Source organism: Hemiscyllium ocellatum, chromosome 45 (assembly GCF_020745735.1).
Source record: "Hemiscyllium ocellatum isolate sHemOce1 chromosome 45, sHemOce1.pat.X.cur, whole genome shotgun sequence".
Classification (NCBI taxonomy): domain Eukaryota; kingdom Metazoa; phylum Chordata; class Chondrichthyes; order Orectolobiformes; family Hemiscylliidae; genus Hemiscyllium; species Hemiscyllium ocellatum.
The window spans coordinates 11,927,812-12,071,990 of record NC_083445.1 but is presented as its reverse complement, the minus strand read 5'-3'; positions in this window follow the sequence as shown (position 1 = coordinate 12,071,990).

Here is a 144,179-nt window from a genome sequence, read left to right as displayed (position 1 = left end):
GGAAAGACTTAAAAGGGGCCTAAGGGGTAACTTTTTCACGCAGAGGGTGGTGTGTGCATGGAATGAGCTGCCACAGGAAGTGATGGAGGCTGGTACAAATGCAACATTCAAAAGGCACCTGGATGGGTATATGAATAGGAAGGGCTTGATCGATTCCCTACAGTGTGGAAACAAGCCCTTCGGCCCAACCAGTCCACACCGACCCTCCGAAGAGCAACCCACCCAGACCCATTTCCCCTCTGACTAATGCACCTAACACTGTGGGTAATTTAGCATGGCCAATTCACCCTGACCTGCACATCTTTGGGCAATGGGAGGAAACCGGAGCACTCAGAGGGAACCCACGCAGACACAGGGAGAATGTGTAAACTCCACACAGACAGTCACCCAAGGCTGGAACCGAACCTAGGATCCTGGTGCTGTGAGGCAGCAGTGCTAACCACTGAGCCACCATGCCACCCATGTGGAGGGATATGGGCCAAGTGCTGGCTAATGGGAATAGCTTAAGTTCGGATATCTGGTCGGCATGGACGAGTTGGACCGAAGGGTCTGTTTCCGTGCTGTATAACCCTATGCTAGGATGGTTTCTCTGCTCCAGGCCAATCCTGTTGGGGGTGGGGGAGAGGATTGGCAGCCATGTTTTTTTTGGCAGAGTGGGCTGGGACCTAGCAACAGCGCGGTGTGATGAAAAGCCAGCCTAAGCATCCCATAATAATCACAACAACACCAGCAAAAGAGGCCCTGTGGAAGTCCTGGGATCCATCTGATTGCCTCAATCCAGGTCTTACTCGCTGGGTGAAATATTAGACCCTGTCTCACACACACACACACACACACGCCTTGGCCTGTTTCTCAGTCTCACTCGGTTGTTTTCCGACCCATTAACTTTAAAGGCGAGCCTGCCTTTGATATTTCCCTCTCTGCATAATCGGGCACAATGCCAAGCAGCTCTGGGGGCCCCGGTTTGTCTAATTATGCTTGTGAAAGCTGTCTGACGGAAACAAGAGCATAGAGCAGGCCTAGCTGACAGACTCCACCGCTATCGCTGTTTGTAACCAGCTGCAAGCAGCTGTATTCCACAAGAGCAGCTAGCCTTTGTTGTAACACTCACTAATCGCTCTCTAATGGAATTAATGCATTTAAATTGCTGGCGACGTCGAGGGCTGGCCCTGCAAGCTGGATTGTTTACAGTATGAGGCCTGCCCTGTTCAATCCTTTCCATTTAAAAAAAACATCTTGGAATGTGGGCATTCAACGCCTGAGGCTCGTCAAGCATTTGGCGAGAATTTCTCCTCAAAACCCGCAGTATGGGTTAGGGATTCTAAAACGTTGACGGTGAGGCAATCATCCGTGTGTTTCCAAGTTACGGATGGGGTGTGTCCTGGAGGGAAACTTGCAGGTGATGGGTTCCCTTGCGTTTGTTAGGCAGAAGTGAGGACTGCAGATGCTGGAAACCAGAGTCTAGATTAGAAGTGGTGCTGGAAAAGCACAGCGGGTCAGGCAGCATCCGAGGAGCAGGAAAATTGACGTTTCAGGCAAAAGCCCTTCAGCAGGGATGGAGGGGCTCCATTCCTGATGAAGAGCTTTTACCCGAAACGTCGATTTTCCTGTCCCTTGCTTTTGTTGTCTTTTGAGAGGGTCTGAGCTACTTTGTGTGAAAATGGGTACGGGACGGGGGGTATTCTTCCTCAGGGAGGGAGGGAGGGGGAAGCCTATGGTCACACAATTGCCCCCACCTGATTGACCTCCTCCATTCCATTCCCGTCCCCTCCAGTTCCAACCTCCCATCCCGGTTGAATCTCCTTTCCCAATCTCGCCAGCCTCCCAATCCTCCCCCACAGCGCTCTCCCAACTTCCCCAGTGCTCCCTGTTGTCATCTCCTGCTGGATGAGCCCTTTCCCTGGTTGGATCCCAATGGTAACATCAAGCCTTCAGCTACGCTGCAACCTAAGTCCAGGACCAAACCTTCAAGCCTTTCCCGTGCCGGTGAGATCAATCCCTGCACTAGGGTTCGCAAAACTGCTAGGCCTTAAAATCCGATGGTGAAAACTTGGGAATGCTTCCTATTAAATTTTAAATGCTGCAATTTGAAGGCAATTCACTTCAATGAACCAGGGTAGGGGAGTACAAAACCGGAGGGCATAGGTTTAACGTGAGAGGGGAAAGATTTAAAAGAGACCTGAGGGGCAACTTATTTGCTGCCAGAGGAGGCTGGTACAATTGCAACATTTAAAAGGCATCTGGATGGGTACATGAGTTGGAAGGGTTTAGGGGGAAAATGGGCCAAGTGCTGGCAAAATGGGACTAGATTGGGTTGGGATATCTGGTCGGCATGGACAAGTTGGACTGAAAGGTCTGTTTCTGTGCTGTACGTCACTATGACTCTATATGTGGATTGAAGGGCGATTAGATTCCCTACAGTATGGAAACAGGCTCTTCGGCCTAACAAGTCCACACCGACCCTCTCAAGAGTAACCCAGCCAGATTCCTATATTTGCCCCTGACTAATGCACCTAAACACTACAGGCAATTTAGCATGGCCAATCCACCTGACCTGCACATCTTTGGATTGTGGGAAGAAACCAGAGCACCCAGAGGAAACCCACGTAGACACGGGGAGAACGTGCAAACTCCGCACAGATAGTTGCCCGAGGCTGGAATCAAATCCAGGTCCATGGTGCTGTGAGGCAGCAGTGCTAACCACTGAGCCACCATGACACCCCAGATCCATTGCCATGCTGTACATCCCTACTTCTACATCAGGCAAACAGGCAGACAACTAGCAATCCGCATCCATGAACACCATGAATACAAACAGATGACAAGCACCACAAATTTGACTGGGACAACACAACGATCATAGGACAAGCTCAATGTTGGAACAGCCAGAGAATTTCTAGAGGCGTGACACTCATCCATGGACTCCATCAACAAACACATTGACCTGGACCCAATAAACCGGCCATGGCAACGGACTACTGGAACCGGCAACCGGAAGCAGCAGGAAGGGAACCAAATACACTCCAGAAGACACAGTCCAGCAGCATTTAACAGGAAGCTCCAAAACACTGAAGGTGTCACCTAGACAGGGGACGCAACGTCTGCAAATCAACTTCCCAGCTCGGCGAACATACCCATAACCATGGCAACCGGCACCCAAGCTACAAACCTTTACACAAACCTTGAATCTATGACTCTAAGTGGATGTGAGTGAGGTCCTGACTCCCAGTTGTCTACCTTACTGGGGCAAAAGGAACTAGGATAACTGAAGTCTCTGGGGTGATCCTGTCGAAACATTCCGAGGGGCATGCAGTGAGGGTGTTTCACCTCATAGGGGGTCCAGAACTAGGGGACAACGTTTGAAAAGTATGGGATCTCCCATTTGAGATGGAGAGAAGGAGGAATTTCTTCCCTCAAAGGGTTGCTAGTCTTTGGTGAGCAGAGGAGGCTGGGACATGAAACATATTGAGGGCTGAGTGAGGAAGATCACCGATCTGTGAGAGAGAGGTGAAGATTGGGTCAGCAGTCAGGAATGTAGACTTGGGAGCACAGCCGTGACTATACTGAATGGATGGAGAGATGGGCTGAATGGCCCCCTCTAACTCCTCTCTTTCTGGTGTTGGCAGTTGGCGCAATTGGCTTTCCTGATGAGGAAAGATTTGAATAACTTGAAAATTGTCAAGGGACAGGATCATCCGCATTGCACATCTAAACCCCTTCCCCCCACCCCTCCCATCAACAGAGACCAGAACCATTGCATCGAGGGAGGGACGTGAGCTTAAATGACAAACATTGTCCAAAGGTACTAAAGGGCCCCTCCTAATTCACATGAGGAACCAACCTTCAATGTAGAATCCCTACAGTATGAAAACAGGCCATTTGGCCCATCATGTCCATACCAATCCTCTGGAGAGCACCCCTCCCAGAACCACCACCTTAGCTCTGTAACCCTGCATTGCCCGTGGCTAATCTATCTAACCAGCACATTGCAGGGCAATTTAGCATGACCAATCCACCCTCACCTGCACATCAGGAGGAAACCCATGCAGACCTGGGGAGAATGTGCAAACTCCACACAGACAGTCACCTAAGGCTGGAATTGAACCGGGGTCCCTGGCACCGTGAGGTAGCAGTGCTAACCACTGAGCTACCATGTTCCCTTTTGCTATTTGCAGTGAAGTGTCAAAGATTGGGTGGAAGACAACATTTGACCTCCATGATACATAAGGGGAGGCAGACATTCGAAATTTAGAAAGGGAAGCAATGGCATAGTAATATTATCATTGGATTATTAATCCAGACAGCGCAGCTAATGTTCTGGGGACCTGAATTTGAAATCCACCTTGGTTGATGGTGGAATCTGAGTTTAATAATAAGGTGCAAGTAACACTTAACAATGACCATGAATCCATTGTTGATTATTGGGAAAAAACCTGTCTGGTTCACTAATATCCTTGAGGGAAGGAAACTGCCATCCCTACACATGACTCCAGACCCACAGCAATATGGTTGACTCCTAACTGTCCTCTGGGCCTTGAGGGGATGGCCAGCAAATGCTGAACCAGCCATCAACGGCAGTATTGATGCCAATAGTTTTGAAAACACATGGTTGTATCAGCGATGAGAGCTGGGCTCCACAATGTTTTTAAAAGCAGTCACGAGCTGTATTGTTTAATAAGCAACGCCACACTGGAAGCGGTTCAAAGTCATGTGATTCTGGTTTTCAAATTTCATTTCCATCTGGATAACTTTGCCACATCTGGGACTGTGTCTGGGGACATCAATGAAACCGCTGTTGTCATGTCTGAGAAGCTGGAGGAACAGAAAGGAAGTCTCCGGTTACTTGGGCACCCACCCAGGGACTGAGTGCAGCGGGGAATCCAGTGGCCATGTCCCCATTGCTACTTAATCTGGTGCGATGGTAGTGCCCCTTCCTCTGAGCCGGGAAGCCCGGGTTCAAATCCCACCTGCCCCGGTGCTGTGTTATAACATACAGTCAAACAGCACAGAAACAGACCCTTTGGTCCATGCCGACCAGATATCCCAACCCAATCTAGTCCCATTTGCCAACCCTTGGCCCATATCCCTTCCTATTCATAAACCCAATCAGACGCCTTTTAAATGTTAAAAATCACACTACACCAGGTTATAGTTCAACAGGTTTATTTAGAAGCACTATCTTTCAGAGCACTGCTCCTTCATCAGGAGTATAAGATTGTAAGACACAGAATTTATAGCAAAAGTTTACAGTGTGATGTAACTGAAATTATATATCAAAAAAGACCTGGAGTGTTTATTAAGTCTCTCATCTTTTAGAATGACCATGTTGGATTCAGTTCTTTCAAATGTAAATCGCAGAACATTTGAAAGTTACATTCTCAAGTGAACTTTAACAATTGGTTTCATGTCAGCCCAGGTAATGCATTCAAGGTGCAAGCTGCCCTGTGTGAGACTGTCTATGCCACAATGGTCAGACTGATTCTAATCTAAAAAAATGGATTTACAGAATCCATTTTTAAATGTTGTAATTATTCCATCCTCCCCCACTTCCTCGGGCAGCTCATTCCATCCACCCTCTGCGTTTTGTCAAGGAAAACCCTTCTGGCTCACTAATGCCCTGTAGGGAAGAAAATCTGCCATCCTTACCTGGTCTGGCCTATGTGTAACTCCAGACCCACAGCAATGTGGTTGACTCTCAACTGCCATCTGGGCAATTAGGGATGGGGCAATAAATCCTGCCTAGCCACTGATGCCCTCATCCTGTGAATAAATAAAGGAAAAAGAACCCTATACCCTCTATTTTTGGGCTCATCTATCTGGGTGAAAAGATATTTATCCTATCCATGCCCCTCATGATTTTATAAATCTCTGTAAGGTCACCCCTCAGTCTCCAATGCTCCAGAGAAAACATCACCAGCCTAGTCAGTCCCTCCCAAAAGCTCAAACCCTACAGTTGCGGCATCATCTTTGTAAATTTCTGAACAGGTTGATTAGGAAAAATATCTAGTTCTTGCCCCTGTAATAACCACAGTTTTCCTTTATTGGTCAGAGCATTGAGTACAGGAGTTGGGAGGTCATGTTGCAGCTGTACAGGACATTGTTTAGGTCATGTTTGGAATACTGCATACAATTCTGGTTGCTGTCCTATAGGAAGGAGGTTGTGAATCTTGAAGGGGTTCAGAAAAGATTTACAAGGATGTTGCCAGGGTTGGAGGGTTTGAGCTATAGGGAGAGGCTGAATCGGCTGAGGCTGTTTTCCCTGGAGTGTTGGAGGCTTGAGAGGTGACCTTATTGAGGTTTATAAAATCATAAGGGGAATGGATATGGTAAATAGATAAGAGATTTTACCTGGAGTGGGAGAGTCCAGAACTGGAGGGCATAGGTTTAGGGTGAGAGGGGAAAGATATAAAAAGGGACTTTTAAAGCAACTTTTTCACACAGAGTGTGGTACAGGTATGGAATGAGCTGCCAGAGGAAGTGGTGGAGGCCGGTACAATTACAGCATTTAAAAGGCATCTGGATGGGTATGTGAATAGGAAGGGTTTAGAGGGATACGGACCAAGTACTGGCAAATGGGACTAGATTAGCTTAGGATAACTGATTGGCACGGATGAGTTGGACTGAAGGGTTTGTTTTCGAGCTGTACAGCTCTCTGACTCAATGACTATAGCCTTGCTCAGAGCTTTCTGCTTCTGCTACTCGCTCTCAGGCAATGAGAGGGAAGACAGCAAGGATGCCTTGCATTTATGTAGCACCCTTCAGAATCTCAGTATATCCCAAGAATAGGAAACATAGCAGCCAGTTATCTCATAGCATGCTTCTCATAGCATTAATGAGTTTTTTTTGGAGGTGCTGGTCAAAGGGTAAATGCCCACTCGATCTTCTTTGGACTGCATCCTTCCGAAATGGTGGTCAGAGCTTTAGCCGATGGGCCAATGTGAAAGAGAGCACCTCTGCCAGTGTAGCACCCTCCTCCCCCCTCACTGGAAGCAGACACCCACATTAGGGGTTGAGGTTTGAATCCTGTCTCCGTCAGAGTGCTGCACAATAGCTACTACTGAGGAAGCAGAGGGGGCAGAATTGGGGATTGGGAATCTCTTCACTTAGAGAACTTTGGGAATTCTGTAATCCAGAAAGGTATGGAAGATTGGCCATGCACAAGACAGAGAGTGATAGGTTTCTGGTTACATTATGAGGCAATGTGGGAAAATGGCATTGAGCTCAATGATCAGCCTTGATCTAGAATAGTAGAGCAGGCTTGAGGGGCTGAATGGCCTACTCTCTCTCCAGTGTTCCCATGAGCCCTCACGTACTGGGTCCAAACCAAAATCCCTTGATTGGTTAGACAGTTAATTGACCAGGTTTCTGTCGTGGTTAAGTTGCTTCTAAAGTAGTCTTCTCCAACTCCAATGCTCAGAAACACAGTCTGGCTGACTGAGACTAAGCTCGTGGGGTTGAATATTTTCGGGAGTCATTCTGATTGTCAGTGAGGCCTCTTCCTGAGGACGACAATGGCGGGGGGTGGGGGGGGGGGTGGGGGAGGGGTGTGGGCGCAAGGAACAATGACGGATCTTGGAGAGTCTGCAACTGAGCAGCTGCAATCACTCAATAAAGTCCCAGTGAAAGGAAGTCATCGGGCTGCTTTCAGCTGGGTCACAGGCTAATTTCTTTGACAAAGAAACAAATTGCGTGAAACGAGCGATTTCGGATGCACAGTCAAGTCTCTATTTTCACACAATGACACATCCTGTCTATTAATCCCTTGTTAAAGGGGTATGGAATTTGAGGCTTAGTCTCAGGTATGTCACTTCTGGTTCGGTTACGAAGACAACTCCAGACACATCGAGTCAAGAAACATATCAGCGTGTCACTCGCACTTGACACCATGTGATAGTAGCCAAGTCTTTTCCGATCCCTTCCCCCACTCGCTGTCCTATCTCACACATTCATGAAAGACTCTGATGTTTCTGACTTAACTTCTTTTAATCCAGGTGTTCAATCCTCTTGTGATGAGAGACTCCACCTTGAAATGTGCATCCGGGCCCGCTTCTCCCTCTCCTTTGTTTCAAAGTTGATTCAAAGATGAGTTGCTCACCACAGGTTGTAGCAAGATCTGGACAATATCCAGGTTTCGGCTGACAAGTGGCAAGTAATATTTGTGCCACACAAATGCCAGGCTGTGACCATCTCAGAAGCAATCTAACCACCACCCCCATGATATTCACTGAAGTTACCATCACTGAATTCCCCCACCATCACCATCCTGGGGGTTACCATTGACCAGAAACTCAACTGGACTCTCATATAAACACAGCGGCTACAAGAGGAGGATAGACATTAGGAATACTGCGGTGAGTAACTCACCTCCTGACTCCCCAAAGCTTGCCCACCATCTACAAGGCACAAATCAGGAGTGAGATGGAATACTCCCCACTTGCCCTGGATAGGGGTAGCTCCAACAACACTCAAGAAGTTCAACACCATCCAGGACAAAGCAACCCATTTGATTGGCACCACATCCACAAACATTCAATCCCCCCACCACCGATGTTCAAAAGCAGCAGTGTGTACTGTCTGCAAGACATACTGCAGAAATTCACCCAAGATTCTTAGACAGCAACCTCCAAACTGACACTACATCCATCTAGTAGGACAAAGGCAGCAGAACACCACCCCCTGCAAGTACTATTCCAAGCCAGTCACCATTCTGACTTGGAAATATATAGCCATTCCTTCATAGTCACAGGATCATGATCCTGGAATTCCCTCCCTAAGGGCATTGTGGGTCAACCCAAAGCAGGTGGACTGCAGCGGTTCAAGAAGGCAGCTTAGCTCCCCACCTTCTCAAGAGGCAACTAGGGATGGGCAATAAATGCTGGGCCCAGCCAATCGCACCCACATCCCATGAGTAAATTAAAAACACTCCTTCAACCAGCCAAGTGAAGTGTTGAACCAGTTCCAATTCGAGTCTACCACCCCCCACAAAGGGAGACCAAAATTGTGCATAGGACTCCACTTGGAGTCTCATCAATGACTGATAGAGTTTGACAAGAGTAACCAGTCAGGAATGTTTTAGACTCATCATCCATGTGATCTGGCATGGTTTCAATTTACTGGGGAGGCGTTATCGCTGGACTGTTAATTCAGAGACCCAGACAATATTCTGGGGACCCGGGTTTGAATCCTGCTGCAGCAGATGGTGGGATTTGAATCCAATAAATATCTTGAATTAAGAGTCTAATGATGACCATGAATGTGTTGCTGATTATTGGAAAAGAGCCCGTCTAGTTCACTGATATCATTTAGGGAAGGAAATTGCCATCCTTACCTGGTCTGGCCTACATGTGACTCCAAACCCACAGCAACGTGAGAGACGCTTAACTGTTAAACGATAAATGATGGTCTCACCAGCTTCACTTTAGCTGTGAGCCAACCAGGGGGACAAACCCAAACCCCCCTACCTCCACCTTGTGAGAGCTCACGGCCATCAAGGCTGGCATCTGTGCACAGCCCGGGCAATGCTCCTAGAGGAGGCACCAAGGGATGAGTTTGAAACCATGGACAAATGGGTAGCTCCATGAGAGCAACCCTCAACTCTCTGCCTCTCAGGTCCCTCAATCAGGGTGATCTGAATGAGCACCTCCAACTGGAGCCTGCAAGCTGCCCACTTGTTGCTGGTTAGCATTGGGGTGAAGTCCTTAAGTTGTCACTCTCACACTCGTTTAAACATCCATCCACGCCTGCAGGAGAGAGCATTAAGTTTTGCCCTTCGCACTTGTCATTTCAAAGATTGCAATCCTAAGTCTTCCAATGTCTCCCCATCACTGAAGGACCAGAAAGGGAAAGGAAATGGGTCCAAGATTTATATTTAAAATAGAATAATACCTGACACTGCCCACTTCAGCTTTTCAAATTCTTTCACATTCATGACAGGGAGAATTTCTACCTTTCTTTCTCCAAATACATCGAGTGGGGGCATTGCTGATAACATCATTAGCTTTCTTTTAGTGCAGAAATGGAAGCAGTTCTCTCCCAGCATTCATAGCGGCAACGAAACCCCTCTATTAAAGCTGTTATCAACATCAAGCTAAATGTCACAGCTGAGCACTGTGAGCCATCACTGTATATTAAATGCCATTATTAAGTTTGCAATGCACAGGGACTGCTGTTTTGATGCAGCGGTAATGTTCCAGTCTCTGAACCAGGAGACGGGTTCAAGTCCATCTCCTCCAGAGGTGTGCCGAAAGCATCATCCCTGGACTGGTTGATGTTTTTTTTAAAAAAAGATTAAGATTAGAAAAAGCCTTTACTTATTGTCCTCATTAAGTTTGCAGTCCATGGGGAGTGGACTGTTGTGGTAGTGTCCCTGTCTCTGGATAAGGAGGCCCAGGCCACAGCTCCACATGCTCCAGCATTACAGCACAAGATGAGGTCATTGGGCCCGGTATGCCATTGCAGACTTTAGCACCTCACCTTGTGGTAGCCCTCCCCTTTTACTGTGGTCCTGCAAACTCTTCAGATAATGACTCAATTAACCTTCGAAAACCATGATTGAATCTGTGTCCATCACATTCTTGGGTGGTGAATTATGAGTCCTTAATACTCATTGTTTAAAGATGCTGCAGAATTGTGGAATAACTCCATCTCTGAACAGATTGGTTAGGGGAAATAGCTAAAACTGAGTGAATAATGGGATGAAGAACACTGTTCACTTTGGTCTGTATTTTTTTGCAAACGTTACAGTCAATGGGGAGGGGTCTGTGTGATGGAGAAGGACAGCCGAGTGAGAGGCGTCCTGGAGAAAATGGGACTTGAATTCAGGCCTTCTGGTCAAGATTCCCTTGGTGAGGAAAGGCTGGACAGTCTCTTGAGGTGTGTCATACAATCCCTGAGCTACTCAGTTAAAAATACATGCCGTCCTTGATGGCTAAGAATCCCCACAATCTCTAAACGTCTTTCAGAATTGAAGACTGTATACCGATTGGAAAGGCTTGACCTAAAGCCTGAGTCTTGATGGGGTGACTTTCCCACTCAGTTGATTTCAATTAGAATCCCTACAGTGTGGAAACAGGCCCTTCAGCCCACGTTGACCATCCCATCCAGACTCATTTCCCAACCCTATTATTCTACATTTACCCCTGACTAATGCACCTAACCTACACATCCCGGGTGCACTGAGGGCAATTTAGCATGGCCAATTCACCTAACCTTCCTGATGAACGGCTTTTGCCTGAAACGTTGGTTTTCCTGCTCCTCGGATGCTGCCTGACCTGTTGTGCTTTTCCAGCACCACTCTCATCTCCAGCATCCACAGTACCCACTTCTGCCCAATTCACCCTAACCTGCGCATCTTTGGGCTGTGGGAGGAAACCTACGCAGACACAGGGGAGAATGTGCAAACTCCACACAGACAGTCGCCTGAGGCTGGAATCAAACCCGGGTCCCTGGCGCCGTGAGGCAGCAGTGCCAACCACTGAGCCACCATGCCACTACTATGAGTGCCCTCTGAAAGACAGCTGCACCAGCAGTGCATCGTCCAGAGGCGGGAATCCGTGATTGCGGTTTTGTACTCAATCCAATAACGTGACCATTTGTCTTCGGATGTCGTTGAGGTGGGATCCGTTGCTAAGCAGAAGTGAAAGAATGATGTGAGATGGCCTGATGACACGTCAAAGAGCTGTGTGGTCAGTGCATTAGGAAGGGGAAGGAACTTCTGGTGGCTCAGTGGTTAGCACTACTGCCTCATAGTGCCAGAGACCTGGGTTCAATTCCCGCCTCATGCGACTGTCTGCACGGAGTTTGCACATTCTTCCCGTGTCTGCGTGGGTTTCATTTGGGTACTCCGGTTTCCTCCCACAATCCAATGATGTGCAGGCCAGGTGAATTGGCCATTGGCATCATTCAGGGTCTGGGTAGGTTACTCTTTGGAGGGTCGGTGTGGACTTGTTGGGCCGAATGGCCTGTTTCCACAATGTGGAGATTCTAATCTAAACTTAGGAGCAGGATTAGGCCAGTTCTACTACTCAATAAGATCATGGCTGATCTGGATGTGGTCTCAACTCTATTTTCCTGTCTGCTCCTGAACCCTTGCGTTGAATCGAATGGAAGGAACTAAAATTAATAGCTCAGAAGCGGATTCAAATCCCTGTTCATGTGCGCCTTCAATTGATTACTCTAAAACTCCCACTTCCTCTCCATCTCTCCTTTTGTCTCTCTCCCCTCATTTCCGACACCATTCAAAAGCAAACAAGCTCTTGGGTCACCTCTCCTAACATCGCCTCACGCGGCTTTGCATTATAATACTCCTTCGAAGTGCCCGGGCATGTTCCGTTACATCAGCGGTGCCATGTCAATCCAGGGTGTTGTAGTAGAAGTCGGGCTTGTCCTCATGCCAGAGGAAGTCTTTTTTCACAAACCCCACCCCCCCTCCCCCTCCCCACAACTATGCTTCATTCCTAAATCTTACACAAACATTTCGGCTTGGTTCTTCCAGAATTTGCAACAGCTTTCAACTTATCATCTGCCGCTCGATTAGGATTCCCTTTGCAATGTTAACTCACCGTTTGTGTAGGTGCTGGAAACAGCTACATGCTGGACATTTTTAAACCAAGTGTGGTCCAGTATCTGCATGCGCCTTACATCATTAAACTGTCTACTTCCTCTCTCTGCTAACACTTTGGCCTATTCCTGTACTTGCACAGTCAGGACTGAAACTTGGCACCCGGTTGCAGTGCATTTTGTGGTGAAACGTATCGCAGTGAAGGCTTCCTGTCATCAAAGTATCAAGTTTTCAATCCTCATCAAGAATTCTCCCTTTGACATATCGCCCCTCCCCGTCTCTACAGTTCTCCAGTCTGCAGTCCTGCGTCCTCTTAATTTAAGTTCCATCCCTCAGCCCTGGTTAACAGGCACTTGAGTCATAGAATTCCCTACACTGTGGAAACAGGCCCTTTGGCCCAACAAGTCCACACTGACCCTCTAAAGGGTGACCCACCCACACCCATTCCCCTACCCAATATTTACCCCTGACTGATGCAATTAGCCTACACATCCCTGAACATTATAGGCAATTCACCTCAACTGCACATCTTTGGACTGTGGGAGGAAACCGGAGCACCCGGAGAAAACCCACACAGTCGCCCAAAGCTGGGACCGAACCAGGGTCCCTAGCACTGTGAGGCAGTGGTGCTAACCACTGAGCCACCATGGCTTGGCCTTCCTGAGGCTAATGAAGTGGGAACAGGACTTGTGAGTAGGGTTGGGAGGCAAATTGTGGGACTAAAGCTGGACGTAGACTAAGGTGCCTTCTGATGCCTGTCTTCCTTTCTCCTGAGAGGTGTGTACCTTTCCCTCAGAAAGTAAGGCCGTGTCACCTGAGGGACTCATCTAACCTGCACATCTTTGGACCGTGGGAGGAAACCAGAGCGAACCCACACAGACACAGGGAGAATGTGCAAACTCCACATGGCGACTCGCTTGAGGTGGGAATTGAACCCAGGTCTCTGGCGCTGTGAGGTAGCAGTGCTAACCACTGTGCCACCGTGCCGCCCATTAAGTCATTTAATTTAATTTCAAAAACCTCTCAGCCAGTTCGTTCACAGTCAGCTCCCACATCCAGCTAGTGGATGAGCAAGTCAACATTCTCGATGAAGGGTTTATGCCCAAAACATCGACTCTCCCGCTCCTCGGATGCTGCCTGACCTGCTGTGCTTTTCCGGCACCACACGTTTTGACTCTGACTCTTCAGCATCTGCAGTCCTCACTTTCTCCAATGTCAGTGATGTTGATTGGAGGATAAATACACTTTACTCAGAATACTTAAGAACAAAAACAACATGTCAATTTGAATATTACAGGACTTGGCAAGAAAATTCAATATGTTATATCTTATCAGTCTCATATTTCACAAATAGATTTCACATCAGGTATACTGCCTGAAGGCAAATATATTACAGACTACAGAAAGTGCAACTGATATAGAGTTCCCTGTACAGCAAGTTTCACTCTGAGGCACCTCAATATATTTCTGATGTTCTTGATTTACAACACGCATTCTTTGCCCAACACAAAGCCTGAGGGGAATTCCTGTTCCCAGACTCCCGGAAAATTACTGCCTTAGACATTGACCTTTCCCCATTGAGCTCCTTTAAAAACTCCTCCAAGCTTTCACTCATCCTCAATATGTAGATCGAGGGTTAAACGTTGACGAGGTTTCCAGCAAGAATCTCCTTTTGTTTCCTTCAAACCATTGTCACCAGGTCTTGAGAGTTAAAATGTTTGAGCAGTGCTCCGAAAGCTAGTGCTTCCAAATAACCCTGTTGGACTATAACCTGGTGATGTGGGATTTTTTAACTTTGTTCATCCCAGTCCAACACCAGCATCTCCAGCTTCTGAGAGTGCAGGCAGGAGGTGTAGTTAGTAAGTTTGCAGATGACACCTAAATTGGAGGTGTCGTGGACAGCAAAGAAGTGTTTGGTCAGATGGGCCAATGGGCTAAGGAGTGGCAGATGGAGTTTAATTTAATTTAGTTTAAACAAATGCAAGGCGCTGCTTTTTGGAAGGTGAGGGGGGAGGGTGCGAAAGATACAAAATGAATCTAAGGAGCAACTTTTTGTCACAGAGGGTGGTGCGTGTATGGAATGAGCTGCCAGAGGAAGTGGTGGAGGCTGGTACAATTACAAAATTTAAAAATAATCTGGATGGTTATATGAACAGGAAGGGTTTAGAGGAATAAGGGCTCAGTCCTGGCAAATGGGACTGGATAAGGTTAGGATATCCGGGGGTTAGGCAAAAGTGGGGACTGCAGATGCTGGAGATTAGAGTCGAGAGTGTGGTGCTGGAAAAGCATAGCAGGTCAGGCAGCATCCGAGGAGCAGGAGAATCGATGTTTCAGGCAAAAGCCCTTCATCAGGATGGAACTCTTCATCTGGTCAGCAAGGACGGGTTGGATTGAAGAGTCTGTTTTCATGCTGTACATCTCTCTATGACTCGATGATTCCAGTTGACAGTTTTATCTGAAGGGTGGTGTCTCTGACTGTGTCTGGCCTATCCCTCAGTGCAGTGGGAACCTTGATCTGGGGGCTTACCTCTCTGGACCGGGTCTTGACACCCTCACCCCACCTAACTGGAGAGCTACCAACAGCTGACACACTGAGGAGAACAGTCAATAGACCAGAGGCCACGAGTTGTGATGCACTGAAAGATTGGAGGGAAAACTTGAGAGTTCAGGACAACACGACATGCTGCAAAAGTTCAAAGTTTGCAAGGAAGAAAGGGACCTGCATTTAAATAGCACCATGAGAAGGAATTCTTCACCCAAAGAGCTGTGAGTCAGTGGAATTCCCTGCCCAGTGAAGCAGTTGAGGCTACCTCATTGAATGTTTTTAAGGCAGAGATAGATTTTGGAACAGTAATGGAATTAAGGGTTATGGTGAGAGGGCAGGTAAGTGGAGCTGAGTCCATGAAAAGACCAGCCATGATCTTATTGAATGGTGGAGCAGGCTGGAGGGGCCAGATGGCCTACTCCTGCTCCTAGTTCTCATATTCTTTCACAATATCTGGGCGTTCCAAAGCACTTTTCGGCACTTTGAGGGTGCTGTTGTTTCCCGCAAGTAAATCACAAATGCCTTGGTCAACCTTTGTAAGCTAGGAAGTTGTGTGGGGGATGGTGGCCGTGCCATCATCATCATAACGACAGAAAAAAGAAGGACAAACAAGCTACAATTGAGGCTGGAACCTTGAGATTTTCCTTTCTGCTTTGCCCAAGAAGAATATAAAATGCCACTTCCAACCATCTGATGTGGGTCTTGATCAACCACACTTGGCTCCAACCAGGAGGACTGCCTGGATAAGGTACAACGCGCAAAATAGTAATTCATTTCTCAGCCCCTGCGCTTTCCCCTGCCAACAATCTGGCCAATGTCAGCTGCAGACAATGCATGTGAATGTGTCTGGAACACACTGCGTGTGTAACCTCTGTGGCAGCTTAAGTATGATCATTGTGCAGTTCCATACGGCTATAATTGGCTTGACTGCATACCAGCCTGAACATCAGAGCTGTGCGTTTCAACAGCAGCAAGATCAGAGTTAGAGACAGAGAGTTTCTGGCAAAGCTTTCGTAACCATCAGAACGTAAGCCTAGCATTGTACAAGACGGATTTGCCCTCACTGTCGCGACAGAAGCAGACATCAAGGGAAGATCCCACACACATAATAAATAATAAATGACAGCACCATAACACACACACACACACACACACACACACACACACACACAAGTTATAATTAAATTGCAATGCTATTCATTGCCTTCGTTGAATACCAGTCCCTCCACTGGTGGCCCCTGATCATGCACAGGATTGGACAGAGCAGTGGCCAGGCTAGCACATTTTCCCTTCCTCGGACTGCCAAAGCTCCATCAGGGCTACAGAAGTGCCATAGTCATAGCGCGACCCCCTCAACTGAGGGGGCCACCAACTGCGACGGCTGCATGCCCACCCACCCCACCACCCTCCACCCCCCACACATAGAATCCATGCCAGTTCTCGAATCTGTAAACAGAGATCTCGATGCAGAAATCTGGGCGACGATGACTGGACTTTCTTGGATGAACCGTTGAAACTGGCCTTAACCCCTCTCAGCTGCAAATGTGTTGCTGGTCAAAGCACAGCAGGTTAGGCAGCATCTCAGGAATAGAGAATTCGACGTTTCGAGCATAAGCCCTTCATCAGGAATAAGAGAGAGAGCCAAGCAGGCTGAGATAAAAGGTAGGGAGGAGGGACTAGGGGGAGGGGCGATGGAGGTGGGATAGGTGGAAGGAGGTCAAGGTGAGGGTGATAGGCCGGAGTGGGGTGGGGGCGGAGAGGTCAGGAAGAGGATTGCAGGTTAGGAGGGCGGTGCTGAGTTGAGGGAACCGACTGAGACAAGGTGGGGGGAGGGGAAATGAGGAAGCTGGAGAAATCTGAATTCATACCTTGTGGTTGGAGGGTTCCCAGGCGGAAGATGAGGCGCTCCTCCTCCAGCCGTCGTGTAGTTGTGTTCTGCCGGTGGAGGAGTCCAAGGACCTGCATGTCCTCGGTGGAGTGGGAGGGGGAGTTAAAGTGTTGAGCCACGGGGTGATTGGGTTGGTTGGTTCGGGCGGCCCAGAGGTGTTCTCTGAAGCGTTCCGCAAGTAAGCGGCCTGTCTCACCAATATAGAGGAGGCCACATCGGGTGCAGCGGATGCAATAGATGATGTGTGTGGAGGTACAGGTGAACTTGTGGCGGATATGGAAGGATCCCTTGGGGCCTTGGAGGGAAGTGAGTGTGGAGGTGTGGGCGCAAGTTTTACATTTCCTGCGGTTGCAGGGGAAGGTGCCGGGGGTGGAGGTTGGGTTGGTGGGGGGTGTGGATCTGACAAGGGAGTCACGAAGGGAGTGGTCCTTGCGGAACGCTGATAGGGGAGGGGAGGGAAATATATCCTTGGTGGTGGGGTCCGTTTGGAGGTGGCGGAAATGGCGGCGGATAATACGTTGTATGCGCAGGTTGGTGGGGTGGTAGGTGAGAACCAGTGGGGTTCTGTCTTGGTGGCGGTTGGAGGAGCGGGGCTCAAGGGCGGAGGAGCGGGAAGTGGAGGAGATGCGGTGGAGGGCATCGTCGATCACGTCTGGGGGGAATCTGCGGTCCTTGAAGAAGGAGGCCATCTGGGCTGTGCGGTGTTGGAATTGGTCCTCCTGGGAGCAGATGCGGCGGAGACGAAGGAATTGGGAATATGGGATGGCGTTTTTACAGGGGGCAGGGTGGGAGGAGGTGTAGTCCAGGTAGCTGTGGGAGTCAGTCGGTTTATAATAGATGTCTGTGTTGAGTCGGTCGCCCGAGATAGAAATGGAAAGGTCTAGGAAGGGGAGGGAGGAGTCTGAGACAGTCCAGGTGAATTTCAGGTCGGGATGGAAGGTGTTAGTAAAGTTGATGAACTGTTCAACCTCCTCGTGGGAGCACGAGGCAGCCGCCCGAGATAGAAATGGAAAGGTCTAGGAAGGGGAGGGAGGAGTCTGAGACAGTCCAGGTGAATTTCAGGTCGGGATGGAAGGTGTTAGTAAAGTTGCCCGATGTGGCCTCCTCTATATTGGTGAGACAGGCCGCTTACTTGCGGAACGCTTCAGAGAACACCTCTGGGCCGCCCGAACCAACCAACCCAATCACCCCGTGGCTCAACACTTTAACTCCCCCTCCCACTCCACCGAGGACATGCAGGTCCTTGGACTCCTCCACCGGCAGAACACAACTACACGACGGCTGGAGGAGGAGCGCCTCATCTTCCGCCTGGGAACCCTCCAACCACAAGGTATGAATTCAGATTTCTCCAGCTTCCTCATTTCCCCTCCCCCCACCTTGTCTCAGTCGGTTCCCTCAACTCAGCACCGCCCTCCTAACCTGCAATCCTCTTCCTGACCTCTCCGCCCCCACCCCACTCCGGCCTATCACCCTCACCTTGACCTCCTTCCACCTATCCCACCTCCATCGCCCCTCCCCCTAGTCCCTCCTCCCTACCTTTAATCTCAGCCTGCTTGGCTCTCTCTCTTATTCCTGATGAAGGGCTTATGCTCGAAACGTCGAATTCTCTATTCCTGAGATGCTGCCTAACCTGCTGTGCTTTGACCAGCAACACATTTGCAGCTGTGATCTCCAGCATCTGCAGACCTCATTTTTTACTCGAAGATCTTAACCCCTCTCAGCCCGGGCTTCAGGCACTACTCCTGGCGGGAAGCTGTGGTGATCTCCTTTAGCTGGGCCGCTATTATCCCACCCACCCGAAACAACGTTTTGTGTTGTCAACATCCTGCTATGCATTTTTGTTGTGGGACCTTGCTCTGTGTTTTGCCTTTCCTCCATCACGATGGTGACTGCATTTCCAAAGCGCTTTATCGAAGGGGCTTTGGGATTACCTGGAGCTGTCTGAGGTGGCACATAAATGCAAGCCCTCCTTTCTAATCTAAAGAGTGGCCTTTCTTCTATCCCCCAGAGGACAGCTCTCAGTCTATCCACTATGACACCAGCAATTGTATGATACTCTCTCATGGAGTGCATCGATAGTGGAAAGCGACAGACTAATAAAAGAAGGAATTATGTGCCAGTGAGACGGTAAGGTATACCCTTCTGGGGAGGGGCACCATGGCTCAGTGGTTAGCACTGCTGCCTCCCAGCGCCAGGGACCCGGGTTCGATTCCAGCCTCAGGCGACTGTCTGTGTGTGGTTTGCAAACTCTCCCCACGCCTGTGTGGGTTTCCTCCCATTGTCCAAAAACATGCAGATTTGGGTGGATTGGTCCATGCTAAGTTGCCCACAGTGTTGGATTGGTGATGAGCAGGTTATGTTGGGAAATGCCGGAGTTACAGGTCTGGGTTGGATGCTTTTTGGAGGGTCAGTGTGCACTCTATGGGCTGAATGGCCTGCTTCCACACTGTAGGGATTCAGTGGTAGCTTGTTAAAATGTTGGAGCATTTCTAAGCCTTGGATTACATGTGATTAACTCTACAAGGCTCAATGGGAAGCACTAATTAACACCTCACCCCACTCCCACCGCCCGCAGTGGAGTTTGCTGAGTATTAGTCCCCTTGGTAATATGCAATGGTCTGCCCATCCAGAACTCATCACCTGAGCCCTTTATAAAGCAGATCCTGGGATAAGATTCTGATTTTCCCAGACTGCTTATTAACTCGCTAGTGTATTTCAATGGTTTTAATGTACTTGACGGTGGAATTAAATTAATATTTTACTAAAAAATATATACACTTGGAATGAATCAATTGCTTTCTCCTCCAATGTCCCTTTATCCTAATCCTGTCATGGAAAGCACGGTGGCTCTGTGGTTAGCACCAGGGATCCAGGTTTGATTCCAGTCTTGAGCGACTGTCTGTGTGGAGTTTGCACGTTCTCCCCGTGTCCGTGTAGGTTTGCTCCAGTTGCCTCCCGCAATCCAAAGAGGTTAAGGTGGATTGGTCCATGCTAAATTGCCCATAGTGTTCAGGGATGTGTAGGTTAACGTGGATTTGCCATGCTAAACTGCCCGTAGTGTTCAGGGATGTGTAGGTTAGGGTGGATTGGCCACGCTAAATTGCCCATAGTATTCAGGGATGTGCAGGTTAGGATGGATTGGTCCATGCTAAAGTGACTATAGTGTTCAGGGATATGTAGCTTAGGGTGGATTGGCCATGCTAAATTGCCCATAGTGTTCAGGGATGTGTTGGTTAGAGTGGATTGGCCATGCTAAATTGCCCATCGTGTTCAGGGATGTGCAGGTTAGGATGGATTGGTCCATCCTAAATTGCCCCATAGTGTTCAGGGATGTGTAGGTTAGGGTGGATTGGCCATGCTAAATTACCCATAGTGTTCAGGGATGTGCAGGTTAGGATGGATTGGTCCATGCTAAAGTGACTATAGTGTTCAGGGATGTGTAGGTTAGGGTGGATTGGCCATGCTAAATTACCCATAGTGTTCAGGGATGTGTAGGTTAGGGTGGATTGGCCATGCTAAATTGCCCCATAGTGTTCAGGGATGTGTAGGTTAGGGTGGATTGGCCATGCTAAATTGCCCCATAGTGTTCAGGGATGAGTAGGTTAGGGTGGATTGGCCATGCTAAATTACCCATAGTGTTCAGGGATGTGTAGGTTAGGGTGGGTTGGTCCATGCTAAATTACCCATAGTGTTCAGGGATGTGTAGGTTAGGGTGGGTTGGTCCATGCTAAATTGCCCATAGTGTTCAGGGATGTGTAGGTTAGGGTGGATTGGCCATGCTAAATTGCCCCATAGTGTTCAGGGATGTGTAGGTTAGGGTGGATTGTCCATGCTAAATTACCCATAGTGTTCAGGGATGTGTAGGTTAGGGTGGATTGGCCATTCTAAATTACCCATAGTGTTCAGGGATGTGTAGGTTAGGGTGGATTGGCCATGCTAAATTATCCCATAGTGTTCAGGGATGTGTAGGTTAGGGTGGGTTGGTCCATGCTAAATTGCCCATAGTGTTCAGGGATGTGTAGGTTAGGGTGGGTGGTTCATGCTAAATTGCCCATAGTGTTCAGGGATGTGTAGGTTAGGGTGGATTGGCCATGCTAAATTGCCCCATGGTGTTCACTGATGTGCAGGTTAGGGGCATTAGTCAGGTGTAAAATGTAGAGTAATAGGGTAGGGGAATGGATCTGTGTGTGATCCTCTTTGGAGGGTTGGTGTGGACCTGTTGGGCCAAATGGCCTGTTTCCACACTGTAAGTATTCCAACATGTGTGTGCTGATGTCTGCTCCCAACCGTAGTGGTGATAGACACTCAGAGCCAAGTGTCAATGCTATGGCATCTCCTTGCTCTATGCGGAGACTCAGCCCAGAATCTACCACGCAATTGGTGCCACGTTCCAGGGCATCAGTCGCCAACTAGTGCAGAGCAAGAGGCATCTTGTGCATTGCAAATCATCACAAATGGCTTTCAGATGTCCAACATCCTCCGCTCACGAAAACAATTCAGCCTCTGTGTGCAACATGATGTTGTAGCATTTTTCAGCTGAATCGCCCATTGAACTCACTGCAGACAGCTAGAATTGGCACCTGCCCACCTACAGATTCTTCTTGTGATATGATTCATGTTTCAGCAACCCCATCTCCCACCCAAAACATTTATCACTTCTCATGGAAGTGATTTGACCCCTGCACAGAAACTGTATGGGATAATGAGAACATTTTATGCCACTTACATTAAGCTTACCAAGTCCTGGACACCACTGTTCCATAAAAGGAGAAAGTGAATCCAGTGTTCACAATGTGAAATGCGCAGTACACTCACTGGCATGGCCTCTTGGCTCCAATCATATTGGAAACACATGGATCTGTTTTGACTGCAGGAAGAATGCTGTTGGAAATTCTGGCTCGCAAGCTGTGCCCTTGCTTTTTAACCGTGCCCCTTAACTGTATCCCCATCTGTTAACTGTACCTCGGCCTGATAACTGCGCCCCTTATAACTGTTCCCCTGTCCATTGACTGTACCCCTTAACTGTATTCCAGTCTGTTATCTGTACCGCTGTCTGTTAACTGTACCCCTTAACTGTATCCCTAACTATTAGCTGTACCCCTTAATTATACCCCTGTCAGTTAACTGTACCCTTTCACTGCATCCCTGTTTGTTAACTGTACCCCTTAACTGTATCTCTGACTGTGAAATGTGCTCCTTAACTGTATCCCTGTCTGTTAAATGTACCCCTTAACTGTATCCCTGTTTGTTAACTGTACGCCTTAACTATATCTCTGACTGTGAAATGTGCTCCTTAACTGTATCCCTGTCTGTTAACTGTACCCATTAAATGTACACCTGTCAGTTAACTGTGCCCCTTAACTGTACCCCTGTCAGTTAACTGTACCCCTTAACTGTATCCCTGTCTGTTAAATGTGCCCCTTAACTGTACCCCTGTCAGTTAACTGTACCCCTTAACTGTATCCCTGTCTGTTAAATGTACCCCTTAACTGTACCCCTGTCAGTTAACTGTACCCCTTAACTGTATCCCTGTCTATTAAATGTACCCCTTAACTGTACCCCTGTCTGTTAACTGTGCATGTCCTTGGTGGAGTGGGAGGGGGAGTTGAAGTGTTGAGCCACGGGGTGGTTGGGTTGGTTGGTGCGGGTATCCCAGAGGTGTTCTCTGAAACATTCCGCAATAGGTGGCCTGTCTCCCCAATATAGAGGAGGCCACATCAGATGTAGCAGATGCAGTAAATGATACATGTGGAGGTGCAGGTGAATTTGTGGCGGATATGGAAGGATCCCTTGGGGCCTTGGAGGGAAGTGAGGGGGGAGGTGTGGGCGCAAGTTTTGCATTTCTTGCGGTTGCAGGGGAAGGTGCCGGGAGTGGAGGTTGGGTTGGTGGGGGGTGTGGACCTGACAAAGGAGTCGCAGAGGGAGTGGTCTTTTCGGAACGCTTATAGGGGAGGGGAGGGAAATAGATCCCTGATGATGGGGTCCGTTTGGAGGTGGCGGAAATGACGACGGATGATATGGTGTATATGGAGGTTGGTGGGGTGGTAGGTGAGGACCAGTGGGGTTCTGTCCTGGTGGTGATTGGAGGGGTGGGGCTCAAGGGCAGAGGAGCAGGAAGTGGAGGAGATGCGGTGGAGAGCATCGTCGATCACGTCTGGGGGAAATTGCAGTCTTTGAAGAAGGAAGCCATCTGGGTTGTTCGGTATTGGAACTGGTCCTCTTGGGAGCAGATCCGGCAGAGACGAAGGAATTGGGATATGGGATGGCGTTTTTACAGGGGGCAGGGTGGGAGGAGGTGTAGTCTAGGTAGCTGTAGGAGTCGGTCGGTTTATAGTAAATGTCCGTGTTGATTCGGTCGCCCGAGATGAAAATGGAGAGGTCTAGGAAGGGGAAGGAGGAGTCTGAGACAGTCCAGGTAAATTTGAGGTCGGGGTTGAAGGTGTTGGTAAAGTGGATGAACTGTTCAACCTCCTCTTGGGAGCACGAAGCAGCGACGATACAGTCATCGATGTAGCAGAGGAAAAGGTGGGGGTGGGTGCCAGTGTAGCTGCGGAAGATGGACTGTTTCACACCCAACCACTCCGTGGCTCAACTCCCACTCCACCACGGACATGCAGATCTTTGGATTCCTCCATTGCCAGACCATACCAACATGACGGCTGGAGGAAGAGCGCCTCACCTTCCGCCTAGGAACCATTCAGCCACAAGGGATGAACTCAGATTTCTCCAGTTTCCTCATTTCCCCTCCCCACACATTGTCTTTAACACCCAGTGCAACCACCTCCAAACGGACCCCACCACCAGGGATAGATTTCCCTCCCCTCCCCTATCAGCGTTCCGAAAAGACCACTCCCTCCGTGACTCCCTCGTCAGGTCCACACCCCCCACCAACCCAACCTCCACTCCCGGCACCTTCCCCTGCAACCGCAAGAAATGCAAAACTTGCGCCCACACCTCCACACTCACTTCCCTCCAAGGCCCCAAGGGATCCTTCCATATCCGCCACAAATTCACCTGCACCTCCACACACATCATTTACTGCATCCGCTGCACCCGATGTGGCCTCCTCTATATTGGGGAGACAGGCCGCCTACTTGCGGAACGTTTCAGGGAACACCTCTGGGACACCCAGACCAACCAACCCAACCACCCCGTGGTTCAACACTTCAACTCCCCCTCCCACTCCACCGAGGACATGCAGGTCCTTGGACTCCTCCATCGCCAGACCATAACAACACGACGGCTGGAGGAAGAGCGCCTCATCTTCCACCTAGAAACGCTCCAACCACAAGGGACGAACTCAGATTTCTCCAGTTTCCTCATTTCCCCTCCCCCCACCTTGTCTCAGTCCCAACCCTCGAACTCAGCACCACCTTCCTAACCTGCAATCTTCTTCCTGACCTCTCCGCCCCCACCCCCACTCCAGCCTATCACCCTCACCTTGACCTCCTTCCACCTATCGCATTTCCAATGCCCCTCCCCCAAGTCCCTCCTCCCTCCCTTTTATCTTAGCCTGCTTGGCACACTCTCCTCATTCCTGAAGAAGGGCTCATGCCCGAAATGTCGAATCTCCTGCTCCTTGGATGCTGCCTGACCTGCTGCGCTTTTCCAGCAACACATTTTCAGCTCTGATCTCCAGCATCTGCAGTCCTCACTTTCCCCTTAACTATATCCCTGTCTGTTAAATCTACCCCTTAACTGTATCCCTCTCTGTTAACTGTGCTCCTTAACTGTACCCCAGATTGTTAACTCTGTCCCTTAACTGTATCTCTGTCTTTTAACTATACCCCGTAACTGTATCCCTCTCTGTTAACTGTATCCATTAACTGTACCACTGTCTGTTAAATGTATCCCTTAACTGTATCCCTGTCTGTTAACTGTACCCCTTTACTGTATCTCTGTCTGTGAAAAGTGCTTCTTAACTGTACCACTGTTTGTTAAATGTACCCCTTAACTGTATCCCTGTCTGGTAACTGTGTCCATTAACGGTATCCCCTGTCTGTTTAATGTATCCCTTAACTATACTCCTGTCTGCTAACTGTACCCCGTACCTGTATCCCCATCTGCTAACTGTGCCCCTTAACTGTAGCCCCATCTGTTAACTGTTCCTCTTAACTTCCCCTGTTTGTTACCTGTACCCCTTAACTGTATCCCTGTCAGTTAAATCTACCCCTTAACTGTACCCCTGTCTGTTAACTGTGCCCCTTAACTGTATCCCTGTCAGTTTACTCTACCCCTTAACTGTATCCCTGTCTGTTAACTGTACCCCTTAACTCTACATCGTCTGTTAATTGTGTCCCTAAACTGTATCCCAGTTTGTTAACTGTACCCCTTAACTGTACCCCTGTCTGTTAATTGTGTTCCTTAGCTGTATCCACATCTGTTAACTGTTACCCTTAACTGTGCCCCTGAACTGTATCCACATCTGTAAACTGTTGCCCTAAACTTAGCCCTGTCTGTCAACTGTGCCCCTTAACTGTATCCCTGTCTGTTAAAACTACCCCTTAACTGTATTCCATGTCTGTTAACTGTGTCTCTTAACTGTACACCTGTCTGCTAACTGTGCCCCGTAATTGTATCCCCGTCTGTTAAGCATGCCCCTTAACTGTACCCCTGTCTGTTAACTGTACCCCTTAACTGTATCCCTGTCTGTTAACTGTGCTCCTTAACTATACCCCTGTCTGTTAACTGTACCCCTTTGCTGTATCCCTGTCTGTTAACTGTGCCCTTTAACTGTACACCTGTCTGCTAACTGTACCCATTAACTGTACCCCATCTGTTAACTGTTCCTCTTAACTTACTCCGTCTGTTAACTGTACCCCTGTGTGTAAAATCTACTCCTTAACTGTATCCCTGTCTGTTAACTGTGTCCATTAACTGTAACCTGTCTGTTAACTGTACCCCTTAACCATATCCCTGTCTGTTAAATCTACCCCTTAACTGTACCCCTGTCTGTTAACTGTGTCTCTTCACTGTATCCCTGTCTGTTAACTGTATTCCTTAACTGTATCCTTGTCTGTTAAATCTACCCCTTAACTGTATCCCTCTCTGTTAACTGTGCCCCTTAACTGTATCCTTGTCTGTTAACTGTACTCCTTAAATGTATTCCGTGTCTGTTAACTGTGACCCTTAACTGTACACCTGTTTGCTAACTGTGCACCTTAATTGTATCCCTGTCTGTTAACTGTACCTCTTTACTGTGTGCCTGTCTGTTAACTGTGCCCCTTAACTGTATCCCTGTCTGTTAACTGTGCCCCTTCACTGTACACCTGTCTGCTAACTGTACCCATTAACTGTACCCCTGTCTGTTAACTGTTCCTCTTAACTTACTCCACCTGTTAACTGTACCCCTTAACTGTACCCCGTCTGTAAAACCTACTCTTAACTGTATCCCTGTCTGTTAACTGCATCCATTAACTGTACCCCTCTCTGTTAATTATGCACCTTAACCGTACCCCTGTCTCTTAACTGTGTCCCTTAACTGTATCCTTGTCTGTTAACTGTACCCCTTAACCGTTATCCTGTCTGTTAAATCTACCCCTTAACTGCATCTCTCTCTGTTAACTGTGCCCCTTAACTGTACACCTGTCTGTTAACTGTGCCTCTTGACTGTTCCCCTGTCTGTTAACTGTGTCTATTAACTGTATCCCCTGAGTGTTAACTGTGCCCCTTAACTGTACTTCTGTCTGTTAACTGTAGCCTTACCTGTATCCCCATCTGTTAACTGTGCCCCTTAACTGTACTTCTGTCTGTTAACTGTACTCTTATCTGTACACCTGAGTGCTAATTGTACCCATTAACTGTATAACTGTACCCCATCTGTTAACTGATCCTCTTAACTTACTCTGCCTGTTAACTGTACCCCTTAACTGTACCCCGTCTGTAAAATCTACCCCTTAACTGTATCCCTGTCTGTTAAATCTACCCCTTACCTATATCGCTCTCTGTTAACTATGGACCTTAACTGTACCCCAGTCTGTTAACTGTGTCCCTTATCTGTACCCCTGTCTGTTAACTGTGTCCCTTAACCGTATCCCTGTCTGTTAAATCTACCGTTTAACTGTACCCCTTAACTGTGTTCCATGACTGATAACTGTGCTGCTTAACTGTACCTTTATCTGTTAACTGTGTCCCTGAACTGTACCCCTGTCTGTTAACTGTGTCCCTTAACCGTATCCTTGTCTGTTAAATCTACAGTTTAACTGTGTCCCTGTCTGTTGACTGTACCCCTTACCCGTACCCCAGCTGTTAACTGTGCCTCTTAATTCTATCCCTGTCTGTTAACAGTACCCCTTAACTGTACACCAGTCTGCTAACTGTACCACTTAACTGTACCCCATCTGTTAACTGTTCCTCTTAGCTTACCCTGTCTGTTACTTGTACCCCTTAACTGTATCCCTGTCAGTTAAATCTACCCCTTAATGCTACCCCTGTCTGTTAAATGTGCCCCTTAACTGTATCCCTGTCTGTTAATTGTGTTCCTTAACCGTACCCACATCTGCAAACTGTTCCCCTAAACTTAGTCCTGTCTGTCCCTTAACTGTACTCCATGTCTGTTAAATCAACCCCTCAACTGTATCCCTCTCTGTTAACTGTGACCCTTAACTGCCCCCCTATCTGTTAACTGTATCCCTTAACTGTATCCCTGTATGTTAACTGTACCCATTAACTGTAATCCGTATCTGTTAACTGTGACCCTTCACTGTATCCCTGTCTGTTAACTGTACCCCTTAACTATACACCTGTCTGCTAACTGTACCCATTAACTGTACCCCATCTGTTCTTCTTAACTTACTCCGCCTGTTAACTGTACCCCTTAAATGTAATCCATGTCTGTTAAATGTGATGTTTAACTCTATCCCTGTCTGGTAACTGTGTCCCTTAACTGTTTCTCTGTCTGTTAACTGTGTCCCTTAACTGTACCCCTGTCTGTTATCTGTGCTGCTTAACTGTATTCCATGTCTATTAACTGTACCCCTTAACTGTATCCCTCTCTGTTAACTATGCCCCTTAACTGTTTCCATGCCTGTTAACTGTGCCGCTTAACTGTACCCCTCTCTGTTAACTATGCTCCTTATCTGTACCCCTGCCTGTTAACTGTACCCCTTAACTGTGTTCCATGTCTGTTAACTGTGCTGCTTAACTGTACCCTTATCTGTTAACTGTGTCCCTTAACTGTACCCCTGTCTGTTAACTGTGCCCCTTATTTTTAGATTTAGATTTAGACTTACAGTGTGGAAACAGGCCCTTCGGCCCAACAAGTCCACACCGACCCGCCGAAGCGCAACCCACCCATACCCCTACATTTACCCCTTACCTAACACTACGGGCAATTTAGCTTGGCCAATTCACCTGACCCGCACATCTTTGTGACTGTGGGAGGAAACCGGAGCACCCGGAGGAAACCCACGCAGACACGGGGAGAACGTGCAAACTCCACACAGTCAGTCGCCTGAGTCGGGAATTGAACCCGGGTCTACAGGCGCTGTGAGGCAACAGTGCTAACCACTGTGCCACCGTGCCACCACTTACTATGCTCCTTAACTGTACCCCTGCCTGTTAACTGTACCCCTTAACTGTATCCCTGTCTGTTAACTGTGCTGCTTAACTGTACCCTTATCTGTTAACTGTGTCCCTTAACTGTACCCCTGTCTGTTATCTGTGCTGCTTAACTGTATTCCATGTCTATTAACTGTACCCCTTAACTGTATCCCTCTCTGTTAACTATGCCCCTTGACTGTTACAATACCTGTTAACTGTATCCCTTAACTGTACCCCTGTCTGTTAACTGTGCCGCTTAACTGTACTCCTGTCTGCTAACTGTGCCCCTTAACTGTATCCCTCTCTGTTAACTATGCTCCTTAACTGTACCCCTGCCTGTTAACTCTACCCCTTAACTGTGTTCCATGTCTGTTAACTGTGCTGCTTAACTGTACCCTTATCTGTTAACTGTGTCCCTTAACTGTACCCCTGTCTGTTAACTGTGCCCCTTATCTGTACCCCTATCTGTTAACTGTGCCTCTTAACTGTATCCCTCTCTGTTAACTATGCTCATTAACTGTACCCCTGCCTGTTAACTGTACCCCTTAACTATGTTCCATGTCTGTTAACTGTGCTGCTTAACTGCACCCTTATCTGTTAACTGTGTCCCTTAACTGTACCCCTGACTGTTAACTGTACCTTTTAACTGTACCCCTGTCTATTCACTGTACCCCTTTACTGTATCCCTGTCTGTTAACTGTACCCCCGTCTGTTAACTCTACCCCTTAACTGTATCCGTCTCTGTTAAATGTGCTCCTTAAATGATCCCCTGTCTGTTAACTGTACCCCTTTACTGTACCCTGTCTGTTAACTGTATCCCTTTACCGTATCTCTGTCTGTTAACTGTACCCCTGTCTGTTAACTGTATCCCTTAGCTGTATCCCTGTCTGTTAATTGTACCTCTTAACAGTACCCCTGTCAGTTAATTGTACCCCTTAACTGTTCCCCTGTCAGTTAACTGTGCCCCTTAACTGATCCTCTGTCTGTTAACTGAACCCCTTTACTGTGCCCTGTCTGTTAACTGTACACCTTAACTGTACACCTGTCTACTAACTAGTCCCATTAACTGTACCCCATCTGTTAACTGATCCTCTTAACTTACTCCGCCTATTAACTGTACCCCTTAACTGTACCCGTGGGTAAAATCTACTCCTTAACTCTATCCCTGTCTGTTAACTGTGCCCCTTTAACTGTATCTCTGTCTGGTAACTGTGCCCCTTTAACTGTATCCCTGTCTGATAACTGTACCCCTTCACTGTATCCCTAATTGTTAACTGTGTGCCTTAACATGGATGTTGCTCGTCCGTGCCAGTAAGAGTCAAACACTACCTTCTCCCAATTTCAGGAGGAAATCGCAAATAGGTTGGGGGAGTGGGGAATGTGAGCAAGTGGCAAGGGAGGGGGGCTTTCTCGGGTGGGATGGGGAGGTAATGACTTGGCAGAGTTATCGCTGGACTGTTTATCCAGACACCCGGGTGTTTTGGGGAGCTGGCTTTGAATCCTGCCACGTCAGATAGTGGAATTTGAATCCAGCAGAAAAACAATCCGGAATGAAGAGTCTAATGATGACCATGAATCCTTTGCTGGAAAAGCTCATGTAATTCACCAATGTCCTTTTGGGAAGGAAACTGCTGTCTGTACCTGGCCTGGCCTACACGCGACTCCAGACCCTAGAATCTCTCCAATGTGGAAACAGGCCTTTCGGCCCAACAAGTCCATGCTGACCCTCTGAAGGGTAACCCACCCAAACTCATTCTCCCTCCCCTATATTTACCCCTGATTAATGCACCTAACCTGTACATCCTGAACACTATGGAGCAATTTAGCATGGTCAATCCACCCTAAGCCACACATCCTTGAACACTTTGGGACAAGTTAGCATGGCCAATCCATCCTAACCTACACATCCCTGAACACTGTGGGGCAATTTAGCATGGTCAATCCACCCTAACCTGCACATCCCTGAACACTATGGGTAATTTAGCATGGCCAATCCACCCTAACCTGCACATTCCTGAACACTATGAGGCAATTTAGCACGGCCAATCCACCCTAACCTACACATCCCGGAACACTATGGGGCAATTTAGCATGGCCAATCCATCCTAACCTGCACATCTTTGGACTGTGGGAGGAAACCCACACAGACATGGGGAGGATGTGCAAAGTCCACCCAGACAGTCGTCCGAGGCTGGAATCGAACCTGGGTCTCTAGCGCTGTGAGGCAGCAGTGCTAACCACTGAGCTGCCATGCTGCCCCCAAAGCAATGTGGTTGCTTCTGAACTGCCTGCTGGGCAATTAGGGATGGGGCAATAAATGCTGGGTCTGGCCAGCGATGCCCACATCCTGTGACTGAATGAAAGAATGGGTTCTTAGAACCAGTATAGGGTTTGCTTAAATTTCAAAAATTATCCATAATAATATCATCGTGGTTCAGTTCTGCATGGTGGTATATCAAGGAAACGAACAAACACTGGAGTTTGACTTTATCCAAAGAAATCAAAGATCTATCTTGTACAGACATGACATTAGAAAAACAATCCAGAATTAAGGGTTTAATGATGACCATGAATCCATTGCTGGAAAAGCTCACCTGGTTCACCAATATCATTTTGGGAAGAAAACTGCTGTCTTTACCTGGTCTGGCCTACACGTAACTCCAAACCCTCGCATCCCTACAGTGTGGAAACAGGCCTTTCGGCCCAACAAGTCCATACTGACCCTCCGAAGAGTAATATTTACACATATCTGAGTCACCAGGAGGATCTGATAACTGAACGGACCCCCATATACCTTCAGCAGGAAGATCTCTGACTGTAGTCTTTCCCCACAGCTGCCCCAAGTTTTAGTGCACCTCGGGCCAGCATGGGCTGTGATGGGCCAAGTGGCCGCCTTCTGTGCTGTAAGACCTCAGAATCACCTTTCGCAGTCAACATCCCCCCTAGCTCTGATACCATCCTTCCCATTACAAGTAACAGACAGCTCCCCTGCTCAGAAAATTCCACTTTAATGACGTAGTAAATGCAGCGTTGCTATGGGCACTTCCCAACTGTTTCAGATTTTGCTGCCACAATAGTCTCATCCGCGCTCTCATTTCCGGTCTAGCCTTTTATGTTTGTGTTATATGTACTCTATGCCTCTGGCTTGGCGTGCAGACGTCTTTTTGACGTCTTAGGTTACAGCCTTCCTTCATTCAGACAGTTGGTAAAGGAGGGACATACATAACAGTCAGCCTATTGTGTGTATGGGTGTGTGGGTGTGTGTGTGTGTGTGTGTGTGTGCGCGCGTCTCCATGGTGATCCATATCTCAGCAGAAAGGCATTTGATTTTGTATTAGCTGGAGCAGTAGAGTTGGCCAAATCTCAGATGATGACGTAGGGGAGGGAAGAGAAGTTGGTCTTCCAACATCGGAGATCTAGGAATTCCCAGGACTTCCCTTTCATTGATTGGAGGCATTTCCTGTCTAGCGTACCGGGAACCCGGGAAAAGAGTTAAAAATAAGCCTGGACAGGACAGTAATAGGCAAGGAAGCCCCACTTCCTGTTGGAGTTTACAGTAGCCATGGCAACCCCCTCAGTTTTTCTTCCTTAGTTTTTAAGTAACAAACCAAATGTGAGGAATGAGCATTTGATGCAAGGAAAGCATTTAAAAAAAAAATTCATCTCTTCTCTTCATCCTCAGACTGAATGGCATTTTGTAAAGTAACGAGGGAGCTGGAAATCATATTAGCCGTGACCTATGACCCAAGGCAGGCTCCCATGTGACCCTCCATGGTTACCAATAGGGGGTTTGGGGGGTAAATATATATCCTGGAGGGACAAGCAGTGAAACTAAACAGTGAGACATGCTAGTCCGACTCACCTTGTAAGTACTTTTTAACAGTAGGCATGGCGTAAATATGGGCCTCCTATCCCAGAGGCAGGGACACTACCATTGCACCGCAGCAGCCCTTCTGCCCTGACCTGTATTCTTCAAAATGGAGGATCTATTCAATCAGCACCTTCGTGCATCTGCCAGAACTTTCCGAACTTTATCAACTGGATAGTGGGATCGTGCGTTTGCTTGGCTCCTTTCACCCCAGCCCCCACTTACCCATCATGCTCTCTGCACTCAGCCATCACACAGCCAATTGCAAAGCAAGCTGACTCCTTGTTACCCAACAGTGTTCCCCTCGGGCTGTTAGCCCTATTAGACCTTTAACCTGTCCCTCCCACAAGAAATGATAAGCGAGGGAATTCAAATTTAAGAGGAGGGATATATGTTCAGTTCGTATTTTAAAAAGTAAGGAAGAAAAACTGAGGTTTTTGCCATGGCTAGTCCAACATAAAGTGAATTTTCCTCACATATTGCTATCCTGTCGGGGCTTATTTTTAACATCACAGCTTTCTGAAAATCGCACTCGCGTAAGCTGGTGGTCCGCCGTATTCGTAACAACTGAGTGCTCTACTTGGGCATTTCAGAGGACAGTCAGGAACCAATCACATTGCCGTGGGCTTCGAATCAGGGCATGATGGGCTGAATAGGCTCCGTCTGCACAGTAACAATTCTGTGATTCCTGAAGAAGGGCTCATGCCTGAAACGTTGACTATTCTACTCCTTGGATGCTGCCTGACCTGCTGCGCTTTTCTAGCAACACATTTTCAGTAAAATTTAGCATGGCCAACCCACCTAACCTGCTTATCACTGGACACTACGGTACAATTGAGCACGGCCAACCCACCTAATCTGCTTATCACTGGACATTACGATACAATTTCACACAGCCAACCCACCTAACTTGCTTATCACTGGATACTACGGTACAATTTCGCACGGCCAACCCACCTAACCTTTGGAGGAAACCCATACAGGCACAGAAAGAGTTTGCAAACTCCACATGGACTGTCGTCCAAGGATGGGATCAAACCCAGCTCCCTGAAGCTGTGAGGCTAACCACAGAGCCACTGTGCCATCCCAGGATTTTGAACAAATCGTCCAGTGCCATGTAACCCTGAATAGCGCTTGGTAGTGCTCCGGAGAATACAGTTTTCTATTCTTGGAAACCTCCTTAGACCTGGACAGTTGACAGTGTCCAACTTGCCCTCTGACCTTATTGATCCCTCATGTGGAAGTCTATACTTGTCAGCCTTGGTGTATTTGGGCTCTGAGTTCATTTAGGTCTCAAAACAGGCCCCTTTCTCTGAACCACTCACACTCTGCATTATTGAACTATTTAGAGTCTTTTAGTGTGCCCCAGGTCAAAATTATTTTCTGTACTGAGGTAACAGGAAGAAAGGTAACGTCGCATAGTCCTACCAGACCATAGGGCTGCTGTCTTGAGATGGCTGGTGGTGATTTAACTGAGGCCCACTGTACCTCAGGCGAGGAGAGAGGTTGAGAAGGAGAATCCTTTATGGTAACCTTAGCTGGTGTGGGAATCGAACCCGCACTGTTGGCATCACTCTGCATCATAAATCAGTCGTCCGGCTGGAATAATTCCGCGTGGAAAGACTTTTTCCCAAAAGCACAAGGTGAGGCAGGAAAAGCTGGCTGAGCTTTCTTGCGACTCATCAAGTCAAATTCTCTCAATGGGTAATTAAACTGAATGCACTCCTGATAAACAGACACATGAGCTGCCTACGCAAAGGGCCCACTGCCAATTCTGCAGTCTTTCATTGACATCATGGACTCAACCATAGAAACATCACAAGGGAACATCTCATCAATTAACACTCAACAACAATGGATCGAGGTCAGGGAGTATGGTGGCTCAGTGGTTAGCAGTGCTGCCTCATAGCGCCAGGAACCCAGTTTCGATCCCAGCCTCGGGCGACTGTCTGTGTGGAGTTTGCACATTCTCCCCATGTCTGCTCGGGTTTCCTCTGGGTGCCCCGGTTTCCTCCCACAGTCCGAAGACATGCAGGTTTGGGTGGATCGGCCATGGAAAATGTAGGGTTACACGGGCTGGATGGGATGCTCTTTGGAGGGTCAGTATGGGCTGAATGGCCCGCTTCCATACTATAGGGATTCTTGTGAATGTCATACACAATTAGTTTGGGGTGGACAGGGAGGTATTTCCTGTTTCTAGAGATGTACAGCATGGAAACAGAACCTTCGGTCCAACTTGTCCATGCCGACCAGATTTCCAACCCAATCTAGTCCCATCTGCCAGCACCCAGCCCATATCCCTCCAAACCCTTCCTATTCATATACCCATCCAGATGCCTTTTGATGAATATTGAGTGATTCGGAAGGTTTTCCATACGGGAATCTCGCTGCGAAAATCAGAAATCGATGGAGCAAGATGAACTTCTCAGTCGATTCTTGCCATCAGTTGGAGCTCTGTGTAATCCCACCCAAAAAATTCTATTCCAGCTTTGGGAGGGAACTGTTGTATCTGTATTGACTCCCTAAAATCCTAGCCCTTATATATCTGACCAAATGCAGTTGCGGTTGCAATGGTTATTTATACCAGCAACAAATGTTGAAAAGAAAATTACAGCCAATACTGGAATTACATGGAATGTTTTAGCCATCACTGAGTCGAGTTTGGGACACAAACCAAAAATTAATGAAACCAGTCCAACACTGTCAGGCTTAATTCCCTGAGGTTCCACTCAGTGACATTACAACTTGGGAGAGAGGGGGAGATGGGTAATGACATGCACATTCACCCTTCTAGGGGGCGAGAGAAAGGCACAATGAAGGGGCAAGGCCCGAGGGGGTCATTGAGTCTGAAGGCCGAAAAAATGGAGTTGAACTATGAAGGTAGATGCTGAGATTTGGGATTGGAAAGCCAAAGATCCGCCAGGATGTCGAGAGTTCTGAATGGTCAGGAGGTCCTGAGAAAGGATGTGCTTTCCCGAAATGGGGTTTGTGACCCAAAACGGGTTACGAACTCCGAAGCAACAACAGAGCTTGTGACTGAGTTACAACAATCAATCCTCACTTACACATGTCCAACCCTGTTATTCATAGAAATCATGGACAGTGCGGAAGCAGGCCATTCAGCCCATACTGTCCTGCTGAAGACTAACCTATCCAGATCTAGCCCCCTTTGTTCTTCTCATGGCTAATTCACCTAGCCTGAACATCCTTTGTAAACCATGGGGCAACTGAGCATGGCCGGTCCACCTTTTGGGAGGAAACTCATGTGGACACGGGGAGAACACACCAACTCCACGTAAATAGTCGCCCATTGCTAGAATCAAACCCGGGTCGCTGGCGCTGTGAGCAGCAGTGCTAACCGCTGAGAAACTGCATTCCTTTCCCCCAATCCCTTTGATAGTTCCCACCCTAGAAAGCAATTTTCAAACTTCAAAATGGTTCACAGCACCCAGAACGCAAAGTAGCGCTACACCTGAGGAACTATTTATGTAAAGCCCAGTTCACCAGTCCCTATACCTGGCTCAACATTCTGCCGAAATCTTACACAATATAGTCGGGGGCCAAACAGCAGAGGTTACTTAGCGATGAATTCAGTCTTTCTCACATTAACAGGAGTTCGATTACACAACAAAAGCAAACTACTGCAGATGCTGGAGGTCTGAAACTGTAGCAGAAATTGCTGCAGAAACTCAGCAGGTCTGGCAGCATCTGGGCAGAGAGAAACAGAGCTAATGTTTCGAGTTCAGTATGACCCTTCTTCAGAATGTGTGGTATCCAGGGTGAAGCAAGCAGTAAGCAGAACCCTCCCCTTGAGTGACCTTTTCTTTTTGACGACGAAGAATTTTGATGATGGGCTGGGTCTTAGAGCAGGAAGACATCTATACTGCCAAACACCAAGAGAAAGTGAATCACAAAATATGGGTTTGGGGGGGAATACCTGACTTGTCCTAGGAGAGGGAAGTCAGCTGTTGAGGCTGGTGAGGATAGACGTTCTTGGAGCTTAGACTTTTGGAAAATAATGAGTTGGAGTTGGTGTTGGAGAGAAGGGTACCCAGGGATTCAGCAGTGGAGTTTTTATCCCGAGGAGTATGTGCTGCAAAAGCTACAGTGCAGTCAACAGCAGGAAAAGTAAAAGGAATAGATATTCCTTTTATATGTACCATAAAGTACCAATAATTGACAAACATAATTAGCATGATGTTTAAAGGCTGTTACACAGAGTAGGTGAGAAACTGGCTCAGACTGTACACTTGTGCAGTCAATTCATACGTAGTGAAGGGTATACATTTGTAGTATAGAAAATCGCCATGCAAGACGTACATTCACACAGTAATTTTTGTTGCAAATGTTTCGTCCCCTGTCTAGGAGACATCCTCAGTGCTTGGGAGCCTCCTGTGAAGCGCTTCTGTGATGTTTCTTCCGGCATTTATAGTACTCATATACACAGTGCAGGTTATACCTATACAATGCATATTATGTATTTACTGTGCAGGATATACATTCACAGTGGATGCAACATATTCACAGGGCATCTCTTTATTCACTAACTAACCATGCACAGTGCAGACTATAGATTCACTGTGCGGACTATAGATTCACTGCGCACATTATAGATTCACTGTGCAGACTATAGATTCACTGCGCACATTATAGATTCACTGTGCACACCATAGATTCACAGAGTTAAAAATCCCACAACACCAGGTTATAGTCCAACAGGTTCAATTGCAAGCACTAGCTTTTGGAGCGCTGCTCCTTCATCAGGTGGTTGCGGAGTATAAGATCGTAAGACACAGAATTTATAGCAAATGTTCACACGGTGATGTAACTGAAACGATATATTGAAAAAGACCTGGGTTGTTTGTTAAGTCTTTATCTTTTAGAATGACCATGTTGGTTTCAGTTCTTTCATATGTAAATCGCAAAATGTTTTACAAACATTACATTCTCAAGTGATCTTTAACAATAGGTGCCATGGCTGCCCAGATAATGCATTGACGGTGTGAGGTGCCCTGTGTGAGGCTGTCTGTGTCCCAATGGTCAGACTGATTCTAATCTAAAAAGGGGATTTACAGAATCTTACATGGATTCATACAGTTTTTCAGCAAAATAAAATATATTTCTGCAAGTACAACTTCACCCCACAAACGTGTGTGTGTGTGTGTGTGTGTGTATGTGTGTGTGTGTGTGTGTGTGTGTGTGTGTGTGTGTGTGTGTGTGTGTGTGTGTTTACTGCAGTGGGGTCACCCAAGGTCCCGGTTGAGGCCTTCCCCATGAGAACCGAACTTGGCTATCAGCCTCTGCTTGGCTATTTTGCATTGTTGCCTGTCCTGAAGTCCACCTTGGAGGATGGTCATCTGAAGGTCAGGGATCGAATGTCCCAGACTGCTGAAGTGTTCTCTGACTGGGCGGGAACACGCCTGTCTGTTGATTATTGTGTGATGTCCATTCATCCGTTGCCGTAGCAACTGCTCAGTCATGCCAATGTACCATGCCTCGGGATACATTGGCAGTCGTTGGCTCGATACATTGGCAAGACTAAGCAGAGGCTACAATAATGGATGAACGGACACCTACCAATCAACGGACAGGACTGAGGAGTGGCAGATGGAGTTTACTTCAGGTAAATATGAGGTGTTGCATGTTGGGAAAGCAAATCTTAGCAGGACTTGTACACTTAATGGTAAGGTCCTAGGGAGTGTTGCTGAACAAAGAGATCCTTGGAGTGCAGATTCATAGCTCCTTGAAAGTGGAGTCGCAGGTAGATAGGATAGTGAAGAAGGTTTTTGGTATGCTTTTCTTTATTGGTTAGAGTATTGAGTATACGTGTTGAGAGGTCATGTTGCAGCTGTACAGGACATTGGTTAGGCCACTGTTAGAATACTGCGTGCAATTCTGGTCTCCTTCCTATCGGAAAGATGTTGTAAAACTTGACAGGGTTCAGAAAAGATTTACAAGGATGTTGCCAGGGTTGGAGGGTTTGAGCTATAGGGAGAGGCTGAACAGGCTGGGGTTGTTTTCCCTGGAGGGTCGGAGGCTGAGGGGTGACCTTATAGAGGTTTACAAAATCATGAGGGGGCATGGATAAGGTAAATGGACAAAGTCTTTTCCTTGGGGTGGGGGAGTCCAGAACTAGAGGGCATAGGTTCAGGGTGAGAGGAGAAAGATCTAAAGGAGACCTAAGGGGCAACTTTTTCACGCAGAGGGTGGTGTGTGTATGGAATGCCAGAGGAAGTGGTGGAGGCTGGTACATTTACAGCATTTAAAAGGCATTTGGATGGGTACATGAATAGGAAAGGTTTGGAGGGATATGTGCCAAGTGCTGGGCAAGTGGGACTAGATTGGGTTGGGATAGCTGGTCGGCATGGGTGGGTTGGACTGAAGGGTCTGTTTCCATGCTGTACATCTCTATGACTCTATGAAAGGAGTGTTCCCTCCCAGTCAGAGAACACTTCAACGGTCTGAGACATTCGACCTCGGATCTTTGGGTGACCATCCTCCAAGGCGGACTTCGGGACAGGCAACAATGCCAAGTGGCCGAGCAGAGGCTGATAGCCAAATTCAGTAATCATGGGGATGGACTCTACTGGGACCTTGGGTTCATGTCATATTACAGGTGACCCCATTGCACTACACACTATCTCTCTCTCTCTCTCTCACTCACTCTCTCTCTCTCACTCTCCCTCACGCGCACACACACACTCATGCAGACCCTCTCTCATACCCAAGCTTTCTCTAATGCACTCACACACCCACACCCACACACGCACCTCTCACAGACTTATACCCCTTTACACTCACACACATACACATCTGAATTGAGTAACAGATGAATTGTCAAAGTTTCCTGCTGGATTAACATCCAGGGAGGGGAGGACGAAGAGTAAGTCAGAATTCAAAGTTGCTTGAACAGTTCTACATGGGCTCTAAAGTGGAACACCACCATTTTAACCACAAGTAAACTCTATACAAGAGTAGGTGCATCTAAAAGTAAAAAATGAGGTCTGCAGATGCTGGAGATCACAGCTGAAAATGTGTTTCTGGTCAAAGCACAGCAGGCCAGGCAGCATCTCAGGAATAGGGAATTCGACGTTTCGAGCATAAGCCCTTCATCAGAAATGAGAGAGAGTAGCCAAGCAGGCCGAGATAAAAGGTAGGGAGGAGGGACTTGGGGGAGGGGCGATGGAGGTGGGATAGGTGGAAGGAGGTCAAGGTGAGGGTGATAGGCCGGAGTGGGGTGGGGGCGGAGAGGTCAGGAAGGAGATTGCAGGTTAGGAGGGCGGTGCTGAGTTGAGGGAACCGACTGAGACAAGGTGGGGGGAGGGGAAATGAGGAAACTGGAGAAATCTGAATTCATACCTTGTGGTTGGAGGGTTCCCAGGCGGAAGATGAGGCGCTCCTCCTCCAGCCGTCGTGTTGTTATGTTCTGCCGGTGGAGGAGTCCAAGGACCTGCATGTCCTCGGTGGAGTGGGAGGGAGAGTTAAAGTGTTGAGCCACGGGGTGGTTGGGTTGGTTGGTCCGGGCGGCCCAGAGGTGTTCTCTGAAGCGTTCCGCAAGTAAGCGGCCTGTCTCCCCAATATAGAGGAGGCCACATTGGGTGCAGCGGATGCAATAGATGATGTGTGTGGAGGTGCAGGTGAACTTGTGGCGGATATGGAAGGATCCCTTGGGGCCTTGGAGGGAAGTGAGTGTGGAGGTGTGGGCGCAAGTTTTACATTTCCTGCGGTTGCAGGGGAAAGTGCCGGGGGTGGAGGGTGGGTTGGTGGGGGGTGTGGATCTGACGAGGGAGTCATGAAGGGAGTGGTCCTTGCGGAACGCTGATAGGGGAGGGGAGGGAAATATATCCTTGGTGGTGGGGTCCGTTTGGAGGTGGCGGAAATGACGGATGATACGTTGTATGCGGAGGTTGGTGGGGTGGTAGGTGAGAACCAGTGGGGTTCTGTCTTGGTGGCGGTTGGAGGAGCGGGGCTCAAGGGCGGAGGAGCGGGAAGTGGAGGAGATGCGATGGAGGGCATCATCGATCACGTCTGGGGGGAATCTGCGGTCCTTGAAGAAGGAGGCCATCTGGGCTGTGCGGTGTTGGAACTGGTCCTCCTGGGAGCAGATGCGGTGGAGACGAAGGAATTGGGAATATGGGATGGAGTTTTTGCAGGGGGCAGGGTGGGAGGAGGTGTAGTCCAGGTAGCTGTGGGAGTCAGTTGGTTTATAGTAGATGTCTGTGTTGAGTCGGTCGCCCGAGATAGAAATGGAAAGGTCTAGGAAGGGGAGGGAGGAGTCTGAGACAGTCCAGGTGAATTTAAGGTCGGGATGGAAGGTGTTAGTAAAGTTGATGAACTGTTCAACCTCCCCGTGGGAACACGAGGCAGCGCCGATACAGTCATCGATGTAGCGGAGGAAAAGGTGGGGGGTGGTGCCAGTGTAGTTGCGGAAGATGGACTGTTCCACATATCCTACGAAGAGGCAGGCATAGCTGGGGCCCATGCGGGAGCCCATGGCAACTCCTTTAGTTTGGAGGAAGTGGGAGGATTGAAAGGAGAAGTTATTCAGGGTGAGGACCAGTTCAGTCAGTCGAAGGAGGGTGTCAGTGGAAGGGTACTGGTTGGTGCGGCGGGAAAGGAAGAAGCGGAGGGCTTTGAGTCCTTCGTGATGGGGGATGGAGGTGTACAGGGACTGGATGTCCATCGTGAAGATAAGGCATTGGGGACCGGGGAAGCGAAAATCCTGGAGGAGGTGGAGGGCGTGGGTGGTGTCCCGAACGTAGGTGGGGAGTTCTTGGACTAAAGGGGACAGGACCGTGTCGAGGTATTGGGAGATGAGTTCGGTGGGGCAGGAGCAGGCTGAGACAATGGGTCGGCCGGGGCAGGCAGGTTTGTGGATTTTGGGCAGGAGGTAGAAACGGGCGGTGCGGGGTTGTGGGACTATGAGGTTGGAGGCGGTGGATGGGACATCCCCTGAGGTGATGAGGTCCTGGATGGTCTGGGAGATGATGGTTTGGTGGTGGGAGGTGGGGTCGTGGTCAAGGGGGCGATAAGAGGAGGCGTCCGCGAGCTGGCGTTTGGCCTCAGCGGTATAAAGGTCAGTGCGCCAAACTACCACCGCGCCTCCCTTGTCTGCGGGTTTGATGGTGAGGTTGGGATTGGAGCGGAGGGAGTGGAGGGCTGCACGTTCTGAGGGTGAGAGGTTGGAGTGGGTGAGAGGGGTGGACAGGTTGAGTCGGTTAATGTCGCAGCGGCAGTTGGCTATAAAGAGGTCGAGGGCGGGTAGGAGGCCGGCACAGGGTGTCCAGGTGGATGGGGTGTGTTGGAGGCGGGAGAAGGGGTCGTCAGAGGGTGGGCGGGAGTCTTGGTTGTGAAAGTAGGCACAGAGGCGAAGGCGGCGGAAGAATTGTTCAATATCTCGACCAGTCGGATAAAGAGATGGTTGGAACTCAGGTTCCAATAGGAATAACTGTCACCATTTCTGAGCTGGGAGTCCTCCCTCATGGAAAAACACAGGCCCGGAGCCAGTGAAAATCCTGCCCACTTTCACAGGTTGGGACCATGTCTATCAATCCACGGCTGCCGAGTTAGATTGCTATCCCTGTCCTTCTTTCTGAATTCTTCAATGCAGGCACCAAGAGCAGTGACAGAAACGGTTTCACACACACAGACACACGAGGTAGGAGCAGGAGTAAGGCCATTCGGCCTTCGAATCAGCTCCACGATCTCATGCTGACCTGATTGTGAACTCAGCTCCGCAATCCCACCTGGACGTTGACTCAGAGAAAAGATTGTAGAGGCTGTTGGACGCAGCCAATGTTAGTGACTGCAGAGATATTTTGAAACTCATGTTAAATGATACCAGATCACTGTATCACTCTGAGATATGTAAAACACATCTAACTTGCAGTACCAGCATACTAGCCCTTCAGTATACATGGCCCAAACAGTTTGCTCAGGTAATGTATTACGTGGTTTTATTTAATAACAATTAGTCTCCCAGATATACTTCACTGAGGATTTTTTTTCTTTCATTCATTCCTAGACCAATATAGTTTGGTTTATTCACTCATGGGACATGGGTATAGCTGGCTGAAAATGTGTTGCTGGAAAATCGCAGCAGGTCAGTCAGGCAGCATCCAAGGTCTGTCTTCCTTTCCCTCTTGTAGGGGGTGGGTGTCAGAGTCTCGGTGTGTATCAGCCATGGCTCAGTCAGTGCCTCTGACGGACTGGGTTCAAATCCCACTCCAGGGTTTGAGAGCGCACTGAGGGAGATGATAAACTAAGGGGCCTATCTGCCTGTTCCACCGGGTTGAAAGTGAGGACTGCAGATGCTGGAGATCAGAGCTGAAAATATGTTGCTGGAAAAGCGCAGCAGGTCAGGCAGCATCCAAGAAGCAGGAGAATCGACGTTTCGGGCATGAGCCCTTCCTCAGGAATGAGGAGGGTGTGCCAAGCAGGCTAAGATAAAAGGTAGGGAGGAGGGACTTGGGGGGAGGGGCGTTGGAAATGCAATAGGTGGAAGGAGGTTAAGGTGAGGGTGATAGGCCGGAGTGGGGATGGGGGGCGGAGAGGTCAGGAAGAAGATTGCAGGTTAGGAAGGTGGTGCTGAGTTCGAGGGTTGGGACTGAGACAATGTGGGGGGAGGGGAAATGAGGAAACTGGAGAAATCTGAGTTCGTCCCTTGTGGTTGGAGCGTTTCTAGGCGGAAGATGAGGCGCTCTTCCTCCAGCCGTCGTGTTGGTATGGTCTGGAGATGGAGGAGTCCAAGGACCTGCATGTCCTTGGTGGAGTGGGAGGGGAAATTGAAGTGTTGAGCCACGGGGTGGTTGGGTTGGTTGGTCTGGGTGTCCCAGAGGTGTTCTCTGAAACGTTCCGCAGGTAGGCAGCCTGTCTCCCCAATATAGAGGAGGCCACATCAGGTGCAGCGGATGCAGTAAATGATTTGAGTGGTAGTGCAGGTGAATTTGTGGCGGATATGGAAGGATCCCTTGGGGCCTTGGAGGGAAGTAAGGGGGGAGGTGTGGGCGCAAGTTTTGCATTTCTTGCGTTTGCGGGGGAAGGTGCCGGGAGTGGAGGTTGGGTTGGTGGGGGGTGTGGACCTGATGAGGGAGTCATGGAGGGAGTGGTCTTTTCGGAACGCTGATAGGGGAGGGGAGGGAAATCTATCCCTGGTGGTGGGGTCCGTTTGGAGGTGGTTGCACTGGGTGTTAAAGATTTCCTGCACAGAAAAGCAGGGCTGGGTTGTTCGGAATAATATTCACCTCCCAATCAATATTCATGAAAGAGATGATCTGGTCACAGTCCATTTGGAGTTTTTGGGAGCTTGCTGTGTGATTTATTGACATCTTTTCTGCATGACAATAGTGACTACACTTTAACAAGTATAAAGCACCTTAACAGCCTTGGTATCTGTGCTATACAAAAGCAAACTTTTGATCTCTCTTTCATGTCTCTCAATGATAGGTTTCCTTATGTCTCAGCAGTAGCTCAGTGGTTAGCACTGCTACCTCCCAGTGCTAGGAACCTGGGTTTGATTCCAGCCTCGGGGGACAGTTTCTGTGTGGAGTTTGCACATTCTCCCCATGTCTGTGTGGGTTTCCTCCCACAGTTCAAAGATGTGCAGGTTAGGTAAACTACATGGTAAATTACCCATTGTGTTCAGGGATGTGCATGTAGGGTGTATTAGCCATGGGAAATGCAAGGATAAAGTAGGGGGAATGAGTCTGGGTGGGATGCTGCTTGGAAAGTTGGGCCAAATGGCCTGTTTCCACATTGTTGGGATTCTATCCTAAGTCCTACAGGAAGGGTATTATTAAGGTAGAGAGAAAAGATTTACCAGGATGTTAAATACAAACTGAAAGAACCATGGATGTTGTGAAACAGAAACGGAAATTGCTGGAAAAGCTCAGCAGGTCTGGCAGTATCTGTGGAGAGAAATTCGAGTTAAAGTTTCAAATTGAGTTCCCCTTCCTCTGAGGAAAGGTCATCGCTCTGAAACATTAATTCTGATTTCTCTCCACAGATGCTGCCAGACCTGCTGAGCTTTTCCAGAAATTTCCATTTCTCATTTACCAGGATGTTGCCGGGAATGGAGGGGTTGAGTTACAAAGAGAGGCCGGATAGAACTGGGACTTTTTTTTACTGGAGCGTAAGAGCTTGAGGGGTGACCTTTTAGAGGTTTATAAAAACGTGAGGGATGTGGACAGGGTGAATATCAGAGGTCTTTTCCCAAGGATGGGGGGCGTTTAAGACGGGGGGGCATATTTTTACAGTGACAGGAGAAAGATTTAAAAAGACATGAGGGGCAATTTTTTTACACAGAGTGGTCATGTGTGGAATGAACTTTCAGAGGAAGTGATGGATACGGGTACAATTCAATGTTTAAAAGACATTTAGATCAATATATAATTAGGAAAGGTTTGGATGTATATGGGTCAGGAGCAGGCAGCTGGGACTAATGGTCAGCATGGACTGGTTGGACCGAAGGGTCTGTTTCTGTGCTGTCTGACTCTATGACTCTAAGCTCCTTCACTACACCTGGCCAGAAGGTGGTTAGAGGGAACAGACAGCTACAGCACGACAATAAATGAAAACCAATGGCTATTTCATTTCCCTCTTTCTAATACTCAACTCAAATTGTGTCCTCACCATCAACATTCGTAACTGAGCATCTGCAGTTCTATGTTTTATTCCAGTCCAGCCTTTTATCTATGAAACCAGGAACAGATCACTCAGCATGTATTACATCAAGCAGGTGCCCGTGCCAACTGCATTGTGTTTAATAGTCGCCCGTTTATTATGTGTTCTGTTTATCTGATTTAAAAGCTCATAAGATATAAGACCAGAATTAGGCCATTCGGTCCATCGAGTCTGCTCAACCGTTCCCTGATATGTTACTCTATCCCTTCTCCCTGTAACCCCTGATCCCCCTTATCGATCCAGAATCTATCTATCTCTGTCTTAAATACACTCAATGACTTGACCTCCTTTAGGGCGGCTCAGTGGTTGGAACTGCTGCCTCACAGCGCCAGGGGCCTGGGTTCTATTCCAGCCTCAGGCGACTCCCAGAGTTTGCACATTCTCCCAGTGTCTGCGTGGGTTTCCTCCGGGTGTTCCAATTTCCTCCCACAGACCAAAAGATGTGCAGGTTAGGGTGGATTGGCCATGGGAAATTGCCCACAGGAATGTGTAGGTTAGGGGTAAATGTAGAGGAATGGGCCTTGGTGGATACTCTACGGAAGGTCAGTGTGGGGTTGTCGGGCCGAAGGGCCTGTTCCCATTCTGTAGGGATTCTATGAAATCTATTTCTATGAAAATCTCCTCAGCCTTCTGAAGCAATGAGCTCCTCACATTAACGACCTGAAGAAATTCCTCCTCATCTCAGCACTAAAGGATCGGGCCTTTTGTTCTGAGGCTGTGCCCTTGGGTCTGCATCCTGTACGTTTCAATCAGATTCCCCCCTGCCCCATCCTTCTAAACTCCATTGAGTACAGACCCAGAGTCCTCAACATCTCCTCACATGAGGAGAGATAGAGAGGGTGGGGGTGGGTGCAGGCAAGCAGAGAGGGCATAGGTAGGAGGACAAATGGAGGTGCAGTGGGTAGACAGGGGAGGGGAGATGAGAGGGGTAGGGAGGAGTGGAGGTGGGGGTAGGAAGAGGGGAGATGGAGGATTGGGCAGAAAGGCAGGGGTTATAGGGAGAAGAGGGAGGCAGAGGGGGCTATAAAGAGTAAGGGAGGAAGAAGCAGAGGGGGGGTGGAGGAGGGGGGGCAGAAGGGAAGGGGTTATGGGGGAGAAGAGGAAGCAGAGGGGGTAGGGAGGAGGGAAGGGTGGAGGAGGAGAGGCAGAGGAGGTTATAGAGAGAAAGGGAGGAAGAAGCAGAGGGGGGTAGGGAGGGGGGAGGCAGAAGGGCAAGGGACTGTGGGGAGGGGGGCAGAAGGGGAAGGGTGGAAGGGAGGAAGGGAGACAGAGGGGGTTATAGAGAAGAGGGGACATGGAGGGAGAAGGTATATTGGAAGAGGAGAGGTGGAGGAGGTCAGGATGGGGGAATGAACCACGGGAAGAGCAGTTTCAATTTATTCATGGTTTCACACATTGCCCAATGAAGGGAGGGGAGACTTCCCCATGGGTTTCAGTGAATACAGTCACTGTTTAGTTTCGCCGTCACACCGTGGGGAAAGTTTGTGATTCCTACCCTTGCCAAACAGCAGACTGGGTGCAGACAGAGGTGAATGGCGCTCGGGGCTGGTTGGTTTTACAGTGAGCCGTGTCAGCCCTGGAGATGGGCGACGCGGGATTTCACCTCACGCTCAGCATCCAGCAATGAGTCAGCAAAGTCACGCTAGGCCTTACCACAGCGACCAGTGGGGGGAGAGGGAGTGGGGGTGGGGTGCGGAGCTGTGCAGGCTGCCTTATCCGAAAACCATCGAGAGGCCCTCTCTGATGGTGGTGAGCTCATCTCGCCAGCGGATGGTGGGGAGATTCCTGTTGACGTGGTTAAGCTGCGGTGTTAACCACAGCCACGAAATAGCGCCCTTTCGTGATTGGCGAGTTGGTGACTGAAATACATCCTCAGGCACGCGGGGCAGAGCAGGAGGCGGAAACATTCACCCCTGCCCTGAGCTGGGAGCTAAGAAACAAGTGCTTTTGAAAATAAAACCCAGAAGGGATACAACTTTGAATTCTGCCCCAGCCCAGTTGAGTTATCTCTCGGTAGGGTTGGCCAGATCACGCCCCAATCTCTGATGCATGGGGTCGGTGCAAGACAGGGTCTTTCCGCATCCCCCCACCCCCCAGCAAAGACTCATGGGTAAGTTCCAGGAGCGGGTTGAGATTTGTCAGTCGGAATACAAAGTTGGAAACTAGGAGCTCGTCCACTTTTGGCAGGAGGAACATAAAAGGAAAAGTCAAAAACAAAGAGAGGCTTAAGGTGTGTGGCTCAGTGGTTAGCACTGCTGCCTCACAACGCCATGGACCCCAGTTCGATTCCAGCCTCGGGTGACTGTCTATGTGGGGTTTGCATATTCTCTCCCCGCCTGCTCCAGCTCCTTCCCACAGTCCAAAGATATGTAGGTGAGGGTGGATTGGTCATGGGGAAATTGCCCCATCGTGCCCAGGCATGTGCAGACTAGGATGGATGTGCCACGGGGAAATTGCCCGTAGTTGTCCCGGGATGTGCAGACTGGGTGGATTAGCCATGGGAAATGTAGGGTGATAGGTTAAGGGGGCTGGGAATGGGTGGGACCCTCTTCAGAGGGTCAGTGCAGGCTCAGTGGGCTGAATGGCCTGTTCCCACACTGTAGGGATTCTATGATACTGTGTTGAGTTTTGTCTAGCCAAAATGTGACTCCAGTCTGACCACGTGTTGTAACCTTTCAAGGCCACTAGGGATGAGTTACAAATGCCAGCCAGGCATGGATCCTGGGAACAAACTAAAAGATGCCACCCGCCCCCCTATTTGGTGTGTTGGTCCTGTACTAGCCCCTGAAAGAGTTATCCCATCATTCCCACTTCCCTCGCTCACAGACCTAGCTTTCTTTAGATTAGATTAGATTAGATTAGACTTACAGTGTGGAAACAGGCCCTTCGGCCCAACAAGTCCACACCGACCCGCCGAAGCGAAACCCACCCATACCCTTACATTTACCCTTTAACTAACACTAGGGGCAATTTAGCATGGCCAATTCACCTGACCCGCACATCTTTGGACTGTGGGAGGAAACCGGAGCACCCGGAGGAAACCCACGCAGACACGGGGAGAACGTGCAAACTCCACACAGTCAGTCACCTGAGTCGGGAATTGAACCCGGGTCTACAGGCGCTGTGAGGCAGCAGTGCTAACCACTGTGCCACCGTGCCGCCCACCGTCCCTTTTTCAAACGTTGCTTGATTCCCTTTTAGAAAGTTACTCTTGAACCAGCTTCCACCTCCCTGGCAGAGAAAGTGTCGCATTCCGCTGTGTGAACACAATCTCGCACAAGTTGCCTCTCGATAGTGATTCTTAAAGCTGAGTCCTCAGCTTAATGTCCTTTCTGCCTCTGGAAACAATATTAACTCTTTACTCATTCTCCCCTTGTCCCATACTTCCCCCGGTGTAAACAGAACTGCCCCAGGCTCTCAACCCTCTTCACCTTCATACGTGAGGAACTCTCTTCTATTCCTGCACAGGATGTGGCCATTCCAACCATTACTGAACTTTCCCTTGAACTGAGCGACTGCTGGGCCAATCCAGATCACAGTTAAGAGTCAACCCCCATTGGCCTTGGGTTTGGGGTCATGTGTAGGCCAGACCAGGCAATGGATTTCCTTCCCGAAAGGATGTTAGCGAACAATCACTTCATATTTCCAAATTTGTTCATTTGTTGAATGTAGGTTCGTTTTTTTTCAACCAGCTGCCATGGCAGCAAGGGTTAGTTGGCTGGTTTGCAGTGGGTGTGACGCCAACAGCATGGGTTTGATTCCAACACCAGCTGAGGTTACCACAGAGGACTCTCCTTCTCAACCTCACCTCTCCCCACCCTTGAGGTGTGGGGACCCTCAGGTTAAGCCACTCCCAGTTGTCTCTATCTCATGAGAGAATGCAGGACCATGGCGACGTTAGCCCGGCCTTTGGGATGGTTGACTTCACTACAGCCTCCCCCGTCGTGTGTGGATTAACCGAATCCGTTTCTCTTTTCTTGAATGGCAGTGTAACCGACTTGCTCAGCAAGTACAGTGGTGGCACAAAGTTATTGTGGGCTGCAACTTCCCCTTTCCTCTCAACCCCAATCACACACCTTATCAACCTGCCAACACTGCTGTATGGAGGTAGGGGCTGGAGCACTAACCCATGACCACATCCAAGGTGAAACAGAACCCTACCTTTCCCCTAAAATGGGGCCCTCAGTTTGAGTCCCCCCTTCAGTTGTTCAGGTTTGGGGACAGGGCGGGCAGCGGTGGACATTAAGGTCACACACTCTCTGACAGTGCGGCCTTCCCTCAACGTACTGCCCTGTGGAGTCCGTCCACACCTCAAACACCAGGCTGCCTCTGTCTCAATGGGCTGAGGAGGGAACACGGGAACAGGAGTGAGGATATTCTGCCCCTCACACCGCTCCTAGCCCCAACGCTCAGATAGATTATCACTGATCTGCACCAGGACTCCATTTTCCAGCTTTGCTTTCATTGCCATTACTAGTGTTACTACTCCCACTGCCATTTATTTTGTTTGTATTCATTCATGGTACAATGGCTTTACTGGCTAGACCAGTATTTATTGACCCCCCTCCCCCGCAAAATACCCAGAAGGAAGTTAAGAGTCAACCACATTGGCTCTGGAGACACATGTAGGCCAGGCCAAGTAAAGATGAGCAGATTTCCTTCCCTAAAGGACGCTAGTGAACCAGATGGGTTTTTTCCCCTGATAATGGCTTCACTGGACAGTTAATTCCAGATATTTATTAAATTCAAGTCCCACCACCTTCCTGAGCAGGATTCGTACCCAGGTAACCGAGGATTACACAAAATTGATATTGTTTCCAGAGACAGAAGGGACAGTAAGCTGAGGACTCAGCTTTAAGGATCACTGTCAAGGGGCAACTTGTGCGACATTGTGTTTCTGCAGCAGGATGTGACGCTTTCTCTGCCAGGGAGGTGGAAGCTGGTCCAGGAGTAACTTTCTAAAAGGGAATCAACGCTTGAAAATTGGAGAAATGAAATCTAGGTTTGTGACCGCGGGAAGTGGGAATGATGAGTCCAGGGCCAACGCACCAAATGGCCTCCTGCCATGTTAGCTAGGTCTCTGGATCAATAGCCCAGTGACCATACCATGGGGCCATCGCCTTCCCCTTAATGCAGAGCTGCTATCATTGTAACACTGCCGCATGTGATTCACTTGCGGCTCACTGGGCAGATTTAGCAGGTTGCTGGCTCAGGCCTCACTATGCAGATGCTGATACTGCAGGGGAGACTCACCTACACTCATAGGGCAATGGTGGCTTGGGGTGGGGGAGTGGAGAGGGGAGACAGCAGAGCTTCACCTGACGTTGTGACTCTTCTGGATTTAGTAAGAGTCGAGATTGGAGTGGTGCTGGAAAAGCACAGTATCTGAGGAGCAGGAAAATCGACATTTCGGGCAAAAGCTCTTCATCAGGAATCAGTAAGGCCTCACTGTTGCTCTGGTACTGCTAAGTACCGAAGGAGAGCTTGTATTTGGTCATGGGTTAGTGCTCCAGCCCCTATCTCCACACTGTCTCGCAGACAGCAGTGTTGTCAGGTTAATAAGGTGTGTGATTGGGGTTGAGTGGAAAGGGGAAGTTGCCACCCACAATAACTGTGTGCCACCACTGCACATGCTGAGCAGGTCGGTTACACTGCCATTCAAGAAAAGAGAAATGGACTCGGTTAATCCACACACAATGCGGGAGGTGGTAGTGAAGTCAACCATCCCAAAAGCCAGGCTAATGTCACCATGGTCCTGCATTCTCTCATTAGACAGCGACAACTGGGGTTGGATTAACCTGAGGGTCCCCACACCTCTTGTGAGGGGTGAGGTTGAGAAGGACAGTCTCTCAGGGTAACCTCAGGGAATCAAACCCATGCCATTGGCATCACTTCCAGCGAAATTTAACAACGGCCTGTTGCTAACCTACGTCCCTGTCAAAAAACGGATACATGAGTTGTTTGAGCGTCACCCTCTGTCTCCCCATGAGTACTCCCCCTCTAACTCCCTCAGACCCAAAAGGTGTGGCGCTGGATAATTCAGGCAACATCTGAGGAGCGGGTGAGTTGACACTTCGGGCCTAGGTTCTTCATGGAGAAGGACGAGCTGACGCTCGAAAGGTCGACTCTCCTGCTCCTCGGATGCTGAGTGATTGGCTGTGCTTTTCCAGCGCCACACTTTCTAACTCCGATCTCCAGCATCTGCAGTCCTCGCTTTTTTTCTCTATCTCCCTCAGGCCTTGTTAGGAATTCCCGATGGAGCCTCTGTACTGAACACAGACGATACTGAAAGATCGAGGCCTCTGGGCCATCCCAGTAACACCTGACCGGCTCTCCAGACTACAGCCACTGCCGCAGAGGAGGAAATGCGGCAGGCCTATTGCTGCACAGCAAGATCCCACGAGCAGCTACAACATACGCACCAGGTCTGGTGATACTGGCTGGGGGGAGGTTAAATGTTGGCTGGAGAGATCCTTCCGAACCAGGTGACTGAGCCTCTCATTTCTGCCCGAGGGGAGCAGATGTGGCTTCATGTCATGTCTGAGAGGAGGTGCCACTGACAGTGCGGCCCTCCCTCAGGCACTGCCCAGTGCAGTCTGCCCACGGCTCAAACTCTTGGCTTCAACTGGAGTTGGAGTGACGGACTGCCTCAATCTCACTGGGCTGAGGTAGGAAAGTCGATGCTGGAGTGAGGCCATTTGGCCCTGCACTTTGGCACCTAGCCCCACCATTCAAGTAGATTATCGCTGATCAGAACCATTACCAACTCTGTTTTCCAGTTGGGATTTCATCTCCTTTAATTCCCTTCCTTCGCCAATTTACTGTTCAATCCAGTACCTCAGTGTGGAACTGTTATGGCTGGCTAGGCTGTGGTCTTGCCTCTGAATTAGAAGGTAGTGGGTTCAGGTCTCACTGTTGCAGACACTGTGTAGAGGCAGAGCTGCTCTGTTTGAGTGTTCTCGCCCTCAGTTGAACCATTAATCCTGCCTGTCGAAGATAATCCAGTCTAAGGCCGACCTATCAAATGTTGGAGGAAATCATCAGTACCTGTGGAATTCTGAAGGACCATCATTCCAGACTCCGGAAGTATTAACTCTGCTTTTTCTCTCCACGGATGTTGCCAGACCTGCTGAGTTTCTCCAGCATTTTCTGTTTTGGCTTCAGATCTCCATTGAACGCAGCATCCCGCTTTTATTTGAGGTGATTTGGGCAAATGTTACGGGCACCCAGTGGTTTTCAGGGCTGGCTTCAGGGTTGGCTGGTTGGCGATGATGGGCACACTAATCCCTGGGAAGGGGTTGGGTGGCGGGGGTGCAGTGAAGATCGGACATGGAACAAGACAGAGCACCAGTGGAGTCATAGAATATAGAACATAGAACAGGGAACATAGAGGCAGCACGGTGGCTCAGTGGTTAGCACTGCTGCCTCACAGTACCAGGGACCCGGGTTCAATCTCAGCCTTGGGTGACTGCCTGCTTATAGTTTGTACATTCTCCTTGTGTTTCCTCCGGGTGCTCCGGTTTCCTCCCACAGTCCAAAGATATGCAGGTCAGGGTAAATTGGTTGTGCTAAATTGTCCAGGGATTTTCAGGCTAGGTGGGTTAACCATGGGAAATGCAGGGTTACAGGGATGGGTTTGGGTGAGATGTTCTTTGGAGGGTTGGTGTGGACTTGATGGGCTGAATAGCCTCCATCTTCACTCTAAGGATATGATGGTGAAGGCAGCCAATGCCTACACTGTCGTGGAGATAACCAACTGCTTTCACACCTTGATGCATTGGCACAGCTCGATAGTCATTGCATGATGTGGAGGTACTGGAGTGGACAAGGTCAGAAGGGCCAGTATTGGACTATAACCTGGGTGTGGTGTGACCTCTGACCTTAGTCATTGCAAGCTGCCTTTCCTGCCCTCACACCAAACTCCCAAACGCAATCTGCCCCAATTTCATAAATCCCAAAACAAAGTATGGGGAAAGGGGTAATTTCACTGGGTCATGGGAATACAACCAACAATCTCACTCTTTCAAAGATCCAGTTGAGGCATGATGGGCTAAATGGCCTCTTTCTGTGCTATAGAGACAATCAGAGGTTCATCTTTAACCTCCGTCTGGCCTTGTTCTTTCTCTGAGGTGGTTTATATTTGCCTGCCCCAAGAGACTGCCTCAATGAGTGGGGAGTGGACCATGAAGGGAGGGAGGTAGTCTCGGTGTGAAGCAGATCAGATGGAGCACTCAGTTTGTTCCTATTGGTCACCTCTGTATGCCTGTGTGTCCATGTGGGAGACACTAACTAAATTACACTGTATGGAGAATAGTACGGATATGAGCTGAATGGCCTCCAACCATTCAATGATTTATGATAGGCTTCGATCCCCACGGGCGCGCGCGCACACACACACACACACACACACACACACACACACAAATATACACAAACACTCAGAGAGATCCATGCATAGGCACACTGAGAGACAGGGGCACACAGAGACAAGGGCACAGAGAGAGAGAGAGAGACATACAGAGAGAGAAACATACACAGAGACAAGGGCACACAAATACAGACACACAGAGAGACAGAGACACACAGTCACAGACAAAGACACACAGATATAGACACACAGAGAGAAAGGGCACACAGATACAGACACACAGAGAGATACATACAGAGAGAGTGACATACACAGAGACAGGGGCACACAGACACAGAGAGACACTGAGAGACGGGGCACACAGAGACAGAGGCACACAGAATCAGGGGCATACACAGAGACAGAGACACACAGAGACACAGGGACACAGAGAATCAGAGACCCACACTGAGGCAGAGACACACACACAGACAGGGGCACACAGAGACAGAGATATACACACACAGACAGAGACACCCAGGAACACAGAGACCCACACAGAGACAGAAACACATACAGACACAGAGACCCACACAGAGACAGAGATAGGGGCACACAGAGAGACAGAGATACACACAGACAGAGAACACACACAAGACAGACAGAGACACACAGAGAGACAGGGCACAAACACAGAGACACACAGAGAGACAGGGCACACACATAGAGACACACGGAGACAGTCACACACAGAGACTGGGGCACACAGACACGTGAGTGCACAGACACAAATAACCCAAATACTCGGAGACACGCAGACGTGGATACCAGACAGAGAGGTATGTACACACACAGACTAGAATGTAGAGATCTGCTGACAGCTTGCCTTAACAGCACTCAGCAGTTACGAGAGGGAGGTTGCAGGAGTCAGCAATCCCTGGGTTGCTCTCGAAGGGGTTAATGGCTGAAAGTGTGGAGTTTTTATTGTGGCTGGCTGTTGCCTTGGCAACATGTACACATTTTGGATGTCGGTGAAGTAACATTGGGCTGTTGTCAATACAACAGCCTTCGCTGAGGGGTGGAGAAGAAAATGAGCTGCTGATTATCTTGGGTTACCGTAAAGTTGCATAGATACACTGCTGCCACTGCACCACATGAGTGACTTATTTTAAAGGCTTAACTTTTTTTTACATCCTCCTTGACATAAACTGCAATACGTATTTTTATCCATATATTCTATCATCGACCTCTACTCCCCAGAGACCATCCATCCTCTAGAATACCAACACTAAGCACCACTCTGGTACCTTGATTAGATTAGATTCCCTAAAGTGTGGAAACAGGCCCTTTGGCCCAACAAATCCACACCGACTCTCTAAAGAGCAACCCACCCCCCTCTGACTAATGCACTATGGGCAAGTTAACATGGACAATTCACCTGACCCACACATCTTTGGACTGTGGGAGGAAACCGGAGCAAACCCATGCAGACACGGGGAGAATGTACAAACTCCACACAGACAGTCGCCTGAGGCTGGAATTGAACCTGGGACTCTGGTGCTGTGAGGCAGTAAATCTTCCAAACTTGTAACCTCTACCAAAGGATGTTGCCAGGGTTGGAGGGTTTGAGCTACAGGGAGAGGCTGAATAGTCTGGGGCTGTTTTCCCTGGAGCGTCGGAGGTTGAGGGATGACCTTATAGAAGTTTATAAAATCATGAGGGGCATGGATAGGATGAACAGCCAATGTCCTTCTTCCTAAAGTAGGGGAGTGTCCAATACTAGAGGGCATAGGTTTCAGGTGAGAGGGAAAAGATTTAAAAGGGACCTAAGGGGTGACTTTTTCACGCAGAGGGTGGTGCGTGTAATGAATAAACTGCCAGAGGAAGTGGTGGAGACAAAAAAAACTGCAGATGCCGGAATCCAAAGCAGATAGACAGGAGGCTGGAAGAACACAGGGAGCCAGGCAGCATCAGGAGGTGGAGAAGTCAACATTTCAGGAATTACCCTTCTTCAGGACTTCAAAGGAGGTAGTGGAGGCTGATACAATACAGATTTAAAAGGCATCTGGATGGGTATATGAACAGGAAAGGCTTAGAGAGATAAGTGCTGGCAAATGGGACTAGATTGAGTTAGGACATCTGGTCGGCATGGATGAGTTGGGCAGAAGGGTCTCTTTCCTTGCTGTACAGCTCTATCTATGACTTACAAGGACGAGGGCAGCAGATAGGAACACCGTTTCCTGCAGGTTCCCCCTCCAACCCCCACCCTTGGTTCCTTCACTGTTGCTGGGGTCAAAGTCCTGAGAATCCCACCCTAAACAGTGGAGTTTGGGAGTGTCCGTGCACCAGAAGGGTGGCAGCGGTTCAAGAAAGCAGCTCATTCCTAAATGTTCGGGGGCGATTCGGGAGGGGAAATAAATGCAGGCCAGCGACAACCACATCCTGTGAAAGAGGTTTTGTTTTTAGCAAAATCTGAAGCTGCGCTACCTGAGGCACACCTGTCATCTGGGCCCCCTATTTCAAGTTCAAATCTCACCCCCTCACTATTTCCCAACACTGACGCCTGTATTTCTGAGCAGCAATGTCTTTTGTCTTTATTTCCGTCAGATGTTTAGCATGAAGCATTCACTGGAAATAACTGGAACTGCTCTTGAAAGGAACGAACTCTGAACGGATCGACTCATTGGTCGCACCTCCCTCCTCCAAACCCCCACAACTAACACATTTTTTGTCAACCTTGACTTAATTTGGTTATTTGACATTTTACCTACTGCACTGGAAGCCGTGGATTGTGTTCCTGCATGAGTTGGCTGATATTCTCTGTGGTTTTTGCTGGGTGATATCTCAGCCTGAGCACAGGTCGAACATGTTTGTGCATTTTACCAACTGGCCTGCGGAACACACCTGGATGAACCTGCAACATGAGCAGGACTGAAGCGATTTTATTGTCCCAAATCACAAAGCTCTGAAAGAAAAATACCTATCGCTGCCAAATCTTATTCCATTCCAAATAAGAAGAGCGAAAGATGGAAATGAACCCTAAATTCCCTGGATGGCCAAATGGCGTGTCTCAATCTCTCATCAGCTTGACACACGTTTGTGAGTGTGAGGAGAGTATCTGCTCAGGGTTACAGGATTCTGTTGAGAGTCTTCGTGTGACCGAGCACCCAACCCCCAAACATTTGGACTCACACGGCAGGGAATCCCATAATGTTCGAGGAGAAAGTGAGGACTGCAGATGCTGGAGATCAGAGCTGAAAATGTGTTGCTGGAAAAGCGCTTTTCCAGCAACACACATCCCGTAATGTAGTGGGATCTGGGAACGCAGGATTGTCTTGCTTTCCCCTCCTTCCCTGCCTTATCACCAAAAGCATTTGGAGTCAAATCCTGATGCAACGGGATTGACAGGTTGTCACGGTCAGAATGATTGGCAGCAAGCAAGCCCACCCCCACCCCTCCCCCCAATCATTCAGGTCAAGGTCAATGGGTCTTTGAAATGCTTCCTTTATCTTCTTTGGGGCATGTGGTCTCTCACTGTTGTGTGAGACAGCAAGGTGATAATGTGCCAGAACTTCCCTGCACTAGCCAAGTATTGCATACCAACATAGTTACACACACACACACACACACAAATACACACACACACAGAAACACACACACACTCTCACACACACACAGACACACACTCACACAGACATGTACACGCACACACACACACACAGAAACATACACACACACATACATACACACAGAAACACACACACACTCTCACACACACACACAGACACACACTCACACAGACATGTACACGCACACACACACACACACACACACACACATTTATCCACACACACACACATGCACACACTCGCTCTCACACATTCACACACACACACACTCTCTCTCTCACACACACACACACTCTCACACACACTCACAGACACACACACATACATACACACAGAAACACACACACACATTTATCCACACACACGCATGCACACACTCGCTCTCACACACAGACACATTTACATTCACACACTCTCTCTCTCACACACACACACACACACACTCTCACACACACTCACACAGACACACACACATTTATACACACACACAGGCACACACACATGCACATGCACACACAAACAGGAACACACACACGTACACATACACATACAGGTACACACACAAACATGCACACGCACATACACACACACATAGACACACACTCTCTTTCACGCACACACACACTCTCTCACACACACACTCACACAGACGCACACACATACAAGACACCTATCCACACAGACACATTTATCCACACACACACACACACACACACACGCTTATTCAGACACATGCATTTATCCATACACACACATTTATTCACATTTTGCCACACACACTTATCCACACACACATACATTCACTCATATAAACACACACATACATGCATATTTACATATACATACACATTTACATGCATACACATACACACGCACAGATGCACACACATATGTAAAGCATGGTACACATGACCCAATCCTAAATAGTGGGTAAAATGTGTGTGTCAGCTCAGTCCATCCTGTACCAGCTGTATTCTCATTGTTTCACTCCCCTCACCTCTCCCCCTCTGGTGATGGCTCAGTGGGTAGGCTGAATACCAGACAGTCCACTCCCTCAGATAGCAAGAAGAGGGCAATGTTTAACCCCAGGAGGGGTTGAAGGTCTGCTAGGGGTCCTGCCAGGAAAAGTGCATACGGCCTGAGCTTTGGAGGGACAATGAGGATTGGATTGCAGTTCAGTGCGATGGTTTTCATGACCAATTGGCCCAAAAGACTTGCATGGAAACAGTGGATGCTTGATTTCGAATATGCTTGGGTACACGTGTATGTGTGTGTGTGTGTGTGCAAATGTGAATCTCTAAATCTATGTTTGTCCATGTATATATTTATATGTAAAAACACTCACATGTCAATGTATGTGCATGGAAATGTGTGTGCATGCTATAGATGTATGTAAGTATGTTAGTGTGCCCGTGTGCATGTTTGTGCACAATACCCCTCAACTGTATGTGTGCATGTCCATATGTGTATACATATGCGTATTATTGTAGAGCCTGAGAGCTAAAATTCAAACTATACATCCAACATTACTGTAATCTGTCTTGGGGAACAGCCCACACATGTGTCTGGTCTGCCCTATTGAAACTAATGGGAGGTGACTAATGTTTTAAAAGGAAATCCCTTTTAAGATTAAGAGAAGTTTGAGTCAGGCTATATAAGGTTTACTGTATCGCACTGTGGAGGACGACCAGTGTCTGTCAGGAATGCGCGTATCTCAATCTTCAATTCACTGCAAAGGTAAGAAGCATTTTCTCTTTTTTTTTCAAAAGTGTTGCCATTTAATTTGTTCTATTTTCTGGGGTTACACGGAATTAAAATGTTAGCTCTCCACACAGAGAAAATCTAGGTAGGGTCTGCTTTGAAGGGCTGGGTAGTTTCATAAGACAGGCGTCTGATCGTAAAGTAAATAGTCTTTCAGGCATTTCTGTTCGAAGGGAGCGAGAGGGATGATATATGGGCAGAATTTTGTTGGACAAGGGCATCTCAATGCAGGCACTATCACTGACGGAGGGGGAGAGCTTCATCGGTCTTGGGGTTGAGAATTGCTGGAGTAATGGTTGATAATGGCGCTGTGAGAGAAACAGGGCTCCTTGAGATGGAATGATAAGGCAGTCAGAGGATCTCCTTAATCGAGCTAAGAATTGAGAAAGAACAGGAGACAACGGCAAGGAAGTTGAGTGAATTCGAGAGGAGTGAGGAAGAAAGAAAGATTGAAAAAATGCAGCTTGGGTTAAGAATGAGAGAGAGTGCCTGACGGAAAAGAGCAGGAGGAACGAAATGTACAACTGCACGGGTTAAGATTGGCATGATCTCCAGGAACAATTTACTCCCTGTAGGAATGAGACTCCATTGATTTAATGCTTCCCTTGTGGGCCGTAGAGGGACAGTGAATAATGATCCATTTATCAAATGTAACTTTGCACAGCCAGGTCATTACATGTTCGCTGTAGAAGTCCTGGACGCTTTGACGAGTCTAAGAGCCCTCATTTCTTTGTCAGTCTAGAAATGGAGTGGTGTAACTCATGCATGGGTGTGCAGGGATTTGCAACCTGTGGTTTTATTTCAGCCTCACGGCTATTTCCACACTGATGGGCAAGGGGCATTGAGTTAATTTACATCCACTGGTGGATTTGGGGGCATTAGTGGGAAACTTGCCACTCACTCCACTGAGGTGTCTTGCCACTTGCTGTCCCTGTTAAGAAAGTCCCTTGCACTTTCTTTCCCTGTATTTTGGCTTCTTGAACCTCAGGATCAGATGAAATAAGATTGAGCCCGACAAGTAGCCGTTTCGTGGTACAGAACTTGTAGGAGCTTTGCCGGGAAAAGACCACTTTTCTTTTTCAGTCTCACACTCATCAGGACAATTAGCAAGAAATGCGTGTGGTTGTTGGCCCTTTGCATAGGCATTCTTGCGAACTGTCCTGATATGAAAGGTTTGCACAGAGCGGGTTATTTTCTCACCCTGGCTAAAATCGATCTCCTTTTCCTGCTGGGGATGCGGTGCTCCGTTTGCAGCTATATTAGGACATGGCTTCGGACTCAAAGAGATCATTCCGCCCTCAGACCGGGTGTGCGCTTTGACCAAGTGGAAAGCCAAGCCCCCAGCTCCACCAATTTCCCCCCCTGACTCGGAAAACTCTGAATCCGGACGCGAGAATGAGGGAGAAACCTGTTCCACTTCCCAAGCTGAATTGGCTGCGTCTGGTCTCAGTCACATTCCAGACTGAAATGCACATTCCTCAATCTGCCCTTTAGATCAACGGCGATAGGACTTTATGATGCAGGCCAGCTGGCCTGTGTGTGTTTCCAGTCGTAGATAACAATGAGAGAGAGCCACAGCTAAACATCTCCAAGGAATTTGCCGAGCACCTAGCCTCCCACTGGCGTTGAGTGCTCATCGTATCTTTTTATAAGGAAAGAAAAATGAGGAGGAATTCCAAAAGAGGGATGTGGCTTTTCGGAATTCTCTCGCCCTGAGCATGTTCAAGGCCTAGTCAGACAGATCTGCGATAAAGGGGAGAATCCAAGGTTTGTTCACAGCACGTGGGCCAGCACTTATTACCTATCCCTAATTGCCCTTGAGGAGGTGACGGTGAGCTGCTTTCAAAATCCATTGGTGTAAGGACAGCCCTAGTGCTGGAGAGGATAGACAGGAGAGGGACATCAAGGCCAGTGGAGTCTTACTGAGAGAAGGGGGCAGTTAGAAGTTCTTGGAGAAATATTTTTTAATTCGTATGTCATGCAGAAGTAAGTCTCTTGCTCTCTCTCTGAGCTGAAGGGCCACCTATTTCCGAACAGGATGTTGTCCTCTTGTAAGTCAGGGGCAAACTTCAAGGAGATCACCTTCACAGCATTGCGTCTTCACTGGGGATGAGGTTGAAAAATGGCTTTTGAGGCCGAGGAGGTGGCAGAGATACTTGTGGAGCAGAACGTAACCTTGCAGAGGGCCGTCATGGATGCGTTGGACCCAGAGAGTGTAGTTGGTGTTTCTCAAACACCGAAGGTGAAAGCCTCAATGGTTTAGTATTTATCAATTTGGCTGCACCTTAAGGCCACTCCTCAGTTTGTTTTGCAGGACATACATTTACAATTCACTTGGAGACCCAGTTTGAGGAGCCAAGGTATAATGTGAGCTACTCGGAGTGGTGTAGTGGGGGAATAACAAGGCGGAATAAGACATTTGAGCAACGGGGAGAAGGGTCTGAGAGAGGGAGGGACTGAAAAGAGAGAGTAACAGAAAAACAATGAGTGGGACTACAAGAGGGAAAAAATTCAGGGAAAGAGAGAACTGATAAAGGGGGCGCGCTGGCAAAGGAGTCTGAGATTTGAACAATGGGAGAAACATCAGCTGGGGTAAAGAGAGGAAAAAGCGAGGAGTATAATGAATGTGAAAAAGAAATAGGAGACGCAAGGAGGCTAACATTTAATTTATTAGAACTCAGCTTAATTCTAATTAAACTTTAAATGGTCAGTCATTCCTGGCGCAGTTTAATTAATGAACCATATTCTGTATTGAGCGTTGAGTGCTCTGTGATGTCATTGGAGTGTTTTAAACTCAAAGTGAAATCAGATTTAATGAGCATTGATTAAAGTTATTGTGCTGAATCCCCACCCCCCCCGTCCCATTCATCTCTTTTTCACTGGGTTTATGACAACGATTAAAGAGGGATGCAATTGTATTTTTTTATATTTCTGAGCCTGGTTAGACCGATTCCAGGACTGTGTGTGTGTGTGTGTGTGCTTGCGTCTGTGTGTGTGTGTATGTTGTATGCGTTTGTGTGTGTGTGTGTATGTTGTATGCATTTGTGTGTGTGTGCGTGCACGCGTGCATGTGTGTGTTGGTGTGTGTGTTGTATGCGTTTGTGTGTGTGTGTGTGTGCGTGTGTATGCATGTGTGTTTGTGTGCGTGTATGTGTCTGTACGGCTGCATCTCTCTCCATCCTTCACCCCTCAAAACATCTCTCTCAAACTGAGGGAGGATCACTTGGACAAAGTCTGAAGGACTGAGAAGGCAGAAAATCCATTAGCATGAATATCGTAGCACCACTAGAGAGGCCATCGTAGATAGCAGGCTGTTTTCCACTGTAGGTTTACAGCAGAGATATAAACTGAATCCAGTGAAGTGGTGCGTAGAGTGCGAGAAGGTTTCAGCTCAGAGATATGGCATTGGGTGTGTCCGTCGTGATAGGGACCACTCATTTAACTCTTGGTCAGGCTCCCTGCAGCTTATACCAATTCAAGTTCAGATTCAAATATCTTCAAGCATAATCCTTCTATAATAATGATCTCTTCTGCTAATGGCTCAGGGTTCTAAATGATAGTGTAGCTGCCATTATTGTTTGTAGATGCAGGTGTATAAGATCCGGATACATAGAAGCATTTCACTGTCATACCTGCAAATCATGAAACGAAAACACTGCTGGAGAAACTCAGCAGGTTTGGCAGCATCTGTGGAGAGACAAAGCAGAGATAATGTTTCAGGTCCAATAAACCTTGTTCAGAGCAGAAATCATGATTGTGGGAACGGAATTGTGGTCCGGGACACAAAAGGTAACATTTGACTAAATTGAAAGAGTGGGAAGTGTGCAGAGACCGAGTTTTCACGAATAATGGTTATTGTAAGATGATGAACCAGTGGGCTTGGTGAATGATTAATGGTGATGGGAGCCTGTGTAAGGTTAATTAAAATAAAGTAAGGTTCAGTTATCTTAGTTCTACATTTGAATGTTGCGATATTGAGCACGTTCGAACAGGGACTAACTGTGGAAAGAGATTGTTCAGGAATGTAGCGATTTTAAGAAAAAAACGTTTTGGGGAATGAATTCTTTTAGAATTTCCATCCAAACTAAATTAGTGTCCAATTTCTCTCCAACTGCAAACAGTCCTTCTCATCCTTACACCTTCCGTGAGTGTTCTGTGGTGAGGGAAAATGTCGTTTTCAGGCAGAAGGAGAATAAAATGGGTTAGGGTTGGAATAAAATGTATTATTCCTGATAATTCAGAGTTAAACTGAGCAGTTCAGTCAACTGGGAGAGGAGCTTTCCTACACAGAGTCACAAGGTTCTGAGGGGCAGTCTAACTAAAGAAGATACCTTTCTTTGTCTCTCAGTACGTTTGCTTATTTGTAATTAATTCTATCGCGAAGTAACTCATTTGTTTCTTGCATATATAAATCTGTGAGGTCTTATTCCTCCGCACTATTCTTCCATACTGCCCTTTTTCGTGATTGTCCACTTTCTGTTGTTCACTCCTGGGATAATAGCCCTTACATCCGCAGTGAATCAGTCCTGGACTGCCGCCGTTTTGCCAGGAGGCTCCTCCGGCTCTGAATTCCCGTCACGTCGTCGTCCTTCCCAAATCCCAGAGTCTATGCATGGTTAGGGTGCAGAAAGAGGCCGTTTGGCCCATCGGAGCACCACCAGCTCGCGAAACGAGCATCATTACCTCATGCCAATCCCCTGAATTTATATTCCTCCAAACTCATTATCTCTATCCAAATGACCCTCTTGAACGCCTCACTTGAGTACCTGCCTCCACTTCGCTTCCAGCCACTCCACACCCTAACTAAGAGCTGTGTTCTTCTGCAAATCACTTTCCAATCCGCGCCCTCTCATTCATGTTTGTTTTACCAGCTAGGAAGAGTTCCTCCCTCTCCTAGCTCTATCACATCTCTTCCTCGCTCTCCAAAGTGTACAGTCCCTATTTCCTCCACCCACTCTCATCAATGGAGCACAAAACTGAATTATAAACTCCTGACTGTGCAGTTTCCAGTGCGTTTTGATTGTGAGAGCGTTAAGCAAGTGACTTTGACAAAAGGGCGTTGGCGAAACTACCAGAGCGTAGGCACCAGAGCTCCACTTATGTTTTCGGGTTGCTGATTATTCTTTCTTTCTAATGCGTCAATAATGGAGGGGTGGTTTTAGGATTAGCCCTTGGTTGAAAGAGTGAGCAGAGTCCTGGTGAATATGAAATCATCATTAATTAATTCAAGAAGGGATTCCTGGAGGAAGTTCAAAGTCTTGAGAGGTCAGAGCATGAAACGTAAGGCGAATAATTCAGACACCTTTAGGAAAAGAATGGCAAATGTGGGTCACATACAGACTGAGAGGACGTTGGGTGGGTGGAAGATGGTATGGGACAGATTGACCAAATGTCGAAGTTCACTCTCCATGCTGAGTCACTGCTCCTGCATGGGTAGGCCCACACAAATGAATCAGGCCAGACCCATAGGATGCCTAGCACAAGAACTGATGAATGAGCGGCATTCTGAAAGCTAGTGTGCTTCCAATTAAACCTGTTGGACTATAACCTAGTGTTGTGAGATTTTTAACCCTTAACCCAAGAACTGTGTGCTTCCCGGGAGTTAACACTGTGCGAATGGGAATATAACTTGCATTATGGAAGAGCTTGACTTTACCAGGGGTATTCAGGCTTGGAAACAACCACCTGGGCTTTTTAAAATTTTATTCATTCATGGGATGAGGGCGTCACTGGCTGAGGCAGCATTTATTGCCCCATCCCTAATTGCCCAGAGGGCAGTTAAGAGTCAACTATAAAAACAGAAGCCGCTGGAAAAGCTCAGCAGTATTGGCAGCACCTGTGAAGAGAAATCAGAGTTAATCTTTTGGGTCTGGTGACCCTTCCTCAGAACTGAGTCTCAGAACTGCATGCATTCATGTAGAACTCAGAGCTCAAAGACTGCATGAATTCATGTAAAACTCCGTTAACTCACTTTTTAGATTAGAATCAATCTAAACATCATGGCATAGACAGAGAACACAGGAGGCTAATACCTTCAACATATTGTCTAGCTATCACCATTGTTAACAGCGAACCCGAGAGTGCGACTTTTTCAAAAAAGGTTTTATGATTTACACATGAAAGAAGTGAAACTATCACTGTATCCTAATAGATGAAAGGCTTAACAGACAGTGGTTAGCACTGCTGCCTCACAGCACCAGAAACCCGGGTTTAATTCCCGCCTCAGGTGACTCACTGTGTGGAGTTTGCACATTCTCCCCGTGTCTGCGTGGGTTTCCTCCGGGTGCTCCGGTTTCCTCCCACAGTCCAAAGATGTGCCGGTCAGGTGAATTGGCCATGCTAAATTGCCCGTAGTGTTAGGTAAAGGGGTAAATATAGGGGAATGGGTCTGGGTGGTATACGCTTCGGCGGGTCGGTGTGGACTTGTTGGGCTGAAGGGCCTGTTTCCACACTGTAAGTAATCTAATCTAATCAATCAAATTCTCAATGTATAATTTCAGTTACATCACACTAAATATTTGCGATAAATTCGGTGTGTTAGGATCGAGCCCTCCACAATCACCTGATGAAGGAGCGTCGCTCCGAAAGCTAGTGTGCTTCCAATTAAACCTGTTGGACTATAACCTGGTGTTGTGTGATTTTTAACTTTGTACACCCCAGTCCAACGCCGGCATCTCCAAATCAGTTTAAGGGTGGCAGTTTCATTCCCTAAAGGATATTACTGAACCAGATGGGGCACCTCCCCCCACCCCACCCCACCCCAAAAACAATCGACAATGGATTCAGAACCATCATTAGACTTTTAAAATTGAAGGACATTATCTGCTATAACAGGATTTGAACCCAGAACACTACCTCAGTCTCTAGATTAACAGACCCAGGTTCATGCCACAAGGCTGTCACCTCCTCTTAGCCAATAATGTGCAATATGTGAACTAATATGTGAACATATAAAAAAAGAATACTGCGCGACATTGCGAGAATCTGTATTCCTCAGTTCCACTCTCATTATGCAGACAGTGAATCACACCCTGATGGCTCCCTCACCCTACAGGAATATTGCATTGCATCTATGGTACAGAAGCAGGCCATTCAGCCCATCCAGTGAATGCTGGTGCTCGCGTCCTGTACCGCCCAACCTTACACTCTTTGCATTCGTTAAACGTGTCTTAGATTATTCGCTGTGCTCATTCCTTACATTTCACCGGAATTACTTTGCTTAAGAATATTTTACACTCGTGCTTCCTTCCCCCCCCCCCGAAATTTGTTCGTATGTAAAGGAATAAAAGCAGGCCTTTCTAATCTGTGGAGCGGCCACATAATTTCAAGCCCCCCACCTCTGGCACAAGTGGGACTTGAACCCTGGCCCAGAGGTAGAGAGACACGACTACTGCACCACAACAGCCCAGCACATGGTGCATTTATGCTCTACATTTTTAAAATTCCCTTCACGGGATGACACTGGCTAGGCCAGCATTTATTCCCCGTCCCTAATTGCCTGGGGAACAGTTAAGAGTCGACCACAATGACTGGAGTCACATGTAGGCCAGACCAGGTAAGGTCAGCAGTTTCCTTCTCTAAAGGGCATGAGTGAGCCAGATGGGTTTTTTTTTCCCGACAATGGATTTGTGGTCATCAATAGACTCTTACTTCCAGTTTTTTAAAAAAAAAGCTGGATTCAAATTCTACCATCATGGGATTTGAACCTGGGTTCCCAGAGCATTATCTGGGTCACTGCATTAATAGTCTATCAAGAATATCACTAGGCCAATACCACATGAGCTGACACCTGCTCCTCCCATTAATGTAACCTTCTACTTTTCTCTCTTTCGTCCATCAAAAATCCCCTTACACCTCTCTCTGTGGGTGGTGAGTTCAACAGTCTGCACCCCTCCCTGAGGTTATCGAGCTTCACCCCCCCCCTCAGGATCCCCTTGTTTTGGACCTAAGCCCCTTTTGGTTTCTTTGTTTAGGAGACTTTTGTTGGATCATCCCTCAGCCTTCATGTCGAACTCCTTACACTCCCAAGTGAAGTTGGGCAGTTCACATTTCGCTCCCTGTGTTTCTTTGCTCCCCCCCCCTCCCTTTGTAAAGCCATGGAACACTTGCCAGAAAGTTGCATTTACAACTTTGGGCCTGGGATTCGCGGCTTGGAACTAGTCCCCGATTTCGTGGAAGCTGATCTTTCTGTACATGGAATCCGCTCCGAGGGCGACTCTCAGTAAATCACTTTTGAAGTTTGTTTTGAGCTTGCCAGATGTGGGAGCTTGTATATGGGTTATCAAGGGAACGTCTCTGCTCCTTTCATCTCCCCCTGAAAGGTTTCAAACTCCCTCACATGCGCACTGAGGCATTGTCTCACGTCAGCTGACATTTTGGGCGCAGCAGGATCCCACAAAGGGCAATGGGTTGTTTGGACAGTTGGTGCCCCTAACGTTGGCCGAGAGAGTAATGTTACCCAAGGCACTGGAAGAGCTTGCCAGTTCCCCCTAATGTGAATGCCCCTTTGTGTTATTGGATAGAGGTGGGTACCTGCCCTGTGCTAGACAGTCCAGCAATGACACACATTTAAACAAGGGAAGGGGAAGAAATTGACCCTTGTAGAAACGTAGACCCACCCCCCCCATAGTGTGGGCTGACCCTCCAAACATCCCCCCATTCCTATTCCAGTAAACCTGCATTCCCCATGGTTAACCCAACCAGCCTGCACACTGTGGGACAATTTCCCACAGCCAATCCATCTGACCTGCACATCTTTGGGAACTCACACAGACACAGGGAAAAGGCTGGGATTGAACCCAGGCGCTGCGAAGCAGCAGTACTAACTGCTGAGCCACCGTGCCTCGACATCCCAAAGATGGCAGTCATGACCCCAAGATATAATATGGGAGAGGCGGATATCAAAGCATCATTCTGTAGCTTAAACACTTCAATGCACTTCATAGAATCCCTGCTGTGTGGAAACAGGCCCTTCAGCCCAAGAAGTCCACACCAACCCTCAGAAAAGAATCCCACCCAGAGCCATTCCCCTACGCTATTAATCTACATTTACCCTTAACTAATGCACCTAACCTACTCATTCCCGAACACTGCAGGCAATTTCGATTGGCCAATTCACCCTAACCTGCATATCAGTGGACTGTGGAAGGAAACCCATACAGACACAGGGAGAACGTACAACACCACACGGACAGTCACACAAGGCTGGGATTGAACCCAGGTCCCTGGTGCTGTGAGGTAGTAGTGCTAACCACTGAGCCACAGCACCTTTAATGGCTGTTCTACTCACCTGCTTGGTTGCATGGAAAAGATCCAATTGGCAGCGTTGAGATGAGGGTACTCACCCTGGGCTCCTGCCCAATATTTGTCCCTCAATCCTCCAAGTGCAATTCTACAGGGGACTGGAAAATGGGAAAATGTGTAGAACATGCTGGAACTGTGCGGCAGGCCAGCCAGCATCTGTGGAGAGCAATAGAGTCGACATGTTTAGGTCAACGTTCTTTAATTAGTGCAAAAAGAAATCTGATTAGCTGGGCTGTTATCACGTGGCTGGTTGAGGGAGTTTGCCGTGTGTAAATTCGCTGCCACGTTTCCTATAGTACATTTCACGGAAGAATACACCACTGGCTGCAAAAGGTGGCCAAGGGTTCTGAAGGGTGCTATACAAATGCAAGACTTTCTTTTTTCTACTAGCAGAGTTTGTCCTAACAGTGCCATTTGGCTCAATTTAGACAGGAAGAGGGTTAAAGAGTAAAAATGGTCTAATTTCTAAGTATAAAGCCACGCTCCTATCTATAAATCCATGGGTGTGCAACCCTAGGCTGACCCTCCAGTACAGTGCTAAGATGTCGTGAACAGTGTTAAGTAAATACAAGTCAGCACTTTTCCTTCCTGTGTTGATTTGGCAATCATTGTGCCGTTTTCTTTTGAGTGACCATAAGATATTCATATCAGTTACCCCAAGGAAGATATAAATATGCATTGTAGGTCTGGCATGCTGGAAGTTAAAGTGTCAGCACTTCATAGAATCGCTACAGTGTGGAAGCAGGCCGTTCAGCCCACACTGACCCTCCCTAAAATGCTGCATTTTCTGTGGGTAATCCACCTGGCCTGCACACCTTTGGATTGTGGGAGGAAACCAACACAGACACGGGGAGAACGTGCAAACTTCACACAGACGGTCACCCGAGGTGGGAACCGAACCTGGGTAACTGGTGCTAGGAGGCAGCAGTGCTAACCACTGAGCCACCCAGGACCATCTCAGTGTTTTTGTGGGGGGAGGGCTCAAGGAGCAATGTTTAAAGTGTATTCGGTCAGTAGGTGTGGGCCGGGCCAGCGCTAATCTGTAACTGCCCCAGAGAAGTACTGTTGTAGTTCCTGTGGTGTAGGGGCACATGCAGTCCTGTTAGGGAGGGAGTTCCAGGAATTTGTCCCAGTGAAGTAGCGGCGACGTATTTCCAAGTCAGGATGGTGAGTGCCTCAGAGGGGAGCTCAAAGAGGGTGGTGTTCCCATGTGTCTGCTGCCCTTGTCCTTCTAGATGGTAAAGGTCATGGGTTTGGAAAGGTGTGGTGATTGTATTGAGGTCAGCCAACTGGACACTGTAGAACCTGAGTTCCCTGATTGGGGCTGTTAACCTGGTCCAATCAGGGAGCCCTGGCTGACCAATAAGAGGGTGAGTATCAGAGGTAATGACAGTCTGATAGCTGACTCTGAAGGAGGCAATACTAAAGTCAAGGACTGTCCATGTGTACTTAAAGGGTGACTTGGTGACGTGATACCAGCAGTTATTTCAGAAGGTGCTGTCAAAGGAGCCTTGAGGATGTGTTGCAGTGTATCTTATAAATAAATGCAGAAGAACTAGGAACAGGTGGAGGCCATTCAGCCCCTCGAGCCTTACCATTTAGTATGATCATGGTTGATCTCATCTTGGTCTCAAACCCACTTCCCTGCCCGCTCCCCATAACCCATTACTAATTAAAAGTCTACTTCCTCTTTACATTTACTCAATCTTCTGACAGCCACCACACCCTGGAGGAGTGAATTCCTGACCCTTTGAGATATATGTGATTTCTCCTCATCTCTGTTTTGAATCTTATCCTGAAACTGTGACCCCCTCACTCTAGATCGCCTCCACACATAGAAATGCTCTCTCTACCCCTATCTTGTCAATCCCCCTTCAGCGTCTTTTTGACCTGCAATTGTTGGGTGCCTGAGAGCGGAGGAGGGGAGTCAGGAGGTGAGTTACTCACCACAGCATTCCCAGCCTCTGACCTGCTCTTTTAGCCACAGTGTTTATGTGGCTGGTTAAAGCTCCCAACATAACATGTCGATCCACATCCAACTCAGAACGACTGAATGACCGCACCATCACAGACAGTGGGGGCATTTACATGAATCATCCTCTCCACTCCGCACAACCGACTGCATAGATTCCTATCTTTAGGAATGTGAAGTTTCATCTGGATTGTTTATGGAGCGCACTTGGCTTGTTACCTTGCCCAAAATATCAAAGTTCACTGCTGTTTGTTAATACTATTACGACTCAGTTCTCAACTCAACCATGTCCGTAACTATAGGGAAGGGGGCGATACCGAAAACGGACCATTTTGTGGAGCACGTTTTCATTTTGCAGCCGTTCGAACTGCCCAGTCTCGGACTCAAACCCACCCTTCAACCTCAGGGCATCAATGCGGACTTCACCAATTTCTTCATTTCCCCTCCCCCCCACCGACTTACCCCAGTCCCAACCTTCCAGCTCAGCACCGTCCTCATGACCTGTCATACCTTCCTTCCCACCTATCCACTCCACCCTCCCCTCCAACCTATCACCTTTACCCCTTCCTCCATCCACCTATTGCACTCCCAACTACCTTGTCCACAGCTCCACCTCCCCTCCCATTTATATCTCCACCCGCCCCCCCCCCCAAGGCTTCCAGCCTCATTCCCGATAAAGGGCTCCTTCCTGAAACATCGATTTTCCTGCTGCCCGGATGCTGCCTGACCTGCTGTGCTTTTCCAGCACCACTCTAATCTTGATCCATGGGAACTACAGCCTTTTGGTCTCTTCTCTCTTTCTCTCTCTCTCTCTCTCTTTCTTCTTGATAGTTTCCATACAAAGCTCAGACGTAGGCCATTCAGCCCCTTGAGTCAAGATTAGAATGATGCTGGAAAAGCACTGCAGGTCAGGCAGCATCCGAGGAGCAGGAACATCGACAGAATAGCCCTTTATCAGGAATCTGCCCCTTGAGTCTGCCTCTGTCCTTTAATAAGATCATCAGTGACACCACAATAGCCTCAAACCCACATTTTCCCTCCATCACCTTTACCCCTTGTTTATTAAGAATCTATCTACCTCTGTCTTCAAAATCATCAAAGGACCTGCTTCCACCAACTGCTCAGGAAAAGGCTTCCAAAGATTTCCAACCCAGTGAAATAAAAATTCACATCATCACTGTCTTAAATGAGCAACCCCCTTATTTTTGAAACATTGCTCCCAAGTTCCAGATTACTCCACAAGAGGAAATGTCCTTGCCCCCACCCAAGACCGCTCAGCGTCACATAAGTCACAGTCAAGTCACCTCTCACTTTCCTAAACTCCAGCAGATATAAGCCGCGCTAACCTTTTTAAGTGTGAACCCCTCAGCTCCCATTGCCAGTTGAGAGATGGGCCTGATGTGAGTGAGATCCATATCACACTATAAATTCTACACTCGCTGTCTGGTAGGTCATGCACAGAGCCACATCAAGACAGAATGATCCGAAAGCTAAGCTCAGTGCACCGATCTCCTAATGTCGCAGTCATAGGAGGAAGAAATTTCTATTTCTCTTGCCCTATTGCGATCTTCCAGCATTCCAAAAAGCACTTGCCAATCAGTAAAAGCACATGCCCCTGTTGTAGGGTAGAATAGAACCCCTACAGTGGGGGAAGCAGGCTGTTCAGCCCATCGAGTCCACACCAACTCTTCAATGAGCATCCCACCCAGCCTCACCCACAACCCTGCATTTACCATGGCCAACCTATACATCCCTGGATATCTTAGAGTGTCCCATCCACCCTAGCATGCTCACCTTTCGATCTACATGAGGAGAACACGTAAACTCCAGGTAGGCAGTCATCCGAGGGTGGGATTGAAGCCAGGTCGCTGGTGCTGTAAGGCAGCAGTACTAACCACTGAGCCACTGTGCTGCCCTAGTGCAGGTAAGGTAGCAGCCAATTTGAATGCATGAACAACAGTGCCATAAATTAAACCACTTCAACAATGCTGGTTGAAGAGTAGTCATGATTTGGAGTAAATATTCTGCAGGACTGCTGTTGAAAGATGATGTAGGCCGTGCTTTGAAGTTTATTCTCACTCTCCTGGGTCGCTAAGTTTTTTCAAAAGAAATGCCTATTCTGCATATCAGTTTGAAATTTAAATTAGGATTTCAGAACGCCAGTCTGCACAAAGGATTAATGTGAATTTTGCAGCGAAGCAGAATTGTATCTGCTAATTATCCATTAATGCAAGATTATCCCCTTCATTTGGCATTAATTTATATAGAAATTTGACCAAAACTCATTGTAGTGGACATTAACCTGTAATTGGATTGGACCCTTCAGCGAGGAGCATTTATAATGGACGAGAGAAATCTCGTTAGTGTAGCATCATTTAATTATTTTGATTATAGAGGATTAAAAGGAATGCATCACTGTTCTGAAATATAATCAGCAAATTTCAGAAGAAAAGGGCTGGAGAGATTTCGGGTATCTGTCCTGCACAATAGTTTGCAAATTGTAAATGGACTTATTACTGGAGGTTTCATCATACAATTTTTTTAACCTCTTGACTTTGTTTTTCTCGTTATTCTTTCACATCTTCAATACTTTAAAAGCAAATGCTTTTTAACGAAAGTAGAAGTTTTAAAAAAATTTTTACCTGTGACCTCTGACCCTCATGGTTGGCTGCCTGACAACCAGTGACCGGGAGGCGGCCATTTTCTGGGTGAATGAGCCTGTGTCGATGGGTGTGAAAGTACAACCCCACAAAGACGGTGAGGAATTGTGAACAATGATCACCTCCCAACACTGTAATCATCAGTCAAAATCGTACCAGATGTATTCGTCAAAAGGAAAGTCAACATGGCAAGAGATACTAAACACAGTGGCCAAAATTTGCAGTGCGGGGGCTGAGATCTACTAGAGTTGAGCAAAGCATGAAGTGGTCTCTTTGAAGCCTGTAAGACCCTGAAGGGATTTGGCTGAGAGGATATTTCCCCTCGTGACAGAGTCTAGATCTGAGAGGCACACACCAATTACAGTGATCACAGAACACAGCCCAGTTCATCACGCAAACCAACCTTCCATCCATTGACTCCATTTTTACTTCCTAGTGCCTCAGGAAGGTGGCCAACATCATCATCAAAGACCCCTCACAGCTCCCCCCCCCCCCCCTCGGTTATAGTCTCTTCCAGCTTTTCCACTGAGCAAAAGATACAGAAACTTAAACACACTTACCAACAGATTCAGGACCAGCTTCTTCCCCGCTGTGTTAGACTTCTGAACGTCGATCTCACATTTTGCACACCTTCTCCACAGCCATGACAGTGTATTCCTGTTCTATTATCCCAACAATACTTTGTATGGTATGATCTGCCTCTCACTGCACGCAGAACAAAACTTTTCACTGCACATGTGACAATAATAAATCAAATCAGATTAAAAACGAGGGATCGCCCATTTAGGTTGGGAACGTGGAGAAATTGCTCCTTTCAGAGTCTGCGGATGCCTCTGCCTCAGGGAGAGGAGAGATTGGGGTCGCAGAATATATCCCATGTTGGTCAACAAGTTATGGTTGGAAAACAGAGTTAAGGCCCCAATCAGATCTTTCTAATCAGGTTCAAGAGGCTGAACTTTTTTTTCCTCTATATTTATTCACGAAATTTATTGGATGAGGCCAGCATTTATTGCCCAATCCTAATTGCACAGGGACAGGTTCAGAGCCAGCCACACTGCTAGAGTCGCATGCCAGCCAGACCCAACTAAGGGTGACAATTTCCTTCCCTACAGGGCATTAGCAAACCAGATGGGATTTTTCCCCCAATAATCAATTCACAGTCAACATTAGATACGCAGTTCCAGATGTTTATTGAATTCATTTTCTGCCATAAGCAGGATTTGAACCAGGATCTGCACAACGTTACCAATCCAGTGATAATACAATTAGGCCATCACCTCCCCTCTAACAGCTGACTCCTGCTCCCCATTCATATATTTTTGTTTGTGACTCCAAGCATCTGCAGTTCTTTGAGTTGCTTTTTCTTTAACCGCTATGTAAATGCAGTTCTTTTCTTTGTGAACTCTTGCCCGTACACACGGGCACTCTGGATGTATGGACCCTGGGCACAATCTCAGATTGGTAGCACTGTTGGATGTCTGGGAGAATGGTCACCTCCGCCCCCCCAAATATTTGAGGTTTGATACAGACCATGATCCATCTCCACAGGGTGGACTCCCTGACACAGTGTTCAGCAACCAGATGGTATTATAAAAATTCTAATGATATAAAATTTTCCATTCGGACTGCTACAAGTGGAAGCAATTTTTACTAGAAGGCATTTTGTGTGTGTATATGTGTGCATGCATGTGCATGTGTGTGTGCGTGTGTGTATGTGTGTGTGTTTGTGTGTCTGTGTGCGTATATGTATTTGTGTTGCGTGTGTGTGTCTGTGCTTCTGTATGTGCATGTGTGTGTATCTGTGTGTGCGTGTGCAAGTGTGTGTATGTCTGTGTGTCTATGTGTCTGTCTGTGTTTGTGCATGTGTGCCTGTGTGTGTGCGCATGTGTGTGTGTGTGCATGTGCGTATCTGTGTGCGTGCGCGTGTGTATGTGTGTGCGCAAGTGTATGTGTGTCTGTGTGTGCACATGTGTGTGCGTGTGCATGTGTGTATCTGTGCGCGCGCGTGTGTGTATGTGTATGCGTGTGCGTGTGTGTATCAGTGTGTGTGTGCGTGTGTGTATGTGTGTCTGTGTGTGTGCACGTGTATGTGTGTATGTGCGTGTGTGCCCGTGTGTATGTGTGTGTGTTTGTGTGTGCGCGCGCTTTGTCAATGCGTTAGTCCAGGGAATGGGAAAAGTAAAAAGTTTTTTTGTGATCAGGAAATATGAGTATCAAGCCATTACAGGAAAACAGCTCAGACTCAGGAATGCAGCAACAGCATCTGGGACCCACCCCGAAAATAATTGAAAAAAGCAGTGTTCCCGACTGCAGACATCAAGTCAATTGTCCTGGCAACTCCCTTTTGGGGCATCACTATGGGTGGTCTGCTAATGACACAATTCCAGTTTCCACTTCCCCTACCCCAGAACCAACCCCATTTAGCCAAAACATGGTCTGTCAAAGCTGGGGAGACGGGCAGAGATGTCAAGCAAAGCCACTCCCCTGACATAAGTCCTCGGTTAATCGAAAGAATGAGAGGCAGTCCACTGCAATATGCAAGATTCTGAATGGCTCCTTTCATAGTGTGGAGACTGAGAGGCAGGTTCCCCACCCAGTCTTCAACATGAGGGCATCGTTATAGAGTTGCACAGCATGGAAACAGACCCTTCGGTCCAACTCGTCCATGCTGACCATAGAGTCAGAGGGATGTATAGCACGGAAACAGACCCTTCGGTCCAACTCGTCCATGCCGACCAGATATCCCAACCCAATCTAGTCCCACCTGCCAGCACCCGGCCCATATCCCTCCAAACCCTTCCTATTCATATACTCATGCAAATGCCTTTTTAATGTTGCATTTGGACCAGACTCCACCACTTCCTCTGGCAGCTCATGTACCACCCTCTGTGTGAAAAAGTTGCCCCTTAGGTCTCTTTTATATCTTTCCCCTCTCACCCTAAACTATGCTCTCTAGTTCTGGACTCCCCCACCCCAGGGAAAAGACCTTATCTATTTATCCTATCCATGCCCCTCATGATTTTATAAACCTCTATAAGGTCACCCCTCAGCCTCCGACGCTCCAGGGAAAACAGCCCCAGCCTGTTCAGCCTCTCCCTGTAGCTCAGATCCTCCAACCCTGGCAACAGCCTTGTAAATCTTTTCTGAACCCTTTCAAGTTTCACTACAACCTTCTGATAGGAGGGAGATCAGAATTGCACACAATATTCCAACAGTGGCCTGACCAATATCCTGTACAGCTGCAACATGACCTCCCAACTCCTGTACTCATTACTCTGACCAATAAAGGAAAGCATACTAAACGCCTTCTTCACTATCCTATCTACCTGGGACTCCACTTTCAAGGAGCTACGAACCTGCACTTCGAGGTCCCTTTGTTCAGCAACACTCCCCAGGACCTTACCATTAAGTGTATAAGTCCTGCTAAGATTTGCTTTCTCAAAATGCAGCACCTCACATTTATCTAAATTGAACTCCATCTGCCACTTTTCAGCCCATTGGCCCATCTGATCAAGATCCTGTTGTAATCTGAGGTAAACTTCTTCGCTGTCCACTACACCTCCAATTTTGGCGTCGTCTGCAAACTTACTAACTATACCTTTTACGCTCACATCCAAATCATTTATATAAATAACGAAAAGTAGTGGACTCAGCACCGATCATTGGGGTACTCCACTGGTCATAGGCCTCCAGTCTGAAAAACAACCCTCCACCACCACACTCTGCCTTCTACCTTTGAGCCAGTCCTGTATCCAAATGGCTAGTTCTCCCTCTATTCCATGAAATCTAACCTTGCTAACCAGTCTCCCAGGGGGAACAGATATCCTAAGTTAATCTAGTCCCATTTGCCAGCACTTGGCCCATATCCCTCCAAACCCTTCTTATTCACACACCCATCCAGATGCCTTTTAAATGTTGCAATTGTACTAGCCTCCACCACTTCCTCTGGCAGCCCATTCCCGGGGTAAAGTAGCCAATCATTTAGCACTGAAGGGAGGCCATTTGTTCCATCGTGGCCCATGCTGGCTGCCTTGAAGAGCTTCATCATCGTGCACACCTTTATCTCAGTAGTCTTACAATTTGCTTTTTCTCTCTTGGCTGGGAATTCTCGACCCAGTCCTAGAATGAATTTGAGGCTGTGGTAAACAGGATTCTCAAGGATTGAAGCAATATGGGCGATGGGCAGGAGAGTGGGCTTGAAGCCCCCATGATTGATGTTGAAGGAGAGGCCATATAGCCTACTCCAACTCCTATTTCTCGTGCCCTTTACACAGTCTGACAATACTTCCAGAGGGGTTCCTGTGAGGGTTAAAAGGAAAATCAATTTAGTCAGTGCGGTTGGCTGTATGAACAGGCGGCAAACATTAATTGGTAGTGTGTACATTGTTGCATGAGTGAATAGGTAGGGTTTATTTGCACTTTAAAGCTTTGTGAAGTTAAACTATCCAATCCCTTCCTCACCTTCAAACACCAGCCTCTGCTGTGTAGCACGCACAAAGCCAAGTGGCTTATTGAATTGGACAATATATTTGCTAAATCAATCAGGCCATCAAAGGCTTTAGTTTTGCAAACCGGTTTTAATCTGAGGATCAGAGTAATGGGATTGCTTCACAGGGCTGCCTTTTTCCTCTCCCTCTCTCTTTAGCTTTAAGGGATCCGGGCACCGCCCTGCTTTGTCGAATTAACAAAGATCCAAATGCACTCATTGAAGGCTGGTTTGAGTCAGAAGGTGCTGAGTCCAAACCCTTGGAGCCTCAAATTGAGGAACACGCTTAAGCTTTTTACTACTGGGTGCATTCACTGAAGCTGTTTTGTAGGCAGCCGCACCAAGACTTCTTGGACAAACTCATGATCTTTAGCGGACAAGGGCAGCACGTACATGGGAACACCTCTGTTGTCAAGTTCCCCTCCAAGCCCATTGGCCTTCCTGACTTGGAAATATATCGCCATTCCTTTACTATCACTGAGTTTAAAAACCCGTACCTAACAGCACTGTGCCTACACCCCAAGGACAATTCAAGAGAGCAGCTCACCAATGCTCTCTCTATGGCATTTAGAGTCAAAGAGTCATAGAGATGTACAGCATGGAAACAGACCCTTCGGCCCAACTTGTCCATGCCGACCAGATATCCCAACCCAATCTAGTCCCACCTGCCAGCACCGATCATTGGGGTACTCCACTGGTCATAGGCCTCCAGTCTGAAAAACAACCCTCCACCACCACACTCTGCCTTCTACCTTTGAGCCAGTCCTGTATCCAAATGGCTAGTTCTCCCTCTATTCCATGAAATCTAACCTTGCTAACCAGTCTCCCAGGGGGAACAGATATCCTAAGTTAATCTAGTCCCATTTGCCAGCACTTGGCCCATTTCCCTCCAAACTCTTCCTATTCATATTCCCATCCAAATGCCTCTTAAGTGTTGCAATTGTACCAACCTCCACCACTTCCTCTGGCAGCTCATTATTTTGGGGTACAGTGTCTAGTTCTGTTATGGGAAGGATATTATCAAGTTGGAGACGGCTCAAAAGAGATTTACCAGGATGTTGTCAGGTATGAAAGGTTTGAGTTATAAAGAAAGGCTGGATAGGCTGGGACTTCTGTCACTGGAGTGTAGGAGGTTGAGAGGTGACCTTACACAAGTCTATAAAATAATGAGAGGTATAGATAGCCTGAATGGTAGTTGTCTTTTCCCTAGGGTGGGGGATTTCACAACTAGGGGACACATTTTTAAGGTGAGAGGAGAGAGATTTAGAGAAGACATAGGGGCAAATCTTTTATACAGAGGGTGGTACATGTGTGGAATGAGCTTCCTGCGGAAGCGTTAGAAGATGGGTACAATTAGAACAATTAAAAGACATTTGGACAAGTACATGAGTAGGAAAGGTTTGGAGGGAAATGGGCCAGGAGCAGGCAGGTGGGACTAGTTTAGTTTGGGATTATGGTTGGTATGAACTGGTTGGGCCGAAGGGTCTGTTTCCGTGCTGTACAACCCTATGAGCTGTTGGTCCAGCCAATTCAACATGAATCGATTGATGACAAATTGGCTCCCCTTCTCAGTTGGGTATGAAAGAACCAATGGAATTTCTCGAAGGTGAGGGATGAGTTTTTTTCAATGCCTCTCCTTCAAGACCATCACAGATTGTCTGGTCACAATCCCATTTTTGTTTGTAGGAGCTTGCTGTGAATAAGCTGACCTCAGTGATCCATATGTTACCACAATGTGGAGGGGTCAGTGTTGGACTGGGGGGGGAACAAAGTTAAAAATCACCCAACACTAGGTTAGAGTCCAACAGGTTTATTTGGAAGCACTAGCTTTCAGAGTGCTGCTGCTTCATCAGGTAACTAGTTAGTTACTAGTTAGAAAGCTAGTGCTTCCAAATAAACCTGTTGGACTATAACCTGGTGTAAGGTGATTTTTAACTTTGTGGAGATGTTACTGTAGCAGTAGCACCTCGTCGGTATGTCACTGGGCTGTAGGCCACCCTGGGATGTCCAAAGGCACTTTCACTTTGGACTACCTTCTGCCCTATACTTTGAAAGACTGACCATGTTTGCCCACTCTCCTATATAGATACAGGAGGAGGCCATTCAGCCCCTCGAGCCTATTCCACCAGCCAGTAGGCCGTGGTGTTGCCAGTGTTGAATGTGTAATCCTGACATCACTGGACATGGATTCACCTTTAACCTCTTCACAGGGACATCCTATCAGCTACAGCATATCTCCCGCATCCTGCACCACCCCCACCACCATACTGCCTCTCTCTGCCCTATCCCAATTCCCCAGCCTAGGGCAAAATACAAACAGCAGAAGAATATGCTGACTGAGAGGGGTAGTGGACAAGCCTCTGTTTGCATTAGGATTCAGCGCTGCTCCACCTTCATAATTCTTCTCAATTTACTTCACCTCACGTTGAAATACCTTGGAAAAGGTTCCAAACTTCCCTTGACATGGGCTGATTTCTCCGGCCCGGTAATCCGAAACCCCCAGCACTAATATTCTGGGGAATAAAAGCAAAGTAATGCAGATGCTGGAAAGCTGAAATCAAAACAGAAAAGGCTGGGAAAGCTCAACGGGTCTGGCCAGTTCTGTGGAGAGAGAAAAATCCAGTTAATGCTTCCAGTCTGATATGCCTCAGGCTACTGTCTGTGTGGGGTTTGCACGTTCTCCTCTGTGTCTACGTGGGTTTCCTTTGGGTGCTCCCACAGTCCGAAGACATACAGATTAAGGTGGATTGGCCATGCTAAATTGTCCTGTAGTGCTCAGGGATGTGCAGGCTAGGTGGATTAGCCATGCTAAATTACCCATAGTGCCCAGGGATGTGCAGGCTAGGTAGATTGGCCATGTTAAATTACCCATAGTGCCCAGGGATGTGCAAGTTAGGTGGACTGACCATACTAAATTGCCCCCGAGAGTCAAAGGATGTGCAGGCTAGCTGGATTTGCCATGCTAAATTAGCCATAGTGCCCAGGGATGTGTAGGTTAGGGTGGATTGACCATGCTGAATTACCCATACTGCCCAGGGATGTGCAGGTTAGGGTGGATTGGCCATGCTAAATTACCCATAGTGTTCAGGGATGTGCAGGTTAGAGTGGATTGACCATGCTAAATTGCCCCATAGTGTTCAGGGATGTGCAGGTTAGAGTGGATTGACCATGCTAAATTCCCATAGTGCCCAGGGATGTGCAGATTAGGGTGGATTGACCATTCTAAATTACCCATAGTGCCCAGGGATGTGTAGGTTAAGGTGGATTGGCCATGCTAAATTACCCATAGTGTTCAGGGATGTGCAGGTTAGGGTGGATTGGCCATGCTAAATTACCCATAGTGTTCAGGGATGTGCAGGCTAGGGTGGATTGGCCATGCTAAATTACCCATATGTTCAGGGATGTGCAGGTTAGGGTGGATTGGCCATGCTAAATTACCCATTGTGTTCAGGGATGTGCAGGTTAGGATGGATTGGCCATGCTAAATTACCCATAGTGTTCAGGGATGTGTAGGTTAGGGTGGATTGACCATTCTAAATTACCCATTGTGTTCAGGGATGTGCAGGTTAGGGTGGATTGGCCATGCTAAATTACCCATAGTGCCCAGGGATGTGTAGGTTAGGGTGGATTGGCCATGTTAAATTACCCATAGTGCCCAGGGATGTGCAGGTCAGGGTGGATTGACCATTCTAAATTACCCATTGTGTTCAGGGATGTGCAGGTTAGGGTGGATTGGCCATGTTAAATTACCCATAGTGCCCAGGGATGTGCAGGTTAGGGTGGATTGGCCATGTTAAATTACCCATAGTGCCCAGGGATGTGCAGGTTAGGGTGGATTGGCCATGTTAAATTACCCATAGGGCCCAGGGATGTGCAGGTTAGGTGGGTTAGCCAGGGATGAGTCTGGGTGGAATGCTCTTCAGATTGTTGGTGTGGAACCCAATGGGCTGAATGGCCTGCTTTCACACTGTAGGGATTCTGTGATCCCATGACCATTCTTTCTGAAGTAGCTTCATACCAGACCCAAAACATTAATGCTGTCTCATTCTCTCTCTCCCCAGATGCTGCTGAGTTGCTCCAGAAATTTCTGTTTCAATTCAATGTTCTGGGGTCGTGAGTTCAAAACCCACCCACGGCAGATTTGGGTTGAATAAAATCTGGAATTAGCAGCTAGCCATACGTTGTTGTAGAAACCCATCTGGGTCACTAATGTCTTTGAGGGAAGGGAATCTGCCATCCTTACCTGGTCTGGCCTAGACGTGGCCCCAGACCCAACGTAAAGTGCTTGCCCCTTAACTGCTGTTTCGGTTATAAACATTGGTCCAGCCAGTGAAACTCACATCCGGTGAACGAGTCACCGCCTCTGTTCCCCTTTCTTTAAGACGTCCCTAAACATGTAACCTAGCATGCCTTGGTGTCAAATGTGAATGCCGCGAGGTGCCGTGGGGCTTTTCCCTGCAATTAAAGGTGCTATATAAATGCAACGTGCCATCGATCATATCAACGCAAGCCCACAAACCCCCTTTTCCCACTGAGAGTCAACAGGTTGTGACAGCACGGAAACAGACCCTTCGGCCCAACTCGTCCATGCCGACCAGCTATCCTAAATTAATCTAGCCCCATTTGCCAGCACTTTGCCTGTTTCCCTCTAAGCGGAGGTGGGTACTGCAGATGCTGGAGATTAGAGTCAAGATTAGAGTGGGGCTGGAAAAGCACAGCAGGTCAGGCAGCATCCGAGGAGCAGGAAAATCAACGTGTCGTGCAAAGGCCCTTCATCAGAAATGAGCTCATTTCCTGCTCCTCGGATGCTGCCTGACATTCTCTGCTTTTCCAGCACCACTCTAATCTTGACTATATCCCTCCTAAACCCTTCCTATTCATATACCCATCCAGATGCCTTTTAAATGCTGTAATTGTACCAGCCTCCACCACTTCCTCTGGCAGCTCATTCCAGACACACACCGCCCTCTGTGTGAAAAAGTTGCCCTTTTAAATCTTTCCCTTCTCACCTTAAACCTATGCCTTCTAGTTTCCTCTCTCCTGGGGAAAAGACCTTGGCTGTTCGCCCTATCCATGGTTACCCAGAATGCATCCTGGCATTGAGGATGGCGGAATGATACCATTGACAATATGGTCCTCAATCTCTACGTTGCAAGTTGTCAGAGCTATGATGGTAAAACAGCCTGGAAAGGGGCACAGTCTCTCTGTGTGCCCTGCTGTGCGCCAGGCCTCTGTTTCATCTGACTTTGCGATCATAATCTTTCACTTTAACAACGTGTGACTCCTGTGGTCTCCTGGCAAAGCTTGGCTCTTAGTGCAGTCAGAACGAAACCCTCATGTCCATGTTCAGTAAAGTCTGTAAATAATACACTTAATCACCTGACACAGCCTCCCTACTCAGAGACCAGCTGGGAGGAGGAAAACACTTGGTCAAAATCTTAATCAGTAACTGAGATATGACTTTTTAAAAAATAAAATCAATCCCAGGGAAAGGTATTACTTTCAGGGGTAAATCCTGTTTCTAAAACAATCCCAATATTTTAGCCGGAAGTCCGATATAGCTTCACATGTTTTATGGAAAGATAGTTTCAAACTCATTTTTATTTATTCGGTTGTAATCATTTGTGGATTTTTAAAGGGTGTTTTTTTAGATTAGATTACTTAGATTACTTACAGTGTGGAAACAGGCCCTTCGGCCCAACAAGTCCACACCGACCCACCGAAGCGCAACCCACCCATACCCCTACATTTACCCCTTACCTAACACTACGGGCAATTTAGCATGGCCAATTCACCTGACCCGCACATCTTTGGACTGTGGGAGGAAACCGGAGCACCCAGAGGAAACCCACGCAGACAGAGGGAGAACGTGCAAACTCCACACAGTCAGTCGCCTGAGTAGGGAATTGAACCCGGGTCTCAGGCGCTGTGAGGCAGCAGTGCTAACCACTGGAAGGGAATATATTTACTTGTCCACTCAATGTCTGTGCTGGAGTAAGGAAGTCTGTTCGCTCACTGGGGTTTCAAAGATGAGGTGGAGCGGGGTATCTCACGGAAACCTATAAAATCCGAACCTGGCTACACAGGGTAAACACAGGAGGGATGTTCCTGATGACCAGGGAGTCCAGAACCAGGGGTTGATGTCTCAGGAGGCGATAAGGTTTCTCACACCCCCCACCAACCCAACCTCCACTCCCGGCACCTTCCCCTGCAACCGCAAGTAATGCAAAACTTGCGCCCACACCTCCTCCCTTACTTCCCTCCAAGGCCCCAAGGGATCCTTCCATATCCGCCACAAATTCACCTGCACCTCCACACACATCATTTACTGCATCCGCTGCACCCGATGTGGCCTCCTCTATATTGGGGAGCCTACTTGCGGAACGTTTCAGAGAACACCTCTGGGACACCTGGACCAACCAACCAAACCACCCCGTGGTTCAACACTTCAACTCCCCCTCCCACTCCACCAAGGACATGCAGGTCCTTGGACACCTCCATCGCCAGACCACAGCAACATGACGGCTGGAGGAAGAGCGCCTCATCTTCCGCCTGGGAATCCTCCAACCACAAGGGATGAACTCAGATTTCTCCAGTTTCCTCATTTCCTCTCCTCCCACCTTGTCTCAGTCCCAACCCTCGAACTCAGCACCACCTTCCTAACCTGCAATTTTCTTCCTAACCTCTCCGCCCCGAACCCCACTCCAGCCTATCAACCTCACCTTGACCTCCTTCCACCTATCGCATTTCCAACGCCCCTCCCCCCAAGTCCCTCCTCCCTACCTTTTATCTTAGCCTGCTGGACACACTTTCCTCATTCCTGAAGAAGGGCTCATGCCCGAAACATCAATTCTCCTGCTCCTTGGATGCTGCCTGACCTGCTGCGCTTTTCCAGCAACACATTTTCAGCTCAGGAGGCGGTAACCACTGTTGACTGTTGTTTAAAACCCCATCTGGTTCACTCATGGGCTTTAGTGAAGGAAACCTGCCATCTTTACCTGGTCTGGCTGACATGTGACTCCAGACCAAAGGCCCAAGGATATGGTGTCGGCCATTTTGAACTGAGTTCAGAAGCAATGCCCTCACCCAGATAGTGGGGAGCCTGTGGAAATCTCTGTCGCAGAAAGCAGTTGAGGCCAAAACATTGAATATTTTCAAGAAGGAATTAGATATAGTTCATGGGGTTAAAGGGATTGAAGGGTATGGTGGGAGAGAGCGGGAGCAAGGGACTGAGTTGGATGACCATATTGATCAGCAGAGCAATTCTCTAAGGGCTGAATGGCCTCCCTTTGCTCCTACTTATGATTTTTCTCTCTCTTGGACAGCTACTGCACCGAACATTCCGGAGTCGGGAATGGGATGGAGTTGATCCGGGGAGAAAAAACGCTGTGTGTCGCCCCAGTAACTCGCCTTCAGCCCCGGCCTCAGACAGCTGCCTTCCTTCCGGTTCACCGATCGGCAGTTCGTTCATCCCCAGCCATTCCCTACCGGTTTGAGAGGTGGCTTCTAAGGCTGGAGACGGAAGAGCAGGTGGACCAGTCACTGGGTGAAAGCGGTAGGTTTGAAGGAGCTTCTGAAAGGAGGAACAGGGAAGGGTGGGGCAGGGGGGTGTGCACAGTTGAGGAGAGAGGGAGGAGGGAGGACATTTCAGGGCACAGGGGAGCTCTTGACAGCACATTCGGTGGCAGAGTGGTTAAAACCGGAGATGCCAGAACTAGAGTGGGCATCTTGGAGGGTTCTAGTTGCCGGGAGACACCCATTGCCAATTGTGCAGCATGTAAAATCGTTGAGGTTGACAGGAATTAGAACGTGTATTGCTATGATGTTGCCCAAAGTCAGGCTTTCCCCTCTCTCCACCGCACCCCCTCGCTGTCCAACTGTCACCACCAGCCCGTGTGTGTGTGTGTGTGTGTGTGTGTGTGTGTGTGTGTGTGTGTGTGTGTGTGTGCGTGCATGTGTTAGACAATCTAATCCATAACTCGGAAGGTAACACCACTCGCCTTGAGTTTTTCAAACCTGCCCCACCCCCTCACCCCGCCTCTGCATCCTAGCCATGTTTATCCTTCGGCCGACGTCACCAGAAATAATGTCTGCCGGCTTTATTGCTGCATGGCTGCCTGTGGGATCTTGCTGTGCACAGTTTGGCTGTTGTCTTCCCCACATTTCATGGCAGTGACGTCTCTCCAGGAGCCCATCATTGGCTGTATAAAGCATGGCCTGCCTCTAGGGATGGTCCTGTCACTGAGATTAAGACAAAGTGTCATAGAGTCATAGAGATGTAAGCATGGAAACAGATCCTTCGGCCTAACTCATCTATGCCGACCAGATAATCCTAAATTAATCTTGTCCCATTTGCCAGCATTTGGCCCGAATCCTTCCAGACCCTTCCCATTCATATACCCATCCAGATGTCTTTTAAATGCTGTAATTGTACCAGCCTCTAACACTTCCTCTGGCAGCTCATTCCATACACGCACCACCCTCTGTGTGAAAAAGTTGCCCCTTAGGTCCCTTTTATATCTTTCCCCTCTCGCTCTAAACCTATGCCCTCTACTTCTGGACTTCCCGAGCCCAGGGAAAAGACTTTGTCTATCTACACTAACCATGCCCCTCATGATTTTATAAACCTCTATAAAGTCACCCCTCAGCCTCCAACGCTCCGGGGAAAACAGCCCCAGCCTATTTACCCTCTCCCTGTAGCTCAAACCCTCCAACCCTGGCAACATCCTTGTAAATATTTTAAGAACCCTTTCAAGTTTCACTACGACCTTCTGATAAGAGGGAGACCAGAATTGCCCACAATATTCCAAAAAGTGGCCTAACCAATGTCTATTTTGACTCAATCTCTCTGATTCAGTGCCGTGTGTATACAATATTGTGCCTGGCTGTTCGTCCGCTGGGGATCTGTAAGTGGCATGTAGAAAGCAGTGGTTTGCTGCAGCATCTGCCCTGTAGCTTATATTGTGTCCTACTGTTTTAGGTCAGCGATCCTTTAGATGAGCCAGTGATTATTAGACAATTGCCATTGACATAACACAGGGCACATTCCCATGAATGGAACTCTATGCCAATAGTCTCTCTGTAACAGGAGTGCCAAGAGCCAATCAGAATGTTTGCAATGAAGACAAATGAACAAATTCTGTGCGTGATTTATTGGAAGGATTTTATTGAGCTGTGCAAGGTAGGCAGTGCCCAATATATTAAATAAAAATACACCCGAACTGGAGGGTTTGACTATGGGAAAGGCTGAATAGGTCAGGGCTATCTTCCCTGGAATGTTGGAGGCTGATGGGTGACCGTGTATAAAGTTATGATGGGCATGGGTGAATAGCCAAGGTCTTTTCCCCAGGAGAGGGGAAACTAGAGGGCATAGGTTTAAGGTGAGAGGGACAAGATTTAAAAGGGACCTACGGGATAACTTTTTCACGCAGAGGCGTGGTGCATGTATGGAATGAGCTGCCAGAGGAAGTGGTGGAGGCTGGTACAATTGCAACATTTAAGAGGCATCTGGATGGGTATATGAATAAGAAGGGTTAGAGGGACATGGGTCAAGTGCTGGCAAATGGGACTAATTTGGGTTAGGATATCTGGTCGGCATGGACGAGTTGGAACGAAGGGTATGCTGTACATCTCTATGACTCTAAGCGACCTAACCTGCAGAACGAGATGCTGGACAGTGGGATCAGGGAGGAGTTACTCATTCTCTGGCTGATACAGATGTAACAGTGGAGTGGTGTCTTGCTGTAACCTTACTATGATCAAAGTGAACGTTATAACCTTGAGTCAGGCTTTGCTCAAGCCCAGGCCACAGTTCACAGGAACATTGCAATTGGGCTTCTTAACGAGGTGACAGAGCTCCTGAAAGCAGTTGAGCGAAATAGAAATTCACAGAAACAACTTTGTCGGAGTTGTTGTAAAGTCGTTATATTCAGCCAGACCCACTCCAGTGCAGTTTGGCAGCTGGTAACCTGGCATTGATGATGGCCCTCTGTTGGGAAGGGAGGGGCACAGAGGGACAATTTAATTCCGAAATGAAAAGCAGAGCTTCCGCAGAAGAGTTGGGGCTGAGGAAATTGAGAGGTGATGGCCTAGTGGTATTACCGCTGGACTGTTAATCCAGAGACAAATAAATGTGGTGCTGGAAAAGCACAGCCGGCCAGGCAGCATCTGAGGAGCATTTCGGATATAAGAGCTTCATCGGGAATGTGGGGTGGAGGGTGGGGCCCAAAGGGGCTGTGAGATAAATGGGAGGGCGGTGGGGCTGGGGGGAGGTAGCTGGGAATGCAATAGGTAGATGGAGGTGGGGATAAAGGTGATAAGTCAGAGGAGAAGGCGGAGCGGATAGGTGGGAAGGAAGATCGACAAGTTGGGAAGATCAAGAGGGCGGTGCCGAATTGGAGAGCTGGATCTGGGATGAGGTGGGGGGGAGGGGAGATGAGCAAACTTGTGAAACCGACATTAATCCCGTGTAGTTGGAGGGTCCCAAGGTGGTAGATGAGGCGTTCTTCCTCCAGGCGTCAGGTGGCTAGAATCTGGCGGTGGAGGAGGCCCAGGACCTGCATGTCCTTTCCAGAGTGGGAGGGGGAGTTGAAGTATTCGGCCACGGGGCGGTGGAGTTGCTTAGTGCGTGTGTCCAGAGAACCTGGTAATGTTCGGGGGGTGCGCGGGGTGGGAGGGGACCTAGGTTCAAATACTGCCTCGCCAAGTGGTGGAATTTGAATTCAGTAGAAGAAAAGTCTGGAATTAAGAGTCTGACGATGACCAGTTGTTGGAAAAACCCCATCTGGTTCACTAATGTCCTTCAGGGACATCTTTACCTGGTCTGGCCTACGTGTGAACTCCAGGCCTGTAGCAACATGGTTGACTCTAACTGCCCTCTGGGCAATTAGGGATAGGGCAATACTTGCTGCGCTCATCCCCTGAATGAATTTTAAAGGAACATGGTGCATTGGAGGGCCTAATGCTGCTGCTTAAGTAACTTTGAGTTTTCTTTTGCGCTATCAGCTGAAGGTGGACCTCTGAGAAGGTGGGAAGGCATTTGGACCAGGTCCTAATGGCTCAGTGCCTTTTGTAAAGAAAGTTAGGCCTCATGTGGATCTGTTACCTCAGGCACACTGGCACATCCACGGCTGTGTTTAATTGCCTGAAACCAACCACATTAGCACGCAGCCAGACGGGTCTGTCTCAGTTTTGCACTCCGTTTGTTGAAATCTTTTGGTTTGCTTGCCGGGCTCTGGGCCAGTATCTCCCACTCTGCTCTGCGTTACTTGGCTCAGTCAACATGTTCCACTGCCTCTCCTCTTCATTGCTGTCTTACAGCTTAGGGTTAACGCTCTGCCCCATGTAGTTGGCCATTCAAAAACACTACTCCCCTCTCCCTCCTGACCCTGGGTTAGCAAGTTGTGGGGTCACACCCACACCAGGGTGAGTATTCAGAAAGAAGGGGTACCCAATGAACACAGTCTGCCGATTTCTCAGCAACAAACCCAAACGAGCAGACAAAACATGTCTAGAAACGTTAGCCACTCTCCTCTACATCAAAGACATCTCGGAAATGACTGCCAGACTACTCAGACCCCTTGGCATCATGGTAGCCCACTAACCCACCAAAACACTAAAACAGCAGCTAATGAACTTGAAAGACCCAATACAGACAACAAGCAAAAATAATGTCATTTACAAAATACCGTGCAAGGACTGTAACAAACACTACGTTGGACAAACAGGCAGAAAACTAGCCGCCAGGATACATGAACACCAACCAGCCACACTCACTCTCGTGAGTATCCTTACATATGGGTGGCACGGTGGCACAGTGGTTAGCACTGCTGCCTCACAGCGCCTGAGACCCGGGTTCAATTCCCGACTCAGGCGACTGACTGTGTGGAGTTTGCACGTTCTCCCCGTGTCTGCGTGGGTTTCCTCCGGGTGCTCCGGTTTCCTCCCACAGTCCAAAGATGTGCGGGTCAGGTGAATTGGCCATGCTAAATTGCCTGTAGTTACCTAGTAGGGTGATGAAACATCGGGAAATGAACCTTTAAGCTCAGTGAGCAAACCTACATCCAGAACCAGGGTGAGTGTCCAAGATTGGACATTGCAGTGTCGCACTCCAGGAGGTGCTCTTTCGAGACTCTTCTTCCTTCTCAAGGCCTGAGTGGGAGACCCCCTGAGCAGGGGGTCCTCAGAATTATCCCTCAGCTGACACCAAGATGCAGATTACCCCAGCGATCGCTGGGCACAAGATAGGTGTCCACGCCCCTTCTCGAGTTTGGGGCCCGAATGGCACTACGCGAATGCAAGTTCTTTCGTGCCGGCTGAGCGATTTTCTCTCTCCAAGTTCTCTCGGCGTGTCGCACTCCTGGCCCCCCCCCCCACCCCTCACGGGTGCTCAGGGTTCCTGAGCCATCGCACCCTCGAGATTTTCCTACGAATGAAACAGTGAAGGGGGGTTGGGAGAGCGCAAAAGCAGCTGCGTCAACCACTGGTTTCATTTCATCTCTGGCTCACTTGTTTGAATAACAAATGGGCTTTGGCGGGGTGGAGGGGAACAAAACGATCCTTACATACACTCCAGGAAGAAATATGTGTTACACCACAACCTAAATGCATTTCTAACAGTGTCTTCACTCAAGCCTTTCAGTGATTTGTCCTTGACATACAATGGAGTAAATGAGAAATGGCCCATTGACTGCTTATCTTTGAGGGTGCTTTGCTGTCACGTTTTTCCAGATGTTGTCCATCTGAAAGCACCAACTACTTCACCGACACCAACGATAGTGCTTTCCTGACAACGTTTCACGTTACGGTCGGAGAACAGGTCAAACTGAAGCCGGCGTTCCCTGGGCCCGATTATCAAATCGAACCCCCCCGTCACTGAGATTGCCTTCCCACCCCCAACATCCTTCCCACCAGGAATGGCCACTTTAGTTGGAGGCTATTTGACTGTCGTATCAAGGCCCTCACCCCTTCTGCATTGAGTGTTTATCGGTGTGTTGCACAGTCATAGAGATGTACAGCCTGGAAAAAGACCCTTCGGCCCAACTCGTCCATGCTGACCAGATATCCTAAATTGATCTAGTTTCATTTGCCGGCATTTGCCCCTTATTCCTATTCATATACCCATCCAGAAGCCTCTTAAATGTTGCAATTGTACCAGCCTCCACCACTTCCTCTGGCAGCTCACTCCATACACGTACCACCCTCTGCACCAAAAAGTTACCCCTTAGGTCTCTTTTGTATCGTTCCCCTCTCACCCTAAACCTATGCCCTCTAGATCTGGACTCCCTGGCCCCAGGGAAAAGACTTTGTCTATTTATCCATACCAACTTCCCATTCCTCCCCACGCCTCCAGGAGCAGATACCGTTCCACCAGCTCATTTTTTGACTTGATTTATTATTGTCACATGTGCCGAGGTACAGTGAAAAGTATTGTCTGGCACGCACCATTAACCATGCAAAGTGCTTTAGGGTAATTAAACGGAGTGAGGAATACAATGCTATGGCTTCAGAGAAGGTACACAAAGATCGAGATCAATATTAGACATAAAATCTTACAAGTCGAAGACATTCAAATGTTTAATAACAGTGGGGAAGAAGCTGTTCTTGAATCTGTTAGTGGTGTGTTTAAGCTTTTGTATCCTCTGGAACAGAGTATGACTGGGGTGGTTTGATGATACTGGCTGTCTTCCCACGGCAGCAGGAAGTGTAGGTGGAGTCAATGGATGAAAGGTCGGTTTGCGTGATGGACTGGGCTGTATTCACAACTCTCTGTAGTTTCTTACAGGCTGGGGCAGAGCAGTTGCCATACCATGCTGTGGTGCACCTGGACAGAATGTTTTCTATGGTGCATCTATAAAAAAATTGGGCGAGAATCTTTATGGACGTGATGAATTTCCTTAGTCGAGTGAGGAAAGGAAGGATTCTGGGTAATCCAAGATGGCGGACGGAAAAAGTTTCTGGCGGTAACAACTGCTCCATTTTTGAGGTATTTTAGGTGTTGGAGGTGATTTCCCGCCCCCACCACCCGCATCAGAGTTAAGCTATCGCTTCAGGAGCGCCCAATCGAGTATCGTCTGGGATCCCAGATGAAAGGGTGGGGGGGGGGGGGGGGGGGAAGGGGGTGTAGTGAGGGAGGGATTGCAGGTACTGGAGAGCATCTGGCACTGGAAGACTGCGCCTCAGGCTGGCAAGAAATTAAAACGAGGAGCAAACAGTGGAAGGGCCACCAATTAGAGTTTTTCACACAGCGTTATAACGAGAGCTGGCATGTGTGCTTAGAAGTGTTTCCATTAACAAAATTGTAGAGTCCCAATTTGAGCTCACTGTACCATTAACAATCTTCAGAGCATCATTTTTGCAGATGTACTTTAATAGGAACCACATGTGCTGCAGCTACAAAGGATGTTTAGATCTCTGACGGTTAACTCTGTGTATGGCAGTTTTTCCAAACAAGGTTTTTTTTTTCCTTTCTTGACATAAATTTATTGAGGCCTGAGGATAGAGTAGCCAAGAATAACATGTGCAGCTATTTCCAATGTATGTATGATGGGGGTTGATCATATAGGGTGTCTCGACATGCCACGTTTCTCTTTCTTATCCAGCTCGGCCTGACCGAGATTTGTCCTGGTCCACCTGTTACTCATTGCAGTGTCTTCAGCTGCTCCAATACAAAGTGTTGACCCTAACCCGCTCCCCCCCCCGCCCAAATCAGGCAGCTTCTCTCCAATGACAAATGAAACAGCCAGCGTGCGTGCGCCAAGACATGTGCCAGCCACACGTACTGGCTTTCAGAGTGATCACAGCGAGGGCTCCACTCACTTACCCCCGCAAACTGCGCAAAGGAAAGAAATTGCAATGCTTTAGACATACGCTCATAGAGATGTACAGCACGGAAACAGGTCCTTCGGTCCAACCCGTCCATGCTGACCAGATATCCCAACCCAATCTAGTCCCACCTGCCAGCACCCGGCCCATATCCCTCCAAACCCTTCCTATTCATATACCCATCCAAATGCCTCTTAAATGTTGCAATTGTACCAGCTTCCACCACTTCCCCTGGCAGCCCATTCAATACATGTACCACCCTCTGCGTGAAAAGGTTGCCCCTTAGGGTCTCTTTTATATCTTTTCTCTCTCACCCTAAACCTATGTCCTCTAGTTCTGGACTTCCCCACCCCCAGGGAAAAGACTTTGTCTATTTATCCTATCCATGCCCCTCATGATTTTGTAAACCTCTATGAAATATTATGTGCAATTCCCTGCTATAGAAAGGATGTTGCGACACTTAGTCATAGAGTCATAGAGATGTACAGCACAGAAACAGACCCTTCGGTGTAACCCGTCCATGCCAACCACATATCCCAACCCAATCTAGTTCCACCTGCCAGCACTTGGCCCATATCCCCCCAAACCCTTCCTATTTACATACTCAATCAAATACCTTTTAAATGTTGCAATTATACCAGCCTCCACCACTTCCTCTTGCAGCTCACTCTATACAAGTATCACCCTCTGCATGAAAATGTTGCCCCTTCGGTCTCTTTTATATCTTTCCCCTGTCACCCTAAACCTATGCCCTTGAGCTCTGGACTCCCCCACCCCAGGGAAAAGACTTTGTCTATTTATCCTATCCATGCCATCTTCCCATTCCTCCCCACGCCTCCAGGAGCAGATGCCATTCCACCAGCTCATTTTTTGACTTGATTTATTATTGTCACATGTGCCGAGGTACAGTGAAAAGTTTTGTCTGGCGTGCACCATTAACCATGCAAAGTGCTTTAGGATAAGCGAACGGAGTGAGGAATACAATGTTCCGGCTCGGGAGAAGGTGCCCAAAGACTGAGATCAGCATTAGATTGCGAATCTTACAAGTCTAAGGCATTCAGAAGTCTAATAACAGTGGGGAAGAAGCTGTTCTTGAATCTGTTGGTATGTGTGTATCTTCTAGAAGAGGGTGGGAGGAGTCTTTGATGATATTGGCTGTCTTCCCAAGGCATCTACTAAGGAAGTATAGATAGAGTTAATGGTTGGTTTGCGTGATGGACTGGGCTGAATTCACACCTCTCTGTAGTTTCTTATAGTCTGGGTCCGAGTAGTTGCCATACTATGCTGTGATGCACCTGGACAGAATGTTTTCTTGCGTGCATCTATACAAAATTGGGGAAGGGTCTTTATGGAGATACCGAATTTCCTTAGCCTACTGAGGAAGCAGAGACATTGTTGTGCTTTCTTGACCGTAGTGTCAATGTGGATGGACCAGGACAGATTGTTGGTGATCCTCACTCCTCAGACCTTGGCGCTCAGAGGGGAACTTGCAGGGAGTGGTGTTCTCATGTATCTGCTGCCTTTTTCCTTCTAAATGGAAATGAGCTTGGAAGGTGCTGCCTGAGGGTCTTGGGCGGATCTCTGCAGTGCATCCTGTAGCTTGCTGAACTTTGAATCTGGAGTTAGAAACCAGCCGAAGAAATAGATCTTATGGGGCAGTGGGAAGTGTCTCTACCAAGAAGCCAGGTTCAAGTGCATTCGCTCTGGAGGGATGTTGCAACATCTCTGAACGCGTGGATTAGAAAATTTAAAAAAGAAGAAACTAGCCTAACGGTCACAGTGTAAAAGAAAATTAACGGATTCCCTTATGGCCTCTAATGCTATCCTATGTGGGCCAGCATGGTGGCTCAGTGGTTAGCACTGCTGCCTCGCAATGCCACGGACCCAGGTTCGATTCCAACCTCAGGCAACTGGCTGTGTGGAGTTTGCACATTCTCCCCGTGTCTGTGTGGGTTTCCTCTGGGTGCTCCAGTTCCCTTCCACAGTACAAAATGTGTAGGTCTGGTGAATTGACTATGCTAAATTGCCCATAGTGTTAGGTACATTAGTCAGGGGTAAATGTAGGGTAGGGTAGGGTCGGGGAATGGGTCTGGGTGGGTTACCCTTGAGAGGGTCGGTGTGGACTTGTTGGGCCGAAGGGCCTGTTTCCAAACTGTAGGGAATCTAATCTCACATGTGACTGTAGTCCCTACAACAATGTAGTTGACAATGTAATAACAAACTAACTCATAAAGGGGCGGTGGGAGGCCAGGAATGGTGGCCTTGGAAGTGACACCCACTTTCCATGACCACATTTTGTTTATAAAAGTTTCTTTACTCATTCCCAGATGGACTGGTAACACATCACAGCCGCTGTCTCTAAGGGGAAGAGAAACATGGGCAGGCAGTTTAGGTCAAGGTGATTATGGAGTTGAAGATGGATAACCATTAACAAGTGTAGATGATGGATGGCTTCTGAGATAAGTAGGTGATCATCATTAAGATAGGTGATTACTTAACAAGGACAAAGTCATTGAGGCAACATTGAGATGGATAGATACTTCGTTGAATGGGTGGGGTCAATAGGCAGGCAAGGAAGTGATAGGCAGACAGAGAAAGACAAGCAGAAAATCAGATGAGTAACAATGGTAGCTTTCTCAAACTTGTTAGACCTGTTACCGAGCGACATTGTTCAAAGACCTTGACGCAATGTGCCCACCTTTATGTGGATTTCCTCTTCCTGATCCCGGACACCAGCTTGCTTTGCACACTGAGCTGTCAAACGCACCCCCAAGCATTTTGATGGATGGATCCTTTAATTAACAAAAGCAAATTGTTCGGAGTCTAATCCCTGCTTTGTGCAGCCCAGAGTAGCAACAGGAGTGACACAACAGCTTCCAGTAAGCAGTAAGCACTTTAGGGAACATCTCGGGGACACCCACACCAATCAACCGCACCGCTCCGTGGCCCAACATTTCAACTCTCGCTCTGCTGAGGACATGCAGGTCCTGGCCCTCCTCCACCGCCGCTCCCTCACCACCCGTCGCCTGGAGGAAGAACGCCACATCTTCTGCCTCGGAACACTTCAACCCCAGGGCATCAATGTGGAGTTCACCAGTTTTCTCATTTACCCTCCCCCCCACCTCACCCCAGTTCCAACCTTCCAGTTCAGCATCATCCTCATGACCTGTCCTACCTGCCAATCTCCCTTGCATTTTTTTTACCCCTGTATTACAACAACGTCACCTGAGTTATCTGCCACAAGGAACTTATTTTCTGAACAGTATTAAATGCTGGCTAATTTCGAGACAGAGATGGGTAAAAGGGTCGAGTTATCCCCATTAGTAGCTATTCATTCTCCCAGGCCGACCATTATCTACTCCACCCTCCTCTCCGACCTATCACCTTTACCCCCACCTCCATCTACCTATTGTACTCTTTGCTACCTTCTCCCCAGCCCAACCCTCCCCCCTCCCATTTACCTCTCCACCCCAGAGGCTCCCAGTCTCATTCCTGATGAAGGGCTTTTGCCCGAAATGTCGATTTTCCTGCTCCTCGGATGCTGCCTGACCTGCTGTGCGTTTCCAGCACCACTCTAATCTTGACTCTGATCCCCAGCATCTGCAGTCCTCACTTTTGCCTTCCAGTAAGCAGGAATAATATTGTCCTAATTGGCCAACATTGACTTAGCTTGGGGCAGAACTTATACAGAATATCCCTGTTTTAAATGGTATTGACAAGCACTCACACTGTGCACAAGGGTATAGGAAAAATGTAATGGGGGGAGTAATCTTATAATTCTTCCTCAACTAAACTGAGTTGAAGACAGTTATTCAATTTGTCAGCCTTAGCTGTATCACCCCCAATAACTCTTACCTCATGTTACTCTCTGTTCAATTGAGTTTGACCGCAAATCCCCAGACTGGTTGATCTTTATCAGGCAATGATTTTATACTGAAATTTGTGCTGTGCTAGGGATGTTGGTCTTGTACAATATTCAAGCAATTGCAACAACTTGTGAACACATCAGAAAGTACGTCCAGCGCTGGAAGTTTACTGCAGGGCAAAATGAGATGTCGTCAGTGCCAGGAGGTAATCAATTGAGCAGCCCAGGAACAGGAGGAGGCCATTCAGCCCTTCTGACACGCTGCAACGTTTCGTGCGGACACGACTGATCTGATTGGAAAGTCAATTTTTCAACCCTAGTTCTACCTCCCCCAGTAGCTCTGATCCAACAACAAAAAAAAACATTCTACCCAGAAAAATCGAAAGAACTGCTGGAAATCAGAAATTGCTGGAAAAGCTTAGCAGGGTCTGACAGTACCTGTGGGAGAGAAATTGGAGTTAACAGTCTGGATCCCGTGACCCTTGAATTGCTGTCAGCAGAACATAGGGTTCTAGGAGGGGGTAAGGAGCAAACAAATGATGGAGAGAATCACATTCAGAGAGAAGAACAGTTGGACAGATAAAGGAGTAGATAATGGTCAGCCTGGGAGAATGAATAGCTACTAATGGGGATAACTCGACCCTTTTACCCATCTCTGTCTCAAAATTAGCCAGCATTTAATACTGTTCAGAAAATAAGTTCCTTGTGGCAGATAACGCAGGTGACGTTGTTGTAATACAGGGGTAAAAAAAAATGCATCCTGTTATGAATTAGTGGTTAATTAGTTAGGAACAAGTGTGGCTTGATCAGTAAAATTGATGTTAATTTGAGGCTAGGAATTGATATTTTCTCCTGTTCGATTTTTACTGGAATTGATGTGCAGTTCTTTAATGTCACATTAAAAAAAGGATGCGCAGGCATGCTGTTCAATCAGTGAATGCCCTTCTTTGTAGTGAGTATCAAAATACACAATACAATGGGGTCTGACTTGAAATGTTGGCTTGGTTCAGCATTGCACTTGTTTGTCCATGTGTGGTGAGCCTCAAGTCAGGGAAAGGTTGACATTCCTTTAAAAACAGGCTGATCCACAAGTGCAGACCTTAAGGAGTGCTGCGTGGTCAGACGTCGATCAGATCTGACGTAAAACTAAGGCTCCATCTGCTCCCTCAGGTGGACTGACCTATCCTCCATCGAGGACCAATGAGAGCCGAAGGGATCCTGGTCAATACTTATCCCTGAATCCACATTGCGGAAAGAAATTGTCTGGACATTGCTGTCATATTTCACAAAGCCGGGCTGTGAAGGATAAAACTGAACCCAAACTTCACTTGTGTTTGTAAATATTTATTTACACAGTGTGCAGCTTCAGTGTTCATTTCAATCATGTCACAGATTCTCCACGGTTTAGAAGTAGGCCATTCAGTCCATCGAGTCCACACTGAACCTCTAAATAGCATTCCACCCTGGCCCACCCCATCTCTGTAACCCTGCATTTTCCCCAGTTAACCTACTTTGCCTACACATCCCTGAACATTGTGGGTAATTTAGCACGGCCAATCCACCCTAACCTACACATCCCTGAACACTATGGGATAATTTAGCATGGCCAATCCACCCTAACCTATACATCCCTGCATACTACGGGTAATTTAGCATGGCCAATCCACCCTAACCTACACATCCCTGCATACTACGGGTAATTTAGCATGGCCAATCCACCCTAACCTGCACATCCCTGAACACTATGGAGTAATTTAGCATGGCCAATCCACCCTAACCTACACATCCCTGGGCACTATGGGTAATTTAGCATGGCCAATCCACCCTAACCTACACATCCCTGAACACTATGGGATAATTTAGCATGGCCAATCCACCCTAATCTGCACATCCCTGAATACTATGGGATAATTTAGCATGGCCAATCCACCCTAATCTGCACATCCCGAAATACTATGGAGTAATTTAGCATGGCCAATCCACCCTAACCTACACATCCCTGAACACTATGGGTAATTTAACATGGCCAATCCACCCTAACCTGCACATTCCTGAACACTATGGAGTAATTTAGCATGGCCAATCCACTCTAACCTACACATCCCTGAACACTATGGGGTAATTTAGCATGACCAATCCACCCTAACCTGCACATCCCTGGACACTATGGGTAATTTAGCATGGCCAATCCACTCTAACTTGGACATCTTTGGACACTGGGAGAACGTGCAAACTCCACACGGTCAGTTGCCCGAGCAGCAGTGCTAACCACTGAGCCACTGTGCCGCCCTCCAGCCACCTGTGCACTACACGCCCCTTTCACATATATAGCACAACTGAATCTTACATTAGCACTGAAATGAAATGCAATTAACAAGTTGGTGTGTAAAGCTCTTGCCATCAGCAAATCGGCTGTCTGTCCCTGTCGCGTTGCAACCGCTCTTAACTCCTCAGGGGGCGCTGAGACGATCCGAGCGGATGCCCTGAGGCGGCAAAGGGTGCTACATAAATGCAAGTCGATTCCTTCATCAAATGCTCCGCCGCATCCCTCTCTCAGAGCGAGCAGACTCTTTGCAAAAACATGTTCCCAACCGCATCCTTAACTATTCCCCTGGCAGGCAGGAGTTTGATCCTTTCAGACCATGAAGAGGTTTGGACTGTCCCCAATCAAAAGACATAAGGGCATTGTTTTTTTTGGAAAAAAGGAAAACATTTGGATATAACATGTTTGTTTCTGATTGCACACACGATATTCCTCAAACCCTTTCATTTACTTTAATGCTGGCTCATCTGTTATTGCGTTTTCCCATAGTTACTGAGTGCTGTTTCCAAACTTTTGGAATCAAAGTCTTGTTTTTAAGTGTTGAAACCTCTATTAAAGAGACGTCGCTACTTTAAGTGCATTCTATTTAAGCGTCTGAGGCTGCTTCCTGTTCAGTGTCTGTGGAATCTAAAATTGCAAAAGGACAGTGGGTGCTTTAAGTCCACACCGCTGCACTCAAACGTGAAGTGCTCACGGGGGCTCTCAGCAATTAATTGGGGGAGGAAAAGTAGTTAATTGGGAATCACTGGGACTTGGAAAAAGGAAGGGCAATTGGAAAGGGTGTTTCTGCTTCAGGCCACTGAGTTAAGGCCACTGAGTTATCCTGGAGGCGCTTTGGAGTGTCCAAGTGGGGCAAAAAATTTTGAGGGAAACATTGGCTTTGAATTTACAACCCAGGAGAAGTTGCCCAAAGCAGTTTCCCACTCCCCATCCCCCAGGATGTCCCAGTCAGGGGAGATTGGGAACTGCAACGGAGAGTAAAATCTTCCCCCCTCCCCGGCATTCCGAGTGTGTGAGACTCATCCCTGAACACTATGGGTAATTTAGCATGGCCAATTCACCCTAACCTATACATCCCTGAACACTATGGGTAATTTAGCATGGCCAATTCACCCTAACCTATACATCCCTGAACACTATGGGTAATTTAGCATGGCCAATCCACCCTAACCTACACATCCCTGAACACTATGGGTAATTTAGCATGGCCAATCCACCCTAACCTACACATCCCTGAACGCTATGGGGCAATTTAACATGGCCAATCCACCCTAACAAGCACATCTTTGGAGTAAGTGACCTTTGCAAGTTTGAGTGGCCACTACGACAAGAAAGGCGACCCACCCCCCCCCCCAGCAAGAGTTCCCAATGGGATGAAAGTTGGCGGGACAATGAAGAACGGGGCGGAATCTCTTCTGTCCACCCCATGCGGACAGGCCAGAGCCACAGCGCCCTGCACCCCCATCACACCCTGAGTTCCCCTCAGCACCACCCCGCAAATGACGCGGGTGTGGGTGAAGTGAGAAAGGCCCATGGTTGACATTGAGGTACATGTCAGACCCCCTGATCATAGCAGGCAGTGGATGACTGAGCAGTTGAGATAAACAAGGCGTTCGCTGTCACATTGGCTCATGTTGGAGGTGATTTCTGTTTTTCAGAGAAAGCTTCCTTTATTTCCCTGGCTAGTTTTCAGAACTTGTAGCTGGTCCCTCTGATTGAATGGGAAATATGACGGGCACATCAACATGTTTATTTATTTTACCCTTCCTGGCTGAACACCTAACTTGTTGGGTGAATTTTACCTTGGCATTTTCGTCAGTGAAGTTTGGATTCAACTGAGTGAGGCATATTGTGACACCTGTGGGTCTCGAACGTCGCACTCAGAGGAGAGGACACTACCATGGTGCCACAGACCCATATGCAGAGTTTAGACCATAATTGTCCTCTGCTGGCATGGCTGTAGAATCACTACAGCCTGGGGACAGGCCATTCAGCTCATCAAGTCTATAGTGGCCCTCTATAGAGCATCTCACCTTGTCCCTGTGACACCCTATTCCCGGATCCTGCCTGAAATATCGATTTTCCTGCTCTTCAGATGCTGCCTGACCTGCTGTACTTTTCCAGCACCACTCTAATCTTGACTCTGATCTCCAGCATCTTCAGTGCTCCCTTTCGCCATGGCTAACCCACCCTAGTCAGCATGTCACGGGGCAATTTAGCATGGCCAATCCACCCTAACCTGCACATCGTTGGACTGTGGGAGGAAGCTGGAGCACCCGGAGGTAATCCACACAGAGACCATACAAACTCCACACAGACAGTTGCCCGAGGGTGGAATCGAACCCGGATCCCTGGTGCTGAGAAGCAGCAGCACTAACCATTGAGCCAACTCGCACCCACGTGGATGCCTGCAAATAGAATTCGGGTGTTTCTTAAAAGCACCGTACAGAACTCACTTGTCATGGAGTCATGACATCACAGAGAGAGGCCATTCAACCCATTGAGTCCATGCCAGCCTTCTCCAGCCAGTTCCAATCCCTGTAGCTGCGCTTATCTCCTACAAGTTTCCATCCAGTTTCCTTTCAAAAGAATTTATCATCGCCACTTGCCTCATGGTCATCAGATGTCAGCTCCACGTTATTTCCCAGCTCAGAGGAAAAGAATTCTCTCTTGCATCCAACCCTCCACATCCCCCAAGAATCTCTTGCCCAAGATCTTATACCTGTGTCCCTTAGTCCTTGCACACTCAGTGACAGGAGCAACTATTCTTGGTCTGTCATGCGTTTCAAGGGGGAGCAGTATTAACATTGAGATTTTCAGATTTAGGTTTGACTTATTGTTGTTACATGTACTGAAGTACAGTGAAAAGTTTTGTTTTGCGAGCAGTCCGGGCAGATCATAGCAAAAAAGGACATAGGGTGCTTAGACACAGTGAGTGACAAAAAAAAATACTGCAGATGCTGGAATGCAAAGTAGACAGGCTGGGAGAACACAGGGAGCCAAGCTGCATCAGGAGGTGAGGAAGCCAACGTTTTGGGTGTAACCCTTCTTTAGGACTGGGGGAGGTGGGTGAAGGGGGAGCTGCAGGTAAAGATGTGGTCAAAAAGCTGTAGGCAGGGAGAGGTCACAGCTTTGTGTGTGGTCAAAGAGCTACAAGCATGAGGAGGTCATGGCGTTGAGTGTGGTCAAAAAGCTGGAGGGCTGGTGTGGTCAACGTGAGACAGGCAAGGTACTGAACGGACTGGAGTTGCACAAAAGCAAGATCAACATTAGATTTGAAATGAGAGTAGTCTGTTCAGCATTCTAATAACAACAGGGAAGAAGCTGTTCTTGAACATGTGTCATTGGAACAAACTCTGACCCTGCCCACCTAATAGAATGGGCTTGGTCTAAAGACACGGATGGTTGTATCACAATGGAGGATAAAGAGATGGAGGGGTGAAGAGTTTTGACCAGGGGATGAGCAAAGTCTCGAGTGCCTGAGAGAATTGTAGAACAGAGGGGCAATATGGAGCCAGGCCTCATAGGGCGCAGACTGCAGAGAAATCTACAAGGGGACTGCTGCTGGAGAGGGAATTGGGAAAGACAGAGATAGCAGCCAAGAACACCAAACTTTCAACCGAGGAAAGAAAATTCAGGACCAGAACCATGAATTGAAGGCCGCCCTGTAGGGAGGATAGTTGGCATGGTGATTGTGTGCAGTGGGATATAACATTAAATCATCACCTAGCAATCTACTTGCCAAAGCAGAAGAGTAAAGAAAAAATATTTTCTTAACGTCAGCTAGCATTCAGCCAGCGCTTGGGCCAGTTTACACATTTACGTCCGTTCCTTTCTCTGACTTCACTCAGAAACTGAGTAGGATTTTCCAGCAGAAAGCTAAGCTTTCTTTTCGGAGGTGGGTTTCTTTCAGGGGAATTGAGGGGGGAATAAAAAGGAAACAATGTATCCATTGATGACTTTAGCCATGATACATTCTGTGGTTTATAGAGCAATGCAGTTAAATATCTGGGCGGGGGTTGTTTGTATCACTGCCTGAATCAGGGACGGGGAATCAGTTGGGGATCCCTAGCAGATGACTGCTTGAGCTGTGACAGTGGAGGTCATGAGATGAGGAGGGGGCTTTTGCAATTTTATTAATTATCTCTCTTTTACAAAGCAAAAGGAAGGGTCAATTTGACGTCAAAGACAGGCACCCTCATCGGCCACCTTGTTACATTACCTTATTTAAGAAAGAGTTGGATAGAGCTCTCAAAGATACTGGAATCAAGGGTTATGGAGATAAGGCAGGAAGAGGATACTAATTAGGAACGATCAGCCATGATCATATTGAATGGCGGTGCAGGCTCGAAGGGCTGAATGGCCTACTCCTGCACCTATTGTCTATTGTCTACATTATGCTGGGCTGTCTATGTGCCACAAACATAATTTTCCATATTATTTATTTTTGGGGGATGTGGGCTTCAGACTACCTTTTCAATTCCAGAGATTATTGAATTGAAATTGCCACCGTCTGTCCGCGCCCCCACACCGAAAGCAAAAAAGGCTGGAGATCTGAAGCAAACCAGACCAGAGACTGCTGGAGAAAATCAGCAGGTCTGCAGAGAGAGAGAGAGAAAAAATCAGACCAAATGTTTTGGATCTGAAACGTTAACTGTTTCCTCTCTCTAGACATATTGAGTTTCTCTCGAGTGTGGTGCTGGAAAAGCACAGCAGGTCAGGCAGCATCCAAGGAGCAGGAAAATCGACATTTCGGGCAAAAGCCCTACATCAGTTGCCTGTTCTGGTATGTCTTTCACTTTAATCATCGATTCCTCTATCTCCATAGGATATCGGTGAGGCCTCTTCTGGCATACTGTGTCCAGTTCCAGTCACCCAGTTATAGGAAGAATATTATTAAGCTGGAGAGGGTTCAGAAAAGATTTATCAGGACAATGCCAGGTGTGGAAGGTTTGAGTTATAAAGAAAGGCTGGAACATTTTTTCACTGCTGCATAGGAGGTTGAGAGGTGACCTGATAGAAGTTTATAACGTAATAAGAGGTATAGATAGAGTTGATAGCAGTTGGCTTTTCCCAAGGGTGGGGAAATCAAGACAAGGGGGCACATTTTTAAGGTGAGAGGGGAGAAATTAAAAAAAAAGACATGAGAGACAAATTTTTTACACGGAGGATGGTTCGCGTGTGGCGAGAACTTCCTGAGGAAGTGGTGGATGCAATTACAATGTTTAACAGACATTTAGATGGATACATGAATAGGAGAGGTTTGGAGGGATATGGGCCAGGAGCAGGCAGGTGGGACTAGTCTAGTTTGGGATTACATTTGGCATGGATCTCTCTCTCTCTCTCCCCCTGGGCAAAAACTCTCCAAAGGTAGGAGAAAGCTGGGGGAAAGGCAATTATGGTGTGATTAGGCAAGATTTAGGACACATAGGATGAGGACAAAATCCACAGGGGATGGACATAATTGAAATGTGGGCCTTGCTCAAGGAACAGCTACAGTGTGTCCTTGATAAGTATGTACCTGTCAGATAGGGAGGAGATGGTCAAGCGAGGGAGCTGTGGTTTACTATAAGTTGAATCTCTTGTCAAGAGGAAGAGGGCGGCCTATGTTAGGATGAGACATGAAGGCTCAGTTAGGGTGCTTGAGAGTTACAAGTTAGCCAGGAAGGAGCTAAAGAGAGAGCTAAGAAGAGCCAGGAGGGGACATGAGAAGTTGTTGGCAGATAGGGTCAAGGAAAACCCTAATGCTTTCTACAGGAATATCAGGAATAAAAGAATGACTAGAGAGAGATTAGGGCCAATCAAGGATAGGAGCGGAAAGTAGTGCATGGAGTCCAAAGAGATAGGGGAAGTGCTAAACAAATATTTAGCAATGTTGTCGAGCAAAATACTGAGATACAGGCTACTAGACTAAACAGGATTGAGGTTCACAAGGAGGAGGTGTTAGCAATTCTGGAAAGGGTGAAAATAGATAAGTCCCCTGGGCCTGATGGGATTTATCCTAGGATTCTCTGGGAAGCCAGGGAAGAGATTGCAGAACCTTTGGCTTTGATCTTTATGTCATCATTGTCTACAAGAATAGTACCAGAAGACTGTTGTTCCCTTGTTCAAGAAGGGGAGTAGAGACAATCCAGGTAATGATAGACCAGTGAGCCTTACTTTGGTTGTGGGTAAAGTATTAGAAAGTATTACAAAAATTAGGATTTATAATCATCTAGAAAGAAATAATTTGATTAGGGATAGTCAACGCGTGAAAGGTAGGCCGTGGCTAAATAACCTTATTGAATTCTTTGAGAAGGTAACCAAACAGGTGGATAAGGGTTAAGCGGTTGATGTGATGTATGTGGGATTCAGTAAGGCATTTGATAAGGTTCCCCAATGGTAGGCTATTGCACAAAATACAGAAGCATGGGATTGAGGGTGAGTTAGTGTTTTGGATCAGAAATTGGCTAGCTAAAAGAAGACTGAGGGTAGTGGTTGATGGGAAATGTTCATCCTGGAGTTCAATTACTAGTGGTGTACCACAAGGATCTGTTTTGACCTGGATGAGGGCATAGAAGGATAGGCTAGTAAATTTGCGGATGACACTAAGGTTAGTGGAGTTGTGGATAGTGCTGAAGGATGTTATAGGTTACAGCAGGACATAGATAAGCTACAGTGCTGGGCTGAGAGGTGGCAGATGAAGTTTAATGCAGAAAAGTGTGAGGTAATTCACTTTGGAAGGAGCAACAGTAATAAAGAGTACTGGGCTAATGGTAGGATTCTAGGTAGTGTAGATGAGCAGAGAGATCTTGGTGTCCACATACATAGATTCCTGACAATTGCCACCCAGGTTGATATGGTTGTTAAGAAGGCATACAGTGTGTTCGTTTTTATTGGTAGAGGGATTGAGTTTCGGGGCCATGAGGTCATGCTGCAGCTGTACAAAACTCAGGTGCGGTCGCACTTGGAGTATTATATGCAGTTCTGGTCACTGCATTATAGGAAGAATGTGGAAATTTTGGAAAGGGTTCCGAGGAAATTTGCTAGGACGTTGCCTGATATGGAGGGAAGGTCTTATGAGAAAAGACTGAGTGACTTGTGGCTGTTTTCATTAGAGAGAAGGTTGAGAGGCGACTTAATTGAGACATAAGGTAATCAGAGGGTTAGATAGGGCAGATAGTGAGAGCCTTTTTCCTTGGATGGTGATGGCTAGCATGAGGGGACATAGCTTTAAACTGAGGGGTGATAGATATTGGACAGATGTCAGAGGTAGGTTCTTTACTCAGTGAGTTCTAGGGGTGTGGAACATACTGCCTGCAACAGTAGTAGACTCGCCAACTTTAGGGGCATTTAAATGGTCATTGGATAGGTATATGGATGAAAATGGAATAGGGTAGGTCAGATTGGTTCCACAGACTGGTACAACATTGAGGGCTGAAGGGCCTGTACTGCGCTGTAATGTAATGTTCAAATGTGCTATATTGTTCCTCGTGGGGAAGAGTGTTCCTTAGGGGCTGATGGTGTGACTCCAGCTGCTGGTGTGTGCTTCCACCCCACACACAATGCTGCCAAACCTGGCCACAGTGACCCTTCCTCGACCCTTTGCGAGAGGATCAAGCACTGTATAAATCCTTCAGCTCCTCCACTCTCTCCTCCCACAGCCTGTTCAAAAGAGGACATGGCTCACATCTCCTCGCACACTCAGCGGACTTTGATCTGGAGGTCTCTCAGTCGGAAAGCGCCACTGATTAGAACTTGCTACCTCATTGACAACACACATGAAAGGGCCTCCCCCATTTTAACATATGTTTTTCTCTCCAGGGTGGTCCAGTGAAGCAATTTAGCTGTGTTCCCTGTTTCAAAACAGCTCCATGGGCATCACTTTATCAGCCAAGTTTTGTTGGAAATAGGCAATACTGAGACACGCGCTGGTATCTATGGGGCAGTAGGGGTGGGCAACAAATGGTAGCCTTCCCAGCAACACCATGAAGGCATTGTGTAACATCGAGTTTGTGTTTATATCAGAGGCCACTCAGCCCTGCTCACCCCTGCTCACCCATTCAGTTAGATCACAGCCAACTAGTACCTTGACTCCAGCAACCTACCTCGGTTGCACTCGCCTCACAACAGAGGTTTGGTTTATCACTTGGCAAGGCCTGTCCTGTCCAGACAATCCTTGGCCATAGAGGGTGGGGGAATGGGGATGTCGCAATGTCACGACATCACCTCTGAAAGCAGCAGGTGAGGATGAATGAAGAGGAATGTGGGGGGAAACACGCTGCAGGAGACAATGTTCTTAACAGGGAAATCAGAGTTTGTCGCCCCCCCCAGCAGATGGCAGAGCGCAATTTGCGGCGGCGTCGTTGTTCAGATATTGGAGTCAGAACAGTTGGCAGCGACGGTACATTCTTTTCGTCTGCTCGCCTCACTCCCTCAGCAGCTGATCCATAAACTCCAACAAACCACCTGACATTTGAGGAATGGCGGGTGGGTATGGGGAAAACGGATTTGGGGGTGTGGGTTGGGGAGGGGAAGGAAAAGAGGCCTGAACTGAATCGTCAAGAGGCGGAATATTAAATAAAGTTGTCCGCCTTACAACTGAAGTCCTCTGAGGAAAGTATTCCCAACATTTTTGTGGCACTGGGAGAAGTTGACTTTATAAAATGGGTGGCCATTTTGTAATGGCCTGTCAGGATTGTAGGGCTGAATTAAATGGGGGACACGATTCAATCTGTGGGTTCACACCAAAGCTAGAAAAGCATACAAAGAAAACTTTCTACAAATTACAGTTAATTCAAGGCCTTTGGATCTCTCTTCCTCAGAAGGGGTGAGAACACCTTTTCAAGCCTGAGCTAGGTAGATTTGTGAAGTGGGGTTGGTGGGTGAAAGATTTTCAGGGTTAGGCTGCAATGTGGACTCATTGATAATAGGAACAGGAGGAGGCCATTCGGCCCTTCGAGCCTGCTCCACCTCACAATAGGATCATGGTTTATCATCCAACTCAGTCCCATGTTCCTGCTTTCTCCCCCGCCACCCCTTGACCCCTTTATCCTTGAAGCACTATCTCCCTCTCGAAAACATTCAATGTTTTGGCCTCAGCTGCTTTCTGGGGCAGAGACTTCCACAGGCACCCCCTCTCTCTGGGTGAAGACATTTGTCCTCATCTCCGTCCAAAATGGCCGACCCCCTGGCCTCAGGCCACAGGCCTCTAGTCATGGGTAGGCCAGACTAGGTGAGGTTGGCAGGTTTTCTTCCCTAAATGGCATTAATGATCCAGATGGGGCTTTGAAGCAGCAGTCAACAGTGGTTCCCATCAAGGTAACCTTTTGACTGCAACATTTTATTTTTCTGCATTCACGGGGTGAGGGTGTCACTGGCTAGGCCAGCACGTATTGCCCATCCCTATCTGCTCAGGGGGAAATTAAGAGTCAGTTGCATTGCTGAGGGTCTGGAGCCACATGTAGGCCAGACCAGGTAAGGATGGTGATTTCCCTCCCTAAAGGACATTCGTGAACCAGATGGGTTTTCCCAACAATCGGACAATGGAATTATGACCATCACTGGTCTCTTAATTCCAAAATCTTTTCAATTCAATTTCAGTTCAAATTCCACCATCTGCCATGATGAGATTTGAGCCCCAGAACATTACCTGTGTCACTGGACTAATAGTGCAGACCAGTGAAAATATCCCCACCTGCTACGGGTTGGATTCGAGCCCTTCAGCCTGGAGTATGGCGTGAATAGGCTCGTGACACTGCCACCACAACACTGCCTCTCCCACATAACCCAGGGCATTAGCATCGCTAACATCATGGGCCATTGTTCCATTATCATGACGTCGCCAGACTTTGTAGCTGAAAAGATAGCACACTCTCCTTCAAGGTTGAGGGATGGGGGTTCAAGACTAGATCCAGACAGTAGAGCACTCTCTGGTAACTGTTTGGGTAGGATGATTAACTGAGGTCCAATGTACAGGCACTCATTCCAATTGCAAACAAGATGATGCCAATGATTATTGCCGAACCCACCTCCCCCACCAGAGAGAGATTTATCTGGTTGTTGTGATGAAGGAGCAGAAGTTAGCCCCACTATTAAATGGGATCATGGCTGATCTGATATTCAGAGACAGTGAGAAGTGCAGATGCTGGAGAGTCGAGTTGAAAAGTCTGGTGCTGGAAAAGCACAGCAGGTCAGGCAGCATCCGAGGAGCAGGACAATCGACGTTTCTGGGGTAAGCCCTTCATCGATAATGTGATCTGATAGTCCTCAACAGTAGTATCTTGCCTTTCCCCCGGAACTCTTGATCCTATGACTGTTTAAAAATGTGTCTGGTTTGCTTGAGTGAGCTTACTTTGTGCAAATTGGCTGTCCCATTTCTAACGTAAAACCAACACTTCAAAAGTAATCCAGAACTAGAGGGCAGAGGTTTAGGGTGAGAGGGGAACAATTTAAAAGGGACGTGAGGGGCAACTTTTTTCACACAAAAGGTGGTGCGTGTATGGAATGAGCTGCCAGAGGAAGTGTTGGAGGCTGGTACAATTACAGCATTTAAAAGGCATCTGGAAAGCAGAAGCATTTAGAGGGATATGGGCCAAGTGCTGGCTAATAGGACAAGATTAGATTACTTAGTATGAAAACAGGCTCTTTGGCCCAACCAGTCCACACTGACCCTCCAAAGAGTAACCCACCCAGACCCATTTCCTTCTGACCAATGCACCTAATAATAGAGGCAATTTAGCATCACCAATCTACCTAACCTGTATATCTTTGGATCGTGGGAGGAATCCCATGCAGACAGAGGGAGAATATGCAAACTCCACACAGACAATAACCTGGGTCCCTGGTACTATGAGACTGCAGTGCTAGCTACTGAGCCACCACGCTGCCTAATTTAGGGTATCTGTCAGCATGGATGAGTTGGACTGAAGGGTCTGTTTCAGTGTTGTACATCCCTCTATGGGTACTACAGCACTTTGGAATGTTCTGAGGCAGTGAATGTAACTATAACCTTGCAAAAGTTATTTTTTCAGAAATATTTAAGCCATTAAAAAGTTAATGACAATTACTCGCACACTTGGAATTCTTCATTTCGGATAAAATTGACCCACTCAAGGTCATAGATAATTAAAATTGAGATGAGTTTATAATTCCTGTTCTGCAAGTTCAATTCATCTACGCAACTCTTGCCTGAGCAATCTTTCCCCATAGCTGCAATTTTCCAGCCCTGGTAACATGCTTGTCAATCTCCCCTGTTATCTCTCCAAAGCAATGATGTCCTTCCTGTAATGTGGTGCACGCAAAACTGTGGTCCCACCAGCATCTCAGATAATTCTGGCATTATTTAATGCCTGGTACATGAATACAGGACTCAGGCTGAGTTGGGTAGACTTTTGATAGTGGAAGGATTGGAGGTGGGGGGGAAGCCAGGCAAGAGTGTGGGGATTGAGATGACAACCAGATCATCTTACGGCAAGGCAGGTTTCAAAAGTGGCCTAACAATGTTGCTAAGTCCTGGTTCAGCCAGGAGGGCACCATACAAGAGAGTTAGATAGGGAAAGAGACATGGTCACACTGATCTGTATTGTCAAGGAGAAAAAAGAAACGCAAAAATAAACTGGGCTGATGATATCTCCATAAAGGGATGGCATGTTAGCTCAGTGGTTAGCACTGCTGCTTCACAGCACCAGGTTCGATTCCAGCCTCGGGCAACTGTCTGTGTGGAGTTTGCATGTTCTCCCCGTGTCTGCGTGGGTTTCCTCCGGGTGCTCCGGTTTCCTCCCACTGTCCAAAGATGTACAGGTCAGGTGAATTGACCATGCTGAATTGCCCATAGTGTTAGGTGCATTAGTCAGGGATAAATATAGGGTAGGGGAATGGGTCTGGGTGGATTAGTCTTCAGAGGGGTGAGGTAGGCTTGTTGGGCCGAAGGGCCTGTTTCCATACTGTACAGTATCTAAAGTACACCTCAAAAAGCACAATTCATAGCAAGAGTAACTTGTTGCTTGTCTTTTTTTTTTGCAAAGAGCTGCACGGGGTTTCTCTGTGGGGTACAAAGGGTTAATGCAGGGGAGTGAGTAGACCAATACAATCATCAAAGCACATGGTCTCTTTTGCTGCTAAACCACTCCCAGTAAGCAGCTACTCAATCCCACACATGACTTAGCGAAAGGAATGAAATGGAAATGAGAAATTTCCTTTCTTTTTAACCAAATTAGTAAAACTCGAGAGTGCCGGTTGTGTTTTTTTTTGGCGAGTTGCGTAATTTATCATTCCAGGCATAGTGACCGATGCTTAGCCTAATAAGCAGTGGTATTTCGGAGTGGATCTCCATTCTGACTGAGTGGTCCGTACAAGGCAACTAGAGCCCTGCTTAAGGCTCTGGCTTTGCCTGCTCTAGCTCCCTTGCCCTCTAACCCTGCGCTGGGCACGCCTCGGGCAGGGCAATCAATGCCAGTTCGACATACTCTGCAGTGTCCGCATTCTCGAAAGACTCTCCTCCCACCCCACATCCTACCCCCTCTCCCCCTCCCCCCCCCCCTACACCAATCTATAATCCCACTTCTCCAGTGTGATGGTGGAAGCATGGAGCAGTTGTGTTTTAGGCTCAGAGACTTGCATTTAAGTGGCGCCTTTTCCCCGACGAGCCTTGGATAGGGTTGGGAATGGGGGTGTGGGCGCAGGAGGAGAGAGAAGTGCTTCTGGAAGCGCCGTCGTGACAGAACGAACGCAGCTGCCCACCTGGGCACAGCAAGATCCCGCAAAGCATGAACGCGATGGCGAGCTGATAACGTCTCTCCATGTACAATGCTGGGCAAGGGATGGGACGTGACCAGGGTACCGAGGCTACTGTTCCTCGCAGTGGGGATTGTTTCCCTGCCTGGGAAGCTATGAGGTGAGGCATCCCCTGCACAGTTTTCATCTTATTGGTGGGAACAGGACAGGGCACAATGCAGTTCTATAACTGACCAGTGACTCACTCTGCCAGTTCGCCACCAGTGATGTCAAATTGCTTCAGTGTTCTTCTGATTCACCACCAAGTGCATCTGAGACTATGTGCGTATGTCCCCTCTAAACCTCTAACAACAAAAATAGAAAGCAAGTCATTTCCTGTTTTATTATTTTCTGACTTTGACTCGTCCCCTTCCCAAAGGCAGGAATTTGTCAGTAATTGCCACTGTCTGCTGAAATCTTTCTTGGTGTTAGACTCCAGGTTGTGGCCATTTAGACCCACAGCAATTGGGCAGTGTGGATTTGACCAACTGCCCCTCATAAGTCAGGTATTGCCCTTTGAACTGCGGTCTTAAAATAAAAACAAATATTGCTGGAGAAACTCAGCAGGCCTGGCAGCATCTGTGGGGAGAGAAACAGAGTTAACGTCCGTTAAAGTCTTCGATCAGGTCCAAAGAAGAATCACACTGGACTCAAAACATTAGCCCTTTGTTTTTGGTCTCTCCTTGTTGGAGAAATTATCGGAGAAACTCAGCAGGTCTGGCCGCATATGTGGGAGAGAGCAAAAAAAAGGGTTAACATTTTCAGTCTTCTTTGGAACTGACCGAAGACTTTAATGGACGTCAACTCTGTTTCTCTGCCTGCAGGTGCTACCAGACCTGCTGAGTTTCTCCAACAATTCCTGGGGACTTTTAAAAAAAAATTTAAATGCCCTTTGCTACGTCCCTTAACAAACTTCAAAGACAGGTGAGGATTGATCTGCATGTCTTTTTTATTTTTGCCTATAATCCTAGGTGAGTTTGGTTTTGGATGTAATTTGTCTGTGACCAGCTGGAGAACAGGTCAAACAGGCAGCGGTTAGCAAACTGATGGGTGGAGACCAATTGTGACGGAATGAGCTGACTGTTTCACTTATTGATCCCAGTTGTCACTCCCACTAATCCTTTGAGGGAGATATCTCAGCTACAGGATAGATGTTTTGAAAATCACACATGATGCTGGCAGCTATTTGGTTTGGACGGCGAGCGTGGGGATGGAGTACACAGGTTCAGAATTAACAATGCTCGAAGGAGATCAGAGGAACTGTTCATCGCTCCCACAAAGTAAGGGATCTGTGCAACAGATCTGAGCCAAGGCAGCTGCAACCACATCAATTAGTAAGTGGCTCCACTGCTCATAAAGACCTCTTACATTCCTTTGTTTATCACATGGTCCCACCACTCCCAAAGATCCTGTTCAACTTTTTGATTCTATCTCAAAAGAGCACTAATCTAGACTCAAAAAGGCCAATTGTCCCATCGTTCACAAGCAAATTCTCTGATCGCTGCCCTGCTTGGAAAATCTCTGTCATGAGGCCCATCCCTCTAGAATGTTCTCTACCATCAGAGCCAATCTGTCCAGAATAGCTGTCTCATCGAGGTCCATCGTTCCTCCCATCGAAGCCAGTTTCCCTAGAACATCTCTCCTGTCAAAACCAAACCTTCTAGAATGTTCTCTACCATCAGAGCCAATCTGTCCAGAATAGCTGTCCCATCGAGGTCCATCACTCCTCCCATCGGAACCAATTTCCCTCGAACATCTCTCCTGTCAAAGCCAACCCTTCTAGAATGTTCTCTACCATCAGAGCCAATCTGTCCAGAATAGCTGTCCCATCGAGGTCCATCACTCCTCCCATCGGAACCAATTTCCCTCGAACATCTCTCCTGTCAAAGCCAGCCCTTCTAGAATGTTCTCTATCATCGGAGCCAATCTGCCCAGAATAGCTGTCCCATCAAGGTCCATCACTCCTCCTATCGAAGCCAGTTTCCCTAGAACAACTCTCCCACCAAAGCCAATCTTTCTAGAATGTTCTCTACCATCTGAGCCAATCTGTCCAGAATAGCTCTCCCATCGAGATCCATCCCTCTAGAATGTTCTCTCCCATCTAAGCCAACCTCTCTAGAACATCTCTCCCATCAATGCCAATCCCTCTAGAATATTCCCTCCCATCAAAGCCAATCTCTCTAGAATATCTCTCCCAACAAGGCCAATCCCTCCAGAATGTTCACTCCCATCGAAGCCAATCTCTCTAGAATATCTCTCCCAACAAGATCAATCTTTCTAGAAGGTTCTGTCCCAACCAAGCCAATCTCTCTAGAATATCTCTCCCTTCAAAGCCAATCACTCTAAAATGTCCTCCCCCATTAAAGCCAATCCCCCTAGAACTTTTCACCCATCAAAGCCAATGCTTCTAGAATGCTCTCTCCCATTGAAGCCATATCTCTCCAATCGAAGTCCATCCCTCAAGAATGTTCTCTCCCATCAAAGACAATCTCTCTAGCTTATCTTCCCCATCAAAGCCCATCCTTCCAGAATGTTCTGCTCCATCAAAACCCCCTTCTCTGGAACATTCTCTTCCATCAAAGCCAACTCCTTTGGACTGTAGTCTCTGTTCGTAGCTGAGCCCGCTGGAACATTCTACCCCATCAAGGACAGTCACTTCCGCCAATATCTGTCCCATCACAATTTCCAGCGCTAGAGAAAGTCTATGATTGAGAAGATTGTGAAGATTATGACGCAGAAGCTACAGGAGACACCTTCAAGTAGACGTTTCCCAGAAGGGGAAAAATTGTGTGTTTTAATTGAGCATTATCTACAGCAAACTCAAAGGATTACGGAGTAAATTAAGTCTCTTTGACTGCAGCAAAACTGCTGAATCGGTCTAATTGCATTTGCCGTTTCTACTTAGATCAGGAATTGTACACCATCTGTGAATTAGATACAAAGGTGACTGAGGAAGTTTTCAATGCAGCTTCTCAGCTGAAGCCAGTGTTTGACTGTAATTCTCAAATCCTATAGAGTTGCAGTTCCCTTCCACACATTAACAAAGTACAGAGGAACCTCGATTGTCCGAAGGGCACGGACTGGGAGTATTTCATTTGGTTAATTGAATTCCGATAATCAAATGCCTGGCAACATAGATCTTATCAAATCAAAGCTTCCTTGATTATGTTGGGTAATGGGGAATAGCTTTTTCAGGAAGGCCGTGACAGTGAGGTACTCGAGGAAGATACCTTTTCAGTAAAGAAACTTGCCAGCAAACTTTAGTTCCCATTAACCGACTTTATCAGAAACAGGAAACACCAATGAGACTGGGTTAACAGACTTTTATCTTATAGCCATCAGTCACATGCCTTTTGAGGATTCATTCTTTCACAGAATCCCTACAGTGTGGAAACAGGCCCTTCGGCCCAACCAGTCCACACTGACCCTCTGAAGAGTAACCCACCCAGACCCATTCCCCTATTACTCGACATTTACCCCTAACTAATGCACCTACCCTGGACACTATGGGCAATTTAGCACGGCCAATCCACCATTACCTCGCATCTTTGGATTGTGGGAGGAAACCCACACAGACACGGGGAGAATGTGCAAACTCCACACAGACAGTCACCTGAGGCAAGAATCGAACCTGGGACCCTGGCGTTGTGAGGCAGCAGAGCTAACCACTGAGCCACCATACCGCCCATGAAGGTGGCATAAGCTCCACCATGGGGAAGGGGGTTGGCAGGTGCCAAACTTACCCCAGCCGGAGCGACCTCGTGCTGTCAAACCCCAGACTGACCCACAGCAACCATCCAACCAACTGAGCTCATCGGCCATCCAAGTTGCTCTGGTCCATGTGATTCCACATGTCGACCGTCGAATGGAGCTGCGGATCGTGACGGTGGCCACTCCAATACGCTCTCCATCTATGGAGTCACAAAGCCAGACAGCACGGAAACAGACCCTTCGGCCCAACTCAGCCAAGGCTCCCAAACCGAGCGAGCCGCACTTGCCTGCATTTGGGCCGTTTCCCCGGAAACAGTTCCTTTTCATGCATCTCCTACCTCAGCTGTATGCCCGACCTCATATTCCAATAGCCATCCCTTTGCCTGGTCTTGGGCCCATGGCGAAATGTACGTTCATGTGGTGCCTTTTCACAAGGGTATCCCCAACCACTCTCCACCCAAGAAATACTTTTCAAGTAATGCAAAAGAGGCAGCAGCAGCTGATATCTACAACAGCAAGATCCCAGCAAAAGGTAATCTGTTCTTGTGATGACAGATAACCCTTGGGCCGGGAGAAATTCCCTGCTTTCTGGCACTGGAGTGCCATGGGAGCGTTAGCACCCAGCTGAACACCTCAATTGGAAGGGAGTACCCTCCAACAGTGCAGCACTCCCTCATGACTGTGTGGAAGCGTCAACCTTGATTATTGCAAATTCTACAATGGGACATGGGCCCCAAACTTCACATTGTAGAGACCCGAGGGCTACCAACTGGCAAGTTATCCAGTGCGTGAGACACATGCAAGGTACCTGAGCAGGATAGTGAAGGAGTAAGGGGGCCAGATGGCTGGACAATGTGGTGTGACGCCAACAGCATGGGTTCAATTCCCATTCCGGCTGAGGTTAACATGAAGGACTCTCAACCTTTCCCCTTGCTTTGGGCATGGTGACGCTCAGGACAAGCCACCACCAGTTGCTTCTCTCGAATGAGAGAACGGTCCTGGTGAGACCATGGCAACTCTCCCTTTTCCTTCGTTGAGGGTTCACTGTCACCCCCTAGGAGGGATCAAGGCTCTCGGGGGAGTCTACACCTTTTGTTGGATATTGGAAGTTGTTACACTGAGGGAGTCTTAACACTAGTCACCAAAGCAAAGCACCCTTAAAGACACGGCTACATAAGTTAACCACATAATAGGGTGATGAGATTTACCAGGGTATTACCGGCTGTGGAAGGTTTGAGTTTAAAGAAGGACTGGATAGGCTGGGACTTTTGTCACTGGAGTGTAGGAGGTTGAGCGGTGACCTTATAGAGGTTTATAAAATCATGAGGGGTATAGGTAGGGTGAACAGTAGGTGTCTTTTCCCTGGGGTGGGAAATTTCAAGACTAGGGCGCCCATTTTTAAGTTGAGAGGAGAGAGATTTAAAGAAGACATGTGGAACAAATTCTTTACAGAGAGTGACATGTGTGTGGAATGAACTTCCTGAGACAGTGGTGGATGGTACAGTTACAACGTTTAAAAGACACTTACATAAGCACATGAACAGGAAAGGCTTGGACGGACATTGGCCAGGAACAGACAGGAGGGACTCATTTAGTTTGGGATTATGTTCGGCATCTGTTTCTGTGCTGTGTGGTTCTATAGCAATGAATTCCTTCTCCTTCCTTAAGTTTGAGGAGAATGTATCATTTGATTAAGTTGCTGAAAGTTTTGACTTCCAGAAATTGGGGTGAAATTACAAAAGTGATGAGGTTCCTGCAGAAAGAGCCAGTTACATTCAGGGATTTCCCGTGGTCTGTGGATATAAAACGCCACCGTGCAGATCGCGTGATTCAGATGTGCGACCAATGCAAAACCTCTGACTCATCACGAAAGTTCAATCCTGCGGATGCTGGAAATCTGAAATCGAAACCGAAAGTGCTGAAGAAGCTCAGGCCACATCTGTGCAGAGAGAGGAACAGAACTAACCCATGAACTGGCCCATTCGTCCCTTTCAGAGATCACTTAAGGATCAACCACATCGCTGTGGGTCTGGGGTCACAAGTTAGCTTGACTAACGAAGGACGGTAGTTTCCTTCCCTCAAGGACTATGGTGAACTAGATGAGGAAGCATGGAGGCCTCAAGCCATTAGCTCCCTTTCTCTCTGTCCAATGACCTGCTGAGTTTCTCCGGCACTGTTTGGTTTTAGGTCAGATTCATCGTGCTGGGTTTTATCTTACATCACAGATGACAACCTTATAATGTTCAGAGATTTGCCAAAGAAAATTCCCTGCTATTCTCTCTTGGAACTGTTCCTCTCCTGAAGATGTTCCATTTTATCCAGTCAGGCCCTTGCCCTCCTCAGGCTCTACTGTGACATTGGAGGGTGGGTACGTACGGAGGAGGGAGCCCAAGTCATGGCTGACTCCATGATATGTAGGCCAGACCAGGAGAGGATGGCAGTTTCCTTCCCTAAAGGGCCTTAGTGACCCAGATGGGGATTAACCTCAAACAATCTGCAATAGTCATCATTAGACAGATTGGTTTTTAATTGAATCGGTCTGCTGTGTCCACTAGAATATTACATGGGGCTCTGGATTAAGAGTCTATTGATTATACCACTCATCCATCAACTAGGCCCAGCCTAATGTCTCATCTGAATCATAGAACTTCCGACAGTGCCGCCTTCTCTTGGTATCACCCTTGCTTTTTGAACCCTTGTCCTAGACTCAGGGAATGGAAATATTACTGAAACACTTCCTCACTCAGTGCTTTTGAATGCCTACAGCAGCGCGGTGGCTCAGTGGTTAGCACTGCTGCCCCCACAGCACCAGGGACCCAGGTTCTATTCCAGCCTCAACCAACCATCTGTGTGGAGTTTGCACATTCTCCCCGTGTCTGTGTGGGTTCCCTCTGGGTGCTCCTGTTTCCTCCCACAGTCCGAAGATGTGCAGGTTAGGGTGGTTTGGTCATGTTAAATTGCCCATAGTGTGCAGGCTAGGTCGATTAGCTATGGGAAATGCTGGGTTACAGGAATGGAGTGAGTCTGGGTGCGATACTGTTCAGCATGGGCCGAATGGCCTGTGCCCACACTATAGGGACTCTAATCTGTGCACTATGGGAGACAGAGCATGTGTTACACAAGTGGCTTTGGATTTTAAAGGTTGCCTCAGGCAAAGGGAAAATCATAATATGCTGGAGATGTTCTAGGCAAGCAGGGAAATAATATATTACCACAACTCATGAAATCCAGGTTGTCTCAAACAGGAGAAATCTGAGGCTTGATGTACAGAATGCTGTTAAACTCCGCCTGAAAACCTATGACCAAAGTGTGAAGTGTCAATTCTAAATGATCTTGATTTACTGTTTATGGCGTTTAATTATTCACATGGACAGTCTTTCCCCAAGAACTATTCTTACTGACACTTTCTAAATGTACTTCCCTCCATATCTCAAAGCCATGGTCAGTAGTAACAGCCCCTGAAATTCATAGACCACATAGAATCCCTACAGTGTGGAAACAGGCCATTCGGCCCAACAAGCCCACACTGACCCTCCACAGAGTATCCCACCCAGACCCATTTCCCTACCCTATTACTTTACGTTTACCCCTGACTAATGCACCTAACCCGTACATCCCTAGACACTATAGGGCCATTTAGCATGGCCAATCCACCCTAACCTGCACATCCCTGAACACTATGGGCAATTTAGCATGGCCAATCCACCCTAACCTGCACATCTCTGACCACTATGGGCAATTTAGCATGGCCAATCCACCCTAACCTACACATCCCTGAACACTATGGGCAATATAGCATGGCCAATCCACCCTAACCTTCACATCTCTGAACACTATGGGTAATTTAGCATGGCCAATCCACCCTAACCTTCACATCCTTGAACACTATGGGCAATTTACCAAGGCCAATCCACCCTAACCTGCACATCCCTACACACTATGGTGAATTTAGCATGGTCAATCCACCCTAATCTGCACGCCCCTGAACACTGTAGGGAAATTTCCCATGACCAATCCACCCTAACCTGCACATCTTTGGACTGTGGGAGGAATCCAGAGCACATGGAGGAAATCCCCATAGAGACAGGGAGAATGTGCAAACTCCACACAGTCACTCGAAGTGGGAATTGAACCATCGCACTGTGAGTGCTAACCACTGAGAGAGAGAGAGAGAGAGAGAAAGAGAGAGAATGGGTGAGAGAGAGAACAGCCCAGAGGAACTGACTGATGGTAAGGAGAACATTTCAGTCAATAAGATGTAATAATTTCCATGTCATTTACTTTTCTGTCAGGGAGTGTATGAATGGAAAACAATTGCTTTCTTTAATCTCAGTTTGCTTGATAGAGTTACACAGTCACGAGGTATCATAAGTCAGCAGTTATATGTCCTCCAGTTTTATGCAGCTGTTTTGCTTCCTGAGCTATAGTAATTGTCCTTATCCCCCATAACAGAAAATATTGATATAATTACTCAGTGACTTTAACAAGGTTTAAGTACAAAGGGGTGAAAACTATAAAAACCGAAGCTTGAGCAGTTTATTGCCAGCACCTAAACTGTAAGATAATACAGCAGCTTTAAGATGCCTGGCAGCCAGTTGTTGGATTTCCTGAGAAGGTTTATTCCATTTTGGGTCTTTATTTTGTTTCCAGTGTTTAGTTGTCATGACAGCAGTGGAGATATAATGAGAGTGTGTGTGTGTGTGTGTGTGTGTGTGTGTGTGTGTGTGTGTGTGTGTGTGTGTGTGTGTGTGTGTGTGTGTGTGTGTGTCTTGGTGTGTGTGCATGCATGCATGTGTGTGTCTGTCTGTGTGAATGTGTGTGTTTGTGTGTGTGTGGGTGTGTCTGTGTCTGTTAGTGTGAATATATGTGTGTGTGCGCGCAGATGTGTGTCTGTGTGAGTATATGTCTCTATCTGTGTGTGCGCGTGTGTGTGTCTGTTCGTGTGAGTGCATGTGTGTCTGGTCTGTTTGTGACTGTGTGTGTCTGTGTGTGTGTGTCTGTGTGAATATGTGTGTGTGTGTTTGTGCGTGTGTCTGTGTCTGTATGTGTGTGGGTGTGTCTGTGTGTGTTTGTGTGTATATGTGTGTGCACGCGTATGTGTGTGTGTGTGTGTGTGCACGCATGTGTGTGTCTGTGTGAGTGTATGTGTCTATCTGTGTGTGCCCGTGTGTGTGTCTGTTTGTGTGAGTTTGTGTGTGTGTCTGGTCCATCTGTGTGTGTGTCTATTTGTGTGAGCATATGTGTGTCTGTGTGTGTGTGTGTGTGTGTGTGCGCGCGCGTGTGTGTGTGTCTGGTTGTGTCTGTGTGTGTGTGGATGTGTGTATGTGTGTGCGCATCTGTATGAATATGTGTATGTGTGTGTGTGTTTGTGTGAGTGTGTGCGTGCATCTGTGTGTGTGTCTGTGCGTGTGTCTGTCTGTCTGTGCGTGTGTGTTTGTGTGTGCGTCTGTGTGTGTCTGTCTATGTGAGTGTGTGTTTGTGTGTGTGCCTGTTTGTGTGAGTGTGTGTGTGTGTGGGTGTCTATTTGTGGGTGAGTGTGTATGTGTGTCTGTCTGTGTGAGTGTCTGTGTGTGATTGTGTGTGTGTGTCTGTCTGTGAGTGTGTGTGTTTGTCTGTGTGTCTGTCTGTGTGTCTGTCTGTCTGTGTGTGCCTGTTTGTGTGAGTGTGAGTGTGTGTATGTGTAAGTGTGTGTTCTCTTTGGAGATGAGAGAGTTGAGTGGAGATTGGATCGAGGTCTTCGAGTTGATGGGCTGTGTGGACACAGCTCATAGGGAAAGCTATTTGGTGGAAAGATCAAGAATAGGGGGAAACTGACAGAGGGTGATTTGCAAAAGAAGCAACAGTGACAAGGAGAAAGGCTTTCCACATACAGATTAGATTAGATTAGACTTACAGTGTGGAAACAGGCCCTTCGGCCCAACAAGTCCACACCGACCCGCCGAAGCGCAACCCACCCATACCCCTTTACCTAACACTATGGGCAATTTAGCATGGCCAATTCACCTGACCCGCACATCTTTGTGACTGTGGGAGGAAACCGGAGCACCCGGAGGAAACCCACGCAGACACGGGGAGAACGTGCAAACTCCACACAGTCAGTTGCCTGAGTCGGGAATTGAACCCGGGTCTACAGGCGCTGTGAGGCAGCAGTGCTAACCACTGTGCCACCGTGCCGCCCTCCACTGTGCCACCGTGCCGCCCTAACTGTGCCACCGTGCCGCCCTCCACTGTGCCACCGTGCCGCCCTAAAGAGAGGGGCTTGGATCCACAAAGCACTGCCTGAGCAGATGGTGGAGACAGAATCAAATGTAGCCTTCATTTGGGAATCGAATAATTATCTGAAGAGAAAATAAGAGCCATGGGGGAGAAGAGGAGGGGAAATCACTGAGTTTCTTTTGCAGATAGGGATTCAACGAGGCTGATTGTCCTCCCTCTGTGCTGTAACCATTCTATGGTTCCATTTAATAATCACTGGAAGTTTATCAAGTGGTAATTTATTTACACATTGTATCTTGTGCTCCAATCATCCACCTCATTCTCCCTCTCTCACTCTGTTGAAACCAGGAGTCATCACTCTCTCCCATAACCTCAAGCCTAGAACTCATTGCTCTCACTCTTCACTCTGCATTTCTTCACTCCGCTATTCTTCACTTCCTCACTATGCACTCATCACTCTTTGCCCTAATACTCTTCACTCCCTCACTGTTTACCTTATCACTCCTGGTTTCCCTGCTCTTCATGTCCTTGCCCTGCATTCATCACTCTGCGTTCCACGCTGTTCACCATCTCATTTCTCATTTCCCTGCTCTTCACACTATAATCTTCACCCCCCCACTCTTCACTTCCCCACTCTACACTCCCCCACTCTTCACCCCACACTCTTCACCCCACACTCTTCACTTGCCCACTCTACACTCCCCACTCTTCACCCCCCACATTTCACCTCCCAGTCTTCACTTTCCCACTCTATACTCCCCCACTCTTCACCCCCCACTCATCACACCCCCACTCTTCATTCCCCACTCTTCACTCCCACACTTTATACCCCCCCCACTCTACCCTCCCCCACTCTTCACTCTCCTACTCTGCACTCCCCCACTCTACACTCCCCCACTCTACAGCCCCCCTTCACTCCCCCACTCTTCACTTCCACAGTCTTCATTTCTCCTTCTTCAGTTCTTATGGCTTCCCCACCAATTCTTTGTTCTTCATGCTAAACTCTGCACTTCTTCCAGCCCAAACTTTGGTGTTGCCAAACCAGCCTATCTTGATTTGCTTTGCCTCCTTCATGTTTCACCTCCCCACAGTGTCTTCTACTGAGAGGCTTGACTCTTCATCCAGGTTTTTCTCTTTCAACATCGCCCACCCTACCATTAAAACATTGAAGAGTATGGATATTTTTGTGTTTCAATGGATATTGTTGACACTAATGAATACCTCGGTATTTTTAGGGTCATAAGTTCCTCAGAGAGCTGTGGGGGATAGAGTCCTTGAGTATATTTAAGCTGAGATAGATTCTTGATCAATCGTGGAATCAATAGTTCTGGAGAAAGAGCGGGAAAATGGATTGTCAGCTCAGCCATGAACCTTTTGAAGGGCTGAATGGCCTACTCCGGCGTCCATTTCCCATGGTCTTTGGGACCTGAATCAATACAGGATGATCTGGCTCAATACAACAACCACTTCAGCTGATCTAATCTGCATCAATATTAGGGTCTCGACAGTCTGGCCTGAACTAAATAGTCAAATCTTCCCTGCTGGAAAGTGCGATTTCAAATGTTACTTCTGTTGACTGTCAGCTGCGGTTCAGTTGGATTGCAACCTCCAGTCTTCAAATTCAACAGGCCTTGGGTGCCAAAATCAAGACTGGCACTCCCAGTGCAGTCCTGAGGGAGTGCCGCACTGTCAGAAGGAGCACGTTGCAGCATATGAGTAAGGCCACAGGCTCAGGGCATATTGCCCTCGTGTGCTGACCATCAACGTCACAAAAGCAGATGACCTGGTCATTATGGTGTTGCTTTCCGTGGGACCTTACTGTGTGCAATTGCTCACCATGTTTCCTAAATTCCAACCTCCAAAGTTGTTTCACTTTGACGTATCCTAAGTTCCGCATCTGATCTTGCTGTTATAGGAAGGATATTATTAAACTGGAGAGGGTTCCGAAAAGATTTGCCAGGATGTTGCCAGGAGTAGAGGATTTGAGTTATACAAATAGGCTGGGGAGGCTGGGATCTTTCTCACTTGAACATAGGAGGTTGAGGGGTGACCTTATAGAGGTTTATAACATCAGGAGGGCCATAGGTGAGGTGAATAGCAAAGGTCTTTTCCCCTGGGGTATGGGAGTGCAAACCTAGGGGGCATATTTTTAAGGCGTGAGGGGAAAGATTTAAAAAGAACGTGAGGGGCAACTCTTTCACAAAGAGAGTTGTTTGTGTATGGGATGAACTGTCAGAGGAAGTAGTGGATGTGGGTGCTGTTACAACATGTAAAAGACGTTTGCATAAATACATGAATGGGCAAGGTTTGAGGGAATATGGACCAAACGCAGGCTGGCGGGACTGGTTTAGTTTGGGAACATGATCAGCATGAACTAGTTGGGCCGAAGAGTCTGTGCTGTCTGACGATGAAAAAGAAACCCTTTCCCACTAGATCATGTCCTGAAATATTACTCGAAGCGTTAACATTGCCAGAGCATTGTGACTATGAATGGAATGCAGTATTAAGTGGGTTAATTGGGTTTGAATGGGGCCTGAGAAGACATGGAGGGGGATCGGGGCTGTTGTCAGTCACTGCGGCATGACTGGATTGTGTAATGGACCAGCAAAGATCTATCATGTGATGGTGACTCACTCTCAGTCCTGTTTGTCCCATGCAGATGAAAGCCCCAGTGCCAACTGGAAGAAAGAATTCTGCACAGACCAGCGAGATGGGGTAAGAGAAGCTTATGATCATTAAACAGACTGAACCGTCAAGGCGTATCTATCCCCTTCCACCAGTCACTTGGCTTTACATAAGCGTTTATGGTTCAGTCTGCTTTAACAGTGACCATGCTTGTTAATTCTGTTGAAACGGGAACATTCCAATGTTATCAGAGTCAAAGAAAGAGAGAGGACCATCGATTGTGTCATTTGGGGAAACAGTGGTTGCTTAGAAACATGCAAAACAGAAGATTTTAACACAATTGTATAGGACAGATGAATGCAAGCAACTCGGGTCACAGGTCAGAGATGTTAACCCTGTCTTGTCTTCAGGTGCTGTCAGAACAATTGAGTATCTCCAGCATTTTCAGCTTTAATTTCAGATTTCTGTCAATTTTGCATTTGGAAAACCACAAATATTTGCAAAAAAAAAACCATTGAGCAAGTAGGAACTCCTGTGTCCAGCACAGCCATTTTGCTCTGACTTGGATGTCGGGTTTTATAAGTTGGTTGTTGGGGCTGGTCAGGGAGCAGTCTTTTTCAGTTCAGGTGCCCAGTCAGCACCATCATCATGACCTGTCCCACCTGTCAATCTTCCTTCCCACCTATCCGCTCCACCCTCCTCTCCGACCTATCACCTTTGCCCCACCTCCATCCACCTCTCACACATCTCTCCACCCCCACGACTCCTAGCCTCATTCCGAATGAAGGGCTCCAGCCCGAAACGTCGATACCCCTGCTCCTCGGATGCTGCCTGACCGGCTGCGCTTTTCCAGCACCACACTGTCAACTCTGACCTCCAGCATCTGCAGGCCTCACTGTCTCCAGGTTCAGGTGCCCAGACTAGTTGTGGAATGTGTTTGATATTCTGTTCTGCCATACCCCACCAGTCCCCCTCAAAGGTGTGCTGCTTTTCCAAATCGTGATACAATTCCTCTCCTTTCTGGAGTATCATACCCGTCCATTCGCCAGGATAGGAGTTGTCAAAGATGGGCACGTGACTAGGTGCATCACAGCAGAGGTTGGTAGATTGAGTTGCCAAGTAACCAATGTCTTTCTTCAGGTCTGATTGTTCAGGTAGAACTCTCGGGGAAGAAATTTTCCACTGCCCGGAATCATTTTTCCAAGACATCCTCTGGCACAATCTGGTCTCACACCAAGTTCGGTTTCCCCAATCTCGCTCAGCAAGTCACTGTGAGTTAGTGCCTGACATAGTGTTAACATTGTGGTTTGGCCAGATGCAGTCACCATTTATCACGGATGACAATTTTCCTTTTCAGTGGGATTAATATTATCGGAAAATATCTTGGATATCGGTCAGATCTTTCGTCCAAACCTTGATGTGGCGTGAAAATATTCCCAATAATTTATAGACAGAAAAACAGGTTGCTGGAAAAGCTCAGCCAGTCTGGCAGCATCTGTGGAGAGAAATCAGAGTTAACCTTTCGGGTCCGTTGACCTTTCCTCACAATTTATTGTCTTTTCTCTGAAGTCAGACCTGATGGTTTATTTTTCCGCTGACAATCTCTTTACCACACACTACATGATGGCTTTCCAAGTGGCTGTCTGTTTATGTTGGACATTTCGAGACAGCATTTCCAACCACTTTCTGCTGTGCGCTTGGGGAACTGGCCTGTTCTACGTTTAAAATATGGGGGACTTGGTGTATCGCAAGGCTATTATTCAGAATAACACGTGGGTTCGAGAACTTTACAGTGTTAGATATTCCCCAGACTGCAGTGTGTTGTATAAATGAGCATAAAACAGGAAGGGTCACTTGACCCAAAACGTTAACTCTGATTTCTCTCCACTGACATTTCCAGACCTGCTGAGTTTTTCCGGCAATTTCTGTTGTTGTCAACATTCAAACTTTAACACAATCAAATTAAAATGTCATTGTGATTGTTGATAATGTGGTGCCCACCAGTCGTAGATGCCTAGTTACCCCTTAAGAAGGTGGGGGTGAGCTGCCTCTTTGAACCGCTGCAGTCCAAGTGCTGTAGGTAGACCCACAATGCCCTTAGGGAGGAATTTCCAGGATTCTGACCCAGTGACAGTAAGGAATGGTGATGTATGTCCAAGTCGGGATGGTGAGTGGTTTGGAGGGGGTGTTTCCATGTATCTGCTGCCTTTGTCCTTCTAGATGGAAGAGATCGTGGGTTTGGAAAGGGCTGTCTGAGGATCTTTGGTGAATTTAACAGTGCATCTTGTAGATGATACACACTGCTGCTACTGAGCGTCGGTGGAGGGAGTGGATGTGGTGCCAATCAAGTGGGCTGCTTTGTCCTGGATGTGTTCTGGAGTGTTGTTGGAGCTGCCCCTATCCAGGGCAAGTGGGGAGTATTCCATCTCACTCCTGACTTGTGCCTTGTAGATGGAGGATAGACTTTGGGGGAGTCAGGGGGTGAGTTACTCGCTGCAGTATTCCGAGCTCTTGTAGTTGCTGTGTTCCATGTGGTGAGTCCAGCTAAGTTTCTGATCAATGATAACTCCCAGGATGTTGATAGTGGGGGGATTTCAGGTGACGCTGAATATCAAGGGGCAGTGGGTAGATTGTCTCTTATTGGAGGCGGTGGGCATTGACTGGCATATGTGTGGCATGAATGTAACTTTTCAGTCAAACCTGGGAGCTCACTGAGCAGCTCTTGAGAAAGTGTTTGAGTTGTTCGCACTGTTATTATGGACCGAGCCAGACACCCCACCCCCCTCCTTTCAAAATATTTTAAGAAAGTAGCCTCAACCCTAACGTTTCCTTATTTTAAAGGCAGATGAGAAGTGGCTGTACCAGGAATGATGCAGCTGGTAAACCACTCAGCTTTAAGCAAAACCGAATTTATTTAAACACTGGGCTGGGGGAGTCCAGAATGAGAGGGCATGGTTTGGGACGAGAGGGGAAAAATTTAAAAGGGACCTAAGGGAGAACTTCCTCACACAGAAGGTAGTGCGTGTATGGAATGAGCTGCCAGAGGAAGGGGTGGATAACATTTAAAAGGTATTTGGATGGGTATATGAGTAGGAAGGGTTTAGAAGGACATGGGCCAGTTGCTGGCAAATGAGACTAGATTAGGTTAGGATATCTGGACGAGTTGGACCAAAGGGTTTGTTCCCATGCTGTATATCTCTATGATTCAATGACTACACAAGCAAAATAGAACAGAATTTAGAATAATTTAACTATTTGAAAACCCAACTGACTCGATACAACAACTGAACTAAGGAGCTGTTCCAATCTCCGCAACATCCCATAAACACACCCCTTGGCAGAATGTAAATCCATACACAGGTTCTTCCAGGAAGGAGAGATTACAGAGAGAGAAGCCAGTCAAGAATCATCTGCTGAAGCTTGGAACCTTTCTCTTCTACAACTGAAAGGAACTAGAGAAAACCTGCAAAGGGAGAACGGGCCACTCCCCCACCATTGTTAAACTGGGCTCTAGCTCAGACGTTTCAGCACCTCTGCCTTTATGACCTCGCTTGTAAAGAAAATAGCCCAAGGACAAAATGACCTTGTTAAAGGGGCAGCATTGTCACAGGGTGTGCGGGTGGCCTAGTAAAAGCTGAATTCCCCTGGTAACTGGCAACAAAGGGCAGACCACAACAAAGTTAGTCAGTATTCACAGTTTCCTTTAGGAAACACCAGCAGAATTGATTGGGGTTGATATAAAAAAGTATAATTATGTGCAAACCATTTGTGGCTTTTTGATCCATTTGCCTCCCAACACGTTCTCTCAGTTCAAGAACCTCATTTGAGCCTAGTTCCTATGACGATAGCACTGTTGTTATTATTACAGCGGCCGTATAAGGAAAGTTCTGGAAATCTGTCTCCCAGCATCTGATCAATATGTTCATGTCCCTTTATTACACTTTCCCCAAATGTTTTTCTGCCCTTTTCCCTGCATGTGCTCAGAGAGTGGCTCAGAGAAGTGGCCGTTCTCTTAGGAATCGTGTCCCCAACTAGTTGGGCCGAATAGCCTGAAGCTATGCCATTGAGCCGATGTGTGTGTGTCAGTATTTGACTGTGTACTGTCAATAGGTCATCTGTATAGGCCGGAGGATACCACAGAGTTAGGCAAAGGAGAGGCGACGAGAATTGTGAATGAATTGCTTGACCCAAAACCAATGTAAGTCACAGAGCTGGGAGAGGAGAGGCTGATGGGTGGGTGGACAACATTCAGTTGGAGGGAAAGTGTGTGTGAGAGGCCGGCCAGTCTGTGGTGGCTGATCGACCATTGAGACCGTCACTGTCTGCTGTCCAGTTTGGCCTGCGAGGGGGGGCCCCTTGCGCAACAGGAGTGGGCAACAACAACAACTTGCATTGACGTAGCACTTTGAGCACAGCCAACCCGCTACCAAGGGAATTTCACGAGGCAAGACTAACACGCAACCAAAGGACAGGTGACCAAATGCTTGGTCAAAGGAGAGGTTGATGAGGAGGGGAGGTGTCAGAACTTGGGATCCAGGTACATCTAAAGATCACAGGCACCAATGTTCTGATAGGAGGAGTTAATCGTAAGGCTGGAAGTTGGAAGAACTCTGAGGCTCAAAGTAGGTTTCAGAGATAGGGAGGAGTTGGCGTGTGAGGGAGGGGGCAAGGCCTTGTCAGGGTCAGAACTCAAGGGTGAGAGTTTGAAACTTGGCGGATCAGTGGCCAATCTAAGGGTGATTGAGACGGGGTCAGAGCGAGTTTGGCATTAGTCCTGGTTGAGCTGAAGATCACCCCGCAGTGGAAGATGGCAGGTCAGTGAGGAGAGACAGCTCAAATCACTCCAACTGAGGGGGCGTCCCCAATGTCAAACAGAGAACTGCAGATGTTCTGAAACTGGAACAGAAATCGATCAGAACTAAAACAGTGACCTTAGCAGTCTGCTGAAGCGTCAGTGGACCCAAAACACTGACGGATATAAAGTTTCTCCAGCAATTTCTGCTTTCTGATATTTGATAAAGGGAGACATGCTGTCGAAGTTTTTGCTTTATCTTGCAACGATCAGGACAGAATTGCAAGAATGCCAAACCCAAGGGGAACGACAATTTACACAAGGAAAGGATGCTGATTGGTTGAGGCATTGCCATGGGGAAAGCAAAAAGGGAACGTTTACTGCCAAGTGTTTGTTTAAATATAAAAGGCAAGTCGACACTTAAGGCGTGAGGGCAATGTGGTTAAATCGCTAATGAGAGAGCAGCCCTATGGAGTGATAAGACCAACAACCACTGGGGATTGGCAGTTCCCCAGGTCTTGGGGGATGAACACTGCCTCAGTTCAGGAGAATAAACAGTACCTCAGCAGGGGAGCAGAGAACAAGTTGTGATGCAGACAGAATAGAATAGAATCCCTGCAGTGTGGAAACAGGCCATTTGGCCCAACAAGTCCACACCGACCCTCTGAAGAATATCCCACCCAGATCCATTCCCCCTATCCTGGTCTAGAATGTGGTGCTAGAAAAACAGCAGGTCAGGCAGCATCCGAGGAGCAGAGGAATCGATATTTCAGGCATAAGCCCTTCATCAGGAATCATGTCTGAAACATCGATTCTCCTGCTCCTCAGATGCTGCCTGCACCATACTCTTGACTCTGCTCTCCAGCCCTCACTTTCTACTATCTTATTTCTCTATAGGTACCCCTGACTAATGCACCTAACCTACACATCCCTGAACACCATAAGCAATTTAGCACGGCCAAACCACTCTAACCTTCACATCTTTTGACTGTGGGAGGAAACTGGAGCAGCCGGAGGAAACCCACGCAGACACGGGGAAAATGTACAAACTCTACACAGACAGTCACCTGAAGCTGGAATCGAACCCAGGCCCCTGCCGCCGTGAGGCAGCAGTGCTAACCACTGAGTCACTGTGCCGCCCTCACGGTCACTCAGTGTGCCGCGCTGGGCCACCTGCAATGCCCGTGGTGCTTAACTGTCAGTGATGTGGAGGGACCGGGGTCAGAAGTTGGGGGGTGAGCAGAGTCAGAAGTCACGCGACACCAGGTTATAATCCGACAGGTTTGTTTCAAATCACAAGCTCTCGGGGAGCTGCTCCTTCAGCAGGTGAAGTGAGCCCCAAGACTGAGCAATCGAGAGTTCAGCAGGTCAAAACGTCAGATCCTGAGACCAGCCAATGTCTCTTGGGTGCGTATTTCCTTTTCCCTGAGTTGATTTTCCACCTTGCCTTCCAGAACGTCTTGAGTAAAGGAGAATATCCATTGCCAGGGGGAGGGTTCTGTTTCAGCTCTGTCAAGGATAAAGCTGGTGCATTTCAGTCTTTCTGTGTGCTGTAGTCTGAGGAAGAGGAAGTGGTGTCTCGACAAGATCTAATAAAGGAATGCTTTGATAGCTGTCCACCCCACGCCAAAATAGAACATTTCTGGAGTGATTTCCGGGGCACGGGTTGCTGCTGGTAAATCTCCACAGTCTAATAATTAAGTGAGCTGACAACATCCCATTTGTTGCCTGTTGCAGAGAATGGTGCAAATTCATTGAATAGGGAAGGTGGGGTGGTCGAAAACAGACCATTCGCCCAGAACCGTCCCCTGCTAAAGACAAAGGGGAACAGTGCAGCAACTCCTGTAATTTTGAGAAGTGATTTGTAAAAGTTTGTTGGAGATATTGCGATTCCCTGAAAGACTTCCGAAGGGGCCTCTCTCCCTTTCACATGCTTGTGCTGAGTGACCAAGGCAGACGAAAGGATTGACCCAGGAAATCTACATCAAAATCTACATGCCAGCTTCCTCTGTGACCTGGTTTCAGCAGTCAGGTCCTTTGCCTTTCCCATTGTTCTGACATTCCTGTGTTTTCTTTTACTGAGTAAGCGCTGGGACCTCGAACAATGCTGACATCAAAGAATTTGTGGTGAGGCCTAAGAAATTATTCATTAACGCGAGTCAGCATCCACCCGTTCTCTGGTAAAGGGTGTCCGTCGTGGGAACTGGTTTTCCTTTCGATCAGCCTAAGGCCAATGCCAAAATTCCCATGCTTATTCCACCTGCGTACTCCCCATCAATCCCACAATCATTCAAGATCTCTGCATTCTTCCAGTCAGAGTCATAGAGATGCACAGCACGGGAACAGACCCTTCGGTCCAACTCATCCATGCTGACCAGATATCCTAACCCAATCTAGTCCTGTTTGCCAGCACATGATTAGATTAGATTCTCTACAGTATGGAAACAGGCCATTCGGCCCACCAAGTCCACACTAACCCTCTGAAGGGTAATCCATCCAGACCCATTTCCCTACATTTACCCCTGACTAATGCAGCTAACACTACATATGCCAATTCACCTGGCCGGCACATCTTTGGATCATGGGAGGAATCCAGAGCACCCGGAGCAAACCTGCACAAACACTGGGAGAATGTGCAGGAGTTGAACCTGGGTCCCTAGTGCTGTGAGGCAGCAGTGCTAACCACTGAGCCACTGTGCCGCCCATATCCGTCTAAACCCTTCCTATGCATATACCCATCCTGATGCCTTTTAAATGCTGTAATTGTACCAGCCTCCACCACTTCCTCTGGCAGCTCGTTCCATACACGTACCACCCTCTGCATGAAAGGTTTGCCCCTTAGGTCTCTTTTATATCTTTCCCCTCTCACCCTAAACCTATGCCCTATGCCCAGGGAAAAGACCCTATCCATTTATCCTATCCATGCTCCTCAGGATTTCATTAACTCATGCTGATGCCAGGTTTTCACTCATTCCCTTTTGGACCTTTTGCCTTTAGGAAGGGAATTTGCCGCCCTACCTTGGCACTGCCTAATCCAGACCCACAGTAATGTGGCTGACTTTCAGCTGCCTTCTGCCGTGGCCCAGGGAGCCCCTTGGTTCAGGGGGTGATTAGAGATGGGAAAGGGAAGGAGAAAATTGCCTATATAGGCCCCCGACTTCTGAAATTTTGTCACTAAATCATAAACGTGTCCCATTCCCATTTGGAATGCTGCATTCAGTTCTGGTCTCCCTCCTATGGGTAAAATGTTGTGAAACTTGAACGGATGCAGAAAGGATTTACAAGGATGTTACCAGCGTTAGAGGGTTTGAGCTACAGTGAGAGGCTGAACAGGCTGGGGCTATTTTCCCTGGAGCGTCGGAGGCTTATAGAGGTTTATAAAATCATGTGAGGCATGGATAGGATAAATAGACAAAGTCTTTTCGCTGGGGTCGGGGAAACTAGAACTAGAGGGCATAGGTTTACGGTGAGAGGGGAAAGGTTTTCAAGAGGCAACGTTTTCACACTGAGGGTGGTACAGGTATGGAATGAGCTGCCAGAGGAAGTGGTGAAGGCTGGTACTATCACAACATTTAAAAGACATCTGGATGGGTATATGAGTAGGAAGGGTTTGGAGGGATATGGGCCGGGTGCTGGCAGGTGGAACTAGATTAGGCTGGAATATCTGGTCGGCATGGATGGGTTGGACCGAAGGGTCTGTTTCTGTGCTGTACATCTCTATGACTCTATGACTAATTACAGCATTTAAAAGGCATATGGATGGGCATATGAATAGGAATGGTTTAGAGCGATCATAGAAACTTACAGCGTGGAAGAAGGCCATTCGGTCTATCGAGTCCACGCTGATCCTCCGAAGAGCATCCCACTGAATCCCTGCATTCCCCATGGCTAACCCACCTAGCCTGCACATCCCTGAGTACTGTGGGCAACTTAGCATGACCAATTCACCCTAACCTGCACATCTTTGGACTGGAGGAGAAACCCAGAGCATCCATAGGAAACCCACACACCCACGGGGAGAATGTGCAAACTCCACACAGACAGTGGATTCAAACTGTGTGGCAGCAGTGCTAACCACTGAGCCACCGTATGGGCCAAATGCTGACAAATGGGGCTAGATTAGTTTCAGATATCTGGTCGGCATGGACAAGTTGGACTGAAGGGTCTGTTTCCATGCTGTACATCTCTATGACACTATTACCTCTTGCCCAATCGAGGGTTAACTCACCATCCAATCAGGAGCCTTTCCCCTTTCAGTATAAACTGTTGTGGCAGGATGAGATTTGGCATTCTTGCATGTGTCCTGATGAGTGCAGGGATGAAACGCTTGAGCAACAGGTCTCTCTATGCAGCTGGGTAAATGGATGAGGCCATTGAACACTGCGGGGAGAGAACATCTGCAGTCAATTCTGTGGAGGGAGTGCAATGTATTTCACACTTCCAGCATCTGCGGTGTTTTTGCTGAACGACTGGGTTACTCCTTTACGATCTCCCGTTAAACAGAACCTGCATAAAGCCCGTCATTATTTTTTCTCTGGTTCCAAATGCTGCCTGAATTCACTGTGTTAAATAAATGCTCCTTATTTGGGGGCAAATGTTTCTTGCGAAGAGAGAATGGAATTCAACCTCTTATTTCCTTGAACTACATTGGGTGCAGGGATTGGCCATTCAGTCTAACTCCTCCATGCTGACCATTTGTAAGGAGATAGCCATTCGTTAAGTTTGCTAAGAAGCAGCAATTTAGAAATGCCGAAAATATTTATTTAAAAACCTGTGACAATCGCGGATGGTTCACTAATACCAGAAGATGAACAGGCAGTCTTTTTCTGTCGTTCACTCATGGGATGTGGGTGACGTTGCCTGTCCCTTGTTGCCCTTTGAGAAGGTGGGGGTGAGCTGCCTTCTTGAACCGCTGCAGTCCACCTGCTGTAGATACACCCACAATGTTGTTAGGGAGAGAATTCCATGATTTTCACCCAACGTCTCTGAAGAAATGGTGATGCATTTCCAAATCAGGATAGTGAGTGACTTGGAGGGGAACTTGCAGATGATGGTGTTCCTCTGTATCTGCGGCCCTTCCCCTTCTAGACAGAAGTGGTCGTAGGTTTGGAAGGTGCTGTCTTAGGATCTTTGGTGAATTTCTGCAGTGCATCTTGTAGATGGTACACACTGCTGCTACTGAATGTCGGTGGTGGAGGGAATGAATGTTTGTGGATGTAGTGCCAATCAAGAGGGTTGCTTTGTCCTGGATGGTGCTGTAGGTTGACCCAAAATGCCCTTAAGGAGGGAATTCCATGACTTTGACCCAGCCACACTGAAGGAGCTGCAATATATTTCCAGGTCAGTGAGTGCCCTGGAGGGAAATATGCCAGGGGTGGTGTTCCCAAGCACCTGCTGCCCTTGTCTTTCTAGGTGGAACTGATCATGGGTTTGGAAGGTGCTATTTTAGGAGTCTTGGTGAATCTCTGCAGTGTATCTTGTAGATAGTACACACTGCTGCTACTGAGCATTGGAGGGAGTGGATACTTGTGGTGCGGTGCCAGTCAAGTGGATTGCTTTGTCCTGGATGGTGTCAAGCTTCTTGAGTGGTATTGGCGCTGCACCCATCCAGGCAAGTGGGGAGTATTCCATCACATTCCTGGCTTGGGCCTTGTAGGTGGTGGACAGGCTTTGGGGACTCAAGAGATGAGTTACTCACTGCAGTATTCCTAGCCTCTGACCCACTCTTGTAGTCATTGTGTGTATGTGGCAAGTCTATTTCAATTTAATTTGACATGGAAGACAACATCCTGCTCCCTGGGCCAAATTGTTCAGGAAATCCTCTCTGGATCTTCCCTCGATCTCTTCTGGTCCATTTTCTATCTGAAGAAGTCAGCTCCCTGAAGGTGAGCGCTCTCTGAGCAAGCGTTGATGTGTCTTATTTCTGACAACCTACGCTGTGTTTAACAGTTGTCCAAATTCTTTTTGCTGATGAGAATGGAACAAGTTATAACATCGAAATCACCATTATCCCCTTCATCTGAAGTCTAGAGTCATAGAGATGTATAGCATGGAAACAGACCCTTCGGTCCAACTCGTCCATGCCGGCCAGATATCCTAAATTAATCTAGTCCCATTTGCCAGTACTTGGCCTATATCTCTCTAAACCCTTCCTATTCATACACCCATCTATTAAATGTTGCAATTGTACCAGCCTCCACCACTTCCTCTGGCAGCTCGTTCCATATACGTACCACCCTCTGCGTGAAAAAGTTGCCCCTTAGGTCTCTTTTATATCTTTCCCCTCTCACCCTAAACCTATGCCCTCTAGTTCTGGACTTCCCTAGTTTTCACTCTTTTTAGAAACAACACTGTTATTTTCCAAAATGCTGCACTTGCTCTCGATTACATACAGCACCAGAGAACATTATTTGATGTCAACCATGGAACGTGGTGGCATTTATGATCACCTTTCGCTTTGTCCTTATTGTTTTAGAAGTTGTTTAAATTTGGGGAAAGCGGTAACAACAGTTCCAACAAATTCTGGAAACATTTTGCTTTGAGAGGATCCCAATTTTCAGCAAGGTCCAAATCTTTCCACACAGGAGAAAAGAACGAAGGAACTGCGGACGCTGGAAATCAGAAACAAAAACACAAATTGCTGGAGAAGCACAGCAGGTCTGGTGGAGAGAAATTAGGGTTAACGTTTTGTGTCCAGGTCCCGAAACCTTCCCCCCACTTTCTCTCCACCAATGCTGCCAGACCAGATGGTTTTTTCCAGCGATTTCTGTTCCCACGGCGAGTGTGCGCTGCCGTTTTGTGACAGCGAGTACCATAAAAGGATTTTGGTTAGGAATGTGCAAGTCTTACAGACTTAATCCTCTGTGGAACTGCTTGGTAGGGGTATAGATGTGGCACCGAGGCTCAGTGGTTAGCACTCACAGCGCCAGGGACCCATGTTTGATTCCAGTCTTGGGTGACTGTCTGTGTGGAGTTTGCACGTTCTCCCCGTGGCTGGGCGGGTTTCCTCCGGGTGCTCCGGTTTCCTCCCACAGTCCAAAGATGTGTAAGTTAGGGTGACTTGGCCATGGGAAATTGTACCATAGTGTTCAGGGATGTGTGGGTTAGGTGCTTTAGTCAGGGGTAAATTAACGGAAGGGGGAATGGATCAGGGTGGGACACTCTTCGGAGGCCTGCTTCCACACTGTAGAGATTCTATGAAATAGAGAGGGCGGAGGGTGATGGAATGAGCAGCCTCTGTTTATGAATTTTGTCCGTTATTTTTCATTTACCTTTGGGACGTTAATGGCTGCCACTGTGAAGGCGGTGCTGAGTGCTCTCTTGGATGGCTGCAGTTCATGTGGGATACGCACAGCGCTGTTAGAGGCAGGCAGTGCTGTGAGATAGCTCCAAGATTTTGGCCCAGGGCAGAGTATAAGGACAATGGGACCTGCAGTAGGGTATCCAGTGGGTTGCACACCCCTTTGGGTGTGCAGGCAGGAGAGTGGATGTTTAAGGAGCGAGAGAGAGAGAGGGTAGCCTTTACAACATAGTCACAGTTCTCTATTCTAGTTTGTTGCAAACTCAGTGCATTTACACTCTGGATGGAAAGCATCACACATCTGGCACTGTCTTCTGAGCGTCTGCTTCAGTAAAGTGCTGTCATTCAGCACATTGTTGGCCACCCACACGGGCTCCTTTCTCTCCCGGGGAGGGAGTCGCCACTCATAAGCCTGGCATCTTTGACTGTTCCACGGGAGCCCGACAAACTGGCGGTGTTCCCGGCACCGAATGCCCGCACCAAGAGGGCACAGTAGGAGAGCAGCTTCTGTCAACAGCCAAGCCAAGCGAATCCTCTGCGGTACATATTCTCCGAAAGGAAGAAAAAAAAGTGTCACCATAAACCAGATTTCCGCAAACACTGTAATCTGGCTGCATGCTTTGGATACCAGTTATAAAAAAAACTATCAATGCTCCCCGCCCATCAATGATACAAAGCAGTGTTCTTAATGACTGCATGGTTCCCCTCTTCTTTTTTAAGCTGCTCTTCCCAAGGACCACACATCGAGTCGTAGAGACGTACAGCACGGAAACAGACCCTTCAGTCCAGCTCGTCCATGCCGAAAAGATATGCTAACCTAGTCTAGTCCTATTTGTCACCACTTGGCCCATATCCCTCTAAATCCTCCCTATTCATATACCCATCCAGATGCCTTTTAAATGTTGTAATTGTACCAGCCTCCACCACTTCCTCTGGCAGGTCATTCCATACACGCACCACCCTCTGTGTGAAAAAGCAACCCTGTAGGTTCCTTTCCTCCCTCACCATAAACCTATGCCCTCTAGTTTTGGACTCCTCTACCCTGAGGAACAACGTTGTCTATTTATCCTATCCATGCCCCTAATGATTTTATAAGCCTCTATGAGGTCCACACCTCAGTCTCCGATGCTCCTGGGAAAACAGCCCCAGCCTGTTCAACCTCTCCCTGTAGCTCAAACCCTCCAACCCTGGCCGCATCATTGCAAGTCTTTTCTGCACCCTTTCAAGTTTCACAACATCTTCCCTGGAGCAGGGAGCTGCTAGACCTGCTGAGATCAACATACTTCCGAAGCTATATTAACGCCTGTCCCTTGGGCGTACGTGCGGGAGATAGTTTCAAAACATTGTAGCTGCTGCCAAACAAAGGGGTGTTGCGATCTGTGAAGAGGGTAAGGACAGGACTTCAAGAGGGAGTAGGAAGTGGGGGGGGGACTTGTATTAGATAAAGTCTAATGCAGACAAGTGTGGAGGAATGCTTTTAGTAAGAAGAGAGAGGACGGACCGTTCAAAATAGACAACTGCATTTAAAGATGCAAGAGCAGAAATTGCTGGAAAAGCTCAGCAGGTAATAGCAGCATCTCTGGAGAGAAATCAGAGTTAACCGCTGAGTAAGGGTGACTCGACCTGAGATGTTAACTTTGAAATCAAAGTCTTGGGTCCGGTGTTAACTCGGATTGCCCTCCACAGAAGAACGTATAAGAACAAGGAGCAGGAGTAGGCCATCTGGCCCCTTCAGCCTGCTGCCCCATTCAATAAGATCATGGACTCAGCTCCACTTACCCGCCCACTCACTATAACCCTTAATCCCTTTACTGTTCAAAAAAAATCTATCTTTGCCTTAAAAAACATTCAACGAGGTAGCCTCAACTGCTTCACTGGGCAGGGAATTCCACAACCCTCTGGGTGAAGAAACTGGGTGGCACGGTGGCTCAGTGGTTAGCACAGCTGCCTCATAGCACCAGGGATCTGGGTGACTGTCTGTGTAGAATGTGCATGTTCTCCCAGCGTCTGTGTGGGTTTCCTCCCACAATCCAAAGACGTGCATGTCAGGTGAATTGGCCATGCTAATCTGCCCGTAGCGTTAGGTGCTGTGGGGCAGCAATGCTAACTACTGTGCCACCGTGCCGCCCAGTTGGAGAGAGGGCCATCACGGACACAATATGCCAAACCATCTCCTGTGCTGTAACCATTCCAGGGGACAGACCTTGGCTTGAGGTGCATGGAGGATCGATAGAGGGAACGACCCCCAACGACCTCAGCCAGGCGCGCTCCCTTCCTCTGCCAGCTGCTCCTGTGAAACACCCCGGGCCATGAGTATTGGCGCCGTACCAATGCATTGCTATTCCTCAGCCCACAGCACAGACGGAGGTAGGAGGCCTTCCTGAGGAAGTAAGACCCTGGCAGCTCGATGGAGATTTTCAGATTTATCCCTTCCCTGTGTTCCCCCATCCCATTCCGACGGTGAATCAGGCAGTGAGGAGGCCGCCTGGAGATTAGTGGCAAGGGCCCCACAGCAGATAGTTGGACCATGGCACGTTGAAACCTCCCAGTGACCCCGTTCCCCTCCACATTGCTGATGAAGGGACTAGTTATCTGCAGAGTCATGAGGCCAGGGACGCTTGAGTCAGGTTTTCCTGGTTCCTGGTTACAGTGTGAGCGAATTGGAGAGAAAAGGGAACAACAAATTGCTGAACGTGGTTTTCAATCTTCCTCCGTGGCGATCGCAGCACGCACTGACTCCTTGGCCTAAAAGAGACCTAAGGGGCAACTTTTTCACACAGAGGGTGGTGCGTGTATGGAATGAGCTGCCAGAGGATGTGGTGGAGGCTGGTACAATTACAACATTTAAAAGACATCTGGATGGGTATATGAATAGGAAGGGTTTGGAGGAATATGGGCCAAGTGCTGGCAGGTGGGACTAGGTTGGGTTGGGATATCTGGTCGGCATGGATGGGTTGGACTGAAGGGTCTGTTTCCGTGCTGTACATCTGTATGACTCTATGACTTCTTCTGTGTGGCGCTGAAGGAAGGTAGCACTATTGTGGGCACTGCCTTTCGGATGGGAATGCCTGGATTTGTTGTTCCCTTTTCTCTCACCTTCGCTCACACCGTAACCAGTAGCACCGTTTCCCCAGGGTGTGGCGATGCTACTGGGAGAGAAATAGAGGTTCTCTGAACAGCTTTTACCATCTCAGTCAGCACCAAAGACAGGTGTGCCTGGTATACAACACCAATGGCACCACAGGGCGAGAAATTAGATGATTATCTGCTGTCAAGCCCCCTTTGTCTGGACTGTGCCTGGATGATCAGAAGAGGCATTTGTCTGAATTAATAAGAGGATATAGTGTCTGGCAGCAATAACTAGGCAGGCATAATTGCTAAAGACTCTGGGGAGCTGGACAGTATACACTAGGGAGGTGATGACCAGTTGGTATTATTGCTAGACTTTAATCCAGAGACCCAGGTGATGTTCCAGGTTCAAATCCCATCATGGCAGATAGAGTTAGACAACAGGGAAAAAGACCCTTTGGTCCAACCTGTCCATACCGACCAGATATCCGAAATTAATTGAGTCAATTTTTTGACCAGCTGTGGAATCCAATACAAATTTGGAATAAAGAGTCCAATGATGATCACAAATCCATTCCCACTTGTTGGGGGGAAATATAATCTGCCATCATTAGCTGATCTGGCCTACATGTGACTCCAGCCTCACTGTCAAAAGAATATTCTGCCCCCTATTAAGGCAAGTGTAGAATAATCTGCCCCCCACCACACCCCGTTAAGGCAAATGTAGGATAATCTACCCGCTCCCCATCCCCTCCCACTCCCACATTGAGACAAGTGTAGGATAATCTACCCACTCCCTACCCCACCCCCACATTGAGACAAGTGTAGGATAATCCCACCCGCTCCCCACCCCCACCCCACATTGAGACAAGTGTAGGATAATCCCACCCGCTCCCCACCCCCACCCCACATTGAGACAAGTGTAGGAGAATCTGTAGAACAAGAGCCGGCCAAAGCAGAGCACTGAGATGATTGGAAGGAGTCAGAGTGGCCAATGGTCTCACTGCTGATGACCATCATCCCCTCCTTAGCTATGGAGATGAGGTGCACAGCCCTTGTGACTCCTTCCCCACACAACAGAGAGACGAACACTGAGAAACAAAATGATAGGCACCATTTTTTGCCACCTCTCTCCAGATACCTGTAAGTCATTATTTCCTCTCTTAACAATGCTTACAGCACAAGGCCACTCAATCCATTCTATCCCTACTGGCTCCCTCTACAAACACCATTAGCTGGTTCCGTTAGCCTGGTCCTTTCCTGGGATTCCTGCAAATTAACCTTCTGTCAGATCCGAACCAGAGGACCACTCCCGTTGACTGTGCTTCTCCCTCAATCTCAGGCAAGGCCTCCCAGATTCTAGCCCTTCGCTGCGTGCAGAGGTTTCTCCTTTACGCCCCAGCCCTCCCCCCTCCCCTCACCTCCCCTCCCCCCTCCCTCACCTCCCCTCCCCCCTCCCCTCACCCCCGTGTTCTCCCCCACACCTTCTCCGTGAGTTGACCTCACAATCCTTCCACGTGGAACTTTTATTCTGTTCCATTTTGGGGTTCACTTCTGTATGTCCCAAGTTCTATCATCGCCTAGGCCTCTGGGCATTTGGGTAGTCAGTGAGGTTAACCCTGCCACACTGGAGTTTGGTTCAAAAATGGATTTGATTTGATTTTTTTGATTGTCACATAGAGCCATTGGGTTGTACAACACAAAACCAGACCCTTCGGTCCGACACGTCCATGCCGACCAGATATCCCAACCTAATCTAGTCCCATTTGCCAGCACTTGGCCCATATCCCTCTCAACCCTTCCTATTCACATACCCATCCAGGTGCCTTTTAAATGCTGTAATTGTACCAGCCTTCACCACTTCCTCTGGCAGCTCATTCCATACACGCACCACCCTCTGTGTGAAAAAGTTGCCCCTCGGGTCCCTTTTAAATCTTTCCCCTCTCACTCTAAACCTCTGCCCTCTAGTTCTGGACTCCCTGACCCCAGGGAAAAGACCTTGTCTATTTACCCTACCCATGCCCCTCATGATCTTCTAAACCTCTTTAAGGTCACCCTTCAGCCCCTGACACTCCAGGGAAAACAGCCCCAGCCTGTTCAGCCTCTCCCTGTAGCTCAAACTCTCCAACCCTGGCAACATCCTTGTAAATCTTTTCTGCACTCTTTCAAGTTTCACAACATCTTTCTGATAGGAAGGAGACCAGAATTGCATGCAATGTTCCAAAAGTGGCCTAACCAATGTCCTGTCCAGTTGCAACATGATCTCCCAACTCCTGTACTCAATACTCTGACCAATAAAGGAAGGCATACCAAACGCCACCTTCACTATCCTATGTGCTGAGATACAGTGAAAACTATTGTTTAGTTTGCTAACAGGGTAATGGAGCAGAGTGCAGAATATAGTGTCACAGCTACAGAGAAGGCTCAGGGAAAGATCAGCTCCAATATACAAGAAGTCCGTTCATAACAGTGAGGGAGAAGCTGTTCTTGAATCTGTTGGCATGTATTTTCAAACCTTTCTATCTTCTACCCGACAGACAAAGGTGGAAGAGGGGTGGGAGGGGTCTTTGATGCTGTTGGCTGCTTTCCCGGGGCAAGGGGAAGTAGAGATGGAGTCAGTGGATGGAAGGCTGGTTTGTGTGATGGACTGGGCTGTGTTCATGACTCCCTGTAGTTTCTTGGGCAGAACAGTTGCCATATCACGCTGTGACGCGTCCAGATAGGATGCTCTCTGTGATGCATTTGTAGAAATCCACAAGTACTGGAAGGGGGATAGTGAGTCTGGCCCAGTGTACCAGCCATTCCTATCTCTGGGCTGGAGTCATTATTCTGCAAAATAAGGCTGAACGCAGGTTTGCAAAACACCCGATATCAAATATAAATTACATGTCACTCCCTCCCACCGTACCACGTACTGGAATATTAATTGGACTGTCAATTTGCCTCCTACTGTTGTCTTTACTGGTGTCTAACATCTCTGAGTCATTGCTATGTTAATGTAATAGCACATTCTTACAGCTGTAGATTAATGGGGACTGAACATAGCGCTGGTGTACACCGGTAATATCTCTTAATCATATCACTATTTCTGGATGAGCTTGACTTTACTGGAACCTTCTACTACTGGATCCCAGTCATGTGAGGTCTGACTCACTGTTGAGGTAGTGTAGTGATTATAATGTCATAGAGCAATCCAGCGTGGAAACAGACCCTTTGGTCCAACTTGGCCATGTGACCAGATAACCTAAATTGGTCCTTTATGCCAGCATTTAGTCCATATATACCTATTCATGTGCCCATCCAGATGTTGTAACTGTACTACCCTCTGCCATCTCCTCTGACAGCTCATTCCATACACGCACCACCCTCTGCGTGAAAAGGATTAGCAAAAACTACCAGGGGAGGTGGTGGAGGCTGGTACAATGACAACATTTAAAAAGCATCTGGGTGGCTACATAAATGGGATGGTTAGGGGATAAATGCTGGCAAATTGGACCAGTTCAATTTAGGAAGGTTGGCTGAGGGGGCCTGTTTTTCCACGTTGTATACCTCTACGTTGCTATGGACCCAACTGCCAGTGGCGCAGATCTAGTTGGGTACCACTCACTGGTGTCCCACAGCTCACACTCGTACTATTAGGCAGCCTGGCACCCTCCCCCCCCCCCGGCACCTCAATCTGCCACCTTAGTCTGGCACATCGCAGGGGTGCTTCCCCAAGGCATGTAGCCAAGTCTCGTGTCTCAGTGTCACTGGTCACAAAGGGGCTGTTGCTTGACTGTCGGAAGTGATGGGTGTTTCTCCCGATCCTCACCCACTCGGGGTGGCCAGCAGGACGGAGAGGAACATTACCTCACGGGATATTTTGACTCAGTCCCCTGCACTTCAAAATCCAGTGGAAACTGGGAAAGGCCTGAGGAAGTGAGTCAAAAGATATTGTAAACATTTCCACGCGGCGTTGCGAGTGTGGATAAATGACAGTAGCATGCATTAAGCGCAAGAGGAGAGAGAGAGAGAGAGAGAGAGAGAGAGAGATGTCAGGACTGCTTAAGGTGTGAAATGTATACACAACCCATCATGCCTTTGTCAAATGCAAGCATTCCTTCCCCTGTTTACACTTGCCAGCCCTGAGTAAAGTCAGATTTGTGCGGTGTCCTTTTACCCCCTGTTTCTTCTGTAATATTCAGTCGGGGGGGTGGGGTGAGGGGGGTGAAATCTGCACAACATGCTTTCAGCAGATGTTGTGTGTGTGAAAGAGAGAAAACATGTGGATTTTCTGTGGGCAGTAGCATCAAAGATAGTGTACTCCTCAAAGAATTAACCCATTTCAGCCCGGCAGGAAACGTCTCAGTTACGTGGGAGCTCTTCCAGGGCAGTGGGTAGTGTCCCTGACTCTGAGACAGAGGGTGCGAGCCCCATTTCAGGACTTGATGACCAAGGAAGGGATGTTGGATACACTTCCAATTGTGTGACGTGTCAAGCTGCAATTTCCTCCAATGTTATGTTGGCGGGGGGGGGAAGGGGAGCATTCTTCATCCATTCATGGGATGAGAGCATTGCATTTATTGCTCATCCCTAATCCTTAACTGCCCAATGCCCAGAGTCACTGTGGGTTTGGAGCCACATGTAGGCCAGACCAGGTAAGGACTTTTCCTTCCTTAAAATTTGTGAGTTGGATGTGATTTTCTGACAATCAATTCATGGTCACCATTAGATTCTTAATTCTAGACATTTGTCGAATTCAAACTCCACCATCAGTCATTGCAGGATTCAAACCCGGGTCCCCAGAACGTTATCACGAGCTCTGGATTAACAGCCCAGTGATGATGCCATGAAACTGTCGCCTCCCCTAAGCAAGAATGGCCGAGATTTGTAGTGATCGCAATGAGATCAGCCTCATAGAATATGAGTTCCCTGATTGGGACTCTTAACCCAGTCCAATCAGGGAGCCCTGGCTGACAGATATAAGCAGGAGTGTTGGGGAAGCACGGTGGCTCAGTGGTTGGCACTGCTGCCTCACAGCACCAGGGACCCGGGTTCAATTCCTGCCTCAGGCAACTGTCTGTGTGGAGTTTGCACGTTCTCTCTGCGTCTGCGTGGGTTTCCTCCAGGTGCTCCGGTTTCCTCCCACAGTCCAAAAGATGTGCAGGTCAGGGTGAATTGGCCGTGCTAAATTGCCCATAGTGTTAGGTGTAAATGTAGGGGAATGGGTCTGGGTGGGTTGCTCTTCGGAGGGTCAGTGTGGACTAGTTGGGCCAAAGGGCCTGTTTCCACACTGTAGGGAATCTAATCTGAAAAAAAAATCGAAACCATGAAGTAAAGGGTTAATCTTCAGTGAAATTCATGAGAGAGAAAAATAAGCAGGAATGTCAGAGGTTCTGAATCTCCAATAGCTGATTCTGAAAGAGGCCCTATCAAAGAACAAGGACTGTTGATGTGTAACTAAAGGGTGACTGAACGTAGGT